Source organism: Phyllostomus hastatus, unplaced genomic scaffold (genome assembly GCF_019186645.2).
Source record: "Phyllostomus hastatus isolate PE091 unplaced genomic scaffold, TTU_PhHast_1.1 phas_contig_159, whole genome shotgun sequence".
NCBI classification, from domain to species: domain Eukaryota; kingdom Metazoa; phylum Chordata; class Mammalia; order Chiroptera; family Phyllostomidae; genus Phyllostomus; species Phyllostomus hastatus.
Genome location: NW_025333640.1, coordinates 1623746 through 1745641, shown reverse-complemented (window position 1 = coordinate 1745641; position 121896 = coordinate 1623746). Strand labels below are relative to the sequence as shown.

The window sequence follows — 121896 nt, the reverse complement described above, 5'->3', positions numbered from 1 at the left end:
GTGGACCACGCTCAGGCTGGGCCTGGCAGGGGGTCCAGCCCGCCGCCTGCACGTGGCCCAGGATGGCTGTGCGTGCAGCTCAACACAAACTCGTCAATTTACTTAAAACATTGAGATTTTTTTGTTTTTGTTAGTGTTTGTGTATTTAATGCGTGGCCCAGAGATGCCAAAGGGTCGGACCACCCCTTAGAGCCTGACTTTCTGTCCATTTCAACTCACAAGCTGTCAGTGAAAGGACGCCCCCCCACCTTCCTCACTGACTTCACAAGTCCGGCGCCGAATGCTTTCAGTTTTGTTCACACAGAGGAATCTCCAAGTGCCACGGGTTTCCACGTTCATCTTCACGTCTCCTTTCCCATTCGTGGTGACTCTACTACGTTCTAGCTGTCTAGCTGGAAGCTTGGCTCATGTGTCTTAGGCTCACGGAACCTCTGGATTGTTTTCCGATTGGCGTGTTCCAGGTCCCACGTCTTCCTCGGGCGCCTCTCCGGCTGCGACCCACGGGTTTCGTTCTGCGACACACCCCTCCTTCCTCAAGCCCGCGCTGTGTCTGGAAACGCGTTCTGACACTTTCCACGTGAGGCCTTTTTGGGGTGGCAGACTCGGTCACAGAGTCTTCTCCTCGGTGCCCAGGTCCGGTTATTTCATCTCTGATTTGTTTCTTGGAATTTGAAAAGAAAGTCGACTGCTGGATTTTCTAAATGCTAACGTTTTACATAAATGGTCCGTGTGTTTGAGAATTTGGGGTTGGGGAATATAGTTTGATCAATTTATTTCACTAAGTTTATTAATGGTATTAGTCTCAGCTTCTGTATCTATGCATTTCTGACTACTAGATCTGACCATTTCTGAAAGGGGTGCCTCCACCCTCTCCCAGGACGGGTCCCTGTCCTGAGACCACCCTTCTCCCCCCGGAGCCTCTGTGCAATCATGGGGTGGGGGGCCTTTCATCCCGTCCCACCTGTGGCTCCTTCGGGTGGGGACAGTGCCCCTAACCCAAGTGCTTCGTCTGTCCGGTAAGCTCAGCTCCCTCACTGGCCCTTCCCGAGAAGGCACGGCTGAGGCTGAGACCCACCAGGGTGTGGATCCCAGCTCCACTCCAAAGTGCAAGTGACTTTGGGTCAGTTCTGGCCCTTCTCTGAGCCTCAGTTTCCTCATCTGTAAATTGGACTGATGACATCCATCTCAGAGAGCTGGCTCCTGGTCGATGCTCAATGGTGGTCCTAGTATAATCAACAACAGTAACTAGTACCAATGAGGCAGTCCCTGTAAGGCCAGAACTTGTGTTCGAACCCTAGCAGGGCCCTGTAGACACTGAGGGCCCTTGGACCAGCAGCACCGGCTCTCCAGGCCCCTCCTCACGGGACTGTTACAGGACAGACGGCTCTCCGGGCCCCTGCCGGCCCGGGACAAGACGGGCTGGGCGGGGGCACGACAAAGACGTCGCCGACGACCGGGTTCAGACCATCTTCCTTTAATACAAAGTTGATATATCTACATACACAGAGGTGGGAAAACCACCCAGCTGCTTCCGTTTGAATAAACAGTGTCTAGAGCAACGGCAGATCTGCTCTGGTACAAAGAGAAAAACTCGCTTGCTTGGGGGTGGGGGATGCCGTGCTTTCTGCGTTTGCCCCGTAGTCCCAGGGGAAAGGCGCCCTGGCCGGGGCCAGCACCCAGCCTCCCATCCCTGAAGAGGCGGAATCTCCTGCTCTGTCCCTTCTCCCGCCTTGGGGCTCGTGGGGGCTGCAGGGAGGTGGCCACCGTCACTGGGGCCCGCCCTCCACTGCCCCACCCTTGGAACCGTGCTTGATATGTCTGAGGATTTAATCATTAAAAAAAAGAAGAAAAGAAAAAAAAGGAAAAAAGAAACCAGGAGCAAAAGGACGCCCTGTTCTTGAGTGAGGCACGGCTTCCGATGGCAGAAAAAGAAAACGCCGGCCGCGGGGACAGCTGTCAGAGCGCACACGGCCGCCACGCAAGCACGCTCTACAGTGAAAAAATAGACTGTGAGGAGAACAGGAATAAGCAACATTTTTCTTTTTAAGTTCGTGGACTGGTAAGTCACTTTTTTTCTTTTTAAAAAAATTAGAAAAAAAATACGCTATTTAAAAAAAAGGAAATGTCACTGGATACAGTTACACGGAGTTTGAAAAACAAAAAGCTGAATTCTGGCCCCCCTCCAGCCTGCTGCTGATGCAGGGCTGGAAACCCCCCCCCCCCGGGGTGGGGGGCGGTGGGCGAGGGGCCACAGCCCCGTCCTCCTCTGGTTCTGGGGAAAACCCCCATTTGCTCTCCACCCCCACCCCCCACCCCGGAACTGCTCGTTTTGGAATTGGAAGGGAACGAGGAATGTGGCAAGTATTTCAAGGCGGCGGCTGGTGCCGGGGAGGTTGCCGGGGGCCACGTCATTCCCAGAGACCGTGCAGAAACGCTGCGGCCGCCGCCGGGGGTGCAGGCCTCCAGGGGCCCCCCAGCCCAGGCAGAGAGAGGCATCCGGAGCCGGTGGAGTTGGGCCAGGCGACCATGGCTTTAGGTTGCATAGTGGTCGAAGCTTCCCAGGTACTCCAGAGCTGCCTGGTAGCAGAACTGGTACTCGTCCTGCGGGAAGGGCAGGGAACAGGGCTGTAGGTGCCTCCTCTCTGACACCTCTCAGGGCTCCCTGCGGCCCCCACCCCCCGGGGTGTGTCCACGGCACGGACTCTCCGCCCCAAGTGCCCTGTCCTCTCTGCCTACGGGTTGTACACAAAGACACGGCTGCTCAGTCGTCCCTCCACACACCCCTCCAGGCCAGGAGTCTGACACCAGCTCTGTCTCTCCAGACACAGCAGAGGGAGGACCCTGTTCAAGTGCCCAACGTGAATGCGACTGAGGGGAAGACCCGCTCCGTGCTGGGTCCCACTTCCCTGCCGGGGCAGCAGTGGGGCTTGAGAATCTGTGGCCTGTGTCAGGGTCTTCGCTGAGCCACGAACTGGCTGTGACTTTGGGACTAGAACGGACCCCTCTCCTAGGCCCAGGGACACTTCTCAGCTCTGGACTTCATCTACTCCTGTGTCAAGAGCTGACTAATAACCTTCCGGCCCAGAGCAGGAGGCACCGACGACCACCCACCCACGACCCAGAGCCCACATCACGGAGGGGAGACCGAGGCTCTGGCGACAGAGCTGTGAGGCCGGGACGCCTCTCCCTGTCCCCTGCGCACCTCCGTCTGCACCATGGCCGGCCTCTGGGTCCGCAGCATCTTCACGGTCTGGAAGATGTCCACCACACCCTCGTACCGCATCCTCTCCAGCACAATGCTGAGCGTGATGAAGACACCGGTCCTGCCTACGCCGGCACTGTGGGAGGGAGGCGGCAGCTCAGTGCAGGGCACCCGGACCCCCACTCCCCAGGCATGAGAATACCCCAGACCGGAGTGCCTGAGGCTGACGGGTATCCTCCTCGGGCCTCCGTTTCCCCAGCCAGGAAGCGGCCGGGGCTCGGGGAGCGGCTCACCTGCAGTGGACAGAGATGGGGCCGTCCTGGCCGAACTGCTCCTTGGTCTTGTGCACCTGCCCGATGAAGTCGATGAAGCCCTCCCCCGACTTCGGCACGCCCTGTTCCGGCCAGTCCGTGAACTGGAACTGCCGGACAGTCCGGGACTGGCCATCCTGGAAAGAAGAGCCCAGCCTTGCTCACGAGGTCAGTGGTGGTCACCGCCGTGCCCCGTGCCTGCTGGCCCGCAACCCCAACCTCCAGCCCCAGCAGCTCCAGCCTCCGCCACCGTCTTCTGCTGTCACCACCCAATGACACCATCTCCCACGGCCACTGTGCACCACCCCGCCCCCGCGCCCAGTGGTCCTCTCTCCACATCCCCAGTCCCACCCACCACGACCACCGGGCCACGTCCCACGCCCCCATTCTCTGCTACCCTCCACCCTCCAGCCTGCACCATCCCCTCCCACCTCCACGTCCGCGGGCAGCCTGCACCCTGTGCCGTCTCAGGGCACTACCCGAACCATCATTCCGCGTCCTCCACCGCCCAGCGGTGCCACACGCCCCGCACTGACCCACGGGGCTGCCACCCACCACCCACTGCTCCAACTCATCGCCTTCCGCCCCCAACAGCACCGCCCACACCGCGGCCTCCTCCCTGCACCGTCTGCCCCGGTGACGCGTCATTTCCTACCGGTGCCACCCACCCCTGACAACGGCCGTCCCCACCACCCACAGTTGCGCCTTACGTGGTTTCAATTCTCGCAGCCAACTGAGGTCCGAAATATGAACTGTTTATTTCGGGAACTTTCCATTCACTCAATTTTAAAAGGTGGTGTGACGTTGTGAGTAACGTGATGAAATCCCATGCCACCCTGCCCCACCCCGCCCAGCGCACGCGCCAGCCCTCTGTCCAGCGCGTCCACGTCGCAGACGCCCCCGTCAGTCACTCACCGCCGCTGTGGCGGCATCACGGTGCCAGTTCCAGTGACCCCGGTATTCCCTCGCGCCGGCCCCCAGGCTGCGCCACACGGAGCTTCCACGGCAGTGCGCCGCTGCCCCTGCTCTGGCAGGCACGCACGCCCGGGGAAAGACCGTGGGTGCGCAGGGCTCAGTGCTACCCACCACTCCGGGCACCCGCTGCGGGGGGGGCACTTGTGCTCACCAGCCGCTCTCACCTAGGGGCACCACCCACCCCCGCCAGCGCACAACCCTTCACCACCCAACGACGTCGCCTGCCACTGACCGTCTCCAGCCCACCCCCCGGGCACCCTCCTCGCCCACCCTGTTGTTCCACGGCCGGGCCACCACGTCAGACCCTCTGCCACCTCCCATTCGTCACAGCCCAGCGGCCCGGCCCCCACGACCCTCCAGCCCCCGGAGAACACTGCCCGCCGCCTTCTCTGGCCACCCCCTCGGCAGCACCGTGGCACCACCCAGTAGAGCCGTGCACCCTGCCGGCCCCCGCCACCCAGAACCCCCCTTCCGGCCCCACCTTCCTGTCTCTTTCCGGCTGCAGCGCTGTCTACTCCCCCGAATGCTCACCGCACTCCACTTTTCAAAGTTGTTTTCCATAGACTCTCTCCCCCCTCTCCCCCCAGTCTGCCCTTTCTCCATCCACCGCTGACAAACACCACCCTCAGCGGCCGCAGGACCAGTCTCTGCCAGCCTATCACCAGCGCGGTCCCTTCTCTGACCCGCTTCCCTCCCCCGGACACTGCGCTGGTTCACACCCCTCCACCGGCCGCAGCTTCTGCTGACCCACAGCCCCACATCCCAGCAATCCAGTGGTGGCATCTCACAGCCCCGACACTTGGGCCCTGATGACGTTCGTCCCCCCAGCCACTAGCGACACCTTGACAGTCTTCTCCCGCCCCTCCTCTCCTACCAGCTTGGATCCTCTGTCACCCAAAAGGGCCACCTCCCAGGGTCAGCCTGGCCAGTCGCCATCTAACAGCCCCTCCCCGCCCCCGACCACTGCGTCTGCATTGGCTGACACCACCCACAACGCTCTCCTCTCTCCCTGCCCACGGGGCCCATTCCCACCCCCCGCCCCCACCGGGTGGCACCCTCTCCGCCCCCGGCCCCAGCCTCCCCTCCCAGCACCACCACCCCACCGAACGCCCCCTGCAGCCTGCTAACACTGTCCCCCACAGGCTGCGGCTCCCCACACGCCCGGGTGAGTGGGTGACATGTGCTCCAGGGGGGACACCACGGGGTCAGCACCGGGACACGGTCCTCTCTCCACCTACTTGGCGGTGGGAGGGATAGGCCAACTCACTCATTCTCCTCCCAACACCCCACGCTCATTCCTGCCCCAGGGCCTTTGCTTCTGCTCCCAGCTCTCGAGGCCGTCTCCCGGTCACTAGGGAAACTCGGAGCCCCGTCTAGGTTCCAGCCCTGCTGCCAACCTGCCTCCACACTCACCCGGGCGTCTGTGACCTTGAACTCCCGCAGGATGTACTGTGGCATGTTGTATTCTGCCATCGGATCCACCACGAAATACTGGTAGCGGGCAGACCGCTCAGCTGGCCAGTACTGGTGACATTTCTCCTGTCAAGGGGACGGGGCCTGTGGTCAGCCTTGCCTGAGCCCCTCCTACTCCCCGGGGCCTGCCCGCCCCCCTTGGGCCCCGCATACCCGGCCCATCTCCCGCAGCTTGGTGAGCATCACCACGATGGTCGAGTTGTTCTCCCACAGCATGCGCCAGAAGTCCTCCGTGGTCTCCGCCAGCGGCCCCTGCGTGGCGATGTAGGCCTTCTGCTGCCTGTGGGGGGCGGGGAGTGAGTGCAGGGCTGGGGGGCGGGGCCTGGGACCACAGCTGCCTCCATGCTGCCTGGAGGGCCAGGCGGGGCCACGGCAGCCGCACCTGCCATGCAACTGCCTGCGTGGCGAGGGCTCGGCAGGGACTGCCTCCCTCCCCGTCTCACTGGGCCCTCCCAACGGCCCCGTTTAGCACCGGGGAAGCCGTCAGCGGCAGGACTCGTTCCAGCGCGCGCAACTGCCCTCCAACCTCCTGCCTTCCTGCTCCGCCTCCCCCAAGTGCCAGCGAATGACGTGCAGTAGTTGGCGCAGGCGGCACCTCGGCCTGGACGCCCTCTCCGGCCGTGGTTTCTCAGCATCAGCACTGCTGGGACCCACCGCTGGGTCGCCCTTCGCGACGCGGCATCGTTCTGGGCAAAACCCCTGGCTCCACCCACCATGCCCAGTAGTAGCCACTGCCCAACACACTCAAATCCCGACAGACACACGTCCCTAGACAGTGCCAAACGTCCCCCGGGGCAGGGCGGCTCCGACCGACAGCCGTGGACATGCAGGAGGCGGAGCCCCACGGCGCACAGCGGCCCTCAGTGAGGCGTAGGGGAAGGCGTCCCGCCCCCACTGCGCCCGCACGGGGCTGGCAGAGGCCGTGCAGCATTGTCTCCCCACGAGAACGGAGCCGCCTGGGCACAAGGCTGGGGCCCCAGTCCCGCCAGGCGGAGGTGAGGTACCTGTAGCCGTCGATGGAGCTGGCGTTGATGTAGTCGGAGCCCTCCACGCCCCGGATGGGCTGCAGGCAGACCCGCGTGCTCTCGTACGGCATGATGTTCACCAGGCGGTTCTTGAACTTGTTACAAGGCAGGTTGGCGCTGATGAAGCGGGACGTGTGGGCTTTGGAGTTGGCCAGCCGCTGTGGGGACGAGGAGCAGGGGCTGCTGTCCGGACAGCCTCCAGCCGGAGCGCGGACAGCGGGACAGCGGGCAGGGGAACGCTGGCGCCCACCCCTGGGCCCCGCTGCTCGGCCCTGCCCCGCCCGCGCGCCCACGGCAGCCCGCACGCCCTCTCCCACCTTGAACTCGAGCTCCATGCCCGTGACGTGCTCGCCGGGCTCCACCTGGGCCAGCTTCTGGATGTAGGCGTAGAGGCTGCGGGCGGGCACCTCGGTGTTGCCGCAGCCCACGGCCTCCAGCAGCGCCTCGTGGATGAAGCTGTACTGGTCCTCCGTCTGCACCATGTAGTTGCGCTGGGACCGCATGAGCGTCACATGGCCGTACACGTCCACTGTCTTCTCCGGCTTGATCCGCTCCAGCATGGCGTCGATGACGATGAAGCAGCCGGTGCGGCCCACGCCGGCGCTGCGGGGACAGGCGTGGCGATCAGGCGCCCCTCGGGAGAGGGACGGGGGGTGCGAGGCGCCAGTGGGAGCCAGAGGCCGGGGCCGGGCCAGCGTACCTGCAGTGCACCACCACGGGGCCGGCGTCGGGGGGGTTGCAGGTCTTGACCCTCCGCAGGAACGCCAGGAACGGGGTCGGGTACTCAGGCACCCCGTGGTCCGGCCACGCCGTGAACTGGAACTGGCGGACCTCACGCTTCTCGCTGGAGCCGTTCTGGGGGCCACAGGGAGACTGCCTGGCACCGCGGCCTGTGCAGGGGACGCCCAGCACACCCCCCAGGCTGCCGCACCTCCGAGCGTCTGACGCAGGTGTCCACCTGCCCCCGGGATGCAGAGGGGTCTCCAGCGAAGGTGTCACGTCTGTCTCACGGGACGTGGCCAGCGTCCTTCCCCACCCCACTCCCAACCCCTCCACCTCAGCTGACGGTCGCTCCTCCCCTCCAGCGCTCTTAACAGAACTTCAGAGTCACCCTCCACTCGACGCCTACATGTCCAACCCCCTAGCCCACACTATGGACGGCCTTCAGAGTCCATCCCAGCCCGGACCAGATAGCTCGGTTGGCTAGAGTGTCATCTCGACACGCCAAGGTTGCAGAGTTCGATTCCCGGTCAGGGGACACGTCACAAGACTCAACCAATAAATGCATAAATAAGTGAACAACAAACTGATGTCTCTCTCACCCTTCCTCTTGCTCTTCTAAACTCAATTAAACAAACAAACCAACCTGAAACAAATTAAAAAACCCCAAAGTCTATCTCAAACCTGCCCACTTCTCACCCTCCTCCCTCATGGCGGTCACCATGATCCATGCCATTATCGCCCTGGGACCCTGTGAGTGTCACTTCTGCCTTGGTCCCTCCAGTCTGCTGGTGCTCCCCCTCCCCTCCCCGGCTATCCCCCCCACAGCAGCCAGAGAGCGCCGGTGAGCGAGCATCAGGTCCCACACCTCCCATGTCTACGTGACTACAGCCCTCCAGAGCTCCCACCTCCCTCCACGAAAAAGCTCAAGTCCTCCCTGTGGCCCATGGGCCCCACACAACCAGCCCATCCTCTCCCTGCCCTCAGCTGCTCCCATCTGCTCCCTCTCCCCCCACAGTGTTCACTCAGTCCCGGCCACAGGGGCCTTCTTCTGCCCCTCCGACACGCTAAGCACAGGCCTGCCCCGGGGCCTTTGCACATGCTGTGCCCCCTGCCTGGAATGCTCTTTCCCCGAATCTCCTCATGAACCCGTCCCTCCCTCCTCCAGCTCCCCCAGAGCACATTCTGTTCTTCTCCTCAGCTTTACTTTAATCCTGCACACGTGAGATTCCTTATCGCTTTTGGACCCTGGTCTCAGAGAAGTTTTTGTGAACTCCATCTCCCTCCCCTGAGGCAAGGGGAGTAAAAGAGAAAATAAACGTGACTGCATCAACCTAAAAAGCCTCCACACAGCACAAAAAACCATCAACAAAACAAAAAAAGCAACCAGCTGAGTGGGAGAAGATGCCGCGAGGGGCAGCTCCGGTGCGGGGCTCCTGCCCAGAACACACGCAGACACGCGCGCCTCGCCCACGGCAGAACGTCTGTCCGACTCTGGCAGACCACCCGACAGCTTCCCAAAGACACACACGCGGCCCACAGCTACACGGGAGGATCTCGGTTTTGCCAGCCACACGGGAGCTGCAAGTCCAAACCGCAACGAGGTGCCGTGCCCACCCGCGGGAAGGGCCGTCACCAACCGGACAGAAGCCACAGGTGCCGGGGAGGAGGCAGAGGGCAGGGGCCTCGCACACCGCCGCTGGGGACGCGGGCTGCGGCCGCTGCCGCCGCAGAAAACGGTGTGCAGGTCCCTCACACGAGTAAGAAGGAGCTGCCACACGACCCAGCCAGCCCTCTTGGGGGTCTCTGTCTCCCGAAAAACTTCACACTTAGGCACGCAAAGACACACGGACACTGTGTTCACTGCCACGTTATTCACGCTGGCCAGGACATGGCCCCCACCCGTGTCCTCCGAAGGACGACTGGGTGGAGATGGCGTGGCACAAGCACACCGTGGCACGCCACTCAGCCACGAGAGAAGACGCCACTTGTGGCCACGTGGGTGGGTCTTGAGAACGCTGTGCTGAGCGCATTAAGTCGGGCAGAAAAGAACAAGAACCGTGTGAAGCAGCAAGCGAACACGCCCCAGACACAGACGGCAGACGGAGCGGCGGTCACGAGGGGAGAGGGCTGGGCGGGGACACGGGACAGAGAGGGCCGAGCACACCGCGACGGAGGGGCGGGGCTGCGGGTGGCGTGCACTTGGAACACGGCGAGGGCAGGTCGTGAGGGCGTGCTCCCGAAACTTACATAATGTCATCATCGACCGATGCCACCCTAATAAGTTAAATTTAAAGAGGTTTGCTGTTTTCACGTCTTGTGCCTGTGTTTTGCCCACTGCACATGAGACCAGAGCACTTTGCTCTCTGCTGTGTCCCGGCGCCCAGGTCACAGCTGGACACACGCATGTGCTGGGTACATGTGAGTGACCCACGGACCACACGCCCCTCCTGGGCAACGACCCGGTGCTCTGGCGCTGGGCCTGGCGCGGGCCGGATGCCGAGAGGCCCGACTGGAGTCCGGGGAGCGCCCTGCTGCTGGCAGCGCCGTCCCTCCCCAGCACGGCGGTAAAAAACGCCCCCCAGGCCACACACAGCGCACCCGAGGACCCCCGAGGTGGGAGGCAGACAGAGCCCTGTGACGGTGGGCGCCTCTGCCGGAGGCCAGCAGGGTCTCTCTGGCCCTGTGCTCCGCCCGGCCCTGTGCCCCGCCCCGTGCGCAGTGCCCCTCACAGGCGGGGCTCCGACTCGGCCAGCACCAGGCGGAGGATGAGAGGACAGGGGACACCTGGGACGTGACTGACGACTAGAGGACAATGGGTTCGCTGCTGAGTTGGGCTCTGCTGGTTCTGTCCTACTGCTGCGGTCGGAGACAGGAGGTGCCCCACCCCGAGCCTCAGTCTCCTCATCGCAAAGTGGCCTTCACGTGAATTCGGTCAGCCTGGGTCAACACGCTTGGTGTTCTGCGTCTGACGGGTGCTCCCAGGGCAGTAGGGGGCCCTGGCTGCCTCCTCGGCCCCACGACCCCGCTGCGGCCCCCGGCCTGGCCCGGCCCGGGCCCTACCTTGTGCAGGGAGAAGGTCCGTACGCAGAACGTGGCCAGCTCGACAGTGTCCAGCAGCGTCACTTGGATGAAGCCGTAGGTCTCCGCGCCCCTGTTGGGCCAGTACTGGTCGCACTTGACCTGTGCCGAGCGAGAGGACGGAGGTGAGCGCAGGCTGGGCCAGCCGAGGCTGGACGTGGGGCCGGGGTGGGGCAGCAGGCCCCGGGCTCACCCGCGACTTCTCCTCCAGCCGTGTCATCATGACGATGGTGGCCGAGCGCTGCTCCCACACCATGCGCCAGAAGTCGCCGAAGGTCTCGGGCAGCGGCCCCTGCGTGGCGATGTACGCGTTCTGCCGCCGGTAGCCGTCCACGTAGTTGGCGTTGATGTAATCGCTGCCCACGATGCCTACAGCGGGGCGAGAAGCCAGAGGGCAGTGGGGGCGCCCGGGGCTGGCCCCCCGCAGCCCACCCGGAAGCCGCCCTGGGGTGCGCCCATCTGTCCCCGAGGAAATCGTGGGGCGTGGGCCTCGGGCACTCCCACCGCTGCCACGGCCATGGGGGCCATCCTGTGCGCTGCAGGCGCTGAGCGGCTGCCCTGGCCTCCACCCTCTAGATGTCACCAGCGGCCCTGTCCTCCAACTTGTGGCCACAAAAGTGGCCACAAAAATGTCCCCAGACATTTTGGCCCTGGGCGGCAGGACTGCCCCAGCTGAGGACCAGTGACGCAGACGACAGGTGGAACCATGTCACGCACAGCAGCCACCAGTTAAACATACGTCTAGGAGCCCCCAGGGGCCTCTGGCTGGTGCTGGACGAGGCCTGATCAGGCTTCGGTTTCCCACCTGTCCCCCAGCCTGTCTGCGCCGGCCCGGCCATGTCCGGGAGGAGGTGTGGGGCCTGTGGGCTGCCTGGGGAGTGGGGAAGGGCGGGGCGGAGCCTGGGGCGCTGCGCTACCTTCGATGGGCTGGAGGATGACGCGGGAGTGGTCGTAGGCGATGACGTTGGCGTAGCGGTTCTTGGGCTTGTTCACTTCCAGGTTGGAGTGCTCCCACGTGAACTGCTGGCCCGGGTCGATGGACTGTGGGGAAAGGGGAGGTGGGGGGGTCAGAGGGGGTGTCGGGGGGGGGGCGCATCCGGGGGCCCAGGCGGACGGGCGGCGGGGCCCAGCTCACCTCATACTCCTGGGAGAGCTTGAGGCTGTCGTTAGCCTTGAGGCGCTCTGTGTGCTCGGCCATGTCCGAGATGGGGATGGGCGGGTGGCTGAGCATGCCTGAGGGGAGAGCAGACCCCGCCAGTGCGGGCTGGTCACCAGGGGCCAGCCCAGAGGCCGGGAGGGACGGGGTGCTCTACAGTGTGAGTCTGCGATGGGTGAGCTGCGGTTAGAGGGCGTGGTGGGGCGGGGACCCCAGGCCTGCGCGTGTGCACGTGGGGGCACCAGAGGCTCGGCTCCTGGCCAAGCCCGACACCCTGCTCACGCCGTGCCCCTGCTCCGTCCCCAACCCAGCTGGGGGAGGGCTGCCCTGGAGGACAGACTCCAAGCTCCTGGTGCCTCGTGGCAGGAAGCAGGCGGGTGACACAGAAATGAAGAAGCAGAAATGAAGGAACATTGTTCCCTGGGGTGGGGGAGGAACACTCCCGTCTGCCCCTTTGGGACCACAGGGCCCGCAGAGGCCTGCCAGGGAGGCCTGAGGGGCCACAGGGCAGACGCGGCGTGTCCCCGCCTGTCAGGGCGCCAGCTCAGGGCAGGCGCCCTCAGCCCGTTTCCTGTCTGGGACAGGGAGCAGCGACGGCCCCCGTCTGCAGAGCCCCGGGGTGGCTGGGCCTGGCTCTCTCCCTGACGCCCGGGTCTGCCCGACCCCATCCGCTGCCAGGCTGGCGCCGACCGTGCATGCACACGCACGCTGCAGCCGCACGCCGCCACCAGGCCGGGCGACAGCTGTTGTTCTAAGTGGGGCCCCGGACGACCCCCAAGAGCCCACCTCTACGGGGCCTGAGGCTGGTGTCCATCTGCCTGGTGGCTCTGTCTGTCCATCACACAGGTGGACTCCTGCTCTTATGTACGTATGCCTGTGTCCACCTACGTCCCTGTCCCCACCCTGCAACACAGTCGCAACCGGCACCCGAAGGGCACTAACCCTAACCCCCCGCCCCCCACGGAAGCCAGTGCAGGACAGGTGGGCAGAGAGAGGCGGCAGAGAGATGGAGGAACCGAAGATGAAAACAAACGAGGGGCGCGGGGCGGGAGCCGAGAACAGAAAGACACAGGAACTAACTTTCAAAGTGAAACCCCGGCTCCCTGAGGGGGCTGCTGAGGCCTGAATCTGCAGAAACAGCAAACAATAAATAAATGAAAACACGCGGGTGGCCCATCTCCCCCACCCCTGCTGGGTGCACGCATGACAGCCGGGCGACAGACGCGGGGGGTGGGAGGGCAGAGCGACTTCCACACGGGGGGGTGGGGGGGAGGGGAGACACATGGCCGCCAGCCCCAGCCCGGGGCCTGGGGTGGCTGCTGGGCTTCCTCTGCCTGGGGTTTGGCCGTGACCTTCGGGCTCTCTTGTCAGTGCGCGCCCCCCACGCCAGCCTGGCCTTGGGCCCCCGTCGGGGTCCCTGGGGGGCTGTGGAGGAGGAGGCAGGACGGTGAGGGAGAAACCTGAGGGCCGGGGAGGGACACAGGGACCAGTGCTCGAACTTGAGGGAGGGAAGCAGCCATCGTGAAACACGGGCTTCGCCCGCGTTTGGATGGAAGAACTGATGTCAGACAGGAAGGAGAAGGGAGCAGGTCGGAGGGGCCCTGTGAGACCTCCAGGACCCCCGAGGGAGGGACGCAGCCGCCAGGTGACCCGAACGCTCGAAACCCTCGTCTGGGCGAACACACACAGAACTGACACGACACAGCCCGGCAGCAGCGCCGAGGGAGGACAAGACCCTGACTCAGTGTCACCCCCGCAGGTGACTTCAGCTGCACCCCTTCCACCCACAGGGCGCTGTTTAGAGGCAGGAGTGTGAGCATCTGTGGCCATGGAGGGCGGGACAGGGCGCGTGGGAGGCACGGTTTCTGCGCCTTGCTGGGTGCACACCCCGGGGGACGCACACCCGTGGGGCGTGGGGAAAAGCCCGGCGCCCTGAAGAGGAGCAGGAGCGGTGTGACCAGAAGCCCAGCTCTCCCTGCCAGCAGGAACGGGTGGGGGCGGGGGCTACTTCCTCCCAGGAGACGGCCACCACCCGTGAGACCCAGCTTTTCCCGACTCGTTTGGCAGAGAGCAGAACCAGCCCTGGAGCGCCCCGGCCGGGACCCACGCGGGCATTTGGGAGTCGGGACTGGAACTGCACCGAGCACGGCCTGATGGAGCACGGCCTGAGGGGGAAGATGAGGGTCGCCGGGAGGCAGCTTCCTGTGCCCTGTCAGTGTCGCCCCTGGCACCTGGGATAAGCACACACCTGGTGTCTGGAAGTTAATGCGTCTCATTTCCACGGGGTCCTTGGGGTGGTGGGGGGCGAGGTCGGCGTTGTTCAGCAGGCATTTGGTGCGGGGCTCCGAGTCCTTGCGTTTGCTTTGCGGGGGGAGGAGGAAGAATCCAAGAGTGAACACACTCCAGGACCCAAGAACGTCTCACCCAGCGGTGGGAAAGGGACTGTGTGCGTGCCCGACTGGGACCACACGTGCACACGTGTGCAGTCTCCGGGGCAACCAGGCCCCCCTGCAAGGTTCAGCACCACCCCATTCTCCCTCCTGCCCCAGGCCTCTACAGGGCGGGGCCAGCTCTTACCTGTCAGGTTTGCTGCTCCCAGACGCAGACACACAGGTGAGGAGGAAAGAGAAGTCAGGTGAGGGAGTGCTAGCCACAAAGGGCCTGTTCTGACGGCGGGTGGCTCTCTGAACCTCCCTGAGCCTGGTCTCATCCAGAAAATAGGGCCGATCCTTTCTGCCAGGCCCACCCCCCTCCCTCTCCAAGCTGGGACAGGCCCCACGTGGCCACTACGCCCACCCCCGCATTAAACCGGGCAGAGAGCCTCCACCCCGTCCTCCTGCTGCGTGGAGCATGAGGCTCAGGCGGAGTCACACCGCCGGCCTGGGGTGAACCCCGGTCCCGCCACTGCCCAGGCTGAGGGACCAGGATCGAATGCCCGCCCCCTGGGCCTGGGCCTGGGTCCCCCTCTCTGTGCCCCGGAAGGCCTCCCCGACGGTCTTCGGGAGGACACTTCCCTGGAGCTTTCCACGCCACCCGCCTTCCCGGGAAACCCTCTCCTAGCAGGCAGGGGGTGCCGCGGACTCACTTCTTGTAGAGCAAGATGGCAATGACGATGCAGATGATGAAGACCACGGCCAGCACAGGCCCGATCACCCAGATGAGCCCCTCCTCGCCGTCCACGATGGGCTGCGGGTCCGGGTTGTCCAGCTGGAAGGGGTCTGAGAAGGGGCTGGCGGCGAACGTCTGCACGGGCGGGCGGGCGGGCGGGGAGGCGCCTGTCAGCGTCCACCCTCCCTCCGGGGCCACTCGGGGCCACGTCCCTCCCCTGCTCTGGGCGCTCTGCTCTGTGGCTCCCAAGAAAATGGACCCTGGGGGTGGCCTGCATGGCTCGGCCCTGGCCAGTGGGGCCTTCTCCCCGTTGCCCCTCTGCTTCAGCCACTCTGCAGCCCCTTCTGCCCCTCTTGGACCTCCAGACCTTTGCCTGGGGTGCTGTCTTCTGTCGAACTCCTACACATCCAGTCAGAGCCCCAGTTCCCAAGCCCCTGACTCCACAACGCCTCTCCCCTGCGACTCCCCCAGCTCCCGTCTGCCCAGGAGGCGGGATCTGTGTCCGGCTCTGAGGCCAGGGCCCCAGAGGTGGAGGCCCTGGGCGGGGCTGGGCGTGGGCAGACACCCCTCAGGACTTACAGGCTCGCTCTTCTGCAGCACAGCGAGCACAAAGAGCACGTATCGGTGGCCCGGCTCCAGGCCTCTGTTGTCAAAGCCACCGTACTGCTTCTGGTCACCAGGCTGGAAGGTGGACGGCAGCATGGAGAAGCGGGCTGCGATGTAGGGCCGGGGCACCTCGAGCTGGCGCGAATGCCGCAGGCTGCGCCGTTGCAGCCGGGAGATGTCCTGGATGAGCTGTGGGGACAGGAGTGTGGGCTGCCCGGGGCCCAGCTGGGAGCCAATGGGCTCACGACAGCCAGGACATGTCTGTCCCTTGCAGGGTGGGCCCAGCCCTCACCTCCTCCAGGTCCATGTCCTCTGGACTGCCCAGCGGGGTCAGGAACTGGCCGCCACGAGACTTGCGCAGCGGCACCATCACGATGAAGTAGCTCCTGTCACGAGACGAAGAGCCACAGGGGGGCCGTCTACAGGCGTGACCAGACAGATGCTGCCCGGGGTGTGTGGGGGCCTCCCTTTCCAAGTCTTCCCTTCCACCCACGCGGTGGGTCCCTTCCCTGTAGCCCCAGCCGCGGTCCAACCTCCAGGCCTTTGATCGCACTGTGCCTCCTGCCCGGGAAGCCTATCCCTTGCAGCTATACTTCTTGAATTCCTACACAGCCTCCAGAGCCCCAGCTACCACACCCACACGCTTTTGTGGCCCTCAATTCTTCTCTGCCTCTTGCTGCCACACCACCCGACATTCTGGGCGCCCAAACCAGTAGACAGGCAGGCACCCAGGGCTGTCAGAAAACGTCGGAGAGGCAGACGCCCGGCCACACGCGGTGACCACTCCCATGGGACGTGTGGGAGCCACACAAGATGGGGCTGACCTAGCCCCTGTTTTTTTGGCCAGGGGAGGGAGCCAGGGCGCGGAGAGGGCACAGGGCTGCCCCGCCACACGTCAACTGGCTAACGGGGGGTGTGTGGGACCCGGGGGCTGGGGGGCTGAGCGTACTGGACGGGCACGGGGCTCTGGCTGTCGGGAAGGTGCACCACGATGAAGCCGTCGGGGTTGGGCCTGGTGGCCACGCTGGGCTTGGTGCTGAGCAGATTGAAGGCGGTCCAGGCAGTGACCGTCTGCTGGAGGCCGCCCAGGCTGCTGCCGCGGTTGGTCAGCACGAAGTTGTAGAAGGTGTTGGGCTTGAGATGCGTGATGAGCCTTTTGGTGGTGCGGCCATCCACGTCCAGAGTGAGCCCGTTGTACTGGATCTGCGGGCCGGGCCGGCTCAGCGCGGGTCTGGGCCGGCTGCCACCCCAGACCGGGTCCCAGACGCAGCCCTGACCCCGCTCGACTGACCCCAGGTGGAGCCTCAATCCCAGCTGAGCCCGGGCCCCAGGCTGAAGTCCAGCTCTGAGTCCCAACTTTGAGCCCTGACCCCAGAATGACCCCAACCCCAGACTGATTCTTAATCCCAATTGAGCCCCAACTCTGACTGAGCCCTAACCCTAAACCTCAACTGCAACCCTAGACAGAGCCTCAATCCCTGCTCAGCCCCAATTCTCAGCCCTAATTCCAGGCTGGGCCCTGGCCCCAGGCTATCTGAGCCCTAATGGCAAACGAAGACCCAGACCAGACTGCACCTCAGTCCCCGGGAAGCCCAACTCTCCTCAGCCCTGAGCCCACCTGAACTCCAACGCCACCCACCACCCCAACAAGCCTCGACTCCAGACCGAGCGCCAGGTCCTGGCCCCGCCCACCGGCCTGCCAGGGGCCGCCCTGCACCTTGTAGGGCGTCGGTGAGTTGTAGTTGTCGGGAAACTCCCAGCTGAGCAGGACCGACGTCTTCATGATCATCTTCACCTTAAAGTTCTTGGGCGAGACTGCGGGCAGCAGCCGAGAGGGGGAGAGAAAAGAGAAGCCCCGTGAGAGCCAGGTGTGGGCTGGGAGGGGGCGTGGGGGGGGGCGGGGCGGCCCAGGCGTTCCCTGTCGTCCACTGTGCCTGTGGCCTTCCTGCCTGGCCCTGGCCCGGCCCTGCCTGGCCCTGTCCCAAGACCCTGCTGGGGGAGACGGCGCGGCTGCAGAGAGAAGGCAGAGGGGGAGGGGGTGGGGGATGGCGGTGCCGCCGAGGCACGTCCCACCTTTGCCAACGCCAGAGCCTCAGGGTCCAGACTCGCCTCGAGCATCCACGAGGAAGCAGAAAAGTGACCACTTACCTGGGCGGGGGAGAGGGAGGGGGCTGGGGCGGGGGTGGGCACGAGGCCGGTCCGGCTCTGGTGTGGGGTTGCCGCGCCTACCTTGGTCCCGCAGGAACGTCCGGTAGCGGACAGGGGGGCTGTAGGGGCCGGGGCCCCGGCGCGTGTGGGCCCGCACTTGGAGGTCATAGGCCGTGTCGGGCTTGAGGCCCTGGAGCGTGAGCATGTTCTCAGCGCCGGGCTCGGCCGCTGCCGGCAGCTCGGTCTCTCGGGCAGGGCCCAGGGCACCGGCCTCCCGGACTGCCACTGTGTACTTGACAATGGCCCCGTTGCGCTCGGCAGGCACCGGGGGCAGCCAGCGCAGCAGGACAGTGCCAGCCGAGGCGTTGCCGGCCGCCTCGAGGATCTGCGGGTGGCCGCGGGGTGTGTCCTCTGGGATGCTCAGGACCTCCACCGCCTCCTCGCCCAGGCCGCCTCGGCTCCGGGCCGCCAGCCGGAACACGTATGTGGCCCCCTTGTGCACTCCTGACGCCGTGTAGTGGTCCTCCGTGGGTGGGAACTCGAGCGTGGCCAGGGGTGATGAGTCCTCGCGGCCGAACTGCAGGCGGTAGCCCAGGACCTGGTCCTCGGTGGTGCTGGCTGGGGGCTCCCAGCGTGCCAGCAGGCTGCCCTCGGGGGACTGCTGCACCGACAGGGTGGGGCGGCCCAGCACTGTGGGGACACGGGGCCGGCGTCAGTGACTCCCTGCCAGTTTGGGGGCACGGGGCGGGGTTGGTGTTTTTAAAAGTGGGTCTCAGAGAGGCCTCCCCGAGACACGGACACCTGAAGGAGGTGAGGGAGGAAGCCACAGGGAGGTCTGGGAAGGACAGAGTTCCAGGCAGAGGGAATAGCCAGTGCACGGGCCCCAAGGTAGGACGGTGCGGGGGCAGTCTGAGGAACAAGGAGGTGGCCAGGGACTCAGAGAACCCAGTAAAGGAAAACACCCCAGAGTTCAGAGCAGGCCTCATCTGTGTCTTCCTTTAGTCAGTAAGCCGCACATTTCCTGCCTGGTCTATTTGCCCATCCTGGCACCTGATTAATATCCACGGGACACAAGAGCGTCCGAATCCTGCCTGTGCCCTATGGTTCTCGCAGCCTGAGTAGTAATGAATATGCCAAAAGAGGTCTCGGGGTCTGGTAAGGGAGAGGGGAAGCACGCTTCTCCACTGCAGGACCTCGGATGGGCGGTGCTGTGAGCGGTCACCGTGAGTGCAGTGGGTTGCGCTCGGCAAGCACGGCCCTAACGCCACGTCCCTCAGAGAGGGGGAGGGAGCCTCAGAGGCTCCTCGGAGGCAGCAGCAGGGGCACTGGGCACTGTAGGATGCACAGCCTAGCCAGGCTCAGGAGACACATGGGCATGGCAGACAGCAGTGTGGAGAGGGGCTGTGTCGAGCCTACGCGTCTGTCTGTGAGCATAGAGGTGGGGCACCGAGGGCCCCAAAGGGAGCAGTGGGTGCGGGGAGTGGCACAGAGGCCTTTCTGTGGTTTCTCGGACACACTGAGCCTGTTCCCCTCTCCGAGCCTTTGCCTGGGCCGTGCCCTCTGCTTGGAATACCCTCCCCTTACATCTGCACAGTCACCTCTTCCCCCTTTCTCCCTTCTCCAAGCCTTTGTGGCTGGCGAGAAAGCAGACCCTTGGGACTGACGGGAAGAGCCAGAAAAGGGAAAATGAGGAAGGGCTATTGGGAGGGGGACTTGAAGGTGCAGCTGGGAAGACAGGCACAGCTCCCCAAGTGACAACCCCCCCAGGGTGGCCGGAGCCAATAGAGGAATGACAGGGTGCTGGGAGGGCCCAGGAGGGGCATCGAACCGAGACTGTGGCATGGAGGGGGTTGGGAAGCCTCCCCCAATGAGAGAGAGACAAAGTAAAGACCTAAAGCATGGGGAGGAGGCAGCCAGGCCAGAGAGGGCGTCCAGGCAGCCGGGCAAAGCCAGGAGGACAAGGGGTTCGAGGCGACCCTTAGCTATCTGCATCTGGCTGCAGCCAAGTGGCTACTGAGGGTGAGAGTGAGGAGGATGAGATGGGGTTGGGTCTGGCTGGGTCCCAGATGCCCCCCTGAGCAGTGCCCACCCCTTTGCCCTGGAGGTTCCCCCTGCCCAGCCCACCCTCTCCCCACAAGAGTGCAATAACTCTGCAGGGACATCGTGAGGGCCGAGGAGCCATTGGAGGAGGGGGTCTCGTACCTGCTCCCTTGGTCACTACCACCTTGGGTTTGCTGCGAGCGCCATCGCCTTTCATGGTGTAGGCGGCTACAGTGATGGAGTAGGTGGTCTCGGGCTTCAGGTTTGTGATGATCATCTCCTGCAGGCAGGGGCAGGGTCATCGATGCAACCCGAGCTGAGACCAGCCCCACCCACCCTCCTTCCAGGGCTGGGCTCAAACAGGTGGGTGTGGGGCCTGGCCCCCTGGCAGAGACGTGCACCCGACCACATGCACAGACCCCGACAGGTACAGGTCCATGCTGATCCGGGCGCACGCAGCCTGACTGCATGCAGTAGGGCCCTTGCCTTTGCTCCAGTAATCTGGGTCCCACCCCCTACCCCAGAGTCGGTCCTTGCAGCAGCCACCAGAGGGTGCCTGTGCCGGTCCTCTGCCCACAGCCCTCCAGGGCTCCCACCTCCCTCGGGGTAAAAGCCCAAATCCTCCTCGTGGCTTACAAGGCCCTGCAACACCTGCCAGGTCCCCTCCCTGCTCTCACCTCCTCCTCTTCCCTTCACTCACTCTGCTCCAGCTACAAGGACATCCTCACTGTTCCTCCAACATGCCAGGCATGGCCCTGCCCCAGGACCTTCTCACAGGCTGTTCCCTCTGCCTCCACTATGCCCATTGGCATGCTGGAATTTCCTATACCAGCTTGCGAGAGCCAACAATTAAATTCTCAGGAATTTTGTGAGCCAGTTATTGAAGTCATTATTAAAAAGTAAAGTATATAAACTTATAATAAAAATAAAATTTAAAAACTCAAGGATATTATATATGCAACCCCCCCCCCCAATTTATTCTACTATGTTTACCACCGTCTACGGTAAGGTAACCATCAAGGTTATCTTGTCTCTTACACCTTGTGGTGCAACATGACAGCCAGCGGCTGGAGACCGACGTGGTGGGCGCATCCCCACCACCGGCAGAGGCTGCATGCCGACCAGGGCTGCCCCCTCCCGCCCGTCTGGAAAGCTGACGTCTATACCACTGTCTACACCCTGCCTCCCAGAGAGCGGTAACTAGACATGTATCTGTGTCTTTCCCCATGAGTGTCCCTCTCCCACACTGAGCCGTGACCCCAGGAAGGGCCGGCACAGGGCTCTGTCTTGGTCACTGTCACTTCCACGGCCCCTTGCACAGGCTGTAGCCTATAGTAGGTGTTCAGCAAATGACTGCTGGTTCAAGGAACGCCACACACCCCCACGTGCACCGCCACACGCGTGCCCATCTCCCACACATGCACACCACAGACGAGGCCCAGCATGCCCGGGGCTAAGGGGTGTCCCTGGGTCAGGAGCACGAGGAGGGTCAGGGATGCGTGAACAGAGGGTCTCCTGCCCCTGAGCCTTGCACTTCCTCCCTCTCAGGGTCTGGGCGGCTGGGAGGGGCTGACATTCCCTACAGGAGGGGTAGGGCCAGTGTCACTTTAACATCAGACCTGGGGCTTGCAGAAGACCCTGTGGCCTCCATATTGAAGGCAGAGAGTCAGTGACTTGCCCAAAGTCACACAGCAATCTCGACTTTGGTTCAGGGCCTCTGGGGAAAGCTTAAAAGGATGAACACGGTGGTGCCACAGGCTTCCACCCACCCTGGGCCCACTGACCCCTGTCATTACGCAAGGGCCAGGAGGAAGCGGACACTTCAGATAGAGAGGGAATCCCTAGGTCAGGGAGGGTTGAGGCAGGTGATGAAAGGGTCAGGCTGGGTCGGAAAGTGATGCAGCTCTAGCCTGGGTAGGATGGGGAGATGCTGGGGTGAAGGAGGCATTCCAGGAAGGGCCTGAGCACAGGTACGGTGGTGAAGACCGCCAGTGAGGTAGGGGCTCGTATAGCTGGGAGCCTGGGGGCCATCCAGGTGAGAAGGACACGGATGGCCTCTGGGTCCGGGGCTCTGCCTCATGCCCAGGGCCCTCTTCTAGGGTCCCCAGCAGGTGCCTCCTGGGGCTGCTGTGCCCATATCCCCGATGTGAAGACTGAGACTAGGAGCTCCAAGAGGTAATGGGATGTGCACCTGGGACCCAGGGGAGGAGACCCAGGGATGGGGGCAGGGGGTGTCACAGCACAGCAAGACACGGCCGGAACACAGCACGCCAGTGGCCGAAGGGTGCTACTTACATATTCAGCCGTGTCATCCGTCTCCCACTGGGCGTGGGAGGAGGCGGCAGGGGAGAGAGGAGGAGATGAGCAGGGTGGCCAGAGAGAGAAGCAGCAAGAGGGCAGGAGCACAGGGTGGGGCAAATCCCCGCCCACCTAGAACCCCACCCACCTAGGCCCCTCCCCAAAGCCCCGCCCACCTGGGCATCAGCCAGCATGACGTCCTTTATACGTGGCGGCCCCTGGGCCTCCGCACCCTCCATGCGCACGTAGTGGACCTGGTAGCCGCGAATCTGGCCATGCTGTCGGCCTGGCGCAGGTGAGCGCCACAGCACGCGGATGGCCGTGGCGTTGAGCGCCTCCGCCTCTACCTTCCGCGGAGGCGCGCTGGGCACTGGCGAGGGGAGGGGAGCAGGGAGTGGAGGGGGGAGGGCGGGGGGCACCGTTACTGGGGCGTCCAGCCCTGCCCCGGGCGGCTGCCGGATGCCAGGGTGCTGAGCGGCTGCTAGTTAACGGGGTGCCTGCTCTAAGTGCACACCACAGCCAGGAGGGCGTGCCTCCACCACGCCTTCCCCACCCAGGGAGGGGCCCTGCGGGTGTGCCCTGCGCACAGACAGGGCCACTGCGCAGCACCCCAGCCTACGGCCCCCACCCAGGGCCTCGTGACTTTCCGCAGGCTGCCACCATCCTCACAGCAGGCCTTCCAGTCAGGGGCTCTTTTTCTCATTTACAGAGAAGAAAACCGAGGCCCAGGGCGCTGAGCCCGTGATCACAGGGTGAGAAAGAGGCACAGCAGGGGACAGAACTCGGGCAGCCAGCTGCCTGCTCCTACAGCCCCCGGAGTGCAGCTGGCCTGCTCAGAGTCTTTCTTGGCCAGCCCCCAGGCCAGAGGCCTCTCCACCTGCCCGCCCCCCATGAGGGGCTGCTTCGTTTCTTCCCCATGCTCAGGACACAACAGGGGGCTGCCGATCGAACCTTCTAGGTCAATGGCTCAAAAAGCAAACCAGGTTCAAAGGGGCTTGGTTTTATCGAGGAAGCTGCTCACTTCAATTCGACCCAGGCCCTCAGCTTTACCAAGGTGAGTGCCCACATCCCTGTGCATCTTAAAACTTTCTATCATGCACTTGGCTAGGGCAGGAATATTGACACCGCAAAAACTGACTAATGGTAGAAATCCACCTCCGTCTCCCAGAGAGCTGGTGCTTTATACCCAGGAAGCTGTGGATGCTGGCTCATCCTAGGATAAATCTAAAAGCTAAATCTGGGGTTAGAGACCACAATTTTTTTTTTTACAAATGCTACTTGCTGCTTCTTACACTTTGCTTCCATGGTTTCTGCCATTGGACCAAACTATAGGGCTGCCAGCTCAGCTTTCCAGGCACAAGGCTCAGGGAGCCAACGGTGCCCAGAGGTCTGGGACAGAGAATTCCAAGTCAAGGAGCCCAGGACTTATTGGGCAGGGAGCTTGCTTCTTGTTTCCCTCTCATGACAGTGGCTTCTACCTTTTGGCCACCAGTTTTCCAGATAGGAGGCTCCAAGGCAGGATGGATGGGCTGGGGCCTGCAGGGGTCCCCGGGCCAGGGTGGTGCTTACCGTCCTCGTCGGTGCGGATGACCACGGGCGAGCTCTCGGGCCCTGGTCCCACCTCTGTGTGAGCGACAGTCGTGATGCGGTACTCCGTCCACTTGTCCAGTGACTCCAGCAGGATCTGAGTGGTGGTCGGGGGGATGCCGTTCACCTCCTTGGGTTGCGGGTCCTCCGAGCCCAGCGGTCGGTAGCGGACGCTATAGCTCACCAGGGCCCCGTTGTGCGTTTCCGGCGGCGGCGGGCGCCAACTTACCAAAATGGCCGTGGAGCGTGTGCTGACACACTTAACATCTTGAGGGGGGGCAGACGGTTCTATTGGGGGGGGGGAGAACGTGGGAGTGGGGAAGGGAGGCGGGATGGGCAGGAGGGGCGGGGAAACAAAAGATGGGAAAGAGAAAATAAAAAAGAAGATGATAACAAACAAAACAGGACCAAAGCAAAGAGAAGTCGAACCCAAAAGAAGCGGGTGTCAACCGAAGGTGAGATGGGTGGGTGGAGGCAGGGCTGGGAGGGCTGGCCAAGAACACTGTGCTCACTCAGATGGCTGCACCTACCCGACACAGAGCAGGTCGTAGGTAGTGCGCAGCCACAGCCTCTGTGCGGCACACAGGTGTGTGCCAGGCATTGTGACGAGGAACAGCAATAAAAGCCCTGTTTACTAGGCACCTACTATGTGCCAGGCACGGTGCCAAGAACTTCACAGAACAACAGCAAAAGCATCTATTTGTTAAAACTCCCACTATATGCCAAGCGCTTCGTAGAATAGTACAGGTACTTACTTATCGAACATCTACTATGTGCTAAGCCTTCTGCCAGAGAACAACAATAAAAGCCCCACTTACTGGACACCTACTATGTGCCAGCCACCATGCCAAAGTGGAAAAGCAATAAAGCCCCATTTGTTAGGTAACTACTGTGTGCCAGGCACTGTGCCAGGAAAAAAGCTCCATTTACAGGGCACCTACTGTGTGCCAGGGATGGGTAACATAAATACACTAATTTACTGAACACCTACTGTGTGCCAAAGGAATAGCAATAAAAGCTCCATTTATTAGGCACCCCGAGCTTCACAGAGTGACAGTAAAATATTTGTTTATTGAACACCTACTGTGTGCCAGGGACTATGCTAGCAGTAAAAGCCACATTTATTGGGCATCCACTGTGTGCTAAGTATAGTGCTAGAGCTTCGCAGAGTAGCAATAAATGCATTTACTTACTGAATGCCTACTGTGTGCCAGGGGAATAGAACGTTAGGGGAACAGCAGTAAAAGTCCCATTACTAGGTACCTATTGTATGCTTGGCATGGTGCTAAGAATTTCCTGAGTTAACAGTAAAAGCACCTATATCCTGAACACCTGCTCTGCAAGAGACCCCAGAGGCTACCCCATGCCCTACATCCACCAGGACCCAGTCTCGGCCTCACTGAAACTGATGCTGATGTCTTGAGTACCTACTATGTACCAGTGAGCATTCCAGAGGCTGTACAGAGTCATACCACAAGTGCCTGCTTATTGCTTTATGGAGAGCACACCCCATATTTAGTACCTACTGTGTGCCAAGGTCTTGATAGATCAGAGCTGTTTTGAGCCCCTACTCTGCACCTGGCACCACACTAAGCATTAAAGATCAACAGCAAGTCTTATTTACTGAGCACCTACTATGGGCTGGGCACCATAATGGCCCTCTACAGATAAAAACAGCAGTTGCCTTTTATGCAGCACCTACACGTGCCACCAGGCACTGTGCCGAGGACTTTACCAGGTAACAGTGACAGTCTCCATATTCTAAAAAGCACACACTGTGTGCCAGGCACTGTGCTAGGGGGTTAACTGAAAAACAGTAACAGTTCCTACATATAAAGCGCCTACAGTGTTAGGCACTGTACTAAAGGCCTTGTAGAACATGAATAGTTCTCACTTCTTAAGCATCTACTATATGCCAAGAACTGTATTACTGGGTAACAGTAGTAGTCCCCATATATTAAGTACCTACTATATGCCAGGCATTATACTAAGGGTTTTACTGGGTAAAAGTTCCCATGTATTAAGCACTTACTGTGTGCCAGGCACTATGCCAAGGGCCTTATATAAAAATGGTAGTAGTTCTTATTGAGCACCAGTTACTTGCACACATGGGGCCCAGGGCTTTGCAGATAATAAGCTCCATATTTTGAGTAAAAACTGAGTCCTGGCACTGAGTCAGGCCTTTCAGGCTGACAATGGCTCCCACCTGCACACCTACTTCGTGTCTAGCATCAGGACAAGTTCTTTAAAGAATGCACCACTTATTGTATGCCAGGCACTGTACCAAGGGCTTTGCAGAACAATAATAGTAGCCCTCGTGTTTTGGGTACCTACTGTGTGCCCGGAATGAGGTTAACCTTGTGACAAACTGCTAATAGCTTTGATTCACTGTCAATGATATGCTCAGCACTGTGACCATCTGTTTAGATTTAAAACAGCAGATGCATATCTGGAGCACCTACTGTGTGTTAAAGACTTTATGAAATATTCTCCATGTGTTGAGCACCCACTATGGACCAGGCCCTGTGTAAGGCCATTAGGGATAATAAACCTCAAGTTCTATGCACCTTTTGCACACCCAGCACCCCAAGTACTTTATAGACTCAAAATGCATCCCACTGATCAAGCCTCATTTAATATTCACGGCCACCCTAGGGAGCCAGAACTATATCACTCCTCCAGCCCTGCCCCATGTTACAGGTGGAGAATTAGGTTAAAAAACCCACCTGCCTGGGTTTTCTGTTATCACTGATTGAGTACCTACTGGGCACTCTTCATATAGCACCACCCCTTTTATAGATGAGGAAACTGAGGCCAGGAAATGGCAAGCTGCCAGCCCTAGGGCATGTGGCAAGAGGCAGGACAGGGACGTGGGCTCAGCCGCTCTCCGAGGGCAGCCTCGGCATGTGGCTGGGAATTCTGGCCTCAGCCTGCGCTGCCTGTGAGCTCTGGGTGGTTGAGGACGGCTGGAACCGTGCTCCCCCTGCTGCCCACGATGTGAGTCCGCCTCGCCTAGAGGGTGGCCCAGAAAAGTCACTGGCCTTGCTGGATGTCAAGGCACCAAGAACCCTCCCCATCGTGCCAGCCCCATTTGTTCTCTGCACATGTGTTTGCAGAGTGTTCACTACACGCCCACTCTGAGCCAGACCCTGGGATCCAGGGAGGATTGGAAGCCTCTGTCTCCAAAGTCATCAGGCTGCAAGAGACCCCAGAGGCCATTCCACCGACCCACTTCAACTAGAATGACCCTGCAGCCTCACTCGAAGTGAAATACCGGAGTGCCCCCTCCTACATTTCTTGACCAGCCACCCCAATCAAAAGTGCCCACGGGAATCAGGCAGGAGTGAAAAAACCAACCGAGGAATGTGCCAGAAGAAATGAATTCGCTGAGACAGAGAGAGGGAAAATAAAACCAAACCATAATAAAACATAAAACGACGGTGATGGTGATGATGATGAGGAAAACCATAATAAAAGAAAGACGCCTTCCAGGAAACTCCCAGTCTGGTTACCTACCTTCCACTCTTCAACTGCTAACTTATATGACTTTCTTACGAGGGAGGGAATGGCGAACGCTGAGCTACAAGGCCAGACCGAGCTCTGGGTGGGTCTCCAGGCGCAAGCGGGCCTACAGCCCTACTCTGGCCCCCAGTGCGGGCACGTTGCAGTTCCGGACTGGTGCCGGCGAGGCGGGGAGGTGGGATGGTGTCAGGGGAGACCCACGGCTGAGTGGTCTGGCCTCCACCTACCCTTGAGTTCAGCCTAAGAAGCCCGCAGCCCCGGGGGAGACACGCCTGGCCCTGAGTCTTGGCTGCCAGTTTTCTCAGGCCCCACCCGTCTCAGGGTGAGAAGTGAAGAGTCCCTTCTCGCCCGGTCCCTGTCCTGGGCCGCCCCGAGGTTCGCATGGCTGGGCCAAAGCCACTTTCTTGGCGACCCTGGAGGCCGCCTCCTTCACAATCCGGCCCAACCTGCATGGCATCTCAGGAGGGGGCAGGTATGGACGGGATCAGGCAGGTGTGTGTGGCATCGTGTGACTCCAGATTCCCCACGTCTGGGCAGGTGGGCAGGCCTCTTGGCAGTGGGGCAGAGAACTTGGGGGGCTGAATTTGGGCTCTGGACTGTCCGTGCAGCCCAGAGCTGCTGGGGCTGGTGGGGGACATGCAGGGTGGGCCGTCTTTGTGAACTTGCTTGAGACCAGCGCGTACTCACCTGGGTGGCACCTGTGCCAGTCTCTCACGTGGCTGCCCAAGCCACAGGACACCCTCACTGATCGCCTCACGCACAAGAACGCCCAGACGCCTGTGACCTGCAGAGCGCCCGGCTCGGCACGGAGGAGCGTGGAGGAAGGAAGGGGCTGAGGGTGGCAGGGTGCTGTGTCTCCGAGGCCCCTGACCCCAGCAGCTCAGACATCCTGACCCGAGCTGCTGCCATTCTCGACTGACCAGTGGTCCCCCCCAGGTGCACACACCTGGCAGGGAGATGGGGGCGCGGCTCAATGTTTGCACACTGAGACTGCTTCCAGTACAAGGCCTGGGTGGCTACACGTGACTGACTGAGAAGTGGGAGGGGAGGAGGGCCACAACGACGAAGGCCACGGCAGTGGAGACCACGGCGGTGGAGGCCACACCAGAGGCCATGCCTGGCTAGGCTGAGCAGAGAGGAGAGAGCAGAGGGAAGAGAGGGAGGCAGCGCGACAGCGGGAGGAGGGGCCTGCACATGCTCTCGGAGCTTGGAACAGGCAGGGAGGGTGGTGGCGGGGGCCACAGGGTGGCCCAGAGCCAGGTCCCAGCTGCAGTGTCCTGGCCAAAAGGTAGCTTATTTGTGACAGGGAGGCCGGGCAGGCACAGCACAGAACTCTAGAAATTTGAGAGCCCTGTACTGGGCCCTACAGTACCCCCAAAACCCAGGGTCAGCTCTGGCTCCACCACCCCTGCCCTTTGCCATGGGGACCCTGTGGTGGGGGAGGAAGGGCCACCAGGGGAGCTGAGATGGTCTCCGCACCCTTTTCTCTCCCTGGGGTGCAAGACGCGACAGCCTGTGTACCCTTCCAATCAGCCCCAAACCAGGGAGAGGAAGAGAGAGATGCAGTTAGCAGCTCCTCCCAAACTAAGGGCAAACCCGCAAAACCAGCCCCAGGAACACAGAGAGCAGAGCCCTGCTGCCCTGGAGTCCAGGAGTGCGGAGGGGATGGGCCAGAGGCGCCCCCACCCCCTATGGCAGGCTCAGCCTAGGTCAGTGCACACAGAGGTCATCTGCGACGGCCAGGGTCCCCCCAGAGATGAGGGTGGGGTCCGCGAGACACCTACTGGACTGCAGCGTGCGCTGCCGCACCACCGAGGTGAAGGCGCCCAGGCCTTGCGGAGAGTGTGCCGCCAGGCGGAAGGCGTACTCTGTGTTGGGCTTGAGGTCGTCCACCACGAACGTCGTGGCTGGGTCGAAGGTCCTCCTGACCTGCGAGCAGGGGCAGGGGCGGCGAGAGAGACACACACACACACACAGACACAGACACAGAGATTTAGAGACGACGACAAGGACGGAAACGGGCACACAGACAGGGAGGTGCAAACAGGCATAAACAGAGAGGTCACGGAAGAGACAAACACAAAAAGACACAGAAAGAGAAAAAGGAGTAGAAAGACACACACAGACAGAGGCACCGATGAATTTATAAATAAGGGAACAGGGTGAGACACAAGAGAGAAGAGAGAGGGAAAAAAGTTAGCAGAGGAAAGAGGGAGAGAGAGATGCAGAGATGGAGAAACAGCAAGGAGAGGTGGGAAATTAGCAACACACGAGGCAGAGAGAAGTGGGAAGAGGGAAGAGGTGTCGGACAGAGCCAGCAAGGCAGCAGCAGCCCCGCAGAGCAGGCGAGGGAGGCCCCGGCCAGCGCTGCCCCCACCCAGCCTGGCCCCCAGGTACCTCTCGGCCGTGCTCGCCTTCCCGGAATAGGAGCTCATACATGATGATGCTCTCTTGCCTCGGGGGGCTCCACGAGAGTCCGATGCTCGTCTCTGACTTGGCCTCGGCCCGGAAGTTCATGGGCTGGCCAGGCACTGGGGCAGGGGACAGAGGAACAGAAATGGGGAGAGGACAGGGAGGGGTCCACCCCCGGCACGCCTAACCTGCCAGGTATCTGCATTCTTCTCACAAAGAGCCCCATGGAGCTCAGGCTGTTTGTCTCCAGACACTTCCAGAATGCTCTCCCACTCTTCTTACCACTCTTTGCTTTCCAGGGGTACTCCCTGGAGTCAGCGGTCCACCTCAGCCCCCCATCCTTTCTGCTTCCAAATCCCCTTATCCAATCACCCCGCCGCCTCCCCCAACTCCCATCCCCCCAAACTAAGTGACAGAAAAACTGGTGGGGACGATGTTTGGAGATGGGGATCTACATCCCTTCCGCTCTGTGGGGGCAGAGTCCCAACCCTCCTGTCCCTTCGCTTGAGCTGCCTGAGTCTTCCTGGACTTGAGGTTCGGGAAGCCTGCACCCACGAGGAAAGGACCAGAGACCTGCAGAGGGCTGGGGCCCCACACACCAAGATGCCCCCCACCCGACGACCCTGGCCCTCCAGCCTGAGTGGCCGGAGGCCAGCCCACTGCCTCTGGGTCATGCGTGTCCCATTTGTCATTTCAAAATGGGCAGCGTGAGTCTCCCCAACGAGAGCAGCCAACAGTGGGCCGGGCGGCTAGCAGGAAGTGGCGGCAACGGGAAGCGGCACGCCTTCACCCAGACGCAGCCAAGGGGACCTGTCTGCCCGCCTGGCGACAGCCCTGTGGGCTTGCCAAGTCAGAGTCCCCGAGTGAAGCCAGAAATCTGGGTTTTCTGGGACAACTTCCTGCTCTGAAACACTAGCGTGAAATGTTTTAAAGTGGGACCAGTAAGCCACGCTGTAACTTCCAGGCAGGATCAGCCAGCCGCCCACCCACCCGGGAGCAGGCATGTCACCGCACCTGTGCCTCTCCCTCCACTGGGCGGCCCTGGACCCTGCTGCCCCTGTCACCAAGCCCCTGCGGGCACCTCACCTCCCGGCTGTGTCTTGACCTGGATGGGGTCTGAGAGGGGCCCGTCGCCCACGGAGGTGAAGGCCAGCACACGCACGGTGTAGGTCTCGTCCTCCAGCAGGCTGCCCACGGTGGTCAGCAGGCTGTCGTCCACGTTGTGCTTCTGCCAGTTGCCCACGGGGTGCTCGGGCTCCATGGTGTAGTAGATCCTGTAGCCCCGGATGAGGCCGTTGGGCTCCACGGGCTCCTCCCACTGGATGATCATGGTGGTGGCGCTCAGCATGCGGGCCTGCACGTTCCGAGGCGCGCTGGCGGGGGCCTGCTCGCCCGTGCGGGTCACCACGGACTCGCTGGGGGGGCCCTGGCCGATGGAGTTGACTGCCGACACCCAGATCTCATATTCCGAGTTGGGGCTCAGGCCACCGATGCTGTACCGCGTCGTGGTGATGTCCTCCTTGATCTGGTACGGCCCGTCCTGGCTCTTGGACTTGTACTCGATGACGTAGTAGGACACGGGGTCAGGGTTACCCGAGTCCCAGGTGATGGTGATGCTCGTAGCTGTGTTCTCTGTCACCACAGGAGTCCCGGGCGCTTTGGGAAGAGCTGTTGGGGGAGGGGGGCCAGCATGGTCACATGTTGGCCTGGACACCCTGAAAGCTGTGTGACTTTCAGCTACCCAACTGCCCTCTCCGAGCCTTGATTTCCCTGGCAGTGACCAATGACTCCCATCCCAGCGCCTACAGCAGGAGTCAGCAAACTATGGTCCAAGTCTGGCACCATTTTTGTGAATCAAGTTTTACTGGACTACCATCAGTGTTGACTTATTTATTGCTGATGGCTACTACCCTATCAGAGCAGAGGTGAGTGGCGAGTGCGGCAGAGACCAGGTGGCCTGGAGAGCTGAAGCGTTCATCAGGAGTCCAACCCCTCAGCCAAACGACCAGCAAACCAGCTGACACTGACACTTCCATAGTCCTGGGGTGGGGCTCCTTACACTTTTCCTGCAAAAACCCAGACACCAAATACTTGCAGCTTTACAGGCCTCTGTTGAGACTACTGAGCTCTGCCTTTGTAGCCAGAAAGCTTCCACAGACAAGCCCTGAACAAATGGGTGTGTCTCAATAAAACTTTATTTATAAAACAAGTTGAGAGCCAGATTCAGCCTGAGGGCTGCAGTTTGCTACCCCATTTTAAAGCTGGAAAAAACATCTGTGGGCACCTCCCCCTGAATCTCGTGACGAACTTGAGACAGGGAAACTCGGCAGTCCCCACATCTGCCCCCATGATGTCTCCGAGTCCTGGCACGGGCTATTCTTCTCTCTCAGAACTGTGCCCTTCTTCTTCGGCTTGAATTCCCTCTCAACTTTTAGTCTTTCCCTGAACTCACTTTCCTGGGAGGTGGGGCCTTTCCTCTAGGAATGTGACCGGGGCTGCATGGCCCCCTTCGAGGCCCTAATCGGCCCGTGTCATAGCTCCCGGGCTACACAGGCGCCTCTCGCTCTGGACTGTGAGATCCACAGAGCAAGACCATGAGACCATGTCTCATTCCACGGGGCCCAGAATAATTTATAACCAATAAATATAGATCCACAGAATGGTCCCCCTTCGAAGCTACGAATGTCCACAGCCAAAACTCATAGGTTTTCCCGCTGCACTTCCACACCTGCACCTGGGCTCAGGGAACCCTGCCTCCCCCGCGCCCCCTGCTTACATTTCACCGTGATCTGGGCCACGGCCTCGATGACGCCCAGGCTGGACATGGCTACACACGTGTAGTTGGCAGAGTCCTTAACGTCCGTGAGCTCCAGCACATTCCGACCCACGGGCATGTCATCTTCAGGGGTCAGGTCCTCGGCGCCCTGCATCCACTTGACGTAGGGCATGGGCGAGCCCACGGCGACACAGGTGATGTTCACGTTGCCACCTGGCATGATCTCGTGGCTCACAGGCAAGATGGAGAATCGAGGGGCCACTCGGCGGACTGGGGGCGGGAGGGAGATGCACAGGGTTGGGGGTGCGAGTTGGGGGGAGACAATGCAGAGGAAGAAAAAAGAAAGCAGGAAGAAAGAAAAAGAGGAAAGACGGAAAGAAAGAAAAAGAAGGGGGGAAAAGTGGAAAACAATTTAAATATAAACAAGGCTGTTTCCTTCACCCAGTTGAAATTTTTTTATTTCAAATGAAAAAAAAAAAAAAGAAAAAAGAAACCAAATTAAAAAACAAATTCCAACACAAAGAAACCAAAACTTCAAAGGAAGGTACTTCACAAACAATAGAGATATATCGATATATAATCAGAGACATGAAGCATTATTTCATAGCAACAGGGTTTCAGAGACCAGAGGGGCTGGTCACAGCACAGTTACGAACACAAAAATTTATCAGCTGTTTCTCATCTTTGATGGCAGATGTGGCTTCAGGGAGCAGACCCTCCAGCCGCTCTCCCAAGTGGGGAGCTTTGGAAGGTCCCGGCTGCGTGTGGGGGGGCTCTGGGAGGGACAGAATGGAGCACGGAGCTCAGGGGAAGAGCTGGAACCAGGAGGTGGGGGGGGTGCAGGCGGGAATCTCAGCCCTCCACCCTCGCCCCCTCTGGTGACTCAGGGACCCCGCCCACTTCCCCAGGGCCCTCCAGGAAAAGATGAGAAACTCTAATGAAATTTTTGTGGTTTTTGGGTATAGAAACCCTTCTAAAAGCTTCTGTCGGATCTCACAAGTTTCCATTGATAAATGCAGCTCTCAGAGTCACAAACAGCATGCAAGAGAGACTGGTGGAGAGAGAGAAAAAGGAGAGAAAGGAGAGAGAGGAGAGAGAGGAGGAGGAGAGGAGAGAGGGGGGGGGGGGGAACAGAGAGAGCGCTAATGCATCAAAGAGGCCTGGATCTCAGGGGCCTTAGTGCATACTCATGGGGGTACCAGAGAGCAGAGGTAGGCGAGGCGAGAAAGAGAGAGAACACAGGGAGAGAGAGGGGGAGACAGAGACAGAGAGAGGAAGAGGAGGGAGGGGGCCCACTTCAATGCTGCATATTAACTCTAGCGGATGTGACCCAATGTGACATGCCACATTGTCACATCCTAGCCCTGGCAGAATACAACAATAATAGTAATAGTAGTAGTAGTAGTAGTAGTAATGATAATAATAACAATAGTAATAAACGGGGCAAATGAACTTGAACGCTGGGCAAACGGGGACATGTTCTGTGCATTTCTTAGCAGGGAAGCGGTGCAGCCTTCTGTCCCCAGCTCACAGACCACGAAGGCAGCAGGACCCGTTTCGGGGGCTCCGTTTTCGGAAGTTGGGAGGTTTCTTGGGCTCGGGGTCAAAGGGGCTGATGCTCACGGGCACCTGACCTTCTAAACGGCACTGTGGCCCCACTGAAAGAGGTTTAACCGCAGTGGGACAGCCTGGTAAAGCCTTCTGGCCAGAAAAAAACGTTCCTGGCTAAGAGCTTAGGGCTTCAGGAAGTCACCTGGGCAGGTCCCCAGCTTTGGGCGGGTCAAGGAGCCTTGTCTTGAGACAAGGACACAGGACATTGAAAACAATGGAAACAGGACACAGTGGAGTCTCAAAAGGCAAACCAGGGACACAGTGTGATGTGACTTTCGGCATTCTACTCTGCCTCTAACTTTCACATGGCATTGGGGGTACAGTTGCACCCCTAGGAGGGTATTTGGCCTGTGCTACAGAGGATAAAGGGAGGCAGCCTGGGCTCCCAGCTGGAAACCCTGGTCTCTGCTCTCCGGATCCCTGAACGGAAGCAGAGCCCTGTGGGGATGGGAAGAGGGTCAGGAAGCCGGCACCCTTCAGAAAAGGGAGCCCCACGAAAAGTCCAGAGTCACACTGGAGACAGGATGAAGTGGAAGGTGTCCCCTGAGGGGCGGGGCGGGGTCGCAGGGAGGAGGGCGAGGAGCCATGCAGACAGTCGTGGGGTGATGGGCGGGGGTCTGAGATGGGAGGCGGCTCTCCGGCAGGGCGGGGCGGGGGCAGGGGAGTCGGGGCAGAGAATGGGGTCTGGCCAGCCAGTGAACGTGGTCCAGGCCAGCCGCCGCCACCGGCATCCACAGCGAGGCACATGAGTGGGATGCCCAACGCTGCGTTGTCATGGAAACAGAACACGATGGGGGATGAGTGTGGGGAGCTAATTAATCAAGGACAGAAAACGGCATCAACGTCCAAAACAAAACCAGGAGAAACAAATGAAGAAACAAAGCGGAAAAAAAGAAAAATCCAAAACACCAACCAAACAAAAAAACCTTTCCAAAAGCAGGAACGACAACAAAAAAGATGGAATGGGCGTGGGACTGAAAATCGGGGTCTGAAAGGAGAAGGGCTGTGGCTTCCCTGGGCGGCACCCCCCACCCCTGGCAGAACACAGGGTCTGACCCCCTACCCGGCACCCCAAGAGCCTCGGCAGCTAATGAGGGGACTGACGTCCTCGCGGCGCACGAGCCTTCGGGGCAAACCAGCCCGGCCCCACCGGAGCCCCTCTCTGAAGCCCCTCTAAGGCCACCTCCCGGTGACACCCTGCCTGTGGCTTGGGGCCAGCCGGCCAGAGGCCTGACACTAACTGCACAGACAGGCCAACTCCTCAAGGCCCAAGAAGGCCTCTCTGAGCAGAGGTGGGGGCGCTGATGGGACTGAATGAGCCCTGTGGCCTTGGGAAGTGCCCTCATCCTTCTGGAGCCTCAGTTTCCTCATCTGTACAACAGAGGCAACCGGTGACATGCTGAGGCCATCAAGCTGCCTGGGGCAGGGCCTGGCATGGGCCTGGTGAAGTTTCCTTCTGGATTTCCGGGGTGCTGGGAAGGAAGGTCAACTACATCCTCTACCTTGGGCGAGTCTGGGGAAGAATTAGAATTAAATTAAAAAAAAAAAAACACAACGAAACAATTTCTACCGAATCCCCATGTGGCTTTACCCCTCCCAGCTTTGAGGGGCAAATGTTCTTATGGCAGCTTGGTAGGTGAGGGAGCGGAGGCTCAGAGCGGTGGCGGGCTGCCGGGAGGGCGTGCCTGGCCCCGGCCGCAGGGCGCGCCAGCCCTCTCTTCTCTCCCCGCGGTGAGCAGCCAGAATCACAGGCAGGTGTCCCTGCTCCGCATTTGGCTGCTCTGCACTGGTGCGTCCTCACCCACTGAGGACACCCACGAGCGCAGAAGCGCCTGTCTCCACGCAGGGCTGCCGGCTGGGAAACGCCCGGTCGCCGCCAGTCGTCGAGCACGAACCGGCAGCCAGGACGACAAAGGCCCAGAAGCCTCCGGGAAAAGGCTTACACGGAGGGGGTTGTTGAAACATCAAAGGGAGGGAGAGCCGGCTTTAGAATCGCAAGATTACACGTGAGTGCGGTTTATCCCTCTGCGAGGCTCAGCGTCGCGCCCAAGAGACCCTGTTCGCATCTGATCCTAAAATATCTCCCCCAGGAAGTGTCATAATTTGGAAGGCACCTTCGTCAGAAGGAGAGACGAGGCTTCTTGAATATGGAAATGGAAAAGACTTGCTGTGCAAGGTTGTTAACTGCAAGTCAGTTAAGTGTGGGAGGGCATTGATCAACAACAGTAATTTTAGTGCTTACAATCCCCAACATGGCCGGCAGCCATCGGATCTGCCAGTAGCTGTGCACGCTGGCACCTGAGACACTTTGCCCACTTGCTTTCTCACCCACCCGGCTCACTTCTGGGGCTGTGCTGTGGAAAGAGGGCTGGTTTGCCACGTGTTTGGAGAGGATGGTGCCCACGGGCACTGGGTGGCTCAGCGCCCCCTTGGGGGTCTCATAAGGCTTCCAGACACCCTCCTAGCTGGCGAGGACGGGCGGCTGACGCTGTGTTCTGCCCACTTTGGTGCTGACACCCACCCACATCATCTTTCCACCCCCGGCTGCGAGTTTGAGGTGCAGGTTAGAAAGTAAGGTGGGCGCGGAGCCCATGGGACAGCGTGGCCCCACGGGACCCCCGCCCCCAATTACCGACCTGAATGGAGGGTCCAGGCAGGTTATAAGGGGACCACACCAGCCTTGGTCCTCAGCACGCTCCGGCTGGCTCTCGTTTCCAGCTCTTCTCGTCACCGAGTAGCCGGGGGTCCCAGCGGGGGGACCCGCGTGGGTGAGGGGGTCAGGAAGGTGGGCGGTGGGGGGGTGGTGGGTTTGGGATGGGGGTGGGTCGCTTCAAACCCCGATTCACATGGAAAAACAACTCAAAAGCCGTCAAAGCAACCGGGAGACGACCCCTCCCCCAAACAGGAAGAGGCATAAACTCAAAAACCAAAAGTGGGGTTCAGGGGAGAAGGGTGGGGAAGGGTGAGAGGGAACTGAAAAGTGAGGTGATCTGGTTGAAGCACTAGGCAGGGGGCTGGACAGTGTCAGACATCTCGATGATTCAGCAAGCCGCAGCTCCGAGGGGTGGGGCGTGGGGCTCTGGTGGGCATTTTGGGGTGAGAGAAGCTACTGGATGCTCCTCTGGACTCCAAAATGAGGACCGGGTGGGGAGGGCAGGGGACGGATGCCAAGAGTTCTGCAGCCTCCATGGGGTTAAGCTTAGATTACACCTGTCGGGAAGGGAGGGGGTCCGAGGCCTAATTTTGAATCCAGTTTCTCAGCCCCTCCACGGAGCCCTGGCCTGTAGCCCTGGCCTGTAGCCCAGGGAGGGCGAGCACCCCCCCCCCCACTGGCCTGCCTCCAGTATCTCCCCCCCCCCCACCCCCACCTGGCCTCCCTCCGCCCACCACCAGCTCCCTCCGCCATCAGAATGGCATGCAAGGCCTGGAGGGACCTGGCTGGACCTCCGGCCCACAGGCAGGCCAGCGGCCTTGGCAAGTTGGCATTTTGAGCTGGACATTTTGCTTTATTTATGCATTTAATTACCCTCTCTCTCCCCACTTTTAAAAAATAGTTTGTTCTACCAGAAAACGGGATGACATCTTGCCAATCAGCGGACCCCCCTTGCCCGCTCTGCTGCAGCCGGAGACGCGGGGCTTCTCAAATGACGAGGTGTAATCTAACGACCCCTCACCCCCCACCAAACAGCGGAGACAGCAAGGCAAAGAGTGAGAGGCAGGCAGCAGGCGAGAGGTGTCTGGAGCGCAGTGTTCCTGCGGGGCGCCTCCCTCCCCGCCACCCGCCGGGGAGCCCCCTCCCCCCCTTGGGGTGAGGGTGGGAGGAGGAGAAAGGCTGGGTCCTGATCTGCCATCACCTAGCCCCAGGGGCACGTCAGGGGCCTTCAGGGTGGCACGGCTGGGGATGATGAGCGGAACCGGGGGGCTCGCAGCACATCCCCATGGAGACTTTCCTGGAGATGTAGGAGGTGAGAGGGGTTCCAGGCCCCAATACCTTCATCTACTCCTGTTTTGGGGGGCCAGGAGGTAAGGGGAGCACTTAGAAGTCATACCCACTAATTACATGGCTTTAGCGCTAGAAATTTAACTTTAAAGATGATTTGTCTCCTAAGATTCCAGGCTACAGACTGCTCTAAGAATACCAGGGGGACAGGCTCCAGATAAAGGGTTAGGGAGAGCACCTGGAGACTGGGGCACCCCACCCACCCCGCCTGCCAGGGGTGGGCGCCGAGTCCCAGTTTCCTAGTTCAGCGTTTGAGATGGGGCCTCAAGCTATCCTAGCCCCGCATGGCCTCCTCCAAATCCCTGACGACAGCTTCAGGGTAAAGGTGGGAAGTCCTTCCCCACGTCTCCAGTGTGCTCGGAGTTCTGCCTGCTCGTTCCCGCAACACGGGTGTGAGGCTCACGTTTAACTGGGTCCTGTGCATCGAGGGTCAATAACGCCATGTTGCTGGACCAAGCGATAAAGACACCATCTTTAACCACTAGCTGGCATCTAAAAGGCTTATGATTTTAAAGAGACAAAAAAAGGACATTAACAGCCAGGGAGCATGTGATCTGATCATCTTCCCCAGGGTAGTTCCGGGAGTGTGGCCACCAGGTGCATGAAAAACGGGCTTGGTTTTGACTTTGCCCTTTTGGATCTCAGAGATCAAGTTCAGGACCAGAAGGATAAGTCTGAATATTCTGCCCCCTGAACAACCCAGGATCAGCAAAACTGGAGATCATGAGTTGAAGAAGAGTCAGATTTGGGGTGGAAATTCATTGCAATTAACTCCCAGGACTGGCTGCTCTGGCAACAATGTAAATGCTTGGCGCTTTCAGGGCAGATCATGCCAGGCGGCCCATCTCTTCTGGCGGGCCGGTACTTATCTGCAAGGGTCACCTAGCACCCAAGCTGGGCCTTTGCTGCTCCCCTCTGATACTGTGGCCACAGAACTGCCTGGGGGAGTGGCCGGGAGTGAGATGAGAGACTCGGCCCCAGGGAGGCCACTGATCTCACAGGAATGGGTTTAGAGCCAGGAAAAAATGAGACCATGGCACGGCCTCAGAAAAGCATCAGCGAAAATAAGATCGGAGCAAATGAATTAGCTTCTGCCCTTTTCAAAGCAGTTTCCCACAGGCCATACTATTCAAACAGTGGACCTGTTAAAATACATAACCGGGAAACTGAGGTCCCCAGAGAAGGGAAGTGACTTGTCCGGATCATTTGTTCGGACTCTTCACTTCCCTGTTCTACCACAACCTCACTAACGACTTTTTTGGTGCCATGCCCTACACAGGGTGCTAGAGGAGCATTAACTACCTTGATGGAATCCTCCCAACTACCCGGTAAGCTAGGCATATTAACGATCCTTATTGTTTATATGAGGAAATGGTGAGCAGCCCAAAGCCACACAGCCAAGGAGAAGCAGAGGCAGGATTTGAACCCTGGTCTGCTAGAGCGTAGTCTCTGCTCTCATCACTAGGCTATACTGCCCCCCCAATCCAAGTGGTCTTCAGAGACCCTCAGCTACCTCTCAGTTCTAATCCACTGGGACCCACCCAGCTTTGGTGGAGGGGCTGGGAGACCCCTCTCTTCCATCTGTGGGACCTCCCTCAGGGCCAGCCTGGCAGCTCTCACACGGGATTAAAGAGGAGACAAGGGAAATTTACCCCCTCTTTTTGCATCTAAACTCCTCTTGCCAACTTGGCCTTAGACTTAATAATTGGGAGTTTAATGAAGGCAGATAAGGGACAAGAGTGGAACAGGTGACCCCCAAAGAGGTTGACCTCTGCCCTCAATTATCATCTCTGTTGGGTAGCAGCTGGGGCCTGGAGATTAGAAACCTAAACAGACTTTACTGGAGGCTGGTTTGGGGGCCGGAGTGGAACTCTCAAGGGCTTGCCTTTACTCAAGGGAGGGAGCAAATGATGGGAGCATGCATCTCCGAAGGTCTGCAAGACTGAGAGAGACAGAGAGAGAGAGAAAGCTGAGAGAGAGAGAGAGGCAGAGAGAATCGGGGAGGCAGAGGGAGGAGGAGGGGGAGAGGCTGTGTCCAAAGTTCCCCTGGGTTTTCTCCAGAAGTCCACAGTTCTGATGCTCAGGTACTCAGAAAGTGACCATGCAGTACTGCTGGACAAAAGACACCTGTAACTAGACCCAGAGCCTGTGAGGGGGTGGGGGAATCAGCCACCATCACCTGGGAGGTGAAGGCATAACACTAAAAGGCAGGATAGCCTTCTAAGTATTTCTTCCAAAGTCTGTCATGCTACATTTTCTGATGGGCGTTCCGTATCTGTGCCCAGCCAGGACCCACGAAGTCATCATACCAGCTGCCATTCTGAGTGCTGCCTGTGTGCCAAGCATGCATGGTTTTGGGAGGATGGTCCAATTTAAGGTGGCCATTCCCCGCATTTGGACTTGCCACTGTATTGAACAAGAACTCAAAGTGCCGACGGCCCATTCACGGCTGGGTTGTTTGGGAGGGTGGGAGGCGGTCTCATGCTGAGGCAGAAGAATGGGGACATGCTTGCTTAAGTCCCCTTCCAGCATCGCTGCCTGACAGGGACGGGCAAAAGGGGGCTGGCCAGTGAGGTCAAGCCAATGGGGCTGCCCTCCCCACACGCCCCACCCCGGCGACGACCATGTCCCACCAGCTGTCTATGCCCCCTCCCTCGCACCCTTGAGCCCAGTGGTCACTTTCTGCCCCAGCATCCCAGCTGTGGGACCCCTTCCACCCTCCCAGATAGTAGTTGGGACAGGAACACTGGCTTTTAAATCACAATGCGTTTGGAGAACAACCACAGAACAGCTCAGCCCAAGAAACCGAAACCAAGTAGCACGGAAACACAAGACAGAACCAAAGACAAAATGCTTTGGAGGAGAAAGGGGATGGGTGACGGGAATGGGAGGGGGAAAAAATAACGAACAGATCGGTTTTTTCCCCCCTAAAATGAAACAAAACAGAAAAAAACCCTCATAATTAAATAAAAGGAATAACAAAAGGAAAATGAAGAAAACCAAAAGAGAAAAACGGAACAGAAGACGAGAAACACTCCAACAGAAGGCGTTGAGAATTCACCAAACCGAACTGACAAGAGTGGCATGCAGAGAAATTTTTACATTCTCCCAGCATGCATCAGGCCCAAGTTACCATGACGACGAGGAGTGCAAAAAACTTAGCAACAACATTACCAACGGATGCAAAGAGGCGACCACAATGCAAGCATCGCATGTGTGCGGCCTGCCCTAGGCCGGGCTGGGCGCGGCTGAGATTTTTGTGTCTTTCTGGGTTTTTGCTCTCGCGTGGCGGTTTTTCGTTTTGTTCTGTTTGCTTTGCGCTTATTGTTTATATTCCATTGTTTTTACTTTTTTAGTTCATTTTTCCACGTGCGTGTCTGTGGCTGTCTGTGCGCATGTCTGTGTGTATTTCATGTGTGTGCATGTCACTTTCAGAATGTAAAAATGTGGGTAAAGAAAGTAAAAAAGAAAAAAACACACCAACCTTCTCGAAGCTCTGAGGGATGTAAAGGGGGTTTGATGCAGAACACAATGACATGGGGAGAAGAGAAAAAATAGGGGAGATACAGAGAGTAAAAAGAGGACTTCCCAAGGCTAAAAGCTGCAATAGTTTGTTTTTTTCTTTAAACCAAAAAAAAATTAAAATTAAAAAATAGAAAAGAACAGCAATGACCTTTTTCCCTTTACTCCACTCCTTCCTTGACAAACACGGTCTACATTTGCCTTCCACGATTCTTTTTTTAAATTCAATTTTGGAGCATCTGAGACCCAGGCAAAGGTTGGGAGGCTGGACCCCCCCCAACAGAAAGAGGCACATGCCAGGCACCCCCACTCCGGGGGGCTGAGGACACAGAGGGCCCCCTCCCTTGTTGTACGCCCGCTAGAGGCCCCGCCCCCACCCTGCCCACTCCTGCCATCCACACTGCCCCTGAGCTCTGCCAGACTCATTCATCCCCACCCCAGGTGTGTGCAGAAAAGTCAGCAGGTTAGATCAGGCGTCGGCTGGAGGCATGGACGCACTGGAACTCACCAGAGGGGCCGTGGCAGCAGGTCAAACGTGCCCCCTGCCCGCCTGCCCGACCGCGTCCCCGTCCCCTCCCTCCATGCAGCCTCCTCCTCAGAGGCCAGATGCAGGACCCAAGGTGCGGAACCAGGGAGCTGCTTCAGGGCCGGTGGGGCTGCGCTTGGTGGGGCCGTGGGTAAGGGAGGGGCTGTCCGGCTGGTTATGCCGAATGGGGGAAACTGAGGCCTGGAGAAGGAGCGTGATGGAGCCAAGTGCGCCGAGCCGTCGGGAAAGCCCCGGGGTTTGGATGGGGCCATTTCCGGGCAGGCAGAAGCTGTTCCTTCCACAAACAGGACCAGAAACACCCATCGGGAGGTGGGAGACAGAGGAACAAAAATAGTGGAGGATGGGGCAGATTAAACTTTCCGAAGGGACCAAAGAGAACCAACGGGGTAAGGGGTCAGCAGACGCATCTAGGGGCAGGGGAAGCCCCCAGGACCTTTGAGGGGACACCAAGGGAGCCAAAAAGAAGTGTGTGTAGACACTCCCCGGGGCATCCCTGGGGGTGGGAGGTGGGGGCTACAACGTCCACCACCCCTCTGGGTGGGACAGACCTGGCCACCCACCCGGAGAGAGCACCAGGCGCAGGGCTTGCCGGGGCCCACGTGGGTCTTTTCTGAGGGCGACCAGGAGAGAATGCATCGGGCTCCAGGGAAGATGAGGGTGCGGGGCCGGTGGTGGGGGCACCCTCGCAGACCCGTCCCCGATTCTTAGATGGAGGGTGCTGGGGGGGGGCGGTGAGGCGAGCTACGAGGCCACGGAGTTTGGAGAAGCAAAGCGAGCACATGACAAGGGGAGGCACGCACGACACACCACAGAAGAAGCTGACTTGGGTGGGCGGGCGGGCGGGCGGGGTGGGGCAGAGGCCTGCAGACTCCCCCGGCCCTGTAGGCTCAAGACTGAAGCCCTCCCCTGGCCCTGCCCTGTTCCCTCCTGCCGCCACCCCCAAGACCTGCACCCCCACTTGGGCGTCCATCACAAGGCACAGGGGTGGGGGCTTAAGATGCCCCCATTTTGCCGGCAAGGACACTGAGATCCGGAGAGGGATGCCCCCTGGCCCACAGTCCTGCCACGACCGGCCAGGGAGGCCCTCCTGCTCAGGTCTGCAGGGGACAGGGGAGCCCGGAGGCTGTGAGCCCGAGGAGGGAGGGGGACGGGATGGGACAGGTCCCTGCCTCCGACCTGGACGCGGCGTTCCCTACCTCGCACGTAGAGGTTGGCGGGGGAGGAGTAGCGCACACCAGCGTTGTTGGTGGCCACGCACTCGTATTTGCCCTGGTCGGTCTCCTCGCTGCTCTCAATCTGCAGAGCCCCTGTGGGGAGAAGGGAGAGAATGCAGCCAGTCAGGGGAGGGCCAGGGGCGGGCCGGAAGGGCTCTCCCAGAGGCCAGCTGGCCCATCTCTGGTTTCAGCTGGGCCAGAGAGGCAGGTGAAAGAGCTGAGTTAGCCTGGAAGCCCCAGCTGGGCCGGCGCCTCCCTGCCCATCTCGCCCCACCCTGAGTCTGGCCCTGGACTGTTCTGAACACCTCACGTTCCCCAGAAATCCTCCACTGTTGCTGTGAAAGCCGTTGGTCACGGGGCTGGGGCTTCATAAGGGGCTGCGGAGGGGAACTTCGGAGCTTTGGGGAGCATGGGCCTCGAAGGTGTGTCTGCGAAAGCTCTGCGGGCTACCGCCCAGGCTAATAGGCAGGGCGGGGTCAGCGTTCATACCCGCAGCAGTCTTCCCAGAGACTCTGGGACCTCCCAGCCCAGGGGATGCGCCAAGTCAGGGAGCTGGGGGGTGCACTGATGGTCCCGCCCAGGGCGCTCGTGGAAGTGAACACGGGTCTGGGTTCCTCAAGCGTGTTTGGATCACGGGCCCCAAAGCCCTCAGCGCCCGTAAGTCAACCCAGGCAGGGCTGTAGCTCATCACAGGCGTTGGGGCCAAGTGTCAAACAGGACTGGCTGCCTGTGATGACGGCTACAGTCAAGGGCATGGAGACTGACATACATCAAGTGTGTCTGAAGTCACAAGCCTGGATCAAAGAATTTGTTGGCCATGTATGAGTAAAAATTTAAAGAGCAGGCCAATTTTTTGCAGCACATTTAAAAGCACGGGCCCAAATCAAGACCTCAGTGCCCGTGAGGTACATGAAAATAGGGCTGATTTCCCCTCAGCATGTCAGAAATTGCAGGCCCGAAGCAGACGTCTCCGTGAACACAGAAGAACGAATGAAACTTCTCAAAAACATCTGGAAGCACAGGCCTGGATCGAGCACTATGGTGCATGCGGGCAAGTGAAATGAGCCCAGGCTCTTCCCAAGAACACCTGAAACCAAACCCTAGGGCCATCCCTCATTTTCACGGTAAATAAAGATGAGTGAACATCTCTAAGTACGTCTGAATTGCAGGCCTGGACTCAGGTGCTTGCTGACCTGTAAACAGAAATGAGTGAGCACCTCCCAGTGTGTCAGAATCCCAGGCTTTAGCCAGAGTCCCTGGCACCAAGAGTCTGAAAATCTAGTCCAAGCTCCCAGACAGACCCCTCCTCCTAGCTTTGTTCGTGGCTGTCCCATGGGAGTTACATGGGACACTTCACTTGGGAGGTGGATGAGGGTCTGCCCTCACAGAACATTGCTACTTTTCCCCGGACCTCAAGGCTCTGGGGAGCAGGAAGGCAGGTATTGCTATGGAGGCCCAGAGAGGGCAGACAGGCTGCTCTAAGTCACACAGCATTTCGTGGTAATGCCCGGATTAGACAGACTCTTTCCTGGGTCTCCTATCCAGGTCTATTCTAGTCTATTCTCCCGGGCAGCGCCCAGAGGCTAACGTCAGACCTGGCCTCTGAGACTGCCTGGCTCTCTGCTCCTTCATGCTGGACCCCACCCTGGATCACAGCTTCAGAGCTGGAGGACCCCTTCCACACGCTTATTCCACTGATGAGAAAACCAAGGCTGGAGACAGACGACAAGGGCTGCACACAGAGCAATGCCCACAAACTCGGCTTCCAGCACTGTGGGTGGGCATGGGAGGCGCTGCCCCTTCCCGAGCAGGAGGCAGCCCCCTTCCTGCAGCCGGGGGGCCTGAGGAGCCACTATGGCCAGACTCAGCCCCCAAGCCACAGGCGGCCACACAGACACAGAGAATGGACGAATATTGGGCAGGGTGGCGAGAAGGAGACACGTGGGGGGGGGCCTGAGGCAGCCCCTCGTGGAGCCTGGGGGGCTGGGTGGGCAGTGAGAGCGTGAGTGGGTGGGTGGGTAAAGAGCCTCTTACCTCGGATCGGAGTGCTTTCTGTAAGGGAAGCAGAGAGAGTCAGGTGAATGACAGAAGGCAGTCCTGGGGGGCCGGGGGCCCCAAGGAGGCTAGGCCGGGTCCTGAGTCAGGCCTGTCTGCTCTGACCCCAGTGGAGCCAGGCCAGCCCAGGTCTAAGGACCCTGCAGACCTTGCTCAGGAAGAGGAGGCAAGGCTCCCAGGAGCAGGGTGGGTTTGGGCGCTCGTCAATCAGGAGGGCTTCCCGCAGGCGAGGCAGGAATCTCCTGAGGAAGGAGGGGCATCACTGTGCCCCGGGAAGGTCTATGGCCCGGCCCGGCCCGGCCTGGCCCTGTTGGCTGCCTTCCTTCTGGGCTGAGGGAGGGAGGTCCAGGACCTCCCTTCCTTCTTTCCTTCTTGGGAGGGACAGGGAGCCACAGGGGTCTCAGGAATCTTGTTAGAGACAGTGGGAGACCAGTTAGTGCCCCAGGGTCGGGCATTGATAAAGCAAAGGGGAGGAGTTACAGAAGGGCCAGGTAGGAAAGACAGGGGAGGGCGGTGAGAGGGGATGGAGGGCAGAGGGAGGGCCCTGCGGCCTCCTTCACTTCCAAAAGGAAAAGAGGAAAGAAGGGCTATCTGTGTGGCCACCTGGGTACTGGGGGCAGGGACACCTCAGTCAGGCAGGAAGAGGAGGTCCCGGACTGGAGTGTCACACCCTCAGCTCACCTTCTTGGGGACCATCTCCCCTGCCCCCCATGACAGCTGATAACCCTGCTGAGGACAAAGGGACACCAAGGCCAGGGCAGAGAAGCCATCAAGGATGGAGAAAACAGCTCCTTTTTGTGGCCCAGGCCCATCTTACGGATGGGCAAAGGGAACCGTCATACTATGAATCAAGGGTAGGGGTGGGCCCTGGATCCAGCTAGCCAACCTACCAGGCTGGGGACCCTCTAGCCTGAACTTTTTGGGCCCCCACATTATCTCTTACAAAATCTGCAACCCAGCAAGGCCACTCTCTCTTCTTTACACAAAGGAAATGGAAATTTGCTAAGGCTGCAATGTACAGAACTAGAATCCCAGGCAGTTGGGAAGCTGGGTCAGCCCCAGCTTTGGGGTGTTTCACGACACGTGGATTATGATGATAGACACTAGAGGCTAGAGGACAGGGCTTCTTCCCAAGATGGCCAAATAGCCCATGGCCACCATATTGAGAAGAAAAGGATGTACCCCAAGGAAGACAAGGAAAAATCATGGGCCACTATCAGTCATTCTCACCTTAGTAAGAATTAGCCCAGCAGTTGGTTTCAGGGAATTCAGGTTAGACACTGGGAAGAGAATGAGTAGTGCCCAGTACCAGCCCTGCTAGAAAATTTCCCTCTCATTCCAGCCCTGGCCCTCGAAACTTCCGTAACTTCATCGTTTTCCAGCAGTGTCACGGCCCAGAATGGGGCAGGTGGACAGTTACATGCGGAGCTCAGAATGCCCCTGATTTCCCCTCAGCCTCCCTTCTGGGATTGGAATGACCCAGTGTGGCCTTGCCTGTTTCCTCTTTTCATTTTGGGGTCCTCTCTCTGTAGCTCCTTGGTGCCTGGCTGGGAAAGACTCAGTGGCCGGTGGGGAGTGCCAGCAGAGGGGACTGGGTTAGTAAACATGCCACGTAGAGTGGGTCACAGTTACTGTCACGGTGGCTGTTAGTCTGGGGGGACAGGGCAGGGGATTGAAAGGGGAACGTTAGTTGCTGACACGGTGAAGAAGTGAGACTTACCAAAGGTTTCTGAACGTTTACAACAGAGGGACAAGAAAGAGAGAACAGGATCATTAATGTGTGGTTATGCAGAAGCCAGTATACTCACGGGAGCAGGGTGGGGAGCGGGAAGTCAGGATAATCAGATTTATTACGATCAATAAAGCAGCTGCTGCTCACTGCGCACCATCACGTGCCAGGCATTCCGTCCTGGGCCCTCACAGAGAGGTCAGGGAGCAGCAGGCACACTTTGCAAGGATGCCGAGACCCGGAGGGGACCTGCTCTAGGACACAGCTGACACCTGACCTGGGCTGTCCAGCCCTGAGGTCTGTGCTCTCAGGGGATTCCCTGTACCGGGGAGGTGACGGTGGGAGCCAACAGAAACGCAACTGGGCTCCCAAGGGTGCCATCATCCCCCAGCTGAACCCCTAAAGCTGCAAGTATACCCAGACAGATCAGGAGGGGTGAGGCTCTCTCCCCAGGGTGGAAATTCTGGGCTGGATGTCTGCCCTTTTCCAGAGCCGAGGTCTTCCCCCGGGGAGGGGAGCAGAGAGCACGGGGTGGGCAGAGAGGCCCCTGGAAGCCGCGGCTGGGCAGTGAGTCAGAAGGTGAGTGAGGGGCACTGGGGGCGACTGGGAGGCCTTCGGGCCCGGGCGGTCCGAGGCAGATCCTCAGAGGAAGGGGAGAGAGGAGCAAAAGGAGATGCATTCCAACGTGTGCACTCACAACAGACTGACACATGTGAGTGCACATGGCCACAACCCTACAGCGTGTGTCTGCACACGCAAGGACTGGGGGCCGGGGCCTGAGACGTGTGCATGTGGGGAGCCCGCCCAGGGAGGAACGGTAACATGGGTATACGTGTGGCTGAGACGTGCAGAGAGCAGCTCTGCCCAGGGGCGGGGGCCGAACCCACGTGCCAATGGCATGGCCTGCATGCACCCACAGATCCAACCAGCACAGGGGCCCAGACACACACATGTGGACACAGCATGAAGCGGGGGGGAATGAACACAATACACACACAGCATCCCCCCCAACACGTGGACTCACAGACAGGGCACGTGGGTGCTATGCTGAGACAAAGCTGTGGAGCCACCCACCCCTGAGGTGACCGGGTCACTGTGCTCTGTCCCAAGGGCCCCTAGTCCAGCCGGGCCCTAGACAAGCAGGCTAGGCTGCCTGTCTTTGCCCCGTAACTTCCTCAGCGGCTTCAGTCTTGGAGACACTCTATCCCTGCAGCTCTCCACGGCTCTCTATACCTTATCTGTCTATGGCTCTCATTTCCTGTGGAGATGTTTACTACTTGAACATCGGAGACACTCTCCCTATGCCACCTCCCATGGCTCCCCAATACCTTGACTGCCCCCCATTATAAACCCAGTGGTTAGGCATTGGAGATGGCCCCCCATCATCTCTGGCTGCCTGCCCCCTTTCGTGTCCCCACTGCTGGGACACTGCAGATAGCCACCATCCTCTGTGGCTTTCCATCACCTGGAACTACCCGAGCCTTGCTGGGAACCCACTGCTGGGTACTAGAGACACCGTGCCCCTGGGGCCTCCACAGCCCCATCGCTGTGCACCACTGGGCCCACTGTGTGCCCACTCAGGCATTGAAGAACTCTCCTCCTGCCATCGGCCACAGCTCCCCATCACCCCGGCCAGTCTACGCCCCATCACACCCCCGTCCCCACTGGTTCAGCTCTGCGGACACTCTCCCCACCAGCAGCGCCTCCACGGCCGGCCGTCATCTCTGCCCTTCCATCTCCCGTTAGTACACGGGCTTGGGCCGGAGCTGCCGCCCTCACCCTGCTGCCCTCTGTGGCTCCCAGGTCCTCCTGCCCACCTGCGCTCACCTGATCTGAGCTGCTTGATGCGCCCGTTGCTGGCACTGGGGTCCACGGGCAGGAAGTCCTTGAACCAGGTGATCTCGGGGTCAGGGTTGCCGCTGGCAGCACACAGCATCGTGGCCGTCCGCGTCCGCTCCACCACCTTCAGCTGGGGGCCCATGTCGATGTTGGGGAAACCGGGGGGCAGCTGGTCCTCTGCGGGCAGACAGGAGAAATGGGGCAGGGCCCAGTTATCGCATGGCCATAGCCCTCCAGGGGAGAGCTTGGGGACTGGCCGCCCTGGCCAGGAGCCACGGCAGGTACCTCATTTCCCCAGTGGAATGAGAGGGCTGTGGCCGTGGCCCACGCAGGGCTTGCTGCACAGAGGGCAAGAGGCCCCAGTCCCAAGTCCTGAATGCTAACTGTGTTCTAGCCTGTGCCCTCCTCAGAGAGGGGGCTCACTTCAGAGGGGAAACTGAGGCTCAGACAGACACACGCCTGCCCCAGGTCATCCAACCAGAACACGCAGGCTGGGGTGTGCACCCAGGCCTGACTTCACCAGAAGGAGGCTGGGATGGCAGCCGCAGAACCCTCAAACTGGGCCTGGACCTATCAGGGTCTGGGGGGCAGTAGGACCCTACCTGAGGTGGTTCCCCTTAGTACTGATGACGTCACTAGAGGTTCAGGCCAAAATAACTGGGCCTCAATGCTTGGTGCTCCGGGCTGGCCCGTGCATGCTGGAGGCCGGGTCTGCCTGCATTCCTCAGTGTTCCTGTTTCCTGTGTGCATGGTCGCGCACCCATGCGTGCACCCACACCCCACACATGTCCCATGTGTATGCGCTTCCCGTGTACGTGCAATTCTGCTGGGGTCCCCGTGAGCAAGTGTGGGTGGCCCCCAGCCAGGGTGGGAGCAGGCGTGTGGGTGCTGGGGGAGGCCGCGGCTGCCTGACGTTACTGTGAGCTCCTAATTAAACAAAAATGTTCATCGCGTACCACATTGTGCCCTATTCCTCGGAGTTTAATTAAAACAACGGCGTGGGAGGCGTGAGCGGAGTCCACAATCAGATGGCGGGGAGGGAGGGAGAGGCAGGGAGAAACTGGGCCCAGCAGCTCAGACCGTCCTCGTTCAGCCAGGGACGGGGGCTGGAGCTCAGGGCCCGGAGCTGGGGAGGCCGGGCGTTCCTGGGTCACGCACCCTGGGCTGGGTGCCAGGCCCAAGCACCACGTCCTTCTAGCAGCTGGAGCACAGATGGATGCCAAGGAGGCCTTGATGGGGGGCAGGGAGCAGACACGTAGCTTTCCCAGACACCCAGGGCACTTAATAGATTCACAGCTTGTTCTTTTAACTCTCTGAGCCCTTACAATGGAGGCTGGCACTGGGCGAGGGAAAGCACACTGTTCTATCCATGCCCAAGAAAGGTCAGGCAAAAATATCTGCTGGGAAGGGGCCAGGCGGGCCAGGCTGCGGACTCCTCTCTCCATCCCCTGCAGGACGGGCTCCAGGACCCATGTAAATGGAGACGATGGGGCCTCCAGTGAAAACATCATTAAGAATTTCTATGCAGCCACGGCGGAGCTCTCTGAGTGAGGGACCCTGCAGAGGCCACACACCGGGGTCTGGGACAAGGTTTCCCTGGGGCCAATGGGACGCCTCTTCCCAGGGCTCCAAGCTGACCACAGCTTTGCTGCCCTGGAGGACACTGGGAGAACGCCGCCACAGGAGCCACACGTGGGGCCACCTCCCACCTACGCAACTGCGAGGTGGCTCATACTTACAGAACAGGGAGAGTCAGGGCCCCCCTGCAGGTGACAGGGGCAACCCACCCACTTGAGAGCTACAGAATGGTTGGTGGCCATGCTGTCTTGTTCGTGCCAGGATGACAGCAATGACAGTAATAATCACATCAGACAGACAGACTTGACCAAACGCTCATTCCCTGTGGAACACTGTGCGCGTCTCTCAGGAGCACTGCCCGCGCTTCTGACTCATGAAACCACCCCTTGTGCTGAGCAGCAGCAGCAGCAGCAGCATCCCACTCCAGAGGAGAGAAGACTGCAGCTCCGGGTTTCGTGAACTTGTCCAGCGTCGCGCAGCTTCAGAGTGGCAGCGCCAGGAGTTGAACTCAAGTTGTAGGCTCCCCACTGGGGCTAAAGCCACCTTGCAATACAGAAGGCAGCAGAGAGCAGCTGGGTGGGAATTTGTGACAGGACTGTCTGATGTTGCTGTTTTATAATGAGGAAGCAATCTTCTGCCGCCCCCAGCCCACCTTAAAGAGGACCGCAAACGGCCTGGCGAAGCCATGTTCCCAGAGGATCTGTGTGAATGTAAGGGGAAGTGGGGGGCAGCTGTTTCTGCCTGTCCAGCATCCACTCCTCCTCGATTCCTTTGGGGAAACCACACCTTACTGACACGGTCTAAGCGGCTGACACACCCTGGACTCCAGGGAGAGCCCTGCCAGTTAGAATCCTCTATTGTTCCTCCAGTCGCAGTAACCGGCTCAGGCACGGTCAAGCTGGGCCAGTGTGCCCCAGTCCTGGGTCATGTGGTTCTCCCTTTTGGTTAGCGGCTTGGAAGCCTGGAGGTACCTGGGAGGCATCTCACTGAGGATGCAGTCGATGGAGAAGAAAACAAGCCTAGAGGCAGAGAGAGTGAGCTCTGAGAACATTGCCTGAGCTCCTGGATCCAGCTGAGCCTGAAGCTGGTACTCTGCTTACATTTTAATTACATGAACCAATGAATTCTCTTTCTTACTTGAACCAGTTTAGGTTCGGTCAGCCTCTTATAATCAGAAGAACATGATTTGTGTAAAAAAAAAGAGGATGACTCTAGTCTCTTAACACTCCTCTTGGCTGCAAAGGCCTGCTAAACCCCATCAGTAGGCTCTGGGCTCAGTGGTGTTAGGGGCTGGAGAAGGCAGACTGAGGTCTCCCAAAGAGAAAATCCAAAGTGAGACTTTCATAGATGCCTCTGGTGTGTGTCCCCAAGGCCGAGAGCCCCATCCCCCACCCCTGCACGGGGGAGCCTGTACCTCGGAGGACAGTGAGCTTGGCGTGAACCATGATCTCCCCGACTGAGTTCTGGGCCACACACTCGTACACGTTCTCGTCCCGCGGTGTCCGCAGCGGCTGGATCCTCAGCACGGCCCCCGCACTCCCGTCGAACTCGATCGTCTGCCGTGGGCAGGGGAGAAAGGTCAAGGTGAGGATGGGGTCCCAGGGGTCCAGGAAGAGGCACTGGGGGGCCAGACACACCCTGCCCCACGGGGATGCACAGGTGGCAGAAAGCTGGGCCTGGGCGTGTACCAGTAGAATATCATGTGTATACGGGTGTGTGACCGGCGTGGGAAGTGTGACAGGCATGTGAGGGTGTGTGGGAGGTGGAAAGACGCACATCTGGTTGTGCGCACGTGTGCTGATGCCTTTCCGTGAGCGCTGGTGTTGGGTGTGAGTCTGTGAGTGTAAGGTAAAACTCAGAGGAGACAGGCAACCCTGCTTGGGACAGCGCGATGTGAAGGTGGCCAAGCCGGCCTGGCAGGGCCCTCGCTGAGCAGACGGGGGTCGTGAGGCCGGGAGTGGGCGGGAGAGGGCCCCGGCTGCCCACGTCACGCTGGGGAACGTGCCTGCGGCGTCTCCCGTGACTGAGCTGCCGTGGCCCAGTCTGGGGGACACTGGCTCCAGGCTGCCTCCCCTCGCCCCAACTCACCTCAAAGCGCTGCGAGTTGACCTTCTTTCCCTTTTTGTTCCAGGTCACTCGGGGCTTGGGGTCGCCCGTGGCCTGACACACAAAGGAGGCCACACCTCCCGACACACCAATCTGGTCTTTGGGTTCTTTGATGAACCTGGGGAGCTCTGGGGATAGAGCAGGAAGAAGGGGGCTCCAGTGGGCCCAGGTAAGCGGCCAGGACCTCACACGCCATCCCCTGCCCTGCCATGGAGTTCCCACGTGGGCCCAACAGAAGGGCTGAGAGAGGAGGAGGAAGGTGAAGAAATGCTGCCACTGAATGTTCCCTTCCCCCTGCCAAGGCACCTACGGTCACCCCAGGGTCTACACAGCCCCACCCCACACCACCACCACCTGGACGTAACAGCCACACACACTCCTATGTGGACACAACCTCATGGGCTCACCCGCTCAGTGCCACACGGGACAGCGGAAGGGGAGACCCCAGAGATTCTGAGGTCCCCAAATTCAGCACCTGGAGGCCCCCAGTGGCAACCAGCCAAACTCTGAAGGGTCCTTAGTCCTAAAAAGACTTAGGAGGAGATAACTTGGTCTAATCCCCTGGTGAGACACACGGGGAAACCAAGGCACCAAGCAAGTTGGTAACATTTAATATTAGTAACATCTAATCCTTCTGACAGCACAGAGGGGCAAGGCCATCAAAATTCCCAGTTCACACACAAGGAAACTGAGGCAGTGACCAGACAAGGCACTTGCTTCAGACACGCAGCCCACCAGTGGCGGAGGAGGGGTTCGAACCAGGCTGGTTCCTGGGCCCAAGGCCGATTCTTTGCCCCTCACGTAGTCTTTCCAAGAAAGTGTCAAGTGGGAATTACTGTGTCTTTAATGTTTCCAGACAGACAGACTCAACTCTGCACCTAGCACAAGCCACATGTCCAGCCAGAGTGCGATAACATTGTTTCCTTTTTGTTTTCTTTTCACAGTAACCTTTGAATTGCCCAAAGGGATACTGGATTTCTCTTCAGAGTCATGCTACAGTGTAGCCCATAAAATGAATTCGGTTACTTCTGAGATTTTTACCAGGAGACTTAAGGGCTGCAACATACTTACAAAGTCTGAGGGGGATGATCTGCGTATCCAACCCAGAGGGAACGATTACACTAGCACTGGGCTGTTAATGAAGTGGAACACTACGCCGCAGTAAAAAGGAACAAGGATGCTTTTCAGATGAACCATTAGAGAAAAAACAACAAAACATATCATGCAATGAGCCCTGGCTGGTGTGGCTCAGTGGACTGAGTGCTGGCTTGAGAACTAAAAGGTTGCTGGTTTGATTCCCAGTCAGGGCACACGCCTGGGTTGTAGGCCAGGTTCCCCAGCTGGGGGCATGCAACAGGTGACCAACTGATTTAACTCTCATATACTGTTTTTCTCCCTTTCTTTCTCCCTTTTCCCTCTCTCTAAAAAGTTAATAAAATCTTTAAAACAAACAAACACATATCCCAAATTGAAAAAAAGTGAGGGGTAAAAAAACTGTAGTGGATGCTATTGTTTGAGTGATAACAAAAATGACGAGGGGGAAAAATGGCCTGGATGTGCCATACGTGTACATCAGTAAAAATCAGCAGACCCACTGCGTGCGGCCTGTGTGACTTCAGTTTAGGAACAGTGGCTGCTGGCCCTGGCCAGGTCGCTCAGTTGTCAGAGCATCGTTCCGACAGGCCGAGGTTGTGGGCTCATCCCCCGGTCAGGGCACATACAAGAATCAACCAATGGATGCATCAATAAGTGGAACAACAAATCGATTTCTCTCTGTCTCTCTCAAAATCAATCAATCAATCAATCAAAATAAAGCAGCAGTGGCTATCTCCAGGGACAGAAACCACGTGGCTGAACACAGGTGGAAGGAGGCTTCATATCTTGGTACTTCTTTTAGATCTAGAACTATTTAAAGATAAATGTAAAATAATTTTTTAAAGATTTTATTTATTTTTATAGACAGAGGGGAAGGGAAGGAGAAAGACAGAAATATCCACGTGTGGTTGCCTCTCACACGCCCCCTACCGGGGACCTGGCCTGCAGCCCAGGCGTGTTACCCCGACTGGGAATCAAACCAGCAGCCCTTTGGTTCCTAGGCTCGTGCTCAATCTACTGAGCTATGCATACAGCCAGGGCTAAAACAGATTTTTAAAGGACTGCGTATAAAAAGGTGAGCTGATTAGAGAAACTACTAAGTAAAAGTTTGGGGTCTGAGGAGGGGCAGAAAGGGGCTGAACAATTCAAACTATAGCAACACTGGGTCTGAGCCCCACAAATCAGCAAAGGGTCATGAGGGCTCAGCTGGAAACTTCTGGCTACCCAGAAGCACCAAGAAGCTCAAGGGAACCTCAGGTCCCAAGTCTGGGTGCCCACAGGCCCCAGTTTACCCCACCCATGGCTCAGGCCGGGCTTTGAACAAAAGAGGGCATCCATCTCGGTGATCGGACCGGCCTTGCCTCCCTCCCTCAAGGCTCTGCTCCCACTGATGTGACCGTGTGTCCCCACTGGCTCTCTCTCTTAACAATCAGCAGACCGGCAGCGTGCGGCCGTGTGACCTGAGCCAATTCCTGTGTATCCCTCTGAGGCAGTGACTGCTGATCCCATTGTACAGATGGGACTGCACAGATTCAGGAAGGTTAACAACCTCGCACAAGGTCACAGAGCTGAGAAATGACAGCACCCACTTTTGAACCTGGGTCTCTGTCGCCAAGATGACATCAGTGCTCTTCACCACCTCCGGGCCTTCAGCCTGATTTAGATGTTTTGCTCTACACTGAGCCAGGGCTGGGCCTGCCTCCCTGGTTCTGACTGTCCGCCACTCCTACTCTAAGCCTCAGGAATGGCAAATGGAGCCATATGGGTCCCCAGCCAAGGTCATGGGGAACGTCACTGTGGCCAGGTCAAGAATCTTACTTCTGGGACAATACCCCCTGAGGGCCATTGGACGGAAGGGCAGAGCAGCTGCAGGAGACACAGTTGTGCATGGGAGCCGGGAACACACCCCTGCACCCACCAGTCCGGGAAGGAGACTCCCCAGGAGCCCTGCTGTTCCTCCCTCCTGGAGCCCCTTCCTCCTCCCTTCATCTGGCAGCTCCAACCTCGGCTGGGCCAGCATCTACCCTGGGAGGCTCCTCAGGTTACGGCAGGCTGGGTCAAGAGCCCCTCTGTCCCCACCACTGCCTGGATGCCCCCCATCAGGGCCCTGGCCCCGACGGGCTGAAATACCTGATTATATGCCACGTGGCAGGGAACGTGCAGGCAGCCCCACTCCCTGGGACCCCATCACACCTCCTCTCTGTGTCCAGTGACCCTTGGGACGCCCATTAACACCAGGTCCACTCACTTCTGGGCTCCCCCGCTCTCGGCCTCTCTTCAGAGGGCTCCAGGATCCCAGCCAGCCCAGGAGAATGCTACCCACCGCCCCCACCCCACTAGAAAATTCCTTGTGGATGCTCGGAATCTCTCGTTCTTGTCCCTCTTCTTCCTGGCAAAGGAGCCCTGGACACCAGAAATACGTACTGGGTGTGGCTACAGTGTGTGCCAGCCAGTGCTGCCTCTGTGCTGGGCCCAGTGGGGTGCAGTGCTGCTCTCACGCCCCTGCCACAGATGGGCAAACCAAGGCTCAGAAGGGGTGAGTGACCCACCTGGGGTCATCCAGCTCATGAACGGCAAAGAGCTAGGACTCCAGCTGGATCCTGCCCAGCTCTCGAGCCCTGCAAACAGCACGCTGGGTGAAAGGGGCTGTGTACCCCCAGACTGAGAGCACTCGAGGGGTCCCCACTTCTTAGGTGACAAGACAGGGCGGTGATGCCGACAGCGCAGAGGCTGGGGAAGGCCTGGCTGCGGTTTCTCCATTTCGGACTCTGCAGAGCAGAGTCTGGTGCCAGGCCCGAGACCCACCAGCCGCCTCTCCAGCTCTGCCTGGACTGGCCCCCCAGGACCAGGACCTGTTTCCACAGCGGAAATCACTCCTCTTGGCGCTGGCTGGCGAACACTTCGGCGGCTCCCCCAGGCCCTTCGCAGCCTCCCAGCCCCACCCGAAATGGCTCCCCAAGGACCTGGACCACTCTCTGAAGCTGGCAGTGCCACTCATGGTGCCCACAGCACCCTGCTGGGCCTCAGATGACAGGGCTCCTGCTAAATAGACGCACCTACTGGGGCCAAGAAGCCCCAGCCCCGAAGATGGGGACCTGGGGTTGACTCCAGACCGCTACCGAAACATACAGTCATGCAGTCACAGCAATTAAGGGGCCACAGAGGGAACGCCCACTGAGCCAGCTCCCGCTCCATGCTAGGTGCTGACATCCTGGGCCACACCCCATCGTCACCTACCTCGCCCCTCAGCTCCTATAATGGTCTGTTCTCCCCAGAGGAGCCACCAGAGGGTGCCAGTGAGCACCTGAGTCAGGTACAGCCCCTCTACCCATCGCCCTCCAGGGCTGCCACCTCCTAGGAGTAAAAACCCAAGTCTCCCCCAAGCCCACACAGCTTTGTACAACCTGCTCTGTCCCCTCCCCTGGCCTCACATCCTCTCTCTGCGCCTGCAGCAAACCAGGCTCGGTCCCTCTGCCTGGGACCCTTCCCCCGGATACCACTGAGTGCACGCCTTGGCTTCTTCAGGGCTGCTCAGATGCCGCTGCTCGCTGTGGCCTCCCCTTCCGTTCGGTTGGTCTCGCTCTCAGGCACGCCCCCCTCCCATCACCCTCAGGGTCTCCATGGGAAGAGATCAGCAGCTCCGTAAGGGGCAAGATGTTTGTTTTGCCCTGGGGTCTAAACCAGTGCCTGGCACACAGCAGGTGCTTACATGAATGAGAACACAGTCCCTTCCACGTCACACGATTGGGCCAGGACTAGAAGTCTGTGACCTCCGTCCCTCATCACAATGGCCACTTTGGGGCCTCAGTTTCCCCACCTGAAAACAGGGACGATCTCAGCTCCGCCATGGCCAAGGCTGGAAGTTACGAGTAGAGCAAGATGTCGAGCAGCATATACGTTATTTACTCAACTGGGGGCGAGACATTTTTGTCTGGGGACGTCTGTGGTTATCACTGTGGGGCTGATCCTGGCACTGAGTGGGCGGGGCCAGGGGTGCTGCTCAGTCCCCCTCAGTGCCCAGGATGGCCTCCCCGCAGAGAAGGGCCAGACCTCAGTGCCACCGGTGCCCATGGGGAGACACCCTGTGTCAAATAATGAATTAAAAACTAAAAATTCTGCCCTGGCTGGTGTGGCTCAGTGGACTGAGTGCCAGCCTGCGAACCAAAAGGCTGTGGGTTCAATTCCCAGTCAGGGCACACGCCTGGGTTGCAGGCCAGGTCCCCAGTACAGGGCACGAGAGAGTCGACCACACACTGATGTTTCTCTCCCCTTCTTTCTCTTTCCCTCCTCCTCTCTAAAAGATAAATAAATAAAATCTTAAAACAACAACAACAAAAAAACCCAGCTGCATGTCATTAAAAAAAAAAAACACCTAAAAACTTAGTACCTTTAGTCCGCTGCTCCCACCTCAGGGACGGGAGCCCAGGATGGCACCTGGACAGGTCGCAGCCCGGCAGCACCTGGCCTCGCTCCTGAGGCCATTTCATACCATGGTCAGGAACTCGGGCTTGGGGCCAGGCGGCCCTGGCTCAAACCTGAGCATGGCCCCTTCCTGGCTGTGCTGTAACCTGGACGTGCCTCGGTTTCCCCGTCAGTGTAATGGGGAGGATGATAAAAGCATTCCTCTCTTCGGACCGTGGCAGCTGACTCGAAAGTGCCAGAGAAAACGTGCCAACGGCCGAGGCAAGTGTGTGTGTCCTGGGTGTTCTCACAGAGCAGCAACAGCTGCTATGCTTGCGGCAACGTGGGGTTGTGCGCCCACCCTGTGCCAGGCAGCAAGCAGGGTCTTACCACGTGTCCCTGGCACAAGGAGGCTGGGAGGGGATAACATCATGAGTCTCCTTCAGTCCAGGCAAAAACGGCAGCTGAGTCGCTCGCCCAAGGCCACACAGCAGGTATTTGGCAAAACCGGCCTGCTCAGAGACCCCAGTTTCTTTCCCTTCTGGCCCAACCTGTGTCCCCATGGGGCCGAGTGACGCCTCCTCTAGACCCCTCATGGTGAACTGGGTCTTGGTGTCAGGCCCACAACTGACGCTCATCCTCTCCATGTTACTATCAGAAATGCAGCCCTGCCCACCCCCAAACTCCATGTGCTAACACCTTCACCAGGAATGCCCTCATCAGCGAACTCCTACACACCCACGAAGCCCCACCTCTAATGCCCTCTCTTTCCTAAGAAGCCTCCCCTGGCTCTGCCTGGAAGGTTTGATGCCTGTGTGTCTGCCACCTGGGTGCTGGTTTTCTACCTGCGGCAAAGGAAGTTGAACACTGTGGCTCACTCAGGAGTGAGGAACTTCAAGTTAAGTCGCTGCCTATTCTGAGCCTCAGTTTCCCTCACTGGAAAATGCAGAAGGTAAACAGAACTGACATGCTGGGTTTTGGGAGGCTGAAGGAAGATGAAGCAGGTAAAGTCTGCATTTGGCACCGGGTTTGGTGCAGAGTTGATGCTGGGAAGCAGACGTCGTCATCATCACTGTCACCGCTTTGTTAATTCTGTCATTATTTACCTCTGAATGTCTCCAGCTCAGCGTATAGTAGGTATTTTACTCGGTAATATTCATGGAGCACAGAGACTCCACTTGGCAAAACCAGGAGCCCTGGAGAGGCCATGTATTCACACACGCGCATGCACACACACACACACACACACACACACACGTGTACTCAGACATGTGCACCCCCTGTGCCCAGTTCTTACCTTCTGCTGCGCAGCCTCCGACCAGCAAGACCACAAGGAGGCCCATGGGGCCAATCACAGACGTCATGCCGGGGCCCCAGGCAGGCGCCATGTTTGGCAGTGACCTGCAACCTCCGACCTCCACCCTAGAGGTGGGGTCGGCCCCAGTCCCTCACGGAGAGGCCTCGAGCCGAGCGTCAGACGAGGCAGCGTCTGCAGAAACAACAGAGGGGCCATGAGACCGCGACGGGGCATCAGGAGGGCCTCTGTGGGGGAGGCAGCAGGAGGGTCACAGGGGAGGGGAAGAGTCAGGGGATGGGCAAGATGGGGTCATAGGGCAACAGGGAGGGTCACGGGGTGATGAGGGGTGGAAAGGAGCCTCTACTACGGACTGAATGTGTCACTCCCCCAAACGCATGTTGCAATCCTGACCCCCAGTGGACAGTATTAGGAGGTGGGGCCTTCAGGAGGCGATTGGGTCATGAGGGTGGGTTAGTGCCCTGATAACAGAGGCCCCAAAGAGCCCTCTCGCCCCTTCTTCGAAGTGAGGACAGAGCGATACGACGCCTATGAACCAGGAGGCGCACTCTCACCAGACACCAGATGTGCCAGCACCTTGGTCTTGGACTTCCAGCCCCCAGAACCATGCGAAGTAAGTGTCTGTTGTTTATAAGCCCCCCACCCCCGGCTCTGGTGCTCTTACGGCAGCCCAAACTGAGACAGCCCCAACACCCAGCTGAGCCCCCAAACCTGGACAAAGCCCCTGACTCCAGCGGAGCCCCAAACCAGAACTGAACACCAGCTCTAGAATTTGCTCTGAAAACCCAGTTTCTCCCCCCCACAGCCTGGAACTCCAGAAGGACACGGTCCCAGCTAACAATGCCGACAGTCAGATCTTCCAGCACAACCCGCTGGTCCCTGCCCTGCTCTAACACCTGCTGTGGCTCCCGTCACCCCCAGAGGAAGCCACTCCTGCTGACAGCCACAGCCTGAGCTCCGTCTCCCCCTATAAGCCTTTGCCCTACTGTGCCCTCTGCCAGAAGTGCAGCCCCCCTCCTCCCCACCACCACAGAACCAGTCTCCGCTCAGCTCTCACTTTCTCCAGAACGCCCTTGCCACTCGAAGGTCAGCCCTCCCACCTCATTCTGCATCCCACAGCCTGGGAAACGACTAAGATCATCCTCCACAACATACACCCCAGAGTGTAAAGTAAATGGAACAATCGTCACTCAGTGTCTGTTCCTCCCACAAGAATCTAAACTCTTCTAAAGGCAGAAGGGTCCCTTGTTCCATGGGCAGAACCCGGGGCTGGCCCCCTCCCCAGGCTCCGCTTTGGCCAGCATCAGGGTGGAAGGCCTGGGAGGGGCAGGGAGAGACCCAGGGATAAGGCCCTCTGGCCAGGTTGGCCCGGCACCCACCCCAGGGCATGCCCTGGGTGGGTCTGAACCATGGCCACAGGAGCGGGTGCCACATAATGACAAGGCAGCCCCTGTCATCTGGCTCCCAAAATACCCAGCTGCGGTCACCTCGCCCAGCCACGGAGCGGCCCCGGGGGAAGACTGGGTGGTGGCCAGGTCATGGCCTAGGGTGGAGGGTGGCAAGCTGGGCTAGGGGGCTAGGGTAGGGGGGCTCAACCTGCAGAGTAACTGACACGCAGTCAGGCCAGACCCAGAGAAGGATGCCCACACAGTCACACCACAGACAGGCATGGATGCACAGTCAGACTACAGGCAGGCGGGGCACCAGAAACCTGTGCGCACACAGTCAGACTGTAAGTGCAGGCGGGCACAAAACCAGACCTCAGACACTCACGCGCAGAGTCAGACAAAGGAGAGACATACACAGGGTCACGGTCAGGCACACAGTCCAGCCACACGACTGAACTGCAGGCAAAGGTAAATGTGGAGTCAGGACAGAGTTCCGTGGTGCACAGGCACACACACCGAACGCACAGGCCCCAGACTCTGCTGCCTGCAGGCCAGCCACAGAGACAGGCCTCCCAGGCAGCAAACCACACTGCCAGCAAACCTGCAACAGACCCAGACACGCAAAGCCAGACCCCCACACCTGCAGAGGCAGACAGACAGGCATGTGTGTAGACTGCAGATGTGCACGCAGACACGACTGGCCGGGCACCGGGGACCGGCTGGGGACCAGGGACTGGCCGGGGAAACTGGAACCTCGAGCACAGCCCCTCGCCCTGCACCCCAGCCGTGGGCCCTTTAAGAGCGAAAGTGGTCAATGAGGAAGGTGGAGGCCCAGCTGTGGCCAGGGTGACCACAGCGGCTGGCCCCACCCACAGACGCACATTGGCTTGGCCACGTCTGAGAAGGGGTCTCTGGCTCAGACCACTTGGGATAGCTGGGTGAGCCCTCAGAGAGCCTCCGGGGAAACTGAGGCAGCAGAGCAACACAGAGCTCCAACCCAGAGCCGCCCAGCCTACCATGGACTCCCAGGGGAGTGACATCCCTATTCCAGCCTCAGTCTCCTCAACTAGCGCACCAGCTGGCATGGGCAGGGGCCACCTGCACAGAAGGCCTGGTGTATGGGAGGGCGCTGGCCGCAGCTGCTCCCCCTACTCTCCACACCCCATGGGAGCCAGGACAGTGCCTTCTAAATAAGGCAGCTCCAAACTACCCTCTGGCTCCTGCGGCCCCGGCCTCGCTGGGCCCATGCCTTCTTGATGTCTGGGCAGGATGGTGCTGAACCAGGCAGGGGCCGAGCCAGGCCATGAGCTCCTGCTGGGGTCCGGGGTGGGGGGTGGAGAGGGAGAGGACACAGCATTGGGGGCTTTTTCAAGGCTGGGATGACAAAGCTGAAATGGGGCTGGGAGGCACGGCACAGGCTCGGAGAGGAGAGGGCCAGTCAGCACACAGAAGCTAAAAAGCACCAGTGTCTCTTAGGCCCTATGCACCTGGAGGAACTTGCTACGACAGCATAAGTCCCCGAAAAGCCCAGGACCCTCCTGCCAACAACCGCTTTCTAAAAGACCCCAAGTGCGGGGTCTTGTAAGGGACCAGAAGAGAATATTAAAAAGCCCTGTCAGCTCTGCCTTCAAAATTTGTCCCAAATCTGCCCACTTGTTCCTTTTTCCTCTTCTGCCTCTACCTGGCCCAGCCCCGTCACCACCTCACGGGGCCAATGCACGCCCCCCTCAGCTCCCTGGTCTGTTCTAGCCCCGAAGCCAGAGGGCACCTGTGAGCACCTGAGTCAGGTCCCATCCCTCTGCCATCCATAGCCCTCCTGGGCTCCCTACGGCCCTTGGGGTAAAAGCCCAGGTCCTCCCCCAGCCCGTGCACAACCTGCCCCTCCCCTCCCTGCCCTCGCCCCCCTGGCTCACCCACTCCAGCCACAGGGCCTCCCCACTATTGCTCCAACCAATCAGGCACGGTCCTGCTGGAGGACCTTTGCATTGGCCGTTCCCTCCGCCTGGATCTCTCTGCCTCCAGACTTAATGTTAAAACATTACTTGACTAAATATTAAGCATGAATGGGAACAGGGAGGTGTCACCCACACAAGGAAACAGCAAGCAGCAGCACCTAGAGGTCCTGGGAGGGAGAGGGGAAGAGATCAGGGCAGAGACACAGGACAGCAAGGGGCCCTTGGCAGCTTTGGGGGGGCGGGGGGGCAGGGGGGAGGGAGGGACCTGGCCAGGTTGGCATCTGGCCAAGCCTCCTCCCTGCTCCTCTTTCGGGAAAGCAGTCTGGGACACCAGCCCTGTGCTGTCGAGAAAGGGAAACTGAGGCAGGTGCATTGGGGCTGCATGGGGCTGCGCTCCCCAAGTTCCTGGGGGACCTTGTGGCTGTTAAGAAGGGAACAGCCACCCATGGGAGTTGCAGGAAATAACGGGCTACAAGTGAGGCTGGACCGGGGGCGGGAAGGAAGGAAAGGAGCAGCCGTGGGACCTGGAATCCAGGGGCCAGGGAGGGTCCCGCCCAGAGCTGAGAGTTTCCTCTGCGCCAGGTGCTGGGCTGCTCACCATCTGCTCCCAGCAGCCAGCTGGAATGAGGAAACCGAGGCTTACAGAGGAGGCCCCAGGGACTTGCCCGAGGCCCCCCGCTGGGTCCTGGCTCCTCTGAACCCTGCGTCCAGAGCCCACATTTAATCACATGACTATGTCGTTCCTTGGCCACGACGCGATCTCAGGAAAGTGAATGCCCTTCTCGGGGCCTGATACAGCTTTGCTGGGCAGCCACTGGGGGCTCCTAGACTGTGCCAATGGGGGACGAGTGGGCACCCATTCCAACCAGGCACTGGGGCGTGGGTCACGCGGTCCCAGAGCTGGCTTTGTGTACCCACGCAGAGCAGGGAGTATAAAGGCATGATTATGACCCAGAACTGCACAGCAAACAGGCTGTGTCACCCGCATGAGGCGGGGTCTGTGGGGGCCAGAGGATGCCCTGAGGCCGCCCCCTGCCTGCCTAAAGATCATCCTGTCCTAAGGGGTCTGGGGGCTAATTTGTGCAACTCTGACCTTCAGGAGACATCCCACCCCCCCGCCCCCGCCCCTGGACTTAGGCTGAGGGCAGGGAAGGTGGTGGTGCTGGCGGCGGGGCTTGGGACAACTGGATGGACCACCTCTCTGCCCTCACCCTCCCCACCGCCTCACTTCTGGGCCAGCAGCCTTTCCCACCACGCAGAGCCCCTTTCATAGGACTTCAGAGCCTCTCAAGGGCAGGGGCTGGGCTCCCAGCCTCTCTGGGTAACTGTGTCCCCAAAGCACCCAGCAGGGTCCACGCTCTAGCTCTGAGTCACTGGTGGGCCCGACAGGCTCCAGCCAAGCCCTTTTCCTCTCAGGGCCTCAGTATACCCTCACAGGGAAACAGACTCCGTGCGGGGCCAGCCCCGCCACCTTCCTGGAACAGGCTGGGACTGGGGCGAGGGCTCTGCCTTTAATTGAATATCAATTTGTATTAGGTGCTGTCCCCAAAAGGAGTGGACGGGCAGGGCAGACAGGGAGCCAGGCCCAGCCCCAGAGGGAGAAATCAGTAATCTTAGCAGGGTATCCTAGCATGCCACACCCTCTTAAATGCTCCCTGAGCTTCTTTATGTTTGCCAGATGAGAAAAAAGGAAGCTCAGAGAGGGGGTGCTGCTTGCCAAGGGTCACACAGCATGGAGGGCACTGGGCTTGGATTCGAGGTCGGAGACTGGTTCTCCTTGGAGCCCACGGTCCACATTCCCCGAGTGCCCAGGCTGCCAGACTCGCTCCTGCCAGCATGTCCCCCACACTGGCTTCATGGGGGAGCTTGAGGTACCAAGATCTCACATCCTCCAGGGTGCTCTGCTCAGCACTCTGGGGCCTTCAGGATCTGACTGTAGACTCACCCTGCAGCCTCTTTCCAAAGGTTACTGCCACTCCCAGAATGCACTGGTCTGCCTGGGGCCCCTGGACCTTTCTCAACATGGGTCCCCCTAACAGGTAGACCCTTCTCCAGCTGGCCCACCTGTCTCCACTCATCCTTCAAGCTGAGCCCACATATCCCCCCACCCCAGGACTGTTCCTTAGCTCAGCTCTGACAGACACTCCTGGGGCTGGGAGTGGCTGTGTCTGATTCTGTCCCTCCTCTGCTCTAAAATCTCCTGTGGCTCTCATCTACCTCCGTTAAAATCCGGACTCCCAACAGCCTCCAGAATGCTGACCCCATCACGTCGCACCCCCAGCGCCCTGCTGGAACCCAGCTGCCCTACTCACTGCCCACCGGCTCACACGGGGGTATTCGTACATGTTGTTCCTTCCCCCAGCACATCCCTTCTCCTTCCCCACCAAACCTCAGCCACCACACTTATCGTTAGGTTTCAGCTGAGCTGTCACCTCCTCCAGGTAGCCCCCCTGGATGTCCCAGGCTGGATCAGGAGCCCCTGTGAGCTCCTCCAGCACCGTGTCTCCTATCACAGCTTTGCTCCCATTAAGGGCCTGTCAACCTCTTGGCTAGGGGCCTTCTCCCCACCATGGGAACATGGCAAGGCCCCTGGCACAACTTGGCACTTTAACCCACATCATTCCTATGATCATGTCCATTGCAGAAGGGAAAACTGAAGCCAGAAAGAGACACTGCAGGCAGGGGAGGCCCACACCAGCATGCTGCCAGCTGCAACTTATATCTGCTCTGACAGTCAGCTTGAGCCTCAGCGGGTAGAAGTGAAACTCCAGGAAGGGCAGGCAGGATTTGGGGGCTGGGCCCCTTACCAGGGAGTTGCAGGAAGTTCCTCTGGAGTGGCCCAGGTCTAAGAAGGAATCTTGGGAAGCACGACTCTCAGGCAATAACAGGGGTTGCCGAGGCATGGGTTTGGTGGGCGATAATGGGATGTATAGGAAGGCATGGAGCTTGGGGACAGGAGTGGCAGGTGAGTAGGTGGGCGCTGATATGCTTAGCCTGACTCTCCAGTTTATTAAAGCCTCAATCAGACACAGTGTCAACCTGGGGTCCACAGGCCAGAAGGGCACAGGACAACTGGAGAGTGGGAAACTTCCCCTAAGTTTCAGGGGGTGGCTAAGAGGAGAGGAGATCTCAGCTACCTATCCCTCATTCCACCCCCATGGTTCTGCTGCCTCCTCCACGGACCAGGTCCCGAAAGAAGGATGAGAAGCCCCAGCAAAGCGCCTTGGGGCTGGCGGCTAAGGCTGCCCCAGCCTAGCTCCGCCCCCAGGAGGTGGGAGAGGAGAAAAGGCTAGGGGCCAGGCGGGGGAAGGGACCCTACAGAGCATAACGGTCAATAGTTTTCCAAAGTGAGAGCTACAGGCTTGAACGCCTGTAGCGCCAGGCAGTATTGGGGCTAGAGCTGGCCTTGGGGCTTGCTTGGCTGGGCCAGGCCCGTGCGGGGAGGGGGCGAGTGGGGCCCGCGAGAGTACCCCCTCACCGGAGCCTAGAGCAGGGACAAGGAGGAAACAAAGCCCAGCGCAGACTGGCCCTAGATATGGAAGAAGATCCCAGGTGCACTCACCCAGCGGCTCAGAAACTGGGGCCGGGCCCCGCTGCAGCTGGTCCCTCCGTCCCTCGTCCACCCCGAGCGCTACAGTGCCGCGCAGGGAGGACTCGGGAGAGGCCCCAGCCCAAAGAGCTCGGCCTGGGGGCGAGGCCGGGGGCGGGGCGACCTGGGGGCGGGGCTCCGGACGGAAGTGGGGCGGGGGACCAGCGGGGGAGCCCCATCTAAGGGCTCTGGAAGCCTCCATGGGGTTCCCGTGTGGGGAAAGAATTAAAGGGGGGTACTGTGCCCTCACACAAGCACAAGCATGAGGGAGAGCCCTGAGGCCCGCCCCCTCAGAAAACTGATGGCAGAGGGAACCCCTGTCCTTCTCCCCCTCCCTTTCCAGGTGCTGATCGTGACCATGGCAACGGATGAAGGGGCTGGATGCCAGACTCCGCAGCAGAAGGCTCCCCAAACACACCCAAATACTGGAGGTCGGATAGGGGGCAGAAGGAGTCCCTCCCAGCCGGAGTAGGATGGCAGAGGCCGCGCCCCCTGGACACACAGAAAGACCCAGAGGGTGGGGGAGGGACACAGCCACAAAGAGGCTTCCCTCCTGCTGGGATCTGGTTGGGGTCTGGGGAAATGAATGGGGGACACGGTGGCAGAGGCCCCCACCCTAGGCACAACCCTAAGGAGGGGGCGGAGAGTGCAGGCCCAGATTGGAAACAGATGGGGCCACCATGCCAGGCCGGAGACACCCGATCCACAGGGGTGGGTGGAAAGGGGGGGGGAGAGGGAGGGGCGGCCCCAACCAGGCAGCCAATCCGGGCCGCGCTTCAGCCCGGTGTGAGTTTGAAAACTCCAGGGTTGAGGCAGGGAACTGGAGGCCCCTTGGGTTCTGGGAGCTTGGGAGGTGTTCAGGGAGGGGCAGAGACCTGGATAGAGAGCCAAGGGCCACCGCAGGGAACCGGCTCCCCCATCTGCTCCTCTCCCTGGTGAAAATGCCACTTGGATGAATCCCATAGCTAACATGTATTGAGCTCCTAGTGTATACAAAGTGCTGTGCCTCCTGAAGCCACACCCACACCACCCCCATTCTCCACAGGGGTTAGCAGTGGAAGAGACAGGTTACTTGCCCAAGGCCAGGAAGAGCAGGGGCTGGAACCAAGGTTTGGGTCTAGAGGATGAGCCCTTACCCACAATGCTGCAGGAGGCCTGGAGCAGGAAAAGGACAAATGGAGAAATTGCTACAAATTTAAAGTATCCAGGGGCAAAGGACAGGGGCTTTGATGGGGACACAGGCAGGTGTGGGAGCCCAGAGGAGGCCCTGATAAGGGTTCAGGGACAACTCACTTCCCATGGTGGCCCATCCACACTCTGCTATGGGCTGTAGAGGATCCATTCCCCATCTCTCCCCAGCACCGTAGGCCTGGTATTTTGCCCCTTCCTGACCTGTGCCTCAGTTCCCCCCTCTGCAAAACTGTATAATGCCACCCCCCCCCCCGGCACTGGGGAGGCCTGCACTGGAGTTCTCAAAGCACCAGGGGCCCAGTAGGTTTTCTGTGAATGTCTGGATATAGACTCTACAGAGCACACAGTGGGTGCTGCTAAACACGAGATACCCCAATATCTCCACTCCCCCACAGCCCCAACTGTGGGAGGCACATAGTAGGTGCTTCCAGGCACAATACGTGGAACCCCAGCACGATGTGAAACACACAGGAGGTGCTCTGGGTCAACGAGATCTGGAGGCACATAGTAGGTGCTTCCAGGCACAATACATGGAACCCCAGCACGATGTGGAACACACAGGAGGTGCTCTGGGTCAACGAGATCTGGAATCAAGCAGTGTTACCTTACCCAGCTTAGGAGGGCACACAGGGGGCCCTCAGGAAATGCCACCAACACAGTGGGTGCTTTGCTTGCATTAGTGGGGGGATGGCCCAGGCACAGGGCTCACACACTCCCAGGAATGAATCCAAGCACAGCCCATAGGACCTCAAGGAAGAACCTGCACCTCCAGGCCTCAGTTTTCCCATCTGTAATAAAAACCAGGTGCACAATGGTGCTCGAGGAACCAGAGATGTCAGGACATCCCGGGCTCTGTGACCTGGGGAGGAAGTGCCTGTCTATGGGTTGTCTAGGACCCAGGGGATGCTGGCTGAGGACCTGCCAGCCGCCCCCTCAGCTGGCCCTGCCTTCTCAGGGCCTGTTGCCCACATCTGCCTGAAGATGACCTCTTGCCTCCATGCAGTGGCAGTGGCCGAAGTGGGCTGCGAACAAGCCACCCCCACGGGAGAGGGGGAGAGATCCGGGCCAGGAATGAGGCCTGCATCTCGTCTACCGCAGCTGGGCGCCACCCCCCCCCTTTCCTCATGGCTCTAATCACCCCGTACATTAACTGCCTGGTCACAGGCCTGCCTCTGCCCCCAGACTGCGACCTCCAAGAGCTGGGCAGGGTCCCCATCTTGATCAGAGCACATACTCTGTGCCGGGTCCCCAGCACCCAGCAAGAGGAGGTTCTCAGCAAACCTCCACAGAAACAGCCAGGCCCCTCCTCCCCCAGGACAGCCTTCTCCAACCTCATTCTCCTCTGGGGGTGACAGTGTGCGATGCCTTCATCACAAAGCGGGTGTCCGCACCCACCCTTTTTTAAACAAAAATTTCTGAGCACCTTCTCTGCACCAGGACTGGCTGAGGCACGCAGTGACTAGGACTGGCAAGGGTCCCTGCCCTCACAGAGCTGATGCTCCCTCCGGTGAGGGCGGCAGAAGGGAAACAGAAAACTAAAATACACCAAGGGTCAGTGAGTAGCAAGCGCTATGAAGATGGACAAAGCAGGGGGTGGGGTGGATGCAGCCTTAAAAAGGGAGGCCCAGGAGTGAGGTGGTGACATCTGACCTAAGAAGAGAACTTAAGAAGTTACGGCAGGTGTGCGAAGGAAGGGCAATACTGGCCCTGGGGCAGGACCGTGAACAGGAAGGGGGCCTGTGTGGCTGGAGCAGGGTGAGCAAGGGGGAGAGAAGAGAGGGGAGGGGAGGGTGGGAAGGGGAGGGGTCAGGTCACGCAGGGCCTTGGGGGCCCCCCAGGGAAGGACTTGGGAGGTAGGAGCCCTGAGGGCAGTGGGCAGAAGAGGAGCGGGACCTGACTTGGGTGCTCACAGGCACCTCTGGCCACTGCAAGGGCACTGTGGGGGGCAGGGGAAGCCAGAGGGGAGGGGAGTGCACATACTCAGGGCAGCAGTGAGAGGGACATTCTGCATAGATTCTAAAGGCAGATCCAATGGAACTCTCTCCAAAGGACCAGTGGTGGGACAAAAATTAAAGCTCAAAGATGACTATAAGGTTTTAGGCCTGAGCAACTGGAAGGTTAAGGGCTGCCACCTCCGGGAAGCCCTCCCTGACTGCTTTGCCCACCCAGTGCCTTTGAGGACTGACCCCAGAAGCCCCCAAACATTCGGCTGATGTGTCCTCTATTTACAGCAGGCGGCAGCTGCCCTTGGGGAGAAGCATGGGGCTAGATCACATCAGCCTCTACAGCTGGGACATTTGTGGGTAATTGTTTTTTTCAAAATAACTTTTATTCTAATTATAAAATAGGCACATGCAGCAGAAAATGAGAGAAAGTCAGACTAAAGAAGAAAATAAAAGCTGCCCACAATCCACCCCTTTCCTGGAAAGAAAATGTGAGCATGGGGTCCTTTTCACTCATTCTTTCTACAAACATTGTTTGAGTACCTACTATGTGCCACGGTAACGGGGACACAGCAGTGGGCATGACAGAGCCAGCTCTCCTGCCTCAAGACAAGGGAGGGAGACAGACACCCGTAGGGAAACCGTTACTGTCAAACTCGGAATGCTGGACAGTGCTAAGAGATTCCCAAAAGAAAAGAAAATGCACAGTGAGGCTCTGGAAGCCTGGAGGGAGGGGCCGGGGTGCTTCTCAGAGGACCTGGAGAAGGCAACAAGTCAGACACACAAACACCTCTGAAAACAGTGTTTCAAGCAGGAGAAACAGCAAGTGCAAAGGTCCTGAGGCCAACTGCTTTCTTCCAGTCTTTCTTCTACGTGTGCAATTGGTACTTTCTGAAATGGAGATCACCATGATGAGACCATCTGCCTGTGTCCAGCCCACAGAGTTTAATCGGTTTCCACTTGTTCGACATTACAAACTGCCACACTGAGAGATACGTTCACACATGAACCTGCGGCCTGTTACTTCCTGCACAGAAGTTCCAACCAACAGGTGCTTGTCGGATGTTCTGCAGCCTTTGATACCTGCCCTGATGTGGTGCCCTTTGGCAAAACCACACACACCTGGGTAGGACACCCCCACTCCTATCCCTCTCCCAACCTGTCCCACTGCCCTCACAGTTGGGGCCAAAATCTCTCAAAGTTTCACTTACAGACAGCCACCAAACTCTACACCCTTGGGATCCAGAGTGAGGGAGAAACTGACTGGGCAGCTCCAGGGATCCCCTCCCTTCCACCCAGCACAGCACTCACAGCCCAAGGAAGTGAGCGTGTGCCAACCAGCCAGAAGCCCACCCCACCCAAACTTACATCACGGTCCTGACGCCACGTGTGCCAGCCAGCTACCCCACAGTGGGCACACTGCCCGCTACAGACATGCCCCAGCTCCTCACCTGCCCTTTTCACCTTCCAGCTCCCCCAAGCCCAGGTACCTCCCTCTTTCCAGAGAAACCCAGATGCCTTCAGGCACAGCTGGATCCAGATGCACCTGCTCTTCCCAGGTTCTCCCCTTCTCAGATGATGGCAGCTCCATCCTTCCAGAGGCGCAGGCTAGAACCTAGGGGCCAGCCCTGACTCTTCTTCCCTCACCTGCACATGTTGCTGGTCTGCAAATACCCTCAAGTGTAGCTCTTAAATTTCTCATGCACTTGTCCATCTTTCTCCATGTGCCTTCTTACCTTATCTAGCTTCCAGGACTATCCCCCTGGACCAATCGCCTCTGCCCTGGTCCCCCAGCTCTTGCCTTCACTCTACACAGTCTGTCCTCCCCACAGTAGCCAAAGGGCACCTGTGAGCACCTGAGTCCCGGGTCATGTACCTCCTCTGCCCACAGCCCTCCAGGTCTCCCAACTCCTTAGGGATTAAAGCCCAAGCCCTAGCCAAATCCCACAAGGCCCTAAACAATCTGCCCCCATGCCCTCCCACCCTCACCTCCTTCCCTTTCCTCCTGGTGCACGCTCCACTCCTGCCACATGGCCTCCTCCCTGCTCCTGCAACCACCAGCCACTGTCCAGCCTCTAGGCCTTTGCACAGGCTATTCCCTCTGCCTGGAATACCCTTCCTCCACATTTTCATGGCTCATTCCTTCTCACCATTCGGTCACCCTCAAATATCACCTCACGGACACCTAACTGATCACCCCAGTTCAGAGAGCAGCCCCATCATCCTTTACCACACATTCCTCAATTGTTTTTTTCCTTTTTGGCACTTCCATCCGAAATTACAGGGTGGAGCAAAAGGTAGATTCACAGTGTCCTGACTGGTGTGACTCAGGTGGTTGGGTGTCCAGCCACAAAGTGAAAGGTCGCCAGTTCCCGTCCAGGTCAGGGTGCATGCTGGAGTTGCGGGTTCGGTCCCCAGCCAGGTCGAGTACGAGAGGCAACCCATCAATGTTTCTCTCACACCGATGTTTCTCTCCCTCTATCTCTCCCTCCCTTCTCCTCTCTTTAAAAATAAATACAGTCTTTTTAAAAAGTAGGTTTACACTTGTGAGTACATGAAAAACACAGAGTTTATTCTTCTGTTCTTCTATTATTTTTCATACAAACAACTGCAAACTTACTTTTGCCCTGCCCTGCACTTACCTCTTCTTGACCGTCTAACCCAGTCTCATCCAATAGGGACCAACAGCCACGTATGACTAGTTGAATAAAATGTAACAAAATCCAAAATCAGTTCCTCAGTCAAGACGGCTGAGCGCCCCACACCCGAGGCTCACGGCCACAGCAGTGGCGCAGATGGAGCGCATTTCCACCACCACAGAGAGATCTGTGGAGGCTCTGCTGGGGACGGAGCCAGGAGGGTGGGACTGCGTTGGCTTTGGTCACTGCTGGGTCCTGGGGTCAGGCACACAGAAGGTGGTCAATAAACGGTCTCCAAATAAGTGAATGAACAAATGAAAGATGTGCAAAGCCTGGAGCAGCTGATTTGCAGGACACGGCAGAGGCTGGCAGGTGCCACCATCAGCCACAAGTCCACCAGCTGGGGTTTGCAGCTGGGCCTCCCTGACCTGCCGTCCAGGTGCTCTCTGGGGGCGACTCCAGCCCCGAGGGCAGAAATTTGTAAAAAGCTGCCCTGGCAACCACCAGACTCCGTGCTGCAGCCCAGCTCCAACATGCTGACAGAGCCAGAAGCAGGGGCGGAGGAGCCAGGTCCCCTACCAGGCCCACCACCATCCCCCCCACCTTGCACCTTCCCTGGCTCTGGCCACACCCTCTCTGCAAGGTGCCTCTGTGATCGCCAGGTCCCCAGGGAGTGCATGGTGCTGCCACACGCCCCCTCCTTGCGCCTGACTGCTGCAACATGCCAATCGCCTCATTAATCTTTCATTCAACTGGCTCATGCCTTTCCCTTAAACCAGAGATTTTCAACCAGTGGGCCCCAAGGATTGTTAAAACATGCAATAGCTGACCATTTAGTCAGGGGCCCTGACCTCTTTTCCCTCAGATTGTCAAATAAAAAAATGACAAGAGCCAACACAACAATAACCATTTGGTGTGAATGCCCTGTCTTGAACCATAAATATATACTATAGGTCATATAATACAGTTGCATCTTATTGGTCATGTTCCATAATAAGACTGTGTCTGATTGGTTAATACTTGGTAGCAACAATCCTCATATATAAGTACAGACATCTGGTTTTTGAAAAAGACACTTCGGAGCAAAAAGGGTAGGTAATTACTATTATTATTTTTGGTAAGTCAATCAAAATTATACCTGTTTTTTGTCAGATTGGCAAAAAATATAACACTTTTTTGGTGTGCCACAGAATTTTAGTAATTAGTTTATGTGTACTATGAGATGAAAAAGGTTGAAAATCACTGCCTTGAACTAATTTCCTTTAGAAACTAACTCGATAATGCACAGCTCTAACTGCCCAGCCTTGAAAGTCACCCGAAAAATTGTTACAATGAAAATATGAACAGAGTTCTCCCATGTTCCCTGGATACTGCTGCTGAAGGCAGCAGCCGGAGTGGGATTTGGTTAGGAAGAGACTGGCAGGTGTTGGCTTACTGATCGCCCGCACCTGAGTCTTTCTCCTTGACCTGTCCCATGTGAGCGGAAAGAAGAGTCGTTGCTAGCCTGCGCAGCTATGTGGCACGGGACACCCCCTCCACAGGTCACCCCAAAACAGCTTCATTCTGGGGTCAGCCACCGGACCTTAGAAATCACGGCCCAGAGGAGGCAGGTGGACAAGGCTCTCGACCCAGCTCCATCCCCAGGGAGTTATGTAGCCCTGAGCAAGTCCTCGACACTCTCTGGGCCTCAGTTTCCCTACCTGTACAGAGGAAAATTGTTTTTTTTAGTGCCTGAGGTTGACTTCTGTGGCTTCAAGGCCTTTGAAATCTGGGAAACTGAGGCACAGGCCAGCGAGGTCCCCAGGGCAGGGCTTGGAGCAGCCCCTGACTGACCTCCCGAGTGAGGTGGGACCTGGCCTTGGTCACCACACAAACCTCAGCAGCCACCCTGCGCCAGGCACTATCCCGAGTTCCGAGGACACAGCAGGGGCCCAGGCAGACAGCCTCCCAGGGCTCCTCTCCGGGGAAGGCGGGTGGCAGACAAGGCAGCCCCGCAAGACAGGGGTGAGGAGGGAGTGCTGGGCAGAGGACACAGCACAGGCCAAGGCCAAGTTCTAGGGAGAGAGAGGTGCCTGGTAGCTGAGAAATGGGACTACAGGTGGAAGGGGTGCGGGGCAAGTCACCTGAGGGATGAATATAGTCACGGCATGAACCATCACCACACTCCTGTAGATACTCTCCTTGCGTGCCTCGCCTGCTTTTACAGAGCCCCGACGGTGCACCAGGCTCCGGGCCGAGCACCGGCGGCATGGGACGACCCAGGCAGCCCCAGCCCCGTCTTAAGGAGTTCACCGGCCTGTGGGGGAGGGACACGGGCTCAGGCAGTTAGAGATCAGAGCTGTGCTGGAGCATGCCTCTGGCCTGCGAATGAGGCAGGCTTCCAGGAAGAGGAAATACCTAAAATGTGAAGAAAGAGTAGAAACTGGGAGAGGAGACCTAAGGAGCACTGGACAAAATGGAGGAGGTGAGAACAGAAACCCCGGGCTGAGTCCCAGTCACGTCCCACGGGGGAGGAGACAGGGGCTAGGGGGCTAGCTTCTGGGGTGGCGGGGGTGGGGCAGGCCTGCTGTGCAAACGCAGGTGCAGGTGACAACCTCTCTGCTCCCCAGGCTCTCAAGACCAGGGGGAAGGTGACATGTTTAGACAGGGGTTTGGATCTAGACCCATTGCCATCTCCCCCGAGACTACTAAAAACGCTCTTTAATTTAGCACTTAGTATGGGAAAAGCATTCAGAACTGAGCCGGGCACATAGTAGGTGCTCAAGGAACACACTGGCTATTATTCCTGACTCTTTCTGAAGGCCAGGCATACATAAGCAGCTTGTTGAATACCCTCAATAAATGGTATTAATAAATGGTAGTATTGTCCCCACTTTTCAGTTAAGGAAACTGAGGCACGGAGGTTGGGCCCAACTTCTCACCACTAATGAATGACAGAACAGGAACCTGAACTCGAGCTTGTTCTCAGCCCCTCCCCAGACCACTCATCTGAGCCTCGGTTTTCCCTCCCAGGCCTCACCCTCCTGCCTCGCTTGGGAGGATGAGGTCCCAGAATTCACAGCGTCCCGCACTGAGCCCATCTGTGACTCGCAGCCATCACATGGCTGGGGCTGGCAGCCACCCGGAGGCACCAGGATGGACCACGGGCTCCCAAAGCAGTGTTTTATCATCATTACTATTAATTGTCCTCTAGCAGCTGCCCCTGGCACCGGGAGCTGCAAGGAGGCAGAGGCGTGGGCACAGATGGTGGCTGGGGTTCAGCAACTGTCCTGGAGGACTCGGCCCCAGGCCTCTGCACCGTCTATCCCACCGCCAGGGCTACTGCCCCCAGAAACCCACCTGTCTGCCTCCCTCACCACCTCTGTTTGCAGTGGACCCCTGCCGGGAGGCCTCCAGCACCCCCTACTCGAAATTCTGCCTTCCCTCTGGCTCTCCCCTTTCCCTGTCTGAATTCTTTTTCCTAGAGCGACGCCCCACCCTGACACTGGATGTGGTTTTTCTTCTGTGCTGTGTTTACGCTCCACCTCCCCCACTAAACTGCAAACTGCAAGAGGACAGGGGACGTGTCCTTTGAAGTTACTCGGGCCTGGACCAACAGCAGCTGGCACACAGTAGACGTGAATGCCGCGGAAGGGAGCGTCCTCCTTCCCTCAGAGCGACCTCTGCTGTCAGCCTGCGTGGAGCTCCGCAGAGCTTTCCCGCGCAGCCACAGACCAAAGGTAGCACTCGAGCACAGAGTGGGCTTTTAAGTGGAAATTGCATCATCCTGCTTGTGTCGTTTCCTAACTTGCATTTTTTCCACATGACACTGGACACACGTTCCTGTGTGTGACCCCTCTTTTCACCTGCCTCCCAGCCTCCTCCAGTGACAAGGCTGGGCCATTCACGAGGGTCCCCCAGTGCGTGCCCGCGGCAGACCTCTGCACCCGTGCCTCCCGGGCCCTCGGGGAAGCATCTGTCTCTCTCAGTGCTGAGAGGCGGAAGGATGTCTTCGCATTCCCTTTGTAGCTTCACATGAGCTACAAACGGCACCTCTAGAAATTTATCTGACAGACACATTCCCCTGAAATGACACATGTAGAAAGTTGTCAGAGCAAGACTTGAAATAACACAAGAGCCTGTCCATAGTGGATCGGCTAAGAGTGGAACGGTACGACAGAGCAGATAATGCCCCCCCAAATCAGTATCTCTTGGCGTTATGAGAGTAGTTCCACAGGTGTGAAAAGGAATGGGGAAGCTAGATGTACAATTATGAAATTACTTTTACAATCTTGCATTTTTAAACTGCGGGGGGGGGGGGACACTCACCAAGGGACAGAACAGCACGTAAAGGACGCTACCATTCGCTCAAACCAAGGAGTGGAACTCCGCCCACCTCTGAGTGTGAACAGGAGAACCCTACGTAACTGCACTGGCCAAAACGGCAGCCATCAGCCACACAAGGCTGTTTACATTTAAATGGAATGAAGTAGCCCCGGCTGGTGTGGCTCAGTGGATTGAGTGCGGGCCTGCAAACCAAAGGGTCGCCAGTTCAATTCCCAGTCGGGGCACACGCCTGGGTTGCAGGCCAGGTCCCCAGGAGGGGGCGCATGAGAGGCAACCACACATTGATATGTCTCTCCCTCTTTCTCCTTCCATTCCCCTCTCTGTAAAAATAAACAAATAAAATCTTTTAAAAAATAATAAATGGAATGGGGTAGAATACAATAGAAAATTGAAGTCCTCAGTTGCATGGGCCACATTTCGAATGCGTAAGAGGACATTTGGTTAGTGGCTACTTTGTTAGAAAGTACAGGTAGAGAACATTTCTATCAATGCATGAAAATTCTACTGGACTGATGCAGAACTGGGTGGCAAGCTACAACCCACAGGCCAAATCTGGCCCGCCAACTGTTTGTGTAAATAAAGCTTTATTGGCACATGGCCACGCCTATTCATCCCCTATTGTCTCTGGCTGCCTTCTCGCTACAAGAGCAGAGTTGAGTAAGTAGTACAAACAGGACCCTCCAGCTGGCAAAGCCAAAAAGATTTACTATCTGGCCCTTTGCAGAAAAAACCTGCTGACCTCTGCTTCTGGGAAGGAGTGGGGACAGAGCTGAGGATCCAGGGGGCAGTGGAGGCTCTCCACTGTGCATGCTTCTGCGCATGCTCAACGGTGCCCCACGCATGTGCACGATCTGGCCAGAAGCACACATTAAAAATGAGAGATGGTGAAAAGCGGCAACGCGTCTTTATTCTCCTGCCAGTGGTGCCCGGAGAGCCGGACCCCTGTCGCTGCCGTGCCAGATATTACCAGCTCCAGACCACCGTGCCAAGGGGATGGGCAAAAAATGGTTATCTCGTTGTTTTAACCTGCATCTCCTGGGAATCTTTAAATATAGATAACCCTAACCCTAACCCTAACCCTTCCACTCATCCATCGACCACAGTCTCTTAAAGAACAGAGGGCAGGGACCCTGTCCACCTCAATCGCCACAGCGTCCCCTGCATCCATGCTGGGCCTGGTAAACACTAGAAGCCTAATAAATGCACATGAGGACTGAGGGCACTGGGCCTGCATGACAAGGCTGGCGGTGGGCATGGAATGCCAAGCTGAGCTTCCCTAAGGTCGTGCCCCCTCGGGACACGGGGCCAGCCTGGCCCCCGGGCTGGCCAGAACAGCCCGTCCCTTGCGCAGGAGCCGGGCGCATCCTCCCTGGGGGCAGCACTCAGCAGCGGGGAAATGGGCGGGGGTCCTGCTGCTGCGGGGGTGGCGGGACCCTCAGGCTCCAGACCTGGAGAGAAATTATATATTCATCAGAATCTTAAACAAAAGCCCCACAGCAGCCTGTCAGCCAGGCTCTGGCTTTTATGGTAATCAGCGATGAATTACCCACAATGCCTGGCCAAGCGCAAGTGGTTCTTGGCCCAGATCCTAAACTAATTTTTATATGTTCGTGTGTATATAATTTTGCTCCCTCCCATTCCTCTTCCATCAGTAGTGGGGCTGGGGGCTGGGCAGGGCCAGAGGGAACCCTGGGCGTAAGGCAGAGGGTGCTCATCCAGTCCCTTAAGCCCACCTGGCAGCAGCCCAGGGCCCAAAGCGCGTGGAGAGGGGAGGTGGGCGTGAAGCCAGAGCCAAGGGAAGCCTAGAAACCACCAAGAACCGAAGCTGGCAAGCCCGGGGGTGGGAGACACGAGGAAAAGAAGAAAGAGGAGCCAGGAGGGCAGGAGAGGGAGCACAGGCCCATGAGTGGGGTCTAACCCCTGCCACGTGCTCTGTGGCCTAGGCACAGGCCTCGGCCTCTCTGGGCTTCAGTCTCTGTGTCTGCAAACCAGGCCCCCTTTGCATCCCAAACTGGTGTCCTCCGTGAATCTCTAAATTTCCACCCCAGAAGAGCCCCAGTGGAGCTTAAAGCTGGCAAAGCCCCAAGCCGCCCTAAAGGTGTGGCCGGGCGCTATTCTCAGTGCTTGCAACACAGGCCGAGAGAAGAATGTGCCTCACTGAGGGCGCCAGCTCGAGTGCCGCACAGGGACACGGGCCTCAGGTCACACCTGCCGCCTCCAGGGAGAACCAGCCCCTTTGCCTTCTGGGAACCTCCGTGGCTGTCCTGTGACAGACAGGTCCCCTCGCCTGCCCGTCTTGTCCTTGCAGGTGCTCAGGTCAAAGAGGCAGGACTCCTTTGGCTCCTTTCGCTCCCACCCTCACCCAACCACTAGACCAATCCCACTGGCTTTTGTGAATAATCCTTCCAGGACCCACCCACTTACCCCCCCTCCTCTGCCTCCATCTGGTTCAGCCCCTGCCACCTCCCACCTGGACTAGTGCAGTCAGCTCCACCCTGGTCCCCTGGCCCCGCAGTCTGTCCTCCTCGCGGTGGCAAAAACACCTGAGCACGCCGGGCCGAGTCCCATCTCTTCTCTGCTCACAGCCACCCAGGGTTCCCACCCCGCTGAAGCTAAAAGCCCAAGTTCTCCCCGAAGCCCACAAGGCTGTGTACCACCTGCTCCACCCTCTCTTCCCTCTTTCCTCTCATTCACTCTCCTCCAGCCACACAGACTGCCTTGCTGTTCTTCCAATGACCCAGGCACAGGCCAGTCTCAGAGCCCATGTGTGGACTGTTCCCTCTGCCAGGAACACCTTTCCTCCAGAACTCCACACGGTTCACTTCCTCACCTCCTGCTAGTCTTTACTGAAATGCCACCTCCTCAGAGAGGCCCACCCTGATTCAGTAGGCAGAACAGCCCCTCCTTATCACCTACCCCTTTCCCTGGCTTCATTTTTCTTAAAGGCATGGCATCCAGTAGGCCCTTAATAAATGTTCAGTTTATTTATTTGTGTGTTGTCCTTCTCCCCGCTATACTCTGTGAGGACAGGGCTTTTTCCTCTTTTTCAGCAAAGCTCTGTTCCCAGGGCCCGGATCAGGGCCCGGCACACAGGAGGTGCTCAGTGAATACCCACTGGTGAGTCTAGACCCCCCAGCAGGGTCCTGGGCCCAAAAAAGGCACTGTGACCGTTTTCTGAACTCTCAGAAGAAGCTTATCTCAGGGTCCAACAGAAAACTTCAGAGCTGAACCGTCCCCCGGGGGAATGGGTGGGCCGAGGCACTGGCTGCTGCAGCTGGCTCAGCGGGAGCAGCCGAGAGCAGACGAAGGAAGAAGAAAACCACGCCCGCCCCACAAAGCTGCAGCGGGCAGGCCTGCACTGGCTCACCAGTGACCGGAGGAGTGGAGACGGTAAACACTCTTGGGAGGTGACCAGGCGGAATCCAGCGAGTGCTAATGTGGGCGCAGGACATGTGGAAACGGGAAGAGGGGAACAACAGAGCTACATCTACTGATGCTAAAATAACAGTAGCAATAATGAGAATAATCGCTAATATTTGAAGACCATGTATTAAGTGCTAGGCACTGTTCCAAATGCTTTACACATAACATCTCACCTAATTCTCTTGCTTTCACAAACGAGGAAATCAACCTCTCAGAGAGGTCAGGACATTTGCTCAAGATCCCACAGCTCAGATGTGGCAGAGTGGGATATGTGGTGGCGAAGCCTGCCAGCAGCCACGCCCCGTGGCTGGAACACAGTAGGTGCCCAATAAATGCTATGGAGATGTCCAAGGGCGAAGGGAGCTGAGGCAGGGCACGCAGCCGCAGGTGGCAATGTTGGGATTGGTGGGCAGTCGGTTTGGTGCTCGCTGGGGGGAGGCGGAGGGCCTGAGCAAGCAACTCGCACACACAGGGAGCAGGGCCTCAGGGAGCAAGGCGGCTGGCTCGGAGGATAACAATTGGCTGCCAGTCTCATTTCCTCCTGTGACAGAGATGGGCAGGCCTGGCCAGGGCCCACGGCTGGCTGAGAGCCAGGGTCAGCGGGGACCTCCCCAACCTGTCACCCATGATGTGTTCATCAAGAGCAAGGGGAATGTCATAACCATCTGGGGTGGGCGGCAGGAGGCATGAAGGGGTGCTTCTTGGGTGGGGGAGGGAGAGCCTGGCCGAAGGTCAATGTAGCTAGCCCCCCCTCCCCGCAAACCTGTTTTCCTTCTCTGCCTCAGTTGGACCCACCCACATTTAACCTGTTTACAGAGAACCGTACAGTGAGAGGTCCAAGAACACAGGTTTGATGTGAGCTCAGTTCCAGGCTCTGCTCCTTGCTTACTGGGTGACCTTCAGCAAACCATTTCCCATCTATGAACCTCAGTTTCCCCATCTATGAAATGGAGTTGTCACTTCCTGGCCTGGGACAACCTTCCCAGGCCACAGACTTGACATTCACAGCCGCCCTGAGTCTGAATTTTGGTTTAACCTCCTCCCAGTTCTGTGGACTCAGGCAAGTGTTTTAAACAATTGGGTCTGCTTTTCTTCATCTGTTAAAGGCTCCTTGTTTGCACCCCTGGGTCGAGCAATGCCTGAAGCTGGCCTATGCCAGCACCAGCCTTCTCTGTTACAGAACCAATCAACTCGTCTGCTTTTATATTAAAGTTTGATTTGGGTTTCTTTTCCTTTCCAGCTGCAGGCCCACTGTATGTCTGAGGCTGAAGCCTCATCACTAGCCAGGCAAGGGACTGAGGGTGTGAACCTACTCAACAACTTGTTGAAGGGCTTCAGACGGACCTAAACCTCCAGGTCTCAGGTCTTTCAAAACCGTCAGCAGAGAGCAACACCCACATGGGTGCCATCATCCCGATCTGGGACTCAGAGCAGCACAAGAGGCAAGATTAAACAACCACTTCACCTTGAGGGCGCACTGTGACTTTGTACGCAAAGGGAAGTCTGCCAACACTGTTCCCTCTACCTGGAACACCCTTCTGTCCCTACTACTCAGTTAACTCCTACTCAACCTCTACATCTTAGATCAGTATCCGCCTCCTCCAGGAAGCCTTTCCTGACCTCCCCTCCCATGTTTTCTTCCCTTCCTCCATCCTAGTTACCAGTCTGGCAATTTCTATACTTCACCGAGTTTAAGGTATATTGTTATTTTACGCATCAACAAGAGAAAAAAAAGTTGCCAACTAAACTGGACATGACTTCTTTACACAATTATCATTTGATAGCTACTGAAAGAGTTTTATAAACCTCTTTGAAGAGAGATTTTGATCACTTTTCTCTCCTGAACTAGGTACAAAATGGAAAATGTAAGTAAAATACAAGGTTCAAGCTTTCCCCAAACTCCTGTGTCCCAAGCCCAACTCTTCTGAGCGGCTTCCCACCCCAGACTTGCCCGTATGGGGTGTGCACACAGCACCAGGAGCCTGGCATCTCCCCGGGGCGGCTGCCCAGGGCCTTCCCTCCGAGCTGCTGACCCCCCGAAGGTCTCCACAGAAGGCACCGACGACGGCTGGGGTTCCGGCCAACGCTCAGGCGGCCCGAACACCGTGGTCTGTCACCTGACACTTGAGGCTGCAGTGACCAAGGCAGGAAGAACCACTCTGACTAAACCTGCCTGGGGCATAGCAGGCGTTCGAAAAAACATTAGCGGATGAACAAACACATGTCACAGAAAATGAGAGTTCAGAGAGGTCAGGCACTGGTCACAAGTCACACAGCTTAGCAAGAGGTGAGGGCAGACTTTGAACTGAGGTCTCACAGAACTGCCAGCTTTGCACTGGTCCATGCAGCTGACAGCCTTACAATGTACTTATTTTCCTAAAACAGGACAGGGTGTGGCTCCTGACCGACCTCTGAACTAAGAAAACTAACCCCACACAGCCTGTAAATGCATGTGGCTGACCTATAAATTAAGAAGGAGCAATGGCTATTCAGTGCTCAGGGAGCAAGCTGTAGCCTAGCCAAACCCAGAAGCGGGTCAGCTTGGCTGGCGACCCTGCCACCTTGCCACATCAAGCTGTGCAGCACTTGTCAGGTGACTCAGCCTCTCTGGGCCTCAGTGTTCTCATCTGTTAAATGGGTGTAAGAGTCTCTCCCTTACAGCTACTGTGAAGGTGAAACCCACAAAAAGCACACAAGAATTCTGCCTGCGAATTCTATCCCAAATCTGACACTTCTCCCCTCTCCTGTCTCCACCTGGCCCAGTTTCATCATCACCTACAGGGATCAGCGCTGTCCCTTCTGCCCATCTCCCTGCCCGGTCCCCCCACCCTCCCACCAGGTAGTTACCACCCCCCCAGCAGCCACCAGAGGGCACCTGTGAGCATCTGAGTCTGGACCCATCCCTCTTCTGACCATAACCCTCCAGGGCTCCCACCTCCCAAGGGGTGAGAGCCCAAGTCCTTTCCCACAGCCCGCTAGGCCCTGCACAACCTGTCCCTTCCCCTGCTCGCTCACTCTCCTGCAGCCACACGGGCCTCCTCACTGCTCCTCCAACATGCCAGCCCTGGTCCTGCCCCAGGGCCCTTTCAGAGGCTGTAGCCTCTGCCCCGCACATTCTTCCCCCACATACCCACCTGCTGCCCTCCCTCACCTCCATCTGGCCTTTACTCAAACTGTCACCTCCTCAATGAAGCTGCCCCTACAACCCATTTAAAATGACAGTCCTCATCCTACTCTCAAATCCCTTTTTTCCTTTCTTGCTTTCTCTTATCAGCATCTAACATGACACATTTTGCTTATTGTCTCTCTCCCATCAGAACATGAGCCCCACAAAGGCAAGCACTTCCTCCCCAGCATAGAGTCCAGCACACAGTAGGTGTCCGAGAAACTCCCCGGACAGCTGAAGGCACAGGTGTGGGAGAGGCAGTGGCTGTAGCTGAGCCAGCCACTGGACCTGCTAATGCCGGAAGCGTCCACGCCCCCTCCAGTGGGGGCCCTTCCTGTCCCCACCTCTGAGCCATCCCTGGACTCTGCCCTCTGCCCCCTTTCCTGAACCTCCAGCCCCAGTCTGAGCCGCCCCACGGCCCGACACCTGCTGAGCAAACACAGGAAGCAGGGGCCTCTGCATGGTGACTGGGCTGGGCATGTCCCTCCGGCCAGTTTAATCCCTGCCCTGGTGAGAGAGAGAGCCCTACGGTTGATCCAGGGCCTCGAGGTGGAAAGCAGATCGACTGGAGAAGTGTCCATCTCACCGACTCCATCCCCATCCCCAGGAAGAGCCAGCCCACAGAAGACACCTGATAAATAGTTATCAGATAAATGTGCCGTTTTCAAGCACCACCTCACCCTCACTCTGAGCCCAGTGCCGCTCTAAGGGGTTGACCCCTAGTAACCCACTGGATCCTCCTGAGGCCCCTGGCGGGCAGGGGTCATCAGTATCCCCATTTTACAGATGGGGACCTGACGCCAGGTGGTGAAACCACAGCAAATAAGGAACAGAGCTGGAACTTGAACCCAGGCCACCTGGCCCCAGGGTCCAGTTCTTCTTAAAAAAAAAATATATATTATTTATTGTTAGGCAGTGGAAAGGACAGAGAAAGAGGGAAACATCAATGTGTGGCTGCCTCACATGCACCCCCTGCTAGGGAACTGACCTGCAACCCAGGCATGTGCTCTGACTGGGAATCGAACCAGCGACCCTTTGATTTGCAGGATGATACTCAATCCACTGAGCTACACCAGCGAGGGCAGAGGTCCAGTTCTTAACCACTAATTTACGTGGTCTCAATAAATGACAAGAATAAAAGATAAGAAAATGCCTATAATTTCTACAGAATATCAGCTGTGTACGGAGGCTCAGGGAGCTTCAGCCATTTGCCTAAGTCCCGATATGTCCCCAGTTCACAGACAGGTACACTGAGGCTCGGAGACAGGCTATGCTTGCCTGAGATCTCACAGCCAGCCAGAGGCAGAGCTGGGACTCGCACTCAGGGCTTCCCAACCAGTCTCGGGAATGCAGGCCTGAGCTGGCACAGGCCTGCCTACAGCAGGAGCTCTCGGCTCTGCAGACCAGGCACCCCTCCACAGCTGTGCCTCCATGGAGTGTCCACAGGGACACACAGAGCAAAACCCAAATGACAAGTGTGGGGATGGGAAAGTAGCCCTGTGGGTGACTGGGCTTCTTCGGGCATAAAAGAGGGGTGAAAAAAACCACCTAACACCAACTGTATTTTTAAAAATCCCTCAGCAGTAAGAAGACCGGCCCATCAGCAAGGCGTCATATCCGTGGGCGGGCAGAGGCCCCGGAAGGCTCACAGGGACACGGCTATTTTAAAGGGGCTATTTTGGGAGGCCAAGGTGAGAACGTGGGGGCGAGAGAAAGGATCAGGAGCGGCCGCTGGGGCCGACTCTGCCCGCCTGGACTGGCCAACTGGTTGGGGGGCAGGGTGAAAAGGGAGAGCTTGGGAGCCACCTGCTTGGCACAAGTGTAGGCACTGCCTCCAGCCCGGCGGAAGGCCTCGGGCCTCGTTCCTTCCTCTGTGAATGAGCCCTGCCCTGCGCAGGGGCTGCTGTGGGCACAGCAGAGAAGATGGGCAAAAACGCCTCCCCAGGAACTCCCGGCCAGAGCAGGAGGCAGATGATGAGTAAGATGCACACAACATGGGGATGGTGACAAGGGCTTTGAGTAAAGGCAGAGCAGCAAAGGGCGGATGAGTAGCTGGGTAGAGAGGCAAATTTTGCAAATCTTAAGAAGGTCAGAGGAAGCTTTACTTAAAAATGAGCAGTGCCCTGGCTGGTGTGGCTCAGTGCATTGAGTGCCGGCCTGAGAACCAAAGGGTGGCTGGTTTGATTCCCAGTCAGAGCACGTGCCTGGATTAGGGGCCAGGTCCACAGTTGAGGGCACACGAGAGGCAACTGATCGATGTATCTCATGTACATCAATGTTTCCCTCCTTCTCCTCCCCTTCCCCTCTAAGTATAAATAAATGAAATCTTTTAAAAAATGGGCAGAGACCTGAAGGAGACAAGAAAAGCACCATTTCCTAAGGCCCGTACAATGCTGTTGTTAGGATCAAGTGGGGCTGCAGGTGCAAAAAACTCACGTAAGAGGCATAATTTCTCTCTTTATATCAAATAAGTGTCTAGGTTGGCCTTTCAGGGCTATTGTGTCCACCCCACAATGATTGGAGCCCAGGCTCCTTCCATCTCTTTGATTTCCCCATTCTTAACCATGATTCTTGCCTCGTGGTCTAAAATGGCTGCCTGAGTGCCTACCATCCCCTCCATATTCCAGCTGGCAGTCGTAGGAAGGAGCATGCGCCATCTCCCTTTGAAGGCATTTTCAGAAAATTCTGCTTATTTATCCCACTGGTCAGAATTGAATCATACAGCACAGACATGCAAAGTACACTGGAAAATGTTTTGTTTTGTTTTTCACCAGGTGGTCTTGCACCCAGATAAGTCATAGGATTCAACTACTGTGGAGAAGGGAAGGATCACTGGGACACCCTGCCACAAACACACGGCCCAATGGGGTCAGGTCGTAGGTTCCAAACCGGTGCATCTGGGACACTCTGGCCTGGGAAGCAGAGATGGAAGTCACTGGAGCCAGCTCCCTGCCTCCACACCAGGATGGTTTTCATGCACCCCAGGGCCCACCTCCCCCAGATTCCAAGGGCAGAGCCAGTGCTGGCAGCTGGAGCTAAGGCTGTGTCTGGGGGGCCTCCTGACGGCAGGGCTGCACCCCTGGTCTGTGGTCCCCCAGCACCAGGGCCCCTGGCACCAGGCGTCTGTCCCCCACCTCCTCCTGCCAGCCTGGTGAGGACGCCTGACCAATTCATCTCCTTCTCCTCAGTAAACAACTGTCAGGGAAAATAAATAGTTTTTAATAGGCTCATTAATTGAATTCAGGGAGAAATAACCTTCTCCCCAGGCTGTTAGGAAGGAATACTCAGAGGCAGACAATAAAGTCCCAGCCATGCCGTCAGAAGGCAGGAGGGGACCTGGCTCCCCAGAGGCTGGGAAACCCCCGAACGGCTCCAGCCATGCTCAGTCACAGTGACTCGACCGGAAGGGGGCCACCCTGCCCGGGGTGCTTCCTCGCCTGCTGCCGGTCGAAGTCACCGGCGGGGCTAACGCAGCTTTAATGTCGCAGCGGCCCTCGGCCTCTGCTCTAAGCCTGTGGCAGAAGCCAAATGATTCAATGGTTTTTCTCCTCCTCCCATCCCTTTTTTGTAAGGTTCCCCCTGCTTGTGTCAAAGATATACCAGATTCCCGTTCACAAGAATAAGACAAAGTTTTCTCTTTTAAGTTTTAAAAGAGAATGAATGGGTGTAAAGAATTCTACTCAGTCATTAGCCGGACCAGGCAGCCGGGGCAAAAGCGCATGTCGGAGCAAATGACTGAGATTTGGGCGGTGTCCCGCAGAGCCCTGCACAGGGAGTCCAGAGGCCTCAACGGAGCTGGCAGGGTGACCTCAGAACGGACCCCCCCCAGTACCTGCTGAAGCCACACTGGTGTGACTTGGTTTCTCCACCATGGTTCAGGTAGTTCCGGGGAAGGCCCCCTGCCAGCGTCAACCACGGCGTCAGCCTGGCCTGCGGTTTCACCTGCCCAGGGCTTGACATTGGCTCCTGCCAGCCCGCTCTTGGCACTGCAGCAGGAGGCTCAGGCATGACTCCACATCCTTGAGAGAAGCCAGACTTGGCCCATCTGCTCCTTGGCACCCCCAAACCCTACTCCCAAAGCCCTGTATACAGGTTCCCCCAATTCGCTCCCACAGGGCATTAGTCATCACGCTGCACCACACGATATTTATGCATGCCCACACTTTCCAGGCATGCTCAGTATGGATCTTCCGAGCCACTCGAGACAGTCCCATACCCATTTTACAGATGGGCAGGCTGAGGCCCTGGCAGGTAGATCCAATTGCCCAGGGTCACACTGTGCATGAGGCCAAGCCAAACTCCAATGTGGGTTCTTCAAATGTCAAATGTGATCCCTAAAAGAAAGCCTAGCCTGTTCCAGGGGGCTCCTTCAGTGTCTTCTCCAACAATCTGGCCAGACACAACATATACCAAATGAACATCAGAGTAACTGAGTCTTAAAATCACCTGGCCCAGCGACTATGCACTTTTGGGGTCCCCACTCCTTTGGGCTTCTCCCAAGAGACAGGAAATGTCACGGACTGTTTCAGGGTTCCCTGACCCCCACCCTCAAAACCCATGGCTTTCAATGGCCACTCATCACTGCTTCTGTGCCAGACCCCTCAGACACGCAACAGCTCAGAGACGGCAAGTGAGCAGCCAAAGGCACACAGCAGCACCTGCACTTGGGACTGGGTCTCCCTGCCAGGACGGAGCAAGCTGGGCAGGGGTGTCCGAGCTGCTGAGGCAGGGCTTCCCCAGCCGTGGCCCACCTAACTGGGACAACTAGTGTGGGACACTGGTGGCTGCAGAATGAGCAAGAGGCAGGGGGAGAGGACAGGGAGGCTGGCAGGGACTTTGCTGCCAAGAGAGGAGTTTGAGTGTGCTGTTCAGAGAAGCAAAGCGACTTCCCTAAAGCCACACAGCTTGTGAGAGGTAAAAACAGATTCTGAAGCAGACCTGGCCAACAGCAACGTCCGCCTCTCTGCTCCACTCACCACTGCCGTGGGAAGCGGCCTTCTAGCTCCATAACCGCTCCATAACGGCGGGGCCCAGCGCAAAATCAAACTGCAGGGTAACCAGAAATTAAGAATTTCAAGAAAAACAGCAGAGCACTAAACCGAGTGCAGAGCCCTCTGACCCCCCACAAGCACAGAAAGGACACCTTAGTCTGGCCGGGGGTGAGGCAGCCCCGACAAAAGGCTCCAGCCACTCCAGTTCCCCGGCCCCACCAGTGCCTAGGCTCCCCCGTCTGCAAGTTGGGCAGCCGCTGCCACCTCTCAGGGCTGCTCTCAGAAGAAAGAGAAGATGCAAATGAAGCCGGAGCCCAGGGCCAGGCAGGCAGTGCGGCTCCATGACAGGGAGGTCACCTCCCCTCCACTGTAGTCGCTGGGAAATGGTAGGTATGTGGCTCCATCCTCATCCCCCTTGTTTTTCATGGCGGGGGGGGGGGGGTGGCAGTGAAGAGACAGTCATTCAGCCCCCGTGTGTGCACCCCGGGTGCCTGGCACCATGTCAGCGTGACACCATTTAATCCCCAATGACGCAGCAGGCAAGCTCTGTCCCCACTTCACAGATGGGGAAACCAAGGCTGGGGGAAGGGAATAATGGGTTACCTCACACAGCAGGGAAAGACTGGGGTCAGAATTCAAAATCGGAGAGCTCGGGCTTCCAAAAGCCCTCCCCCCATGGGGACAGAGTCTAGGCCCCCAGGGCCAGGTGGGACAAAAGAGGGAAAAACAAACCTGGATGTAACAGCCCCACCCTGTTCCTGATCCAGCACCATCACCAGAGACCCCGGCTGTTCCCGACTTCTGGAATCCACATGTCTGGGCGATTACCCACTTCCGATAATTGACTGGGCAGCGGGCCGGGACAGGTGCACAGAGAAAACCCATCAGTAATCTCAGTGTTCAAGTCCAACAGGACCCTGTGGACCGACCATAGGGGGTGGACATCCACACACAAGCTGACCGCCAGATTTCTCAGGCTGTCATGGGTCCTGAGCATGAATCAGGGTCTGCTCATCGGCCCTGCTGACCCTGAGGCTGGGCCATTCCCTGTGGGGGGCCTCCCCGGGCACTGTGAGGTATTGAGCAGCACCCCTGGCTCCCATCCACTCAATGCCAGGAGCACCCCAGATGTTCCCAGACTTTGCCATGTGTCCCCCGGGGAGCAAAATCGCCCCTGGTTGCAAACCACTGCAACAGATTCCGCTGCTGATCCCCACACCCGAGCCTCAGGAGCGAACAGGTATGTTCTGGAAAAGATGCGAGTGCGAGGAACAGGTCCTGCAGCCAGAAGATAATTCACAGCCCTGCCCCGCGGGACCAGCCGGCTTTTTCTGCACAGCATTTAATTTAAGTCAAGTTTATCATTATGACCAATATTAATATAATCAGAGCCAACGTTTATTGAGCGCGGATATTGGCCCGGGCCCTGCTCTCGGCCCTCCCGTGAGTGGCTGGGCTGGTGCCGTTAAACAGCCCGTCGGGGCGACTTCAAACCCTGCATCCACCCTCCAGCCGATGGACCAGAGGCTCAGCAACGGCAAGGGAGGTGATTCCAGGTGACACAACCGGCAAATGCAGGTGTTTTAAGAAAAAGAAAGATCCAAGGATGTAAAATAGGGCGATTTCATAGGAAATGCAGATTTCTGGTTTCTCTCAGAACAACTGGCAGATCTGGCTGTGGAGCCATTCAGGGGCGCCCAGGAAGCTGGGGGGCCAGCCCAGCCCACACCGTCCACTGGCACCACTGCCAGGCCCTGGTGGGCACTGGGGTTTGAGAATGATGGTCCTGCCACATCTTTCTGCCTCAGTTTACCCCTCCGGACTGATGTGAGGGGACCCTGCCCACTCTCCAGTGGGGCCTTCTGCCTCGTGTGTCTGCTTCCCTCCCCTGCAGCCGCACAGCCACAGGGCCTCCCCCGGCTCTGTGCTCACTGCCCCCAGCACCTGTTCATCCGTCTCCCTCCAGGTCTCAGCTCAGAGGGCATCTCAGAAAGCTCCTCCCTGTCCCCCCACCACAGACAAAATAGTGGCCAGGCGATATACTAGGGGCCACCGGATTTTCAGTCTCAGAACCCTGCTGTAGTCAATGTTTTTCCTTCTTATTTATGTGCTCACTATCTCCGCCAATACACTGCAGGGTCCAAGGACCCAGCTTCCCTTGTTCACTGCTATGTCCCCAAAATTTCATTTTTATTTGGTATTAATTTTTAAAAAGAGAAAGTACTTACAAAGCGTTTTCCCTCTTCCAGGCTTAGTTCACATGCCCCTTGCAATAATCCTATCATGACTGATGCAATGCCAAAACACCCATTTTACAGACGAGGAAACTGAGGCACAGGACAGCTACATAACTAGTCCGAGGTCTCATAGCTGGTGAGCAACAGAGCTGGAGTTGGAACCCAGAGTCTGGCTCTCAAGTTGTCTGGCAGCTGGCACTCAACAAACACTGACTGCCTGAAGGAGTGAATCGGCGAATGAAAGGATGGATGGATGTGGCACATGGAGCTTGTATACTGACCCTCTCCTGAGCACCCTCAGTCCGAGCTGCAACCGCACAGCCTTGAAGCCTCCCTGACAGCCGCCGCGCCCCCCTCCCCCCCGGCACTCACTCAAAGCTGCCGCAGATCCTGGCAGCTGGGGGCCCTCGCCTGGGTCCCAGGAGCACCCAGAGCCTTCCGAGGCAGCCTCACCTGGCCTCCCGTGGCTCAGATCCTGCCAGGCGCCTGGCTCGGCCCTGCTGCAGAAGTGGGGCAGCCTTGATTAGGCAGCCAGTCACGAGGAACGCCCCAGTTTGCGATGACTGAGTCACCACAACATATCTTCCATGCTGGACCCCATGGAGGATGGGGGCTGCTGGGGAGCCCCCGTCAGGCAGGTCCCACTGAGGACCAATCCACAGCTTTCCGCATGTGAACTCACGTAAACCCCTCGACAGCCCTGAGAGCTGGGTGCCGTCACTCTCCATCCGCCAGATGTGACAGTGGAAACACAGAGAGGTTGAGCAACTTGCCTCAGGTCACAGAGATGACCAGTGGCCAAGCTGAGATTCGAACCCAGGCAGCTGCAGTGCAGCATCCATGCTTTTCTGTCACCCTGAGGAAGGCAGCTGGGTGCCCCAGAGCCTCCGCAGTGACTCGGAGGCGCCCCCAGCAGGTGAAATGTCATCAAAACGACTTTTGTGTCTACGGAGCAGAGCACCCGACTCTGCAGCAATTAAGACTTCGGGTTCTGGCATCTGTGGACCCTGGGCCAGATTCCTCACTCTGTTACTCATGAGCGGTGTGACCCTAGGCCAATGAAGATCCCTCCCTGTGCCTCAGTTTCCCTCTCTGAAAAAGGGGGCTCCAAACACCGCGACGGAGCTCATGGGGCATGTGAAGGTTAAAGGCATGAGGACACGCCTTACGTGCTTACTCAGCAGAGGGCCTGGCACGGGGCGCCAACTCCAAGTAAGTCGGAGCAGCTATTATTATCCCCCCCGACATCCCCTCATTTGCTGATCACAAGGTTAATTATAAACGGCATTAAATTATACACACACAGACGTGTCAACCTCACTTTCCCAGAACCCCTAAATCTCCACCAACACTCAATTACCCGCACAACAACACAGCATCTTCCCAGCCCCTCTCCGCCTTGCTGCCCCCACCCGGGTCCCACGTCTCCGGGCTGCGCTGCGATGCTGGACCGCGCGCCAGATGCACAGCATCTCCTGCCCCAGCTCGACAAGCAGCAGGCTGCGACCGCCCTGCCCTGGGAGATGAAGCAACACGGCGGTCAACTCACCAGCCCGAGTGTGCACAGTTCACGCCAGGCAGGTGCTGGAAGTCAGGCCTCTGACCCCGAATCAGAGGCATAACTTCATTTTGCAAGTGAAACAGGGCAGAGGTGAGGCCACTCAGAGATGGAGAGAGGAAGGCGAGAACCAGGAGAAAAACAGGGATTTTCAGTTTCCCCAGGAGGAAGGCCAGGGACCTCTGGCCTTCCTCCATGTGTTAGCGCCTTCCCATAAGGAGCTAACAGCAAAGATTAAAAACTTCAAAAGTCACAGGGACCACCCAGGGAGTTCTGAACAAAATCTGCCCCTTGGAAAGAAAAATGACATTTTCAATTCAGGTCCAGGTAGGCATTTTCAGGGGAGGAATCACCGCAACCCAAAACCCAGGCTCCAAACCCCCCACCACAGTGGGACCCGTGGGACTGAGAAAGGAACCAGCGGGGATGCTGAACAAAAACCTGGGAGGCTTTTCACGTCTGGGATCTCTCTGGCATCGGCAGGACTTTGGGGGTGCCTTGATTTCTGGACAGAAAAGAGGGGATTCCAAAGCCAGGTGGAACCACACCAACCCCCAGGCCCAGCCTGGCCAGGCCAGGGGAGGGGGAGGCGGAAGGGGACCAGGATCGGCAGCTCCTCGGAGGGGGGGGGGGAAGGAGACAAAAATAAAGCAAGGAAAAGTCCAGGCCCTGCCCGTGAGTCACTCCCACCCGCTCACTAATTTTCGCCTTTGCAGAAGTGTAAGCCAATTGATTTTTTCATATTCCCCATGCACCCTGCCCCCCACTGCCACTTCAGAAATATCAGCCAGAGACAAGACAGAAATGGTACGCCGGGATTTTTTTTTCCTTTTTTTAAGTGTCTTTTTTTTCCCCCTTAAAGAAAAAAGGAAAAGGGAAAAAAATAAACCCACACATTATATTCAGTGCTCTTGAGCTTCTAAAAGGCAGAGGAGGTGACAAATTGAACCGCAGGGCTCAGAGATCCAGGTGTCACTACTTCCTGTGCCTCTCACAGCCACACCTGCCTGTCTCTGGGCTGTCCATCTTCCTTGTAACAGGGCAGTAGCGTGCACTTGAACCTCGACTCCTGTTCAGCACCCATCTTCCCCAGCCTGCAAGCCAAGCAGCTTCCTGGTCCCAGACCAGGTGGGAATAAGACATCTTAAAAACCATCTGAAAAGTCCTTGAACCCTACAGTTCCTCTTGATACAGGCAGTGACATGACTTTATCCATGCACCCACGGCGGGGTTTTGTCAGGCTGGCACGTGGATCCCACACAGGCATGGCAGTTATGCCTTCATCTTGTCCCCACCACTGGAGGCTGAGCCGCCCTGCCTGGTGGGCTGGGGGGGGTGTCTCTCCAAATACCCCACCCCAGGTATCTTTTGTTGCACAGAAGGACAGAGCAAGGACGGCCTGCACCTGCTTTGTGGGAGACGGGCATTCTCCTCCCTGCAAATTCTGGAAAAGGAGATGCCCACCACCGGCAGGTGTGAACAGGAGGCTGCCCTGGATAAAGAGTTGCCGGAAATCCTGGTGTCTCAGCGACCCTGCCTAGGCCCCCCGCCCGCAAAAACAGCCCCGGCTCGCAAGGCACCCGCCAAAGACCCACACTCTTCAAGAACCTTCAGCTGGCTCTGAATGACTCCACAAATGGAGCCTAATGCAGTCAGGGAGGGAAATTGCTCTCAGCTGAAAACATTAAGCTTCGTCAATTATTCCCCAAACCTGCTGGGTTTATAAATATCCGTTTTTATTTTTAGGGTTTTCCTCTCCACCCCAAACTCTCTCCATGCTATCCCTATATTCCCCCACACACGGTCGCTGTAGATACTAAAGTCACGGCTAGCAGGTGAATGCAGGGTAGAGGGCGCCCGGCCACTCTGTGCCTCAGAGTCACATCATCCCTGCCTGTCCCTCCCCAGCCACCTCACTCGCTGATCATCGTTCAGGCCGTGCGGCCGCCGGAATAACCAACAGAGCCACAGGTCTCCTGGAGCCTGGATGCTGGAAGCAGCAGTTGGAAGTCTGCCCTGCACTCTAACACCTGTGAAATGCTGTGCAATGCGGACTCACAAGACAGGAGGGGAAACTGAGTCATTCCTGGAAATCCATTTGCCCAGCAAAGGTGGATCTGTCTCCTTGACTGGACCCAAGTCCGGAAAATGCCGGGCTGAGTCCCATGCTCCGTTCAACCCAAATATAGGAAAAAATGGGTGGAGAGTGATGGCTCCAGAATCATCCCCCCAGATGCCACCACGACTCCCTGACATCCAAGGAACGTCTCCCCTTCCACCTGCTCCTGACACCTGGGCCCTGAGCATCATGGCTCCAGGTGGGGCCCATGGATGAGTGGAGATGCATGGAACCCCTGGGAAGCAGGGTAAAAGAACGGCTCTGAGGGGAAGACCAGAAGTACGGTCAATGGAGAGTGATTTCCATGCAACACGCAGCAGGCAGGCACCGGCTTTCGGTGACCCTCCCTCCGCGCCTACCACATGCCTAGCACAGGGGCCTTCGAGGAGCCTTGGGAGAAGAGGGTTCCCAGGGGGAGCCCAGCCCACCCCGCCCCCAGGAATGCCCTCCAATGTCACACCTCAAGGCCACACCAGAACCCATCCCCCATCTCCTGAAGGGAGTGGGCCAGACTACCCAAGTCCACCGACACGACAGTACCGACAGTACCGGCCCCTCATCACCCTTGGGGGGCCGATGTCACCGGCCCAGGTAGCCCAGGCGGCAAGAATAGAAAATGCATGAGCTCATCAGGCAGGCCAGGTCTCCCGCGACGTTTTACTTGCCTGAGCCCAATTATACCAACTCTCAGTGTGACAGAGTGTGGCGGGTGGCAGCCCCCAAGGGGCTGGGGGGAGCTGGGCCCAAAGAAGTGCAGTGTCATGGTGAAGGTGCCCCCCCCCCCCAGGGCCCTGGGGATGGGGCAGAACAAAGCTTTCTGGAGAGGAAGAGTGGAGAGCTGGACAGACAGCGGGCAGCACAAGCAGTAAAAGATGCCCAGTGAAGGGCAACATGGGGGGTAGGGGTGTGCAACCAGAGACATAGGTCCAAGGTGGTGGGCTCTGGAACTCGGGGGCGCGGGAAGCAGCCGTCCCCAGCCCCAGCTGCCTGCCTTCCTCAGCCAAAGTATCAGCTGGCAGAGGAAGAAGAAAGCTGAAGGACAGAAGGCAGGCAAGACTGGCAGGCGAAGGGGTGTACAAAAGAAAGGGACCCTGGGAGGGGGAGGGAAGCTATGCAAATGGAAGCATCAACTGGGTTCTTCAGGCATTAATAAAGGCTTCAGCAGCAGCAGCTGTTATCACAGGAGTAGCAGGGAGGGCCGATTTCCTCTTATCGAAGACGGCTGGCGGCTCCGAAAGGAAAGCAGGGCACCCCAAACAAAGAGGGGCCCTCGCTCCCTGCACCCCAGGGACAATGACGACAGGGGATATCAAGAGAAAGCCAGAACCCCAACAACCAAAGTCTGGACGGAGGCCACTGGGGGCCGAGAGCGGGTGGGTCCCTATGGTGGGGACCCTCCAGAAGCCTCATGCTTTGTCCGGTTTCTTAAGAGTCCCAACACCCAGTCTAGACACCTCAGCCATCCCCTTCACCAGCGGTGTTGCCCAGGCTGGTGTTTCAGGGGTTTGACCAGCGGCAGAAGGGCCCCGTGCTCAGAGTAGGGACTCCCCCTAATGGAGATGGGGGGGGGGAGGCAGGGGAATCCCAGCTGAGCCCACGAGAGAGAGAGAGAGAGAGAGACAGAGAGAGAGAGAGAGAGAGAGAGAGAAGGAGCCCCCCAGATGGAGGCGCTGGGGAGGTTTGTTCATTTGGGGGGATGAGCTCCCTAAGGGGTGACTAAATTTGAAGAAAGGTTGCAGAAGAAGGGGCTCTCAAAAGCTGCATTATTTACGGAGCTACTAGAGGAGGATTTGAAATTGGAAAAGGGTCGCTTAGGAGGAGGTTCCAGATTTGGGGGGTGTGGCTGAAAAAAAAATCCAGTTTGCGGGGTGTTCCCTGATTTGAGAATTTTGGAGAGAAAACGGCTAAAGGGGAGTTCCCCGATTTAGAGGGACTTCGAGGGGGTAAGTGTCCTGAATTTGTAGGGGGAGTGCTAAGGCAGGTTCCTAAATTTGAAAGATTTCCATAAGGAGCAGTGAACTTGGCCGCAGCCTAGCCTAAACCCTTGCGCCAGGGCTCTGGCTCTCTAACTCAGGGAGCCTCCCCTCAGGGTAACCCCCACCCCCGCACGCCCCCTTCAACCTCGTTCCACGACTCCGCCCCCCTGGGTGACGTCACCGACCCGACCCTCCCAGCCCCCCAGGGGGCTCCAGGGGCTTGCAGAACCCACGGGGCTGGCGGATCTAGGGGCGGCTTCCCTTCTCCCGGGACCCCCTGCGCCCAGTGGAGGTCGGATGCCGGGCGCGCGCTTGTCCGCCCGCCAGAGTTCCTGGTGCTGGGGGCTAAGTCTTGCCTCGCCCGGGGGTCTGGAAGGGGACGCCAGGGCCGCAGAAGGGTGGGGCAAGGCCAGGGTGATGGAGGGGCGCTCCCCTTTCAAGCGAGAGAAGAGGACAAGAAAACGCTCGAGGGAAACGGCGTTGAGTCAGGGGTCCCAAGGGATGGAGACTGGAGACGGAAGGCGGCGGGTAAAGCAGCCAACCTGGGCGCACCTGCCGGTCTTCTCTAGCTCCCACCTGGAGCCACCCGTCCCGGACTGGTCTCCACTCCGGAGCTCCGGCGTACCCCCAACCCCAGAACAGCGCCCCCTGCCTCCAGGACCCGCCTGGGGGTCCCTCGCCGGCGCCGCCGGGGCCAGGACACCCTCCGCACACACGCACGTCCCCCCTGCGCGCCTTCGCCCCGCCCGCAACCCGGGGTGGTGCAGCCGGCGACGCTGGGCAGCTTCCAACGCCGCGCTCCAGGCGAGTCCAGCCCAGCCCCCTCCACAGCGGCGGCGAAGCCCCCGGCCCCGTAGCCCCCGCCTAGTCCAGCCCCCGGGGGCATTGTTCGGACGCAGCTGGCCAGGCGCAGAGACTGGGCGTGCAGCCGGCTGCAGCCTGGCGTCCTCAGAGCACAATGGCCGTGCAGGCTTCCCCGGCACAAAGCCGGCGCGCTGCCCACTCGGCTGCCTCCAAGACCCTGATTGGAGTGCCCGCAATTTTATGGTAATTCAGAATTTTTGTTCCCTCTTTACCTGGAGGCTGGCTGGGCTGGGCTCCCCCGGCACTGCTCCGCTTCACATCCTGGCTGTTACATGGGATCCGAGCGGAGCCCGAGCGCCAGCGGCTCGCGGCGTGCGCGCGCCGGCCGGGCTGCCGGGCGGGCGGCGCGAGGACACTCACTGCGGTTCGCGCTCCCCTCGCGCCGACTTGCGCGCCCCCCTCCAGCCGGTGACGTCATCCCTTCCGCCAGCGCCGCCGCGGCCGCCGCCGGCCGCGGGGCGGGGCAGGCCTGCGCGTGTCGCTGCGCAGCCGCGCTGCCGCCACGCCCCCCAGCCAATGAGGCAGTACGGTTGAGCCACGTGGTGGCGGGCGTTTAAAGAGCCGCGGGAGCACGTGGGGCACGGAGCTTCGCGTGACACGTGGGCAGCGACATTAGTGCGAGGGACTCCTCCGGCCATCGGTTCGCTGGTGAGCTCCAGGACACTCCGCACAAAGGCCAGGGTGCTTGCCGTGTCCAGCTATAAACTCTGTCGAGGTTCTGCAGTGCCTCCTTCGTCCAAAATCCAGACACCTCTCGGCATTCGCACCCACCACTCTGTCCCCAGATTTCCATGCTCCAGACAAGCCAGCTCCTTCAATTTCCAACAGACTGCTCACTCCTGACCCAGGGCCCCTGCTTCTGCTGTTCTTTTGCCTGAAACGGTCTTCCTTCAATATCTTCAAATTTCTCCTCAAACAGCAACTCCTTGGAGAAGCCCTCCCTGACCCGGGTCACTAGCAACCACACGCTCCATTCTCGATCTGTCATCCTGGTTTTATTCTGGTCACACTAGGGTATGACTCCATGGGCTCGGAAATCCCTGTGTATTGGTTGAATGAATGAGGGAATAGATAAAGGAGCATTTCCTGCAGAGGAAGCACTTTACAAACATGCCACCTAATTATCATCGTCAGCTACCCTGGAGTCAGGACAAGCCACCATAGGAACCCCAGCTCAGAAACTGACTAGCTGTGTGAGGCTCTGAGCCTCGGTTTTTCCACCTGCGAACTGGGTTTTCTTCTTTGGTCCTCGTTCCATCTGTGAACTAGGGCAAGGTAGCCCTGGCTCATATGCAGAGGGTAAGGATGGATTGTGATAATGTGCCTGCCTAGCCTGTAGTTGGTGCTTCAGAATTGGATAATGAGAAAACAAGACAGGAAAAATAAAATAAAAGCACACAGTTACCACAGGAGGTGTCAGTGCTTGGACACCAAACGTTGCAGGTGGGGTCATTGTGTTCTGAACATGTTGAAAGAGTTTTATTTCTTCAAAGTATGTATTTGGAGAGGGCCTCATATCCACAAAGGAACTCAGGTTTAGAATTTGAGGGATTTTTTCCTCCAAAATCATTGATTCATTCATTCTGGGCCAAAGATGCAGATGTAAACTAAAGGCATTAACCGGGGAACAAAATGAGAAGGCGGAAGTCATAAATAGGAGAAGAGAGAGGAGAGAATGAATAATTAATCAAGGAACCTAAATTAAGCTTGGAGTTTCCCAGCGGCCAGTGCAGTGGCCAGGTTTGCAGAGCCTATTTTGTCCTTCCTGTCTGCATGACCCTGACCTAGCCCATCCACAGTCTGGCTTTGTTTTTTTTTTTCATCCAAGCAATGGGGACACAGCCTTGCCTGGAAGGATCAAAGGGGATAGTCCCACCAACACTGAGCATGGTTTCTCCTACACAGCAGGTGCTCGTGGCCTGCATGCTCGATGAAGGCAGAATGAGCATGCCTTCACTCACTCTGAAGCGAGTGAAGATGAACTTCAGAGGGAGTTAGTTCATCGTCATGATGAAATGAGATTGCAGGCTTATGGATGTGGCATGAGCCCCAACTCTGCCACCTGTTCAGGGGAGGGACCTTGAATAAGTCACTGTGAGCCTCAGCATTCCCATTTGTAAAAAGTGGACAACCCCCTCTAACTTCTTGAGGCTTCTTTTGAGGAACAAAGAAGAACGGGTGTAAAATATGGTACAGTGTGTGCCTAGGAAACCCATCCATTGAGGCCATTAATCTGTGTCCCAGGCTGTTTTAAGGTCTGGGACACAGAAATAAACAAAACAGGCTAAAAAAAAATCCTGCCCTCCAGGAGTTAATAGTCCAGGGGAGGAGATTCACAAGATGTCACTCCAGATAAAGACCCAAGTCTTCAACGAAGCCCACAAGGACCTACACTACCTGTGCCCATCCCCTCCTTCCTCCACCTGTCCCCCTAGCCTGTTCCACCCACACTAGCCTCTTCAATGTTCCTTGCAAACGTCAATCAGTCCAGCCTCAGAGCCTTTGCACTAGTTGTTCCCTCTGCCTAGAATGCTGTTCCTTCTGTTCTTTCCAAGGCTGAATCCTCCTCACCCTTCATCTTGGTACCAGATTATTTATTATAATTTGGAGTTATTTTTGTATTTTGGCCAGTTTGCTTATTTTCTGTCTGTCTCCGAACTTCATCTGTGCCTCTGTTTGACCGTCAGTAAGTGGGGGATAGTAATAGTCTCTATCTCCTAGTGTTGCTGGGGGAGTGGAGCGACCTACATCACGTCGAGCACCTGGCACCACATGTAGTCTCAAGAAGGGCTTGTGTGATCAATGTGGCCACTGTCAATGGGAAAGTCAGGATGGCTAGCCAGGTAGCCATAAAGATCAATACAAGGAGAACAGAACATTCTAGTCTGATATTGTCACAGCCTCCAGGCAGCCCCAGGAGGTTGACAAGTGTCACAAAGGCACTGAGGATTTAGTAACACCAAACTGAGACTTCCTGTAAGCCAGAGCTTGAAGAGAACCAAGGAGAGAATGTCCTCCCTGGGGAGAAGGGGGCGGGCACGGCTGACGCCTCCAAGTGCCATACTGTGGAAAACACTAGAATCGGGAGGTGGGGCTTGGTGGGCTCTGGGTCTCTGCCAATCTGTGCACCTGGCAAGCAGTCAGTGTGGCTCATTGTTGGGTGAAAAGTTTAGTTAATGAACATTTCCATCTTCTGCTGGGAGTGGAGGGGCTCTCCCACCCTCCCAGCCTTCTCCTCCGTCCCTTCCAGCCCAGCCTGCCCACCCCTTCCAGTGTCTCCCAGAACTTGATAATTAGCTCCGGTGTGCTTCTGTTGGGACAACTCCAGGGGATCCATCAGCTGCCCAGTGCCATTATATAAGCAGGACTCCTCATGCCAAGTTCAGGATTGTCTGCACAGACCCAGCCTTAAATCCCTGTGAGACAGGTCCAAACATCCCCCCTGTAACTTTGTCCTGTGCCAGAGATTCCACCATCATTACACATTCCTTCAAATTAAACATGGTGTTCTCTCTCCTCCTTTCCCTAAGTTCACTTCCAATGCTAAAGAGAAAAGGGGCACATGGGAACACCCCATTTGCTGAACACCGGCTCCTTACTGATTTCCATGGACGGGGGGGGCTCCTTTGGGATTTCACTGCCTCAGTGTATCAGGTAATTGCCGGGGCCCAGGAGTCAGAGAGACATAGACTTGAATTGTGACTACGGCACTTGACAAAATGCAGAATCCCTTCCTGAATAAGACCCTCAACTAGACAGGCATACAAGGGCACTTCTTCAACCTGACAAAGGGCACTGCAGCTCGCAAAATGAATACTTAATGATAAAAGACTGGATGTTGTCCCCCAAGATCAAGAACAAGATAAGGATATCTGCTCTCGCCATTTCTGTTTAAAACTACTGGAAGGAATAACCTGGCAATTAGGCAAAAAAAAAAAAAAGAAAAGGCATCCAGATTGAGAGGGAAGAAGTAAAACTACCTCTATTTACACAGACAGAATTTGGTGTAGAAACAATCCTGAGGAATCCACCACAAAAATCTGTTCAAACTAGTACACAAGTTTGGCAAGGCTGCAGGATACAAGATTAATACACAAAAATCTAATTTATTTCTATACAGTGGCAATGAACAAATAAAATGAAATGAAGAAACCAGTTCTATTTACAATAGAATAAAATGTTTAGGAATACAGTTACCAAAAGAAATGCAAAATGTATACCATAAAAATAACAAAACAGTGTTGGAAGAAAAGAAAGAAGACCTAAATAAATGGAAGGGAAGGGCAACCCATGTTCATGGATCAGGAGATGTAACATTGTTAAGGTGGCAAACATCCCTAAACTGATCTACAAATTCAACTCAATCCCTGTCAAAATCCCTATTAGCTTCTTTTGCAGAAATTGACAAGCCGATCGAAAAGTTTGTATGGGAACCCAAGGGACCCAGAATTGCTGAAACAGTCTTGAAAAAGAACGAAGTTGAGGGGCTCACACTCCCCAGTTTCAACATTATTGCAAAGCTGTGGCCAGCAGGACACCGTGGTGCTGGCGTGAGAATGAACATGTCGGTCCAGACCGGGCCTCACGCCCGCGATCAGCTGATTTTCCACAAGGCTGGGGAGTCAGGGTGGCCCGAACAGTCCTTTCAACAAGTGGTGCTGGGAAAACTGCATGTCCACGTGCAGCAGAACGAAGTCGGGCCTTTACCTCACACCATATGTAAAAATTAACTCCAAATGGATCACAGGCCTACGTGGAGGAGCTGAAACTCTAACACTCCCGGATAAGAACACAGGCATAAATCTTCGGGGTCTCGACTTAGGTAACAGGTCCTTTCGGGATATCTTCTGGAATAATGAAAGTATTCTAAAATTAGATTGTGGATGGTTGGTGATGACCAGGATTATTTGGGAATATATTAAAAACTAATGAATGACACACTTCAAATGGGCAAATTGTGTGATGTGTAAATCATATCCCAGTAAAGCTGAGAGGCACTGGGAGGTGACGTCACTGGCCCAGGGATTCGTCTGGAATGAAGATCAGCCTGACTGCAGAAGCTACACCCCTTCCTTCTCTGCTGGTCCTGCCTCCGGATGATTTCCCCGGCTGTGCCTGCTTTAGACTTGGTCTTTCTGCCACTCCATATTTTTCCTAACTCCTACAGGACACCTGCTGACTCTTCCAGCTCACAGACCCTGGTCTTATTTAAATCACTGTGACAGCTCGTTTGTTAACCGGTCCCACAGAGCCAAGCACACCCTGGGGCTTGCTAAACACCTGCTGGGTGTGTGGGACCTTTCTGAGTGAGAAAAGGGTTAACTCACTGTATTTGCATACCATGCCCAGATGCATCTTGGGAATAGACTGCAGCAAAGCTTCAGGGTCGTGGAGGGGAGTCCTGGAGCACCCAAAGAGGGGAAAGGGCTAATTCTGGGCAGGGCTCAAAGACTCTGAGCTGGAGGGTGCAGGCAGAGATGTGGCACAGGTTGCCCTAACTACTGTGGGATCAGTTACATTTCTTTTCCCTATGAGTAGCTAAGAAAAGAATTATAGGCATCTAGATATATATGTAAACATGTATGTAGGCTTTTATTTTGGAAGGTTATAAAGCTGCCCTCAGTTTTCCTGCCTGTGGTTTGTGTACTTGGCACCGTCTTCCCCAAAATGGAATGCATAGCTTTCACTGCCAGGCACTTTATCCTGACCTGTGTTAGTTACTGTGCTTGTCAGTAAGTCAGTTAGCAGACACCCAAGAGCATTCTTTAGTTCTGTGCAGTGATCAGGGAAGCACCTGGCATGTAGTAGGCACTTAATAGAAGCCATAGTGGTATTTCACACCTCCAAAGGAAACCCAGCCTTGGGGAGGGGGGAGCTTGGCCCGGAGTGGGCATGGATGTCCCAGCAGTGCCAGAGCTTAGCCCTCCACCTGCCACCTTCCGTGGCTCCCACCCAAGCATGCGGCTGCGAGTGGGATGTCCTGGCAGCAGAGATGTCTGCAGGATAAAACTGGAAGTGCTAAATAAATCAGCTCGCCTTGCGTCCCAATTACCCGTCAAGCTCCTCTCCAGGTGCCTGGTACTCTGACACCCTCGAGACTGCTTTTCCCTGTGCCCCAGAGATGCACAGTGTTTCAGAAGCAGCACATGGAGCCCCCGACCTAGGGTCACTGTCCTTGTCCCCTAAGGGGACATGACTTCTCTTGAACAAGGAAGAAAACAAAATATTGGGACATTTCTAAGCTAGGGGCAGGCTGCTTAGGGAAGAGGGAAGGTCATGGACATAGGACAACAGAAACATCCATCTCATGAGCACCTACTGTGTGCTGGGTTGTGGGCTGACAGCGTACTGTGCAGCTGAGCAGCACCAATCTTCCCCAGGGAGTAAGATGGCTGATTTCTGCCCATTTTACAGCCAAGCAAACCGAGGATCAGAATTTTTAAGGATGTACTGCATTTGTATAGCCTGGGAGAGACAGGGCTTGGCTTCTGGCCCCAGGTCTGATGCAGCTCATTCTAAATGTATGCATGCATCTGACAGTTATTGGGTACCCACTGTGTGCCAGGCACGGGGGACACAGCAGGGTACAATATAGGAAACAACCCCAGGCTGACTTCTTAAGAGAAGACTTAGACATGAACCTAGATAAATAAATCCATGGCAAGAAGTGCTAAGGGGAATGAAGCAGGAGAGGGGAAGGAGTGGGAGTGCGATTTTAAATAGGGTGGTCAGGGGAGATCTCACTATGATATGGAACATCACAGGCCTGAAAGCAGTGAAGGGTAAAGAACACCCCAGGCAGCAGGGACAGTCGGTGCAAAGGTCCTGGGGCAGCACTGCGCCTGGCATGTTGGAGGAACAGTGAGGAGACCCATGTGGCTGCAGCAGAGTAAGGGAAGGGGAGAAGGGAGATGTGAGGGTAGATTGTGCAAGGCTTTGTGGGCTGCTGGGAGGACTTGGGCTTTTACCCCAAGGGAGGTGGGTACCCTGGAGGATGGGCAGAGAAAGAAAGGAACCTGACTTAAGTGCTCACAGGCACCCTCTGGTGGCTGCTTCAGGGAAGACAGGCCACAGATGGGCGAGGGCAGGAGCTAGGGGACCAGGGTAGAAGTGACAGCGTTGGCCCAGGTGGGTGATGATAGGGTGGACCAGGGTGCAGGCAGCTTAGGAGGGGAGGTAGCTAGACTGGGGACAGAACTGGGAGACAGAGTGACCATCGGCAATACTTTCCTTGCCGTCTTTCTGGGGCCTAAGTGACCTTTGGGGACTAAGGGGGGGCCACATTTGCATCATTAACCCAGGTGACAGTGTCCTAGGACTCATCTCATTGGTATGCACTAATCATGGTTGGTACACACAGCCCCTGAATCCAGGCTGAGGCCCATGAGCCCCCACCCCCAGGCAGAGCAACCTATGCCCCCAAAACTCAGTAAACTGGTACCCACTCCACCCTGAGCACTTGAGCAGGAGTCTGCAGAGAACTGGGTTGGAAACAATGACATCACTCCCAGAGTCCTGCTGGCTGCTGCCAGCCCCTTCCGATGTGTGCCAGACCTCCCCCCGGCCTTAGCAACAACCACAGCCTCCCTGATGAAAAGAGCTCCAGGCGTCACCAAAAACAGCATCTCCAGAGTGCACTCTCTATTCCAGACACTGTTCCCAGCGTTTTTCCTGGGAGCTCCATGCTGCTATGGCCCCATCTTACCAGTGAGGCACAGAGAAGCTGAAGGCCAGCCTAGGCCTGCACAGCGGAAGCTGGACTGGAAACCAGGTCTCTGTGAATTGAGTCGTGCTCAGCCAAGGCTGTCCTGGAGCGTTAGGTTGGGGTCCCCCCTGCCCTCCTATCACAGGCTGTGGGAAAGGGGAGGGGCCTGGGAGGTCAGGAGATTCCTCAGAGAAAAACCCCTCCCTGATGCAGCTGGCCTGCGTACTTCCAGCAATGGGACCCTCACTTCCTGTATGGGGGAGCCTCCTTAGTTTTGGGTGATGCTAAAGGGTAGTTTGTTGGTTAATCTACTTGTCACTGTCTCCATTTCACTTCTTTCCTCTGGCTCTGGTCCTACTTTCTGGAGGTTGCTCAGAAAAAATCTCCCTTCTTTCTTCACTCTTCCTTCCCTCCTTCTTCCCCTCACCCCTTTCTCTCCCCCTCCTCCAAGCAGCCCTTCAGCTTTCACTCTCAGGACCAGAATTGGGACACAGATGACACCCAGGGGTTAGAGTCAGACATACCTGCTACTTGGCATCTCTGTGGCCCCGGGAAACCCATGTCATCTGCTTGTTCTTTGGTTTCCTCGTCTGTAAACACAAGGGCATCTTCCCCTCTCTTGCTTGCTCCTGTGGCCCCAGCACCTAGGTGAGCCTGGCACACAGCAGATGCTCAAGGAACATTTGTTCAATGACTGCTTTTCCTCTCAATTATTGGTCTGTTGAATACTCATATGCTCCAAATCCAACCCTTCTCAAGACACTCCCAGGATTCCCAAAGTGACACTCACCCCCTCCTCCGGACCCGCAAGGCCCTGCCAACCTCTCCTGCTCCCCACCATGCCCAGCTCCTTCCTGACTCACCGCCTTTGTATGTGCTGTTCCCTCTGCAAGAAATGTTTGTCCAGCTTACCTGCTTTGCTTTTCATCCTTAATTCAACAGCTGAGAAGTCAGATGAGGTTCCCCCTCTGGGATCCTTCTCCTCTTGTGTCCAAGGGTTTACATACAAACTGTGATGGTTCATTATGTAATTAACTGCTTAACTTCTGTCTTTCACACGTTGTCCGCATCAGGAGGGCAGGGCGTCAGGAGGGCAGGGCTGGACTCTGCCCTTTCACACTTGCACAGTATGCAGCCCCTTCACCTCAGGCTGCGCCTGACACACAGTGAGGGCTCGATAAATGTTTTTGAATGAAAAGAAATGAATGGCACAGTATATACTATCCCAGCAGACTCCTCGCTTTGCTCCAGTTTATCAGAGTTTTCTGAATCAAACACGCTCCTCTTAGCAAGGTTCCAAGCAGAGAAAGTGGCATCATCACCTCCCTATTTTTGTTCTCCATACTCCTGTTAATACAATCAAAATGTTTTTCACTTTTTTTCTCCCCCTTTTACGCTTTTCTCATTCAGGAAAGGAAAATGTTAAAATGTGTTGATGTAGTCAGCAGTGTTTTAAGCCTTCAGACAATTCAAACTTGAGAATCAAGTGATGGCGGAAGAGCTAAAAAAAATACATTCTCGTTTATTAGTAGGAAAAATAAAACGCCATATCCATATGACAGAGGCTCGTTAATGCCGGAATATAAAGATAGACACTTCCTGTCCTCGACGCGCAAACTTCAGCCACAGCTGTTGGCGCCAGGCCCTTCAGAGTGGGTGGGGCAGAGTCGCCACAAAAAGAACGTAATTGCTCCGGAGTTGGAGCCCCGCGTGCTCCTGGAGCCGTGCCCAGAAAGAGTGAAGGTCACAGAGGACTGAGACGCTGCGGGGCAGGAATTGCCCTTGGGGCGCTTTCAGGAGATGGGAAGGCCAGGCTGAGCCCCTCCCCCGCCCACCCCAATGTTCATTTCCTGTTGTGGAGTATGTGGGGTGGGGGGGCGGTGTTCTCCTGCTCATCAGGTCTTGAAGGAACGCTTCTCCTCCTGGGGAGGGAGGTTTCTAGTGAACATTTGAAGACTCACTGTGATCTTGGGCACACTGCACTCCCTCTCTGCCTCAATTTCCCCGCCTGCCAAATACAAACAATATTTTAATATTACAGTTGTAATATTAGCTATGGTTATTTGCTGTGCTTATTCGCTCTCCTTATTGTTTTTGTTATTGCTTTTGTAACCCGACTGGGACGCCTGCCCAGCCCTTGGACTTCTCCTGAGAATTGCCCTGACCCTACACCCCACTAACACAACGCCCCCTGACTCTAAGGCAGTGTGACCCCCACCTTGCTGCCTTAACAGATGGGACCAGGGCTTAGGCTGAGCCAACCAGACTCTTTCCTCTTAGAGCTGGGAGTGAGGACCCCAACTCAAGACACTGCAGACCACACCGCTGTCCTGTGGGAGGGACAAGCACACTGAGGAACACCGATGATCATTAAAGATCCCAACAGTTGCTACAAAGAAACAAAAGCATGGTGACAGAATGGAAGGGTAGACTTTAGCCAGAGTGGCTGATTGAGGGGGTCTCTGTCAAGAGCTAAGAGATGGCACGTAGGGCAGAGAGAACAGCCAGGTGAAAGGCAAGGCCAGGAGTTTGGATTTCATCCCTGGGGCAATAAAAAGAAAGGAAAGGGACTTTTACCAGGGAAGGGATTAAATCTGTGGCTTAAAGTTGTCCATCTGGAAGATAAAGGAACGTTTGTCCGCCTGTGTGCCCCTCCCTATTCCTACTGCACACCTGCTCATCACAGGCAGTTGCTGCTGATTGGCGGGATTCTAATCTGTGTCCCAGTTCTGCAGGGAAAGGGTGCTGCAATGGATTAGTGATGCCTGGATCTTGTCTCCTTGGGAGAGTTCTGTTATTGATTGGGGATGCCTGTCATGGACTGCTGAACAGAAACAATGTTGTGGTCTGTATGTTACATGTGTGCCGCCTGAAGGTTAAGGGGCTGCTTCTGCTCAGAGAAAACCCTCTACACCCTCCTGCAAAGCACAGTGGATGGATCCTAGATGCAGACAGATCAGGGTTCAATTTTTGGCTGGACCACATCTTCCCTTTGTGAGTTTAGGCAAGTCACTTCCTGTCGTGGAGCTTCATTCCCTCCACTGCGAAGAGTGGACAGACCTCTCTCCCTCTTGGAGGTGTCTGTGGGTTGTGTGGAGAGGTGTGTGCGACATGCCGGCAGGCAGTCGTGGTACGCAAAGTTGATGTCGGCCTCCCCAGGCCTCCCTCCCTGCAGCTGACTCTGTTTGATCTCCAGACCCAGCTCCGGGGTTGGCTCCAGCTCTGCCCTCCAGACCTGGCAGACACCCTCGGCTGCCCCTTGCACCTGGGCTCTGTCTCGGAGCTGTCAAAGCCTTGGCACTCACCATCCACATTTATTCCCCCACGTGGTGGCGGTGCACATAACCCAAAGTGGGCACCAGGACAGATGGGCTTGGGACTCTCACGGGGAGGGGCCCCCACATGGCCCCACTCGCTTCCCTCTGCCTAGGCCTGCCAGGGAGGGTGCTCCTTGCCAACCACAGTGGGGACTGTCCCTGGGGGACTGTGCTTGGCTGCCTCCCAACTCTGGCCCTGGCATTCCACACTCAACATTGATGTCCTCAGGTGACTGGGATCCCTTTGCCTCCTCGTTACCTGGCATGGACTAGAGGGACTTCAGGGAACTGTGATGAGGAGAGGACACCTCAAAAGCAGTACCTGACCCAGGGTGACTTTGGGAAGCAATAAATGTGCAGGATGAAATCTGGGCCCAGGGGGCAGAAGCGCCTCTCAGTTCTCCCTGACCACGTAACCCCCACCCCCACCTCTCACTCCAGCACTCCATTCTCCGCTCGGCAGCCAAGGGGGGCATTTGCAAACACAGACCCTCCCTTGTCCCTGTTCTGCTTAGATCTTTCGGTGGCTGCTTTTGCCCCTGGGGAAATGAATGAATAGATGGGTGAATTAATTAATTAATTGCGGTTGTTAGCCTGTTTCATGTGTGGAGCCAGAGAAGTCTCTTTAAAACTTGAATCAGAATATCAGGTCACTGGGGTCCTGCCTCTCTTCCACAGGTCTCCAGTGCTCTCGTAATAAAGTCTGCATTCCTGCACGTGACCCACAGGGCCCTGCGCAGTCTGTCCCCATCCCTCCCTGCCCTCACCACCTCCCTCTCTCTCCCTCACTGTACTGCAGCCCCATGGACCTCACTCTCCCTCCAACACTCCAGCATGGCCCTGCCCCAGGGCCTTTGCATAGGCTGTGCCAGTTTTCTAGCACGCTGTTTCCCAAACTCTTTCTAAAAATCATTTTTTATTTTTTAATTACAGCTGATGTACAATATCATATTAGTTTCAGGTGTACAACCCAATGATTAGACATTTATACAACTTACAAAGTGATCACCCTGATAAATCTAGTAACTATTTGACACCATACATAGTTATTACAATATTTTCTACTGTTTCCTATGCTGTACTTTACATTCCCATGACTGTTATATAACCTCCAATGTATACTTTAAAAAAAAAAGATTTTACTTATTTACTTTTAGAGAGAGGGGAAGGGAGAGAGAAAGAGAGAGAAAGAGAAACATCAGTGTGTGAGAGAGACATTGATTGGTTGCTCCTTGCATGTCCCCAACTGGGGACCTGACCTGCAACCCAGGCATGCGCCCTGACTGGGAATCGAACCAGCAATCTTTCGGTTTGCAGGCCAGCACCCAATCTGCTGAGCCACACCAGCCTGGGCCCAATTTACACATTTTAATCCCTTCACCCTTTTTACCCATCCTTCCAACCTCCCTTCCAACTGGCAACTGTCAAAATGTTCTCTGTATCTGAGTCTGTTTCATTTTTTTCCCTGAATGTTTGTTTATTTGGTTTTTAGAGTCCATGTATGAGTGAAATCATCTGGCATTTGTCTTTCTCAGTGCCCTCCAGGTCCATCCATGTTATTGCAGATGGAGAGATGTCATTCTTTTTTATGGCTGAGTCATATTCCAATGTATATTTATACACACCACTTCTCCTTCATCCACTCATCTACTGATGGACACCGAGGGTGATCCCACGCCTTGGCTACTGTAAACAATGCTGCAGTGCTCAGGTGAGTGCGTGCATCTCTTCAATTCACTGTTTGGGTTTCTTTGCATGAACACCCAGAAGAGGAATTGCTGGGTCCTTCCTGGTCTCTTGATACAGCCTTGGTTTTAAAATCTGTTTCATCTGGTATAAATATTGCTACTCCAGCTTTTTTTTTTTAATTTCTCTTTTCCTGAAATATCTTTTTCCATCCCTTTGCTTTCAGTCCCTGTGCGTCTTTCGATCTGAAGTGAGTCTCTTGCAGGCAGCCTGTGTGAGGGTCTTGCCTCATTATCCGTTCTGCCACCGAGAGTCTTTTGATTGAAGCATCGATTCCACTTGCACACAAAGTAATTGTTGAGAGATAAATGTATGTATTGCCATTTTATTGTTCATAGTTTTATCTTTTTATTTTCTTCTTAAAGAAGAAATGTTAAAGGGACTTCTTTAAGTCAGTGCTGGTTTGGTGGTGATGGTCTCCTTCAGCTTCTTCTCGTTGGGGAAGCTCTGATTCTGGAAGATCGCTTGCCTTCATTCCGTTAAGCTCTTTGTCTGGAGTTCCGCTCTGTTCTCTCATTCGGGCCATGCTTCTCTGTCTCCTCATCCTGTCTCAGCTCGGTACAGCTGCTGTGAGCACTGGTGACAACCACTGTGGAGGACCCACTGTGCAGGGGCCGACCGCACAGAGCAGGACTGGCTTGATCAGGGGGCTCTGGTGCCTGCCGAGTCTGCTGCTTGAGTGTGTTGCTCGTGGAGGTGGTTGGGTGGTGCTTCAGAGCATCTGAAGCTGTCCACCAGGTCCTCCGGCTCTGGGGCCTCCTGGGAGGTGCAGGCCAAGGTCAGCCACTGTCTGTACTCTGCCTGGGGACACCAGGCCTGAGCACAGTGATCTGCAGATGGCTGCTACTTGTCCTGGTCTTGGAGATGCCCAGGAGAGCCAAAGGTGCCAACCCAGGCTGGCTGCCACCAGTGCTAGGAGTGGGGCCACTCAGGGGGAGGTTTGTGGCACACTGAAGCCAGATGCTGCTTGTTTGAGAGATTTTAGGGAAATCCACAGCATGAGCCAAAACAGGCTGTTTGTATGGAAAAGCCACTGGAAAGGGACTGGGTGGGCCTGCAAGTCCCAGGGAATCACCGGGGGGCAGGGGGGATGAAGAGTGTCCTCCAGACTGGCGGAGACCCAGATGTGGCGCCTGTCTGCTGGCTCTGTGAGGGCGGCCTCAGCAAAGGAACAATGAGCTCCGCCAGGACCTCTGTCCGGGAGAGCGCTGCCCTTCCAGCCCTTGCCAGACAATCAGTTCCTCCCTGCATGTCCCTGGCTCCGTTCAGGCTGCTGTGGGTCTGAATAGGTCCCTGCGCAGGCCCTTAGAGAGGAACTGCCTGGGACTCCAGAAGCCCTCTGTGTCACTCAGCCACAGCCCCCACAGCTTTCACAGGCAGAAGTTAGGGGGACTTCTCTTCCTGGTGCTGAAACAGTGGGCTGGGGGACTTGGTGTGGGGCTGGGACCCCCCCCCCAGGGGGGACCTCCACAGCCAACTCATCCCTCCTGATTTTTACCCACCCCATGTGGATGTGGGACCAGCCTGTTGCGTGTCTCTGCCCCTCCTACCAGTCTTGATATGGCTTCTTATTTAATTCCCTAGTTGTAGGACTTCCATTCAGCCAGATTTCAAGCAGTTCTGAATGATGGTTGTTCTGCAGTTTAGCTGTAATTTTATGTGGTTGTAGAAGGAGGTGAACACAGACTTTACCTATGCCGCCATCTTGACTGGCAGCCCCCCAAACTCTTGACTGGAATCCCCACCTTCTCCTCATCACTCAGCCCTCAGCCGAAATGTCAGCCTTCCCTGACCACCCTGTCTGAGCACACGCCTGGCTACTCTCTGCCCCTAGTCCCGTCCTTCTCAGTTCGAATCCCCATTCGTTAAAAACTGGTGTGTTTTTTCAGGGGTTATTTACCTGTTCAATGCCTGTCTCTCCTGCCAGAATTGTCACCTTAGCCAAGTCCCTGCCTTGCCCTGAGCCTCGGTTTGCTCATGTGTCAAATGGGAGTATGAGCCACCAGACACTGAGACTGCATTTGGCTGACTCGTTGCCTGCTGGGCCCCGGCACCGAGGATAGCGTCTGGCACACGGTAAGTGCCCAGCACGAATACGTGCATGAATGAATGAACAGACCAAGCAGCAGAGTTGTTTGCTCTTGGGCTCGGCACTGGCTGCCTCTCAGAGCAGCCTTTCCAGGTCTGATGAGCTGAGTCCAACCAAAGAAGCACAGGGGACAGATGTCACTGTGGCATTTGTGTCCCCACATGTGTCCATGCTCCTGCCTGTGAAGGGTGACGCATGGGCTCACAGCATTCAGTGTCTCTCAGCCGCTACTTCCCTGTCTCAGCAGGTGCCCCGGCCGCTCATCCGAGGGCACACGTGGCCGTGTGTGTGACTGTTCCCTCTCGTGTGCCAGGCCCCGCACGGCTGCCTGGGCCCTCATCACCCCTGCGAAATACCAACCCTCACCCCCTGCCACGTCTTGCCCTCCCTGCCACCCCACGTGCCATCAGCCCACTGCCTCTTGGCTCTTGAGTTTCAAAAGCTGACACTCTGAAGGGAGCAGAAGTGCAAAGAGTTTCTGAATTTTGCTCCAAGAATAAACATTAATTGAGCACTTACTGCGTCCAGGCCCTATTCCAAGCCCTTTATTACAGTTTTCACGTTTAATTCTCCCACAGTCCTAGGAGGCAGGAAGTATTATCAGTCCATACTACAGGTGGGGAAGCAGACGCACAGAGAGCTGAAGTGACTTGCCCGAGGCACAGAGCTGGCAAGAATGCAGATTGCACTTTGTCTGCAATGGCAAAATGAGAAGGGAAACAACCTCAGGGTCCATCCACAGGGACTGGCTGTGACAGTCTAGTTTAACCCCCCAAAGAAGTGCAAACGGGCGTTCCAATGAAAACTTGCACATGCATGTTCATGACGGTGGTTTTCACAACAGCCAGAAGGTGGAAACAGCCCAGGTGTCCACGGACGAATGAACAGGTAAATACAACGTGGTCCATCCAGACACTGGAATTCAGCCTTAACAAGGAAGGAAGTTCTGACCCCTGCTACAACATGGGTGACGTTATGCTCAGTGAGAGCAGCCAGACACAGAAGGACAAACACCATGGGATCCCACTCACAGGAGGTCCCTGCAGGAGTCAGATCCACAGAGACAGGAAATAGACGGTGGGGGTTAGGGGCTGGGGGAGGGGTGGGAGTCAGTGTATAATGGGACAGAGTGTCAGTGTGGGAAGGTGAGAACGTTCTGGGGACGGATGGTGCTAATGGCTGTGTACCAGTGTGAATGTACTAATGCCACATAACTGGACACTTAAAAAGGATTAAGATGCAACCTGGCTGGGTAGCTCAGTTGATTAGAGCATCGTCCTGATATGCCAAGGTGGTGGGTTCAATCCCTGGTCAGGGCACATAGAAGAATCAGCCAATAAATGTATACATAAGTGGAACAACTAATCAGTCTCTCTCTCTAATTTATCTATCTATCTATCTATCTATCTATCTACATATTAGACTGAATAATGGCATATTTCATTATGAATATTATACCACAATAAAACGACTGTGTGCTTTGGGGAGATGGAAAATTTCTGGAACCCGATAGTGGGGAGGGTTGTACCATACTGTGAATGTACTTCGTGCCATTGAGCTGCTCACTTTGAATGGTCAGAAGGGAACGTGTGTGCTGTGTGTCTTTCAGCATATTAAAGGGGTCTGGTTGACTCTCTCAGAGGAGGCGTTGGCAGCGGCACACAAAAGGCGGACTCCAGGTACGACTAGGAATGACCTCAAAGGTGTTTTGCTAAGTGACAGCAAGGAGAGTGCAGGGCAGCCTTTGAGCCCACATGTGTGGGAAAAGCAGGCAGGTAGGGAAACACGCAGGTGCTTTTGTGTGCACACACTGTCCCTGGAAGGGACAGGGGCCTATAACAATGGCTGCCTCTAGGGATGGACACCCAGTGACCAGGCCCAGGGTGGGGAGGGGAATTTTTTTTCTTCCTGAACTCTGGCACCTGGAAAGGCAGTGGTGAAAAGCCCAGCTCTACCTTTGACCAGCTGGGTGACCTTGGGCAAGTCACCTAACCTCTCTGCGCCTCAGTGTCGTCACCTACAAAACAAAAATGGTGATGCGTCCCTTGGAGAGCTGTTTGGATGAGGAGATAATGCATTACTATAATCAGGTGCTGAGAATTGGGTTTGGCATAAAACAGGTGGGGGCGAAGCGCTGCTCTTGACTCCTACGCCCTGTTCCACCCCTTCCATCCAGACAAAGAAATACGGAAGACTGAAATGTTTGAACACTGAGTGAAAAGTGAATGGAGAGGGCTTAGTGCCTGGTGCGTGGCCCACGGCTGGCGTCTACCGTCTCCCAACTGGTGAGCTCACCCCTTCCCCTCCCTGCTCCTTGCTCTCTTCAGCCTCCAGGGACCCAGCCTCAGAGCAGGTGACGCAACCTGGGGAAACCGAGTCCCTCAGGCCCCGGTGCTCTTAGCCGGCACCGGGAGTGGAGGAGGGAGTGCCCTTTTAGTTCTCTAGGGGGGTTGAGGTTGGGAATCTTCTCCTCTTTGCCTTAATTAGCATCTCGAAGGGGCCGGTTGCCATGACTTCGGGCGGAAGTCTCTGGCCGGGGTGGAGCCCGGCCCGGCCCCGGCTGCCCCGGGAGGGGTGCCACGCCCCCTCCCTGCAGGAGCCGGCCTGGCCCGCCCGCGGAGCCTCTGAATCGGGCTGATCTGGGGTCGTATCCAGACTTTCTGTTCGCCGCACGACTCTTCCTCTTCTGTGAATGAGGACTAATAAAAACATCTCCTTTCTAAGCGGTAGGACGAATATAATGAAATCTAAAATGCCCAGCTCTGGGTTAGGAGACGTAACTATTGTTGCAGTTACATTTCCTTGGGAGAAAGCAGTTTTAAGTAGATCCCACTTGTAATCCCCGGACTGTTTCTGCGCACAGAAGAGCATTTGAAGACCACTCGGCGCCCTGTCAGTAGCGCTCGGGGTGCGATATGAATAATAATAACAGCTGGTACTTGGTCAGCACCTAGTATGTCCTAAGTGCATTAGATGTGCAACTCACTTAGTCATAGGTGTGGGGAGCTACAACTCCATTGTACAGATAAAGAAACTGAGGCCCACAGAGGGAACCGAGCTTGCCCACAGAAAGCCATGGAAGAGCTGGGCTTCGAACCCAGGTGGCTGACTCCAGGTGGCTCTGGCCCACCATGGGCTGTGGGTAACTCTTGGTCAATGTCACTTTCACTGGGGTCCTGTCTATAAACACCTCCCCGCCGGAAGATGAGAAGGCTGCTTATTCGTCAAGCACCAGCTGGGAGCTGGCCCACAGGGTGGGCCTGTCCATATAATCTGAGCTCCTTGCAAAAATAGAATTGTTGCTTCATTCCACTGTTGGGGAAACTGAGGCCTAGACTGGGGATGTCTCAAGGTCATGCAGTAAGGCAGGGCCAGGCTGGGACAAGACTCCTCTGGGCCGGTCTCCACTCCCTCATTTATCCAGTTCTGCCCTCTCCTCAGCGGCTGGTGGGAGAAACAGGGACAAGGCACAGTGATTTGAACACAGGAAAGCTGGCTGCTGGCGCTGAGATGTCTTCTCGTCAAGGAAGATGGCAGTGAGCAGAGTTTGGGGCACATGGGGAGGCCAGCCCCTTAACCTGAGTCCAGGGCCAGAAAAGCCCCCAAAGGGAAATTTTTCCAGCTGATAGAAATGTTGTTAATCCTGAGACGTGGACCCTGGAAATGGTCCTTCAGAAAAAGGCTCTGTGGGAGGGAGCTGTGTGTTCTACCTGAGCACAGCCCAGAGCTGGGGGGCAGGAGGGACAGCCGGCGGGCTCTGGTCCATTCAACAAACTCAGGCTGATGATGGTGAGCGATGCCCAGGATGTAGGAAAGGAAGGCAAAAGGCCAAACCTGGTGCTGCTTTGAAAATATCAAGAGAATGACCAGAGTGGGTAGGGGAGTTAGCAGGACAGGCTGACATGGAACAGACCATAGAGCCCAGCACGTGCAGACACAGAAAGGTTTAGTGGAAGAATGGATGGATGGATGGCTTGGTGGGTAGGTAGATGACGGGTGAATGGGAGGATAGATGATGAATTAATGGATGAATAGATGCTGGATGGATCCATGGGTGGGTAGGTGGATGAATAAGTGGATGGCTGGATGGATACATGGATGAGTGGGTGGGCGGGGGTGGATGGATGGACAGCACTCCCACCTGTAACAATAGCTCAGTGACACCAGCTCTGCCTTAACCAGTGGAGTGTGTGCTGAGCACATGACCTCACCAAGTCCTCAGACTGACTCTGGTGGTGGTGAGGGGGCGGTGTCTCACTGACACTTTCACGCTAGATGCGGGGCGTCTGAGTCTCAGAGAGCTGAAGTCCCTCTTTCAAGTCTCAGGGGTGAGCCCTTCCCAGCACTTTTCGGAGACCACCCTTGTCGAAGTGACCTCCAAGTCCAGACACAGTGGTCACTTCTCAGCCCCCACCCTGCTCTCACTCCCAGCAGCATGTCCCCTAGCCGGTCCCTCCTCCCCCTGGGAACTCTGTCCTCGCTTGGTCCCTGGAAGCCCGCTCCCACCTGGCTCCCACCACGCTCTCTGTTGGACCCTCAGTCTCTGCCAGCTTCTCTCCTCCTCCCCCCAGTTTCTAACACAGGACAGCCTGCGGGCGTCTTCTCTCCCCCAACCCTGCCGTTCGTCCCTGTGGATTCAGACACATTCCTCCACTGTTCACCCACAGACCCATGTCTTCATAAGGCGTCTCCCCCAAACTCCACACCCCAATACCCAACCGGCCCCTTGACATCTCCAAGTGGGCGCCCAACAACAGGACAGAGCCAAATCTCCATGCTCACCCCTCCCCCTCCTACCTGCCCCTCCCCCACACTTCTGCTCTTCCAACACAGCTCCACCCTTCCAGGCACACGGGGCAAACACTGGTGTCATCCCCAGCTCTCCTCCCTTCCCACACCCTGCAACCAGTCTTTTAGAAAATTCCATTGGCCTGTCTCCACAGTCCATCCAGAAGTTGCCCGCTTCGTCCCCTCTTCTACAATACATCCTCTGATCCAGCTTCATCACCGCCAACCTGCACCCTGGTCCCCAGCTTCCATCATCTTCCCCCACAGTCTGTCATCCCCACAGCAGCCAGAAGGAGAGAGTGCCAGTGAGAACCCAAGTCAGGTGCTGCCCTGAATTTTCCCTGTCTGTCTTCCCCGCAACAGCCAGAGGGCGCCAGTGAGCACCCAAATCAGATACCATCAATCAACTGCTCAGAGCCCTCCAAGACTCCCACCTCCCTAAGGATGCAAGCCCAAGACCTCCCTGTAGCCCACAAGGCCCTGCATGACCTGCCCCCAGAACCTCTCCTCCTCTTCCCCTCGCTCATTTTGTTCCAGCCACATGAGCCTCCTGCTGTTCCTCCCACATGCCCGGTCTGGTCCTGCCCCAGGACCTTTGCACGGGCTGCGCCCACAGCCTCACCCTCCCCTTCTTCCTTCGGTCTCTAGTGTTCAAATGCTATCATCTCACTGAGGCCTCCCCCAAACACCCTGTATAAGATTTGCCTCCTCACACCTCTCCGTCTTCTTTCGCTGCTTGAGTTCTTTCCTTCGCTCTCACCACCCACTGCATTTTTTAATTAAATTTATTGGGGTGACACTGGTTAAACACTGTGCGTGTTACTTTACTTTGTAACTAATGTTTACTAAGTAAACATTACTTTGTAACATACAACATCGGCTGTTGGAAAGGGGGACTTTCATTCTGTTCTGCTCACCACTTCCCCCCAGAAACAGGATAGCATCTGACATGCCATTAGTATTTGTTGAAGAATTAAATATTTGAGGGAAGCCGAATCCATTGAATGTGTTTCTACTATGGATAGACCCTGAAACATTTGTCCAGGAAAACAGAAAATACAATGAGAGGCATCAGAGAACCCCTGAAGAAACCACACTCAAAACTAGTGCAGTCCAGATTCTCCTGACCTTGGCCCCAAGGGAGGCGACAAGGGGGTCCTGCGCCCCAGGCCCTCCCTGGGGGCTGAGACACCCCTCCCCAGCCCTGGCCTCGGACCGTCACCCTTGGCCTCTGCTCATCCTCTTACCTCCAGAGTTTCTGCCTTTGAAGATGGTTCCCTTCTGAGAACGTTCACAGAAGCCTTTCACACCCTGGGCTGGCAGCACGTGAGCCTGGGAAAAACATAAAGGTCAATGTCTATAATTGAATTTTCCCTGAGATAAAAATAGCATCTTTGTAATCGTTTAAATGGTTCTGAGGGAAGAAGGGAGAGAGAGAGCTGCCTGCAGTTAAAAAATTGCAGACTCTGGTCGTCAGCTGAACTGAGTGCCGTGTACCCCTAGCTGAGCGACCTTGGGTAGGGCATCTGGGTGTGTGTCTGTGTGTGAACACACATTGCGAGAGCTCCGAGGGGGTGCCTGCTGTGTGCTAAACTGGAGAAGGGGCTGGCCCTGGGGTGTGTCCTAAGCAAATGGACAGTGCGTGGAGGCCCCGGTGGGCGACTGGGGGAGGGATGAGGTGGGTCTGTGTGCTCTCCTCCGGGTGTCAGTTTCCCCTCCCTACACCTGGTGTGGGACTCTGTTCTCCCTCTGCCCTTCTACAGAGTTCGCCTCTTGCTCTGCTGAATCTGGACTCCCTGTTTGGTCTCCACTTCTCAGATGTCTGCGCCCCACCTTGTGTGTGGCCTGTGTGGAGGGCGGGCAGGGGAGTGGCAGGAGAGGCGCATCCACATGCCACTGAAATAAATGTCCTCCCGTCTTCACTTTCGACATGGGGAGATTCATCCTCCCCTCCCCTCGGCCCTCCGCAGAAATGGCCGTCAGTCACAGATCCTCGCTTCTAGGCAGCATGGGTCACGGGCTTCTCACCCGGAGCCCCAAACTCTTGCTCCCCTTGCTGGGCTTTTGTTTCTCTGCTTAAGCAAGTCACTTCCTTAGATCAAGCCTGTTTCCTTACCTGTCGAACCAACCCCCGGGGCTGGTTCGGATTATCAGGACAGTATGGAAGCCTCCAGCCCTGGTCTGGCACGGGGTCCGCTCCCACTGAGGGGGTTCTGGTCACGCTTGTGCACCATCTGCTGGGCTGGCTTCCAGGTCTTTGAGTGAGCCATGTCTCCCACCTGGCTGCCCTCTCTTTCTTCTCACCCCTTGAATGATTCCCTTCCCCCACCTAGCCTCAGTTTCCCTGCTCTGTAAAATGGGTTTGGTAAATAACACCACCAACTTTACTAGAATGTGGTGACAGTCAAAAGGGATAATGTATGTGCAGCACATAATAGGTGCTCAATAAATGCTCCCTAAAACAATACCTATTGTTATTCTTAATCGTGTGGGGCTACAGGACCTGGTTTTTGGTAACAGAGTGGGCCTCAGATGGGGAATGCAGCCAATAATCAAAAGGGTGATCGACAAGCCACTAAAACCACATGGCTGCAATCTGCAAAGTCCCAATCAAATGTCACCTGGCCGAAACACTGTCCTTTAAAAACAAAAGGGACCATCTCGTTATTATTTTGTTGTGGCTCTTTAGGCAAGATGTTTCCCCCATTTTGGGCCTCAGTTTCCTCGACTGCGATGGAAAGTAGATTAGATGTTTCCAGAGGACTCTCTGGTAACATTTGGGGGGGGACCCCAAAGGCTCCCTTTGAACCACAGGGGCATCTGTTCCCTAGTCGGTGCCGATCACGCCACGCCCATAATCATGTGCCCAGGGAAGGGCCCCGTAATGTCAGCCCACTGGGCTGCAACATAAAACAAGTCTCGAGATACTTCTCACGAATTAACCCACCATGTATTTACCGAGTCCCAGTGTGCCAGGCTGTTCTAGGCACCAGCGACACTGTGGTGTCCAAGACAGACCAAACCCTGCCCTTGCTTTAGCAATGAATCAAATTAGATTTATAACAAGGGGAAGACTGAAGCAGGCGCAGAGGGACCAGGTGCCCACATCCTACAGGCACAGAAAAGAGGCTGGAAGAAAACACATAGACTCCTAACTGCGCTACTCTGGGAGCGGAGGGTGTGGTGACTGCGCTAGCCCGGGAGCAGAGGGTGTGGGAGCACTGGCGAGTCTGCAGCGAAAGGGTGCACCCCAAACCTGTGGTCACGACGTGAATTTCCCCTGGATAAAAACACAGGCGACGAAGGCAGAGAGAGAGCAGCCCTGGAGACACACGCGGATAGTGAGGCTGATATTACGGATAAACATCTCAGACAATGAGTTTAGGAGGATATCCTGAGTCCATCTGAAAATCAAGAGTCAATAAGGGAACGGTACATTTCTAAGGACGAAGAGGAAAGCAGGGTCACTCGCGGCAAGGACCTTGTCACACGACACTGTGCTTCGAGAGCCTTTGCCATCCCGCTTTGCTGAAAGAGCACACGTCACTATTCTGTGGTTTTTTGTGTGCATTTGTGTGTGAACATTTACTTGACGCAAAGAGGTTTACGTAAGCATCCTAACGAAGTTGTTCTAAATTAGTAAAAGAGTAAAGACGGAAGGAAGAAAAGAAGGGGTGGGGGGGAGAGGGAGAGAGACCTTCCAATCAACCTGCCCTCCAATTAGTCGTCATTCCGGGGCGTTTTCCCAAGAGAATCAGTGTGAGTGCGGACACACACGCGGTGACAAGGGCGTTGTTTCCTGGCCTGTAGTCACAACCCATCGGACACAACCCACACACTGAACGACAGAGTCAGTTAAGGAAACGGGGTGTTGCCATCGGACAAGTTAGAATGTGCATCATCGCACAGAAAAGACTAGCAGGACGCGCTTACACGTCGGCTCTCTGGGGCAGAGGGCAGCCAGTTTTCTCACTACATTTTAGTTTGTTTTGTTCCTTTTTTGTGGCCAGAGCAGAGATAAAGGACATCAATACACTCTTGTTCTTAAAAAAAGAGGGAAAAAAGAAACCCAGGCAACACTGGGGGCAGGTTGCTAGTAAGAAACGACCCTGGTTGTCTCACCTGTGAAATGGAAATAATATAAGGTGTCCATGACCACGTAGTTCAAGGTGAGGATTTGACAGGACCGGCCACGTGGGACATTACAGACCCTCCCAGGAAGCTGCCACTTCTTGTCTAGAGAGCATTGCAACCTCCTCTGACTTCCCGGCTCCCATCCTGCAGCCCAAGGGAGTATTTTGAAAGAAGTCACAGATTAAATCTATTTCTTCATCACCTCCACTTGACAAATAAGGAAACTGAGGCATGGGGTGCTAAGCACCTGTATGGGCTTCTCCGGACTCAAAATCGCCCAGCCACTGAGCAGCAGTTCCAGAATCTGAACTCCAGATGGTTTCCCTCCCAAGGCCCAACCATTGTACCACACAGCTTGCCCCGCCCCTCTCTGCCCTCCCCGCCTCCCTCTCCCAGCCTCACTCGCTCTGCTCCAACCACATGGGGCTCCTCCCTGTCCCTCCAACACTCCCTGCATGTCCCATTTGCCTCAGAGCCTTTGCACAGGCTGTTCCCTCTGCCTGAAGTGCTTCCCCACCCCCAACCAGACACCAACCTGGGGCTCTACCTCCCTCTTCAAATTTTTGCTCAAATATCACCTCCTCGGAGAAGTCCCCTGACCACTCCACCTAAAGGAGCCACATCCCATCACTTTCTACTCTCTCTCCCTGCTTTATTTTTCTTCACATCCCTTTCAAAACCATTTGTCATTTTCCATGTTGGCTATTGCTCATGGCCTCATCAGATGGTCTCAACAGTGATTTTTTTCTGTTTTAGTCACTGCTACAAATTGCAAGGCCCAGAACAGGGCTTGGCATAAAGTAGGTGCTTAGTACACACTTGTTGAATGAATGAATGAATGAATGAATGAGTGAGTGAGTTCCGGGAGGTAGGAAGCTATTAATGCTCCACTCACAGGTTACGGACATAGTTCGGGGCAGGGAGAAGACGCTGACTATTCCAGGTCCCCTGGCAGTTAGTAGAAACGTTGGGAATAAAGCCTGGCTGGGTAGCCTCAGTTCTCCCTCCCTGACACTCCTGGGGGCTCTGGAGGGGGGCTGCTGAGCTGCTGCTGACAGTCTAACCCTCACCCTCCCAACAATCAATGAACACACACAGGCTGCTCCATGGGGCACGTCTCCCAATTTAAGCAACACCCCCCCCACCCCGTGATCACAGCGACAGAGCAGGAACGGATGGCCCCGGCAGCAGCTCACAGCACACACCGCAGGCCCCTCTCTGGCCTCCTCCCCCTCATTCCGGGCTGAGTTGCTGTGCCGGCAGGATGTGAGTGACACCCGTGTTGTGTCTGTGGGTGGCA

At 57.0% G+C, this 121896-nt stretch overlaps 1 protein-coding gene and 1 long non-coding RNA gene across 13 annotated transcripts; both read right to left on the bottom strand.

Moving 5' to 3' along the window:
- Window positions 1-1458: 1458 nt before the first annotated feature.
- Window positions 1459-97234, bottom strand: PTPRS (protein tyrosine phosphatase receptor type S). Of its 12 annotated transcripts, none has more exons than XM_045830790.1 (36): window positions 97030-97234; window positions 59435-59626; window positions 52624-52769; window positions 51950-52091; window positions 48946-49134; window positions 43317-43427; window positions 41536-41547; window positions 32441-32710; window positions 30751-31332; window positions 29650-29783; window positions 29037-29181; window positions 23713-24018; window positions 22320-22513; window positions 22141-22167; window positions 20008-20125; window positions 17887-18495; window positions 17375-17472; window positions 16607-16860; window positions 15950-16043; window positions 15631-15846; window positions 15029-15186; window positions 14521-14532; window positions 14192-14304; window positions 13024-13071; window positions 11923-12020; window positions 11705-11828; window positions 10981-11156; window positions 10770-10889; window positions 7687-7841; window positions 7304-7589; window positions 6966-7144; window positions 6115-6241; window positions 5902-6027; window positions 3496-3650; window positions 3203-3338; window positions 1459-2601 (listed from the first exon to the last, which is right to left on the bottom strand). In XM_045830790.1, the coding sequence occupies exons 2-36, from the start codon at window positions 59523-59525 to the stop codon at window positions 2533-2535; spliced, it is 5820 nt and encodes a 1939-aa protein (XP_045686746.1). In that variant the 5' UTR covers window positions 59526-59626; window positions 97030-97234; the 3' UTR covers window positions 1459-2532. The 12 variants fall into 12 exon arrangements, with proteins under 12 accessions (XP_045686746.1, XP_045686747.1, XP_045686751.1 ...); XM_045830791.1 differs by lacking the exon at window positions 97030-97234 and adding an exon at window positions 66358-66472; XM_045830795.1 differs by lacking the exon at window positions 13024-13071.
- A 3867-nt stretch (window positions 97235-101101) lies between these two features.
- On the bottom strand, window positions 101102-105742 carry LOC123814137. The gene is made up of 3 exons (XR_006784839.1): window positions 105435-105742; window positions 105047-105176; window positions 101102-101664 (listed from the first exon to the last, which is right to left on the bottom strand). It is a non-coding gene; the product is annotated as an uncharacterized LOC123814137 (long non-coding RNA).
- Between the last annotated feature and the right edge of the window lie 16154 nt (window positions 105743-121896).

Bases quoted from the DNA above. Each gene is read 5' to 3' on its own strand.
- PTPRS (XM_045830790.1), bottom strand. From the start codon at position 59,525: ATGGCGCCTGCCTGGGGCCCCGGCATGACGTCTGTGATTGGCCCCATG. The intron at 22,168-22,319 runs GTGGGCGGGGCT...TCCCACGCCCAG, and splicing joins TCATGCTGGCTGATGCCCAG to TGGGAGACGGATGACACGGC. The intron at 11,829-11,922 runs GTGAGCTGGGCC...CTTTCCCCACAG, and splicing joins AGCTCTCCCAGGAGTATGAG to TCCATCGACCCGGGCCAGCA.